Genomic DNA, 144,179 nt, shown 5'->3' on the forward strand with positions numbered 1-144,179 from the left:
CTGGATGAGCTGGGTGCTTGTCAATCCTTCCTGATACGTTGGTAGAGCCTGTTCTTCGTGAGGACGCCGGTGCAGGTTTCCGCGGACGCTTTCTTTCCCGCTTGGAGGACGCCGCTGCAGGTTTATTAGACTTCCTTTCTTTTGGTGCTGTGACTTAACGGCTGATTAACTCATAAGAGGCTTTGTACCCACTGATATTGTGATATTGACACAGCAGAAGCTGTTCTGGACGATTACCGAGTGGGTGTCTTGTGAGTATTCCACAAATTTCTCTAATAGTGACAGTACAGGAGAGCCTACAGACCAAGATAACTAGATTTCCTTTTTATCTCTGTAGATATGTTGTGCCAAGAAGAATACCCTACCTTAGACCAGACCTAGATGGGAACCTTCTCTACAACATATTTCTTATTTTGTCCCCTTCCCTTTTCCCCGGAGTGCGACCTGTCCTAAGTGTGTGTCCCACATTGGGAGAGGTGGCGCTTGAGGGAACTGGGAGGCCTATCCTCGAGCTGTGGTCCCCGCTGGATAGAAACCAAAAGTTAGTGGCATGTGCGTTATCCTACTGGGCTACTAATCATCTGCTATCCGTGACAGCAATATTGCGCTTTGCCACCCTCAATCCCAGGGTGATCCATAGTTGCTCTTTGGAGTTGAGGTCAGAAGGGCCCCAAACATGTAGAATAAAAAGCTTAAAATTACAATCAATCTTCTGCCCTACCACCTCTTCAATGAGTCCCACCACTGCCGCCCAGTACCTTTGAATTGTGGCGCATTCCCAAAGTGTATGAACAAAGGTACCTTCCTGCCCACACCGTCTGGAGCACCCTCCGTCCCTACTGTACCCCATCCGCATCAATAGTGGACCTGACAATTAGGACCTTTGAAGGATCTTATGCTGAATCAAGCAAAACCCAGAGGAAATGGCAACCTCTCGAGGAGAGGCCACCGCCGCCAACCATTCCTCATCATCCAAGCCTGCTACAACGTGATCCCATTTCTCCAGTAGGTGAACGAGGGGATCTGGCACATTATTAATGAGATTCTTATAGATCAGTGATATGGCCTTCTCAGGCAGGTTGACATCCAGAACCCTATCCTCAAGAGGAGAGGACTCTGGGGTGACTCTCCCCAGGAAAGCACGGAGTGTAGGGCATGTCTAATCTGTAGGGAGAAAAAATATTCCGAATCGATCAACTCATATTCCTTCTGCTGCTGCATAAAAGGAATAATGTCACCGGACTTCCACATGTCTCCCACCCTTGTTATACCAATGAGGTCCCAGCGATCAATGGGCCCAGACAAGGCGGTTTCAGCGATCGGACATACAATGCCCCCTCAAAGCTCCCTCCCGAAAAGAAGCCATCTGTCAATCTGGAAGTTGGGATCGTCCGGTGTTCAGTACGTGCACTGGTTTATTGCAGCGAGATGGGATGCCCAATAGTACCTCTTAACATCGGGCAGAGCGGTACCCCCCCTCATACCACCCCAGCGCAAACCTATGTGTGGCTATCCAAGGGGGCTAACCTTCCCAGAGAAGGTCCCGTAAAAGACTGTCTATTTCTGATAAGTATGCAGAATTGACATAATGGGGAGTGTTCTACAAGACGTAACGGTACTAAGGAATGGACATCATCTTAAAAAGGGCTGCTCTCAAGAGAGAGAGAGGTAGTGGTTTTCAGTGTTGGACATCAGATCAAAGATGCTGCAAGGGTGGCAAGAGATTGTATTCGTGGAACCTGGAAGGGTCCATAAAGACCCAGATCCCCAGATACTTAAATCCATCAGTGACCTTCTCAAGCTGAAGCCCCCAGGCAAGTCGCAGCACCGCCCCACTAAGGACATCCAGCACCGACTTGGCCCAATTTATTTTATAACCAGCGAAGCTGCTGAACACCCTGAAGATGTTCAAAACCCTGTGAAGGGACGTTGTCGGTGATGCAAGATAGAGTAAAATGTCATCCGCACATAACAATATGCAGTCCTCCCAACCAGAGGTCCATCTGAGCCCCCTGACAATACGGTCCCTTCTAATCCACATCACCAAAGGCTCAAGAGTGAGGGCAAAAATCAACGGGGACAAGGGCAACCTTGCCTGGTGCCCCTGCCAAGTACAAAAGTGGAGGATTTTCTGTTGTTAACCACTATTTGGGCTAGTGGCTGCTGATACAGGAGACAACCCCATTGGATGTATTCCGGACCCAGGCCTAATTTTTGGAGTACTGGAAACAGATAGGGCCACTCGGTGGTGTCAAACGCCACAGCCGCATCGATGGAAACCACTACTGCATACTCGCAAATGGTGGGGGCTCTGCTCAAAACACCATGGAGTCTGTGTTTGGGAGGGGGGCAAAGACCTCTGGGGCCAGCGAACAAGGGAGCTGGAGACAGTGGAGTTAAAATCTCCACCAATTAATACTCGACCCTCCAGCAGCCCCAGGAGAAAACTTCCCAAGTCTACATAAGTCTGGGCATGTGGCCCTTGTGGTATGTAGACTGAAACTAGATTTAGGATTTAGGATAGCCCCCTCCCAGGTGCCAGAAATGGGCACGAACCTACCCAAGCTATCTGTGCGGACAAGGTCAATCGTGATGGGGATTGATTTCCGTAGCAGTATGCCCACGCCCCAGGAGCCAGACGCAAAAGCAGAATGCGCAACCAATTTGAATCCCCATCTGGACATAGCCTAGCAAACGTTTCCTAACAGGTGAGTTTCCTGCAACAAGACAACATCAGGGGAGTGATGCTTCAGGAATTGGAGCACAATGCCCCGCTCGATTTTATCTCCCAATTCATTCACATTCCAGCACAGCAAGTTGAGCCCGGTTCTAGATGTTACCCTCGCCATGGCCCCTGGGGAAAAGAGACAGCGATAGGGATGCCCCCGCAAGTGTTTATGTCGTGGAGCAAAACCCGTGAACCCACTGACCACCAACCCAACAATACCAAGAACACAGAATAGTAGTTGCCAGTTCTCAAATAGAGTCATGTTTGTCATACCTGAAAAACAAAAAACTAGACTAATTACAGCATCCCGCCCCCACCCAACCCTGCACTGTCAAAAGCCCAAAAGGGGCACATTGGAAATAATTTGTAACGGAGAAGCAGTGCACAGGCACCCAACCCACCCAACATTTCTAACTCAACCCCCCTCCCTGCATGGCGGAACTGAAACCTCCCGCCTCCTCAAACTTGCAGAGTGCCTTTTGCCCACCCCTTAATCTAGGAGACACATGTAACCAATCGGGCACCCGCCCCACATATGAAAGCCAACAATAAAACTATAGTATGTAAAGAAGCTGTGGGCCCAGTTGCATCATGTAAAGCATTGATTGACGAACGTCTCATATACAAAACAGTCGCACACCCATTTTCTTGCAACCAAAATTCAAGTGGAAGGACCCGGCCACCTGCCGGATAAACAGGCCACTGAGGAGGAGCCAGCACGCAAAAAGGGGTTTGAGTACAAACAAAATTATCCAGCACCACCAGTCCGTGCCATATGACCGCTCGATGGGGCAACCCCATCAGTGCCACTCTGGGCACCCTTCGTATTGGCTTTTGAAAGCGATTAGTGTTCCCCTGCCCCACTGAGCGCAAGCCATCCAGCCAGTCCTAAGCCTCTCAGGGGTAGTGAAAAAACAGGCCCTCCCCTCTGATTCCACCCTTAATTCGACTGGAAATAACATGGCATATTTGACGGTTTTGTCTCTGAGAGCATGTTTAACATCCAAGAAACTGCCGCTGTCTCTGTACCTTGAGGGTAAAGTCCGGAAAAAAGTTATCGTACTATTCTGGAATGCCATTGGGGATGAGACTCGGTCAGCCTGGAGGATAACGTCCCTGCCCCTGTAGTTGAAAATCCTAGCAATGATAGGCCGAAGGGGGGCCCCCGGTCTTGGTCTGCCGCCTGGCACATGGTGCGTCTGCTCCACGGAAAAAAGGTTGGACAGCCTTGTTGGTTTCAGGAGATTGGTCACCAGGTCCTCGACGAATAAGTCTGCTGTCGGCTCCTCCGCTCTCTCCGGGACCCCGCAGTGGTGTGACGCCACGTCCCAGTAATCAAACAGGTGCCCCGGGGTGCTGAGGAGCCACTGGCCGCTCCCCCCCCCCCCCCCCCCCCCCTGGGCCCCAGGATGCAGCAAGCAAACAAAAAAATAATCCCCCAACCCGGGAGAGGCCAAGACCCGATCGGCTGCAGGGCCTAGCGGTCCGCCTGTCCTGCCCGTTCAGGCAGCAAACTGCTCCCGATGTGTCCTGGCGGCTCCGAACCGGCCCCCTTTAAGTACAGGGTCCGCGAGTGGGCACCTGCACAACGAGAGTTTCGGATGGGGCTTAGGCCCGATCGGCCGCAGGGCAACGCAATGCACCGCTGCCCCAACAGAACAAACAGCCACCAACTCCAAGTGCACCCATCAACCACCAGACACGGCGGGCAGGCTCTAATATTCAGGCCACCAAGCGGATCCATAATCAGCTATTTCAGCGCAGTCAGCACTCGAGGCCCTCACGCCCCTACGCCACCATGAACTCCTCCACTGTAGGGCTAAATACGATACCAAGCTGATCCCCAGCACCGCCAGCAGGAATCGGCAGTATTGTGGCACAATCGATTCCGACAATACCCAAGGCCACGAATCTATGGTCATTGCCCAGAATTAAGCCGGATTACTGGCTAGATTTACGGGGAGCGGGTGCATTCAGTCAGAGCCGCTTCACGAAGCGGCGATTATCCTCAGCTGTTGGCCACGTCCCCATGCACTATTTTTAATATATGCCAGTCACCCCCTAAGAAAGGACTCCTGAGCCCAGGTCCATTATATTAAAAGTGAGACCACATAAGTGCAAGCTTATATGTCTCTATAGTGGTGTTCTTCTTTGTTTACTACTATAAGTGTCCAGCGGTCCACAGGATAACATGGGCTAGCAGCCAGGCGTTCCTGACGTTGGCAGCACCATTATGGTCCCACTGACATATGTCATGTCTGGTGTTAAACAATGTGCCTCATCACTTGTGACACAATTCTTGTACCAAGGGCGATGTGGCATGCACCCAAGCAGCTACCTTAGAGGTGGCCCACCTGGTTCCCCCAGCCTTTCCTGTGCTCTGGCTCTAAAACTGTGCTGGCTGCTGTCAAAACAGGAATCAGACCCCTACCAGGAGTGGGAACCCTCCCAGGAGTCAGAAACCATGGCCTTGAAGGGATGGGGGTCACACCTCCCCCTGCAACAGGCTGGCTGATGAAGTGGCACATAAAGGCGGTGAGCTTCAAAGCATGCATTCCCTCTGATATGCAAACAGGCTACTTCTCAGAGGAGGAAACGTCCCTCCCTCTGCCGCCATGCGCATTTGCACCTGGCCAGGTGCCAAATTAAATAATCAGGAGGTGTTCCCACCCAGAAGGTTAGCCACACCTAGGCTTCTGGAATTTTTAGAAGTGGCAGAATAGAGGGTTCTGGGTAGAAAAGGTGATCCACACCCCGGGTGTGGTCCCCTCGGGGGAAGACTAGCTGTAGGGACTATCAGCCTATGGTTTTTTTCTTCCACACCCCTTGCTTCCCCAAATCTAGAATTTAAAGTACACCCCTGACACCAGGACCTCAGTTCTGAACCAACTTGCACCAAAGAGGACAGAGACCTGTGTCTGAGACAACAGGACTTGCACAAAGCAAAAGAGAGAAACTCTGCACCTGTGACAGCTCTCCTGGTACTGCATGACTTCGACTCATTCTAACCCAAAGCTCGGTTTCCCCAGACAGAGCAACCCCGGTTAGAAATAGCAGCAACTTTCAGAATTCCCGGGACTAGTGGTACTAGTCCCCTGCAACTGCAAGTAAATACCAGGCATCAGAACCAAAGAATCGCTTGTCATTGGGCCCTCCAAGGGATCGCCCAAAAGTATGTTGTCCAGTGCACTGTGGAAACATAGTCCAGACCTCCAGGAAGCCCCCGGACATCAAAATTGCTTTCAGCTGACGATACCACGACCAAGGCTTGCTGAATGCGACTACAGCTACCACTACCTTAACTCGATGCTGCTTTAAGAGGCAATTCCACTGCATCATCGACTGACAATCATTGTAAACTTTTTGCATCTGTTCCCCCCCCCTCTGCAACCCCTCAGCATCTTCTCAGCAGTAAAAACAGCACCACTGCGGCTCCTGTTTAAGCACCAACGACGACCAGGACATCTCTGAAACCAGATGAAATCGAACTGACTGTTGTCACTGTCTCCTTGGACCCGCATCCCCCAAACCCCCAGTGGGTTCCATGTAACTTGGCCTGCAGGTGACCAATTTTTATGAGTGTCATTTCCCATTGACCGCAATGGTAACGTTTTACTGTATTTAAATGCACTAATTTTCTTTTCCTTCCATAATTCATAACTCCAGTTATACTGCTTCAATTTTGGTCGTTTTGGTGTCTAAAATTATATAAAAATCTGCTTTATTTCCATAAATTGGTGTAAGGTTTGTTTTTAGTCACGTCAATTACTCATCATCCCTGTTGGTACTCTGAAATGCCCAACCCGTGAGTCTACTAAAGCCTGGTTGCTCCTTGCCACATTACCAGGACTGAGCTAAGGATTTTTTATTGTGAATCCAAGGACCATCTTTGGTGTATTGTGATAGGATTACATGGTGAGACCTAACTAGCCACACCATATAGTACTCCATGTTTCTACACATATAGACAGCGATAGTCATCCTAGACACTAAAGTAATTCCGCCAGCCCTTTCTCGTGGCCGGGGACATGGGTCTGGCGGAATATGTGCAGCCCAGAATGGGTACCAGTCCTGCCTGTTCCCCTCACCTGTGGCAAAAGCCGCTATAGCTTGCCCTTAGCAGCCCATATCCATTCAATGGGGATCAGGATTCAATACTTTCTCCCATGGTGGCTATGCGTCACATCACGTCTGACAGATGGATCATGCAAATCGTTCTGCATTGCTAAGCACCCTTCATTTTTTGCTCCACTGTTTCCCCTCACATCGGACTGACTTTCAGAGGAGTAGCTCTCCATTATGTAATAGGAGGCTTGAGTGTTTCTCTCTAAAAGTGATTCTGAGAGGGTCCCGGACTTGGAAGGTGAACAGGATTGTTACTCTTGCTCCTTCCTTGTGGTAAAACATGACAGAGACCCCTGGTCCTTAAATGCCTTCCTGCAGAGACACACATTCAAACATCTTGTGCTACCCCAGATTGTGGCTGCTCTGGATTTGGGGGACTAGATGTTGTTCTTGGAATTAATCAATCAATCAATCAAAGCATTTATATAGCGCACTACTCACCCAGAGGGTCTCAAGGCGCCGGGGGAGGGGGGTCCGCTACTGCTCGAACAGCCAGGTCTTGAGTTGCTTCCTGAAGGCGAGGTGGTCCTGGGTCAGGCGGAGGTGGGTCGGGAGGGAGTTCCATGTCTTGGCGGCGAGGTAGGAGAAGGACCGTCCCCCTGTGGTGGCTCTTAGGATGCGGGGGACGGCGGCGAGGGCGTGGCCGGTCGATCGAAGCTGGCGTTTGGGAGCATAGAAGGTCTCTCAGGTGTCCGGATATGTGGCTGCAACGGGGGATGTCTAGGATGAGTCGTGCTGAGGCGTTCTGGATCCGCTGGAGTCTCTTCTGGAGTTTGGCGGTGGTTCCGGCGTAGAGGGAGTTGCCGTAGTCCAGCCGGCTGGTGACGAGGGCCTGGGTGACCGTCTTCCTGGTCTCGGTGGGGATCCACCGGAAGATCTTACGTAGCATGCGCAGGATGTTGAAGCACGACGAGGAGACGGCGTTGACTTGTCTGGTCATGGAGAGGGAGGAGTCCAGGATGAAGCCCAGGTTGCGTGCGTGGTCTGTTGGTTTGGGTGCGCTGCCTAGGGCGGGGGGCCACCAGGAGTCATCCCAGGCAGAGGGTGAGGATCCCAGGACGAGGACTTCCGTCTTGTCCGAGTTCAGTTTCAGGTGGCTGTTCTTCATCCATTCGGCTACCTCTTTCATCCCTTCATGAAGGTTGGCTCTGGCTGTGGGGGGGTCGTTGGTGAGGGAGAGAATCAGCTGGGTGTCGTCGGCGTAGGAGATGATGTTGAGGTTGTGCTGGCGTGCGATGTCTGCGAGGGGGCTCATGTAGACGTTAAAGAGGGTTGGACTGAGCAAGGAGCCTTGAGGAACGCCGCAGATGACTTCGGTGGCTTCTGATCTGAACGGGGGGAGGCGGACTCTCTGTGTCCTTCCGGCGAGGAAGGAGATGATCCACTCCAGTGCCTTCTCCTGGATTCCGACGTTGCTGAGTCGCTGCACTAGTGTACGGTGGCAGACAGTGTCGAAGGCCGCGGAGAGGTCTAGGAGGATGAGGGCTGCTGTTTCTCCGTTGTCAAGCACTGCTCGGATGTCATCGGTGGCTGCGATCAGGGCGGTCTCGGTGCTGTGGTTGGGCCGGAAGCCGGACTGCGAGAGGTCGAGGGATCCGTTCGTCTCGAGGAAGGCGGCCAGCTGCTTGTTGGAGGTCTTCTCGATGACTTTAGCAGGAAACGGGAGCAGCGAGATGGGGCGGTAGTTCTTGAGGTCGGTGGGGTCGGCTGATGGCTTCTTTAGTAGAGCGCTGAGTTCGGCGTGCTTCCAGCTCTCCGGGAAGGTAGCGGTGTCGAATGAGGTGTTGATGATGTCCTGCAGGTGGGGTGCGATGACAGCGTCGGCCTTGTTGAAGACGTGGTGAGGGCAGGGGTCGGTAGGAGATCCGGAGTGGATGGAGTTCATCGTGCGGACGGTGTCTTCGGTGCTGATCGGGGTCCAGGCGCGGAGGGTGGTGGTAGGGGGCGGTGGTTCGGTCATGGCGTGCGTTGGTTGAGTGATGAAGCTGTTGTGTATGTCCGCAATCTTGTTGTGGAAGTAGGAGGCGAGGGAGTTGCAGAGGTCTTGCGAAGGGGTGATGTCGTTGTTTCCGGCGTTGGGGTTGGAGAGCTCTTTAACGATGTTGAAGAGTTCCTTGCTGTTGTGTGCAATGTTGTCCAGTCGTTCCTTGAATGCAGTTTTCTTGGTGGCGTGGATGAGTTGGTGGTGTTTTCGGGTGGCGAGCTTGAGGGCAGTCATGTTGTCCGGTGTTGGGTCTCTGCGCCATGTTCTCTCGAGGGCTCTGCAGTTCTTCTTGGAGCTCTTGAGTTCGTCGGTGAACCATGGGGCTTCCTTGCTACCGGGTCTGCTAGGCGGGGTCTTCAGAGGGGCGAGGTCTTCTGCGCAGTCGCTGATCCACTTCGTGAGGTTGGTGGCCGCCTGGCTTGGGTTTGTTGCTCTGGTGGGAGGGTTCATGCTCAGGGAGGTCGTGAGCTGGTCGGCTGTGATCTTGTTCCAGCTTCTGCGTGCAACCTGATGCTGGTGGTGGTGGATCGTGGTCCTTCTGAAGCTGAAGTGGACGCAACTGTGGTCCGTCCAGTGGAGTCCGGTGGCGTGGCTGAAGGCGATGTCCTTGCTGGATGAGAAGACAGGGTCGAGTGTGTGTCCGGCGTAGTGGGTGGGGGTGGTGACCAGCTGCTTGAGTCCCAGGTTTGCGAGGTTGTCCAGCAGGGTGGTGGTGTTGCGGTCGTTGTTGTTCTCCAGGTGGAAGTTGAGGTCCTCGAGGAGGATGTAGTCAGCGGAGAGGAGGGCGTGCGGGCTGATGAAGGCGGTGATGTCTTCGCTGAATTGTGTGCGTGGTCCCGGGGGTCTGTAGATGAGGGTGTCTCTGAGGGTGGTCTTGGGGTTAATGTGGACCTGGAAGTGCAGGTGCTCGGCGGGTGCGAGGGTGTCCTCGGTGTTGGTCGTGATGCGGATGGTGTTCCTGTGGATGATGGCGATGCCTCCTCCGGTCTGGTTGATGCGGTCCCTTCGGATGATCTTGTAGCCGTCTGGGATGGCGATGGCGATGTCGGGCGCTGAAGAGGCGTTCATCCAGGTTTCCGTGAGGAAGGTGACGTCTGGTGAGGTTGTGTCGAGCAGGTTCCAGAGCTCGATGGTGTGTCTGTGGAGGGAGCGGGTGTTGAGCAGGATGCATTTCAGGTGGCTGCTGTTGTTGCTCGTCTTGGTCTTGGTTGGTGCAGGAGTAGTGCTGGTCCGGATGCAGGTGAACTTGCAGGCGTTGCAGCAGAAGGGTCCGTGGGTGCGTCTCGGGGTGGCTCGGTAGCATCCTGGGATTCGGCCGGCGTAAAGGACACACTACTCTCAAAAAACATTACATGTGGGGAAAAGTCAAGCAGGAATATTTTCAGTTTGCAGTACTCCACGTTGTCCTCATCAGTGGCCCTTGGGTGTTCAAGATAATGTTGTTAGTGGTAACGGCATGCTTTCATAGGTTGGGGATGCCCGTCTTTCATGGACTGCTCAGGAATTGGCTCTTCCCCACATAAGCACCATACGCAAACAGAGATTTACAGCATATCCCTCTGTATATAATCATTTATTTTCCCTATAAATATGTACCTATCTTTGTGTATCGCTTTGTATAAACATGTAGAATAATTATGTTATAAAAAACAATGAAAGATAAAGTACAATAAAACACGAAAAACAGAGTTAATCTGGTGCATCTTTGGTCTACATGTTCTTCTTCTATTGTGCGTCTATTTAGCTTCCATGTACTTGGATCTGTGTGTTTGGTACTTTCCCCCTAAAAAGCAGATCCAATGCACTACCCTATTTCTGTTCCTGTATCTCTATCAATATCTTTAATCTACATATACCTACCCACTTTGTGCATCTATACACTTTCAATGTACTTATGGATCTATGTATTTATAATTTTCTTCTAATTCAGCATATACAATGCACTACCCTATTTTTCACAGTATACTTCTCTCAATATATCTTCTAACCCAACTTTTTGACTCATCTCTAACTTGTTTCTACTACTATTTCCAATGCACTAACCTATTTCTCACCCTATACATCAATCAATATATCCTCCACATCCACTCTCTCATTTATTCCAAACGCCATGCCACTACTATGATCCCCCAAATAACCTTTTCCAGACTTTCCATTACTCTACCCCTCCTTTCATCATCTGACACCTCTTTTACTATACCGATCCCACACCAAACCTTTCTAAACTCTTCCCTCTGACTCTTCCTCTCCACAACCCATTTTTACTCATCCAAAAGCCTCCTCCTACTGCTAAGACCTCCAAAAAAAAACAACAAAAAATCCAATCCTTCACTCTTCTATCCCTCCACTATCATTTTAAATCAAAATAACAGATTAACATGTTCACTTCTCAATTTTCATATTCCACTATAATAACTCACCACTAATCCTGTATGGGTCCCAGGGTAGCATACTACTCGCCAAAAAAGCACTTAAACACCTCATCAGGGTTAACACAATTACGGTAAAGGTGGTCGCATACGCTGATGACACCCTGATTATGTCTAAAGACGGTTTTCATTCAATCATCTCCTTGCTGGAGAGAATAAAAGACTATGCTCGGTGTCTGGCTATAAATCAATAAAGATAAGTCGGAAATCATGGGTCTGACCAACCTCTGCTCTAGCGATCCTTTCAAATCCACAGGTCTAGCCTGGCAGCCCACCTTGAATTTAATGCAGATTTACTAGAGTCACTCCACCATAATAGAAATCTAACTCTGAAATAAATTGAATCCCTGCTGGAGGGATGGAATCCTAAATTCCCAACACGGAGGCGTCGTATCGAGACCATCAAAATGATGGTCACATCGATAGATAACTATCTTATCAGTATGTTACTCCTAGTACTATCAGGGGAATTCCATAACAAACTGGACACACAACGGACACAGCTAATTTGACAAAATAAACGTTTTAGAATCTCTTTTCAAAAACTGCGCTTGCCTGTCCATCTAGGCTGGGTCAACTTGGCTGATTTTTAAAATTACCAAACCGCCTTCCTAGCCAGACAAGGCTCCCTTTGGCTCTCCTAGTCTCCGTCGATACACCCATGAGGCTGCTAATTATTATATCATTTTATTGCTTGGTTAATTGAAAATCATTACAATATATATATATATATATACATATATATATATATATATTTAAACAAACAAACATCAATCTAAAACTTGGCTGCTATTTGAAAAAGAAACTTTAGGTGATCTTCACCTCATCTCATTACTAACCAGTAAAATAAAACCCTCACCTTCAGGCTTTATTGCACTAAGTTTAGCCCGTAGTCCGTTGTCTCTTTCAGTTACTCTTAGCACTGTGGCTCGTGATTTCCTTTTGCAGTCGTCGAGGGCAGAGACAGCACCAGCAGTGAATGCCGTCACTTCCGGCCTCTTCCTCGGCTCCAGCAGCTGTAGGGGGGTGGAAGGATCTTCGATGTGTGCGGTGACCTTCACCCTCTGACCCCGGACGTCAGCTCCGGCCTCGGATTGTCATCTTCACCGGAGAGGGCTCTGAGCAGGTGTCTGCGCAGGTAGAGGCTCCAGTCCACCCCCCCCCCGCTTCAGACAACCTGAACTCTGCACCCCCCCTCCAAGGCATGCCCCCCCCCCCCCCCCCCCCCCGGGCTGAGGACCCTTCACCCCCCCTCCCCTTCAAGGCATACCCCCCCCCCCCCCCCCCCCGGGCTGAGGACACTTCACCACCTCCCCCCCACCCCCTCAAGGCAAAAGCCCCTCCCCCCCCCCCCCCCCCCCCCCCTCCCGGGCTGAGGACCCTTCACCTCTCCCCTCCCTCCTCTCCTGTCCTCAGCAGTAACAAAGTTCTATACGGAGAAGTGAGACGAACAGTGGCAAGCTATGATGGAAATAAGGAATAATGTGAATGGAGTAGGATCTTAGCTGGATTCTGGCAGACATTTTTTAGATGCTTTTATAACGATTGAATACATTATTTATGATATTAGAGTTGTATAAAAAGTGATTTTTTTGTGTTGTTTGAAGACCAATGGTCTAAATAAATATTATCTTGTCTAGATATAGGCCACAAACACCCTTTTATCAAAAAAGTTAAACACTATTACTTGCCTCCAGTCCAAAGCCTAGAGTGCTCTTGTCTTAACAGCCCCAGGGGTCTGAGATAGATGCAGAAACAGATAGACTAAGCCAGATTCAAAGGCAGACAGGCACACACACACAGAAGTACAGACACTCTTAAACACATTCACACACACAAACACTACTGAAACACACAGACAGTGCATGGAACAGAGGATTTTTCAGCAAAAAGAGGGTGTGAAATGTGGGTTGTCACACAAGAGGGAATCCAGGTACTTGGGCACTTGTGTAGGTTTGTGTCCCCAAAGTTATTCATATACAAAGAGCCAGGTTTGCAGCTCAAGAAGGAAAGAGGAGGCTCTGATGTGTCGAGGGAGGTCGTTCGATGTCTTGGGTGCAATGTAGGAGAATGAGCGACCTCCGCTAATGCTGAGAAGTGTGAGAGTGAGGCAGAACGTAGGTGTTCGGAGGGTTGGTGAAAGAGCTGTTGGTGTTCTGGTATTCCGGTACGATGTTGTGTAGGGCTTTGTGTGCATGAAGTCTAAATTGACTGCGCTTGGGAATGGGGAGCCAGTGAAGCTTCCTAAGATTCGGTGTGGTGTGATGTGGGTGCAACATGGGAGCTCAAATAGGAGTCTTGCAGCTGTATTTTGGAGGGTCTGGAGTCTTTGTTGAAGTTGTTTGTAGATTCTGGTGTGGATAGTGTTGCAGTTGTCCAGTCTATGGGGGGTGGGCGCTTGCACGACGATCCGAGCGGGGTCCGTGTTATGCATTGTGATTGTTTGCGCCCGGCACACCTTTTAAAAGGTGCGTCAGACGCAAACACTCACAATGCGCCCTATTATGTTGTATGCGCTCCCCTGGGGGGCGCCGCGACCGCGCACTGCCCTGGGGGCAGCGCATTCATGTGTAAACACAGAGCAGCTGCTCCGTGTTTTCACAGTGCAGGCGGCACCCCATGCACTTTTACAAGGGACTGGAGCTCCCCTTGCAAGTGGGTGCAGTCAGTGACAGCACCCGCCTGCACAGGGATGTCTGGGGCTCCACAGGACCCCCTTTAGCCACTGCAGAGGCTGCTGTCAGGAGGCGCACTGACAGTGCGCCACCTTTTAAATGGCGCACTGTCAGGGCACCTCCTGTGCCCGCTTCTGTAATATGGCGCGGGCGCAGTCAAAGGAATTCCCTCATTTGCATAGGGCAAGCACCTATACAAATGAGGAAACACCCTCTGAAGGTAGCGCTGGCGCTTTAAGTGCGCCAGCGCTATCGGTATTATAGGAGGGGACACACAAGCATCCTCACCCCCTTCTATAATACCAAAGTGCCCCGGGGTCGCGCAAAGGGGGCGCAAACGCCCGTTGTGCACCCGGGGCACTTATTGTAATACTGCTCCATGTGTTCTGAGGCATCCATTTGAAGATTTTTTCGCAACATGAGTAGGCAGTGGAAGCATTAGGTGCACATCCGTTTGAATTGACCCGCCATGCTGAATAGGGTGATCCTAGATTACTTGCGTGGTCTGTGGGTGCGGGGTTTGGTCCTATCTTCGATGGCCACCAGATAGAGTCCATTGGGGAGGTCTTGATGTCATAGACCAGTACTTCTGTCTTGTCAGAGTTGAGCTGCAGGCAGTTGGTTTGCATCCAGTCTGCTATCAAGGTCATGCAGTTTGTGAAGTTGGTTCTGGCGGTGGTTGTTTTGTCCGTCAGGGAGAAGATGACTTGTGTGTGATTGGAGTAGGAAATGACGAGGATGATGTTGGCGAGTAGTGTCATGTACATGTTGAAAAGGGTGAGGCTGAGAAACTCTCCATATTCATTTCTCGGTCTCTGTTTTGTTTGTTTTAATACTGTAACCTGGGTCATTTACAAGGCTTTCTGAGTAATTAAATGTTTTATTGTTCTCCATTTATCATACAGGCTCAACTTCTTCAAAAAGTCTGTAAAGATCTCATAGGATTCTTTCTTCTACTTTCCAACTTTCCTTACGATTTGGCCCTGCAGACTCATTCTTCGCTCCAGAGAGCGGCTGAGGCTCCACCTCCAATGTCCTCAGATTAAAGGTAAAGGTAAGTGTCCTTTTAACACAGGTCAAATAAATACAAATCTTAATTATTGGAGAGCCGATGGATCCATTGCTGTTCTTCCCAACTATATCTCTTCCAGCCTGTTCTGCTTTCTTTGGTCTGCTTGAATTTCTCTCTGTTTATTTCTCCTTTTTTCTCCCTTTTTAGGTCTCAGCTAGAAGTGAGCAAAGCTCGCTCTCGCTAGAGACCTATAGTTAGCGGCTCAGCTTCCGAGGAGGACAGCACCTGGCCTCGTACATTTCTGCCGAAGGAGGCGATTTGCGCCGGCCACGCGCGCGCGAACGCGCTCGCAGTGGCCAGGTGCTGTCCTCCTGGAAAGTAGCCTCCCACAACTCGGATTACTGCTCGTGCTCACGCCTGCTCCCAGGGCACGCACTCTCTCATCTGTGCGACTTGGTAGAGCAGCTTGTAGTGTTCCTCCCTCTTCTCAAAAGTACACAGGTCGCAGTCTTCTCTTTATGCAGGATGGGCGGATCGCCCGACAAACGCTGGTTCTTTTATTTCACCCACGCTCGCCTGCCTCCCGTTCATATTAAAGCATTTCTGGTGCATCGAAGCATCGAGGGAGGGAAAGTGCTTAAGTTTATTTTCTCTTCCTACAAGTACACCACATGTGATAAGCATGGGTCATTGTAGCATCACCCAAACATAGATAGTACATGCTGCTTCTGCAACGAAAGGCATGACTCAGTTAACCTGCTCCTGCATTCAGTGGTAAGAAGAGAGGAGTTGGCCTAACGGCTAGGGCGCTTGACCTCGGACCTGGGGAACACGGTTCGAGTCTCGGGAATATTGGGAAAACCTCCTGTGATTCTGGGCAAATCCCCGTGCCTCACAAAATGAATGTGTGTCCTTGTTTAACGTAATTGGTGCTATGTAATGCGCTCTGAACGTATTAAAAATCTATTTGCATGTGAAAATAATGTGCTTTCTTTTGATACTCCATTGTAGTAAACCCACTGGTCTTTTTCTCACTTTTGGGGCTACACTAGATAGTGCGTCCACTTCTCCTTGACGATTCCTCCTTTTTGCATTTCAGCGGAACATAAGTTCATTTTATCTCGGAGACAGACTTGGGTGGTGCCTGTCTTCCGCATGTGCGTGTTCTCGCCGATCAGGTCTCAGTGGGTAATGTTGGCTGGTTTTGTTTTACCACTTCAGAGCACGGGCCGTTTCCACCATTAGGCCAGACTAGGCGGGCGCCTAGGGCGGCAGAAGGGAGAGGGCGGCAAAAACAAGAGTTTGGGAATTCTGCTCATTTGCACTCGCTCACTGTGACAGTATCAAAGCGGTGCCAGGACTCTGCGTCCCAAACCTCGGCTCCCAGACGGGGACAGGAAATCTGCAGCTGCGGCGCACAACATGCCCTTGAGAGGCACTGGGTGCTGAGGGCAGACCTGGACACAGGACGTTGGGTGGGCCGGGCATACTGGAGGGCCACCCTGTGCAGGAGGAGACAGGCAGTGGCGCTCTGTGCTCAGCTTGAGACCCCAGGCCCACAGCCCCACCCCAACCTCCGGGCCGCCATGGCGGAGGCACCGCTGTGCCTCACCTGGGTGCTTCTGGTGCTGGCCGTGTCCTGTGTGTCCATCAGCCTGGCGTCCAACAACGAATGCCACAACACCTTTGATTAAAACAGCTTTTTCATGAAATACCCTCACAGAGTTTTTCAGTTAAACTTGTGAGTACAAATTTGATATTGAACACCTAATAACAGAACTTAGCTACGTCATGTGCATGACCGCCTGTACTGATGATATAGCCTGCCTACTGCCTCCCTCCGCTTGACACACTACCAGCCGTAGTCCCCACGGAGCTAGTAACACACGAATCTTACTGGGAGTCATCATGGTGTACTGACTCCCAGTAAGATAAAATACCTGACATAAATATTGTATGCGAACCCTCTGTAGCGAACCCCGGTGACAAAGCTTAGTCACGCCATGTGCATGATCTCCTGCACTGATAAACAGCCTGCCATTCCCCATCTCTGCTTGAAACACCACCAGCCGTAGCCTCCATGGCTTTTAGTCTCATACGAGGCAGTTCACTATTCTATTATCTATGGTCCACCAATGAGCTGCCTAATAACAAACTACTTTTTCGACACGAATAAGTCATCACTTCGCCGAAAACGATCAGTTCACATAAAATGGGCGCTTCCGAGTAAATTAAGAGAAGCGACTGATCTTGTTATATGATCGTAAATACTGCCTAGTGATTTGTAATAACTCTGATTTTGTTACATCTTTACTGCAATAATGCCATGTTGTTATAACGTAATTAAATCGTAAATCAGAAACCACGGGGCCCCTTTAACTGACGATGACGGTCAGAGCTTACATCAGGTCACGTGTCCATCACGTGACCTCGACATCGACATTGTAAACCCACACTGCGCAGACTCGGCGTTCTTCCGGGCCGCGGTGTTGACGAACTCAGGTCCCGAGTGGGTAGTCGTCAGCGTAAACGTGAGTGCTTTGTATATTATTTCCAGAGCCCATGCTTATATACGAAAAATATCTGGCTATTATCGCTTTAATCCACAACTAACTACTGATGCCAGTTTAAATTTAAGCTGTCAGCCTCTCTGCTCAGAGAAGACCGGCGCTGCGCAGAAGACATCAGGGTTAATGCATTTGAATACCGGAGTTACCGGGTAAAATTCGCTGCTCATCTGCAGGCTTTGTTTCTTTCACTATTTTCCAATCTCGTGCACGTGTATAGACACCTATACTACAGTGTGCAGGGTAATGGCATATCAGATACTTTACCAGCAGGCTTTTGTTTTTGTGTTGTACACTAACTTTGTGCACTTAAATAGAAACGTGTAATAATGTGCGCAGGGCACTGTCATATCAGACACTTTACCATTTGTTGTTAACCACCACTATAATGATGTGAATCACTACGACTGTCTCTCCCCAGAAACGCAACGTGAAGCTTTCCCTCCACCGCGTTTTGCCCATGAGGAGAGTTTGTCTTCCTCTAAAAGTGAGTTTGAGTCTAATTCCCACCTTCCTCACTTGATCCTACCGCTTGACAATAATTTCCTACTCACTTTATCATCTCCTTTTATAAGAGTAGATATGGACATACTATGTTTCTTTAAAAAAATTGATTGCACCTTGGGCTAAAAGAGCCATGTTTTATTGATTAATTCCCGATTACTTTTGAGGATCTGACTAATAGTAATGGGACGGATTGGTGTTCATGATGAGTAATAAAAATAAGATTTGACTTACATGACCCTGATAATTATGAATTACCGTTCGGAATCCTTTAAGAACAAGTTGACAACATGACTTGTCAGGACTCCTCACTCAGCATAAGCATTGACACTCCCCGTTGATATTACTTCTATCACCCGGGTGGTCATTTGTGGTGAAGTCTTATCACGATTTACTCATCTATTATGAATAACGTATTGTAATGATGTTATGTTAACGGTACATAACTTTTTTTCTTACAGGTACAGACCCCAGCGACTGGCTGCCTGGGTCACAACCGGCTCTAAGCCGTCAATATTTTTGGAACAGTTTTCCTAATATTTTAAATCTTTTTTCACACAATATTCCTCACGGTTGGGTGGACCTTAGTGTGTGCATACCACCGGAGGATCACTGTCCTTTGGTCCTGACGAAAGCTGAGCGACTTAGGCTCACCAATAGCAGAAACATGTCGACCATTTTTTTCACCCAGTGGACTAGGTGTCTTTAATTATTGAGACCTACCCTAAGTTTCCACTTAAAATTGTTTTTACTAGTGCTAGTTGGACCTTGAATAAAATAGTTTACTGTCACAACTACGCACTTTTTAATTTGCACTCACTTAGCACTTTTTGGTTTCTTCCCGCTGGCACCCTCAACACTCACAACAACCAGCTCCGCTGCAAAACAGGCGTTGTAGCACACTGGAAAGACCTAGGTCTGATGAAGCATGTCACCACTAGGTGGTGAGTGAGGGTTCTTACTAAACCTTCCTTTGGTTTTCCTTCACCTTCTGTCTACTCTTTTCATCACGTGTAATAATTTCCTTATAAGTGTGGTTTGTTCTATCACTCTCCAGTTGTTTTTGTAGTCATTCCTTGGGGGTACGAGAGTGATCTGCTATACCCTTACTCTCTCTTTGTTTAGTAGTAGTATCAAAGCGGTGCCAGGACTCTGCGTCCCAAACCTCGGCTCCCAGACAGGGACAGGAAATCTGCAGCTGAGGCGCACAACATGCCCTTGAGAGGCACTGGGTGCTGAGGGCAGACCTGGACACAGGACGTTGGGTGGGCCGGGCATACTGGAGGGCCACCCTGTGCAGGAGGAGACAGGCGGTGGCGCTCTGTGCTCAGCTTGAGACCCCAGGCCCACAGCCCCGCCCCAACCTCCGGGCCGCCATGGCGGAGGCACCTCTGTGCCTCACCTGGGTGCTTCTGGTGCTGGCCTTGTCCTGCGTGCCCATCAGCCTGGCGTCCAACAACGAATGCCACAACACCTTTCATTAAAACGGCTGTAATGCCAGGGTGAGGTATAGTGCCTGAAACTCAACTTTTGGCCTGGGAGCCTTTCACGGGATTGGAAATGAAAGCCTGTGTCAGACTTGGGTGCACAATTCCAGGAAGCAGCGTTGGCTGGTCTGATGAGAGTTGTACACGCCATGCTGACATCACTCCCACCCCGTACCTGCGCATGGCATATTACAGGCACACAGTCGACCTTTCTTCTCTTGCTGTGTGTACTCGACCTTCCGATCCAGACTGGAAGGAACAGCTAGAAGTCCCGGGGTTAGTGGCATTTAAGCGCTGCACCTAGCACCTAGAGGCAGTGTAGTGGCTAGGTCTAGCACGCCTGGGTGTTCTTCGCATTTCTTCCAATAGCAGCACGCTCTTCAGCGCCGAGGGAACCGGTTGTTGTGGACACATGGTTCGCCTCTAGATAGCAGGCCAGGGCGGCAAAGGGATCAACTGCTCAGGTACAGCCACCCGTGGAAAAAAGCTGCATGGGTTGGCGAGTCACGTCCTGTTCACTTCAACCACCAGGGCACATCGGCACAACCTTTCCCTGTGTACCATGTTGGAGAACTGCCCATAGCCCATCCGTCATTCTCCGCATGTTCGTTTATTTTCCCTTCTTCTTACTGTGCAGCTGCAGACACCCCTCCCCAGTCTGCGATCCAGTGAGTTACATGCCTCTTTCCCCAATCCATCTGGTTCGATGTGCACTTTCCCTGCAGCTGCGGTTCTTCTAGTTGTGCATGTTTTTCTGAAATTAGGAAATTTGCAATGTATTGCTGCAGCTTCTCTACCACCATTGATTTAAAACATGTACGTGCTTGTTATGTTTAGGCATGAATATTAATGTCTTGGGCACAGTCTTTTCCTGCTGATTTAGAGTTGTACAAATGGCCTGGCCTAGCAAGTACTGTAGGTGTGTGATGATGGAGAAAAACGCTCAGTGAGTGTAAAGACCTCTGCTGGTGTGTTGTCTGAAGGAGTGCCCACGCCTTCAGTGAACAACTGATGATACAAAGGGTGAGCTATTATACTAAAGCATTCAGGTAGTGGTTCTGCAGCTCCTGACTTGGTTCAAGGATTGTTCTTTCTGAATGTGATGTCAGTTTACAGTTATTATACCTTGGGACTTACGTGAACATTAATATATACAGTTCACACTGCAGAAGTAAAGGCGCACATGGAGACCATGCAGCACCAGTAAGTAATGATGGCTGGTATTTGTACTTCAGTTTTGGAGACACGCGATTTTGTAACCCACAACCTATCCCCACCCCCCTACAATAAAAAGTTCACACATTTATAGGGCTTTGTGAAGTTGGTGACAAGCAGGAAAAGCTGACCGCGCTAAAGTAATTAATTGAGCAAAGCACAGAAGCACGCTACTCTGGCAGCTGCAGTGCGTGTGACAGGGCTGCTCTACACCATGCAGTGCATTGCTGGTCTGCCCTGGTGTAGAATTAATAAATGTGAATAGGCTGGGCTCAGCGACTATAGCTGGCATGCATCACCATCGCAGGCGTCATGTGAATTCATGGCGTCTCAGGACTACAACATTATCCATATTTTGCCAGGGAGACAGGACTTAGAGGGCATGGCGCCCCACCAGCAGAGCGAGGAAGGCGTCATTTAGGATTCTGAAGTTTAGTTTTGCAGCCTGTGCCACAACTACCTCTCATCATTATGCCCCCCTCCCCCGTACCTCCCATTACAATGCGCCATCGACCGGACCAGTTTGCTGGAAACAGGTTATCGCTGCGGGTCTCACACATACAGGTCTGTGATATCTGACCTTCCTGCATTGTAAATATATTTAATTTTAAAGGGTTAGTTTGAGCATGTGTCGTTACTGCACTGTTCGGGCATCCCTGGTGCCCCGGCGGGCTAGGCAGCACTCCACTCAGCTAAATGTGAGTGACTGGGACCGACAGCCGTAGTTAGGTCTCGCGCCTGCAATGCATATGGCAAAGCCATATGCATCGCGCAGGCGCGATACTATAGTTGCCGGGTCTGCTTCCCAGGAGACAGGAGACTGGCATGCGCACGCTCAGGTAAGCAATCGGAGCCGGCCGCGCGCGTTCCCAATCTCCTGTCTCTCTGGGAAGCACACAAGCAAGCCCAGCAAGCCCCGCCAAGGCACCACGAGCACGTCCCACGTGGGCGCCTACCACGAGGACAACCGCAGCAGCAGCACAGCCCCGCCAGAGAGCACGTGGCCCCGCGCAGCCCGCAAACTGCAAGCGGAAGCCGGGACAATTATTTGAGGCGTTTCTGCCGAGAATGTGGAAGAAGGGCCTGCATTATCTATGTTACAAGGTACTAAATAGCGTCCTTGCAAAACCGCGCAGCCCGCAAACCGCAAGCGGAAGCCGGGACCCCCCAAGGCCACCCCTGCAACACCTCCCAACCCCGACACGCCAAAACAACCGGAGGCCCCCGTACAATGCCTGCAGCCTGCCGGAGCAAGGAGCGCCCCCTAAGCGCGCTACTCCACCGCCGCTTCCTCCCCCCTCCCAAAGACAACCCGACCCTACGGACACGCGAACCCTATCCCCATGCACTCACTGCGGCACGCACCCTGCCGCCCTCAGCACCCCCACCAGCCGTTCTGCCCCCAGGCCAGCAAACCGTGAAATCCGAACAGGGCAGCGGCTGCGGGGCCCAACACAATGGAGTTCATATGACTCCCAGGGATTTCTCACTGCCCTGGCTGACTCCTGCCCGGCGATCTCTGACCCTATTGATACGGACAGGCTAGAACATAACGTGGCCACCTGGCTTGAGTCGGCCAGCGATTTGTTTGCCCCCTTGGTCAAATTCCCCTGTACCAGACACAGGAACTCTCACAGATGGTTTTCCGATGACCTCAAAGCCCGGAAACTCAAAACTCGCCAGTTGGAACGCATCTGGAGACATGATTATTCTGACCTAGCCAAACAATCTTACCTGACTGCCCGTAAAGAATTTAAGACAGCTATCCGTTCAGCAAAAACCGAACACTTCGCCAGTAGGATCTCTCTGGCAGCTAACAAATCTAAGGAGGTGTTCAGAGTTCTGAACGAGTTAACCACAGACGACAGGACCCTTCCAGCCCAGACCCCTACTCAGGAGGCCTGTGACACCCTGAACTCGTTCTTTTCAGAAAAAATGTCCACAATAAAAAAATCCATTCCTTCACTCCCCCAACTGTCACTATCGGATACTTCCCTTAACAACTCATTGTCCTTCACTTCTTTCCCAGCTCTAGACTCTTCTTCTCTAGCGGAACTAGCCACTCGTGTAAAATCCGGCTCCCCAAATGACTGCTGCCCACCGTCCGTTTTGCGGAGCATTTGTCTCAATTTACCTGACAGTATCCTACATCTCCTTAATAGCTCCCTCAGTAGCGGCATCTGCCCCACTTCCTTCAAGGAAGCCATCCTGGTACCCTTACTAAAAAAGCCTGGTGCCGACATGTTGGAGCCATCGAACTACCGCCCCATTTCCCTTCTCCCTTATTTCTCTAAACTTATGGAGGCTCACGTCACTCGCTGCCTGTCCAGGTTTATAGAATCTTCTAGTTACCTTGTACCAACTCAGGCCGGCTTCAGACCCGCCCATTCTACTGAAGCCGTTATCCTGGCAGTCCTTGACACACTCAGAGGCAACGCGGACGCGGGAAAACCCCAAGCCCTCGTCCTACTGGATTTGTCGGCCGCGTTCGACACGGTGGATCATGACATCCTGCTCCACCGTGTTGGCCAGGCAGGCATCCAGGGCGTTGCTTTTGAGTGGGTCAGGTCCTTTCTCACGGGGAGAACGCAGGCGGTCCGTCTGGGCCCCTACACTGCTAAAAAAACTCTCACTTCTTGTGGTGTTCCCCAAGGCTCTTCCCTTTCCCCGCTCCTCTTTAATCTTTACCTCCGACCACTTATTCAATCACTTCTGAAATGGGACATCGTCACTTATAACTATGCTGACGATCTCCAGATCATCTTCCCCCTCAACTCACCAAATGCCATCAAAACTTTTCATGGAGCCATGACTCATATCCAACTCTGGATGAACCAGAACCAATTGAAGCTGAACCCCGGTAAAACTGAGCTCCTACTACCTGGACTCAGTTCCACCTACTGGGGTCCACAGTTCTGGCCTCCAGAGTTCGGCTCCCCCCCCCGTCCCTGCAAAAACAGTAAAAAGTCTAGGTGTCATCATTGACACCGAGCTTTCTCTCAGGGCTCAGGTGGGAGCGGTGGTTTCCTCCTGTATGTTTCAACTTCGGAGGATCCGCAAAATCCGCCATTTCCTTCCCCCGGCAGCACTCACCCAAACTGTTATCTCGCTGGTACTTTCCCGTCTGGATTTTTCCAACGCCATCTATCACGGTCTACCACAATACCTGACTCAACGCCTCCAAATCGTCCAGAACCAGGCTGCCCGCTTGATCCATGGAACACCCAGATGGCAATCAGCTAAACCTTTGCTTGTGAATTTGCACTGGCTCCCGGTCGAGCGAAGGGCTGCCTTCAAGGTGGCTTGTCTTACCTTTAAGGCACTTCACTGCCTTTCCCCTGGTTTCCTGAAATCTACCATCCACCCTTACTGTCCTACACGCCATCTCCGATCCGCCCACCTTGACTTGTTGATCATCCCCAGGGGCAAAACTAAGAGATTCGGCGGACGCCGGTTCTCCCAGTTGGCCCCTGGACTCTGGAACACCCTCCCTCTATCTATCAAATCCTGCTCTTCTTTTCTCAACTTCAGGAAAATGCTAAAAACTTATTTTTTCCCTACCCCCACGTAGATTCTGTTACCTCTACCTCCTCCTCACTCTGTTCTGTCTACCAGCGCCAGGAAGCTTCGGTGTCAGTGCGCTTTACAAGCTACACTTAACATAACATAACACAAACCCCCCCGCAAATGTGTATTAATAGGAACGTATTACCTGACATGTGTATTTTGTTAATCTGTCGTGGATAATCAGTATTTGAGATTTAATTTCTTTGGGCAATGTAAGAAAATGTAATGGTGAACGTATTTATGTGAAACTTGTCATTTCATGTAACATGAGTTATACTTGTGTCGCAATCCGATCATTGGGGTTACGTTCACCACACCACCGTTTTCACACCCATTACGTGTCTTTTGAATGGGAAAAGGACATAGACAATAGACACTTTTGTTCCACTTTGTGCATAGTACTACTTAGCTCACGCATTTTTACCCTATCATTCAACCCCAATGCGCAAAGTACCCCAATATATAATAGGTTCAGGAAATGTTTGCGCTCGGATTTTCTTTTGACCTTTTAAAAAAATTGTTAGCGTGAAATCTATTGACTCTGTAAGGAGTTAAAAGTTGTTGCGCACTGCTGGTCTGGACTTGTATATTTTAAATGCAAAGCTGTTTATGACAAAACCGTCATAATTGCTGCAAACTCTACACTATAAGGCAGACACCTCTCACTTTCTGCAGTTTCAAACATGATGCAGAGTAAAAGACACTGACATTTACAAAATGTTGACTTTTTATGCTTTTAGCCCGGGTTCATTCTTATTTTAATTACATTCCTAGCTATCCAACAACAATAACCTATTACGCTTTTTTAATGTATCAATATTCTTGTATCGGTGATTAATGTAACTAATGGTATTTTCAATATCTGCATCATCTTTTGATATTTAGATCATGGCCTTGTCTTCTATATAGGTGTTGTTTAACACATACATATAACAGATTTATTTAAATCATTACAATAACTGCAAGAAACAACATCTACTCAAGACATTAATAACTCACAAAATATAATATATCCTTTTTTTCTTTCCCATTTTATTTTAACTTCTTCTCTCTTTGCCTTTGTACCTCTCATTTTCTTCTTGCCTTACACCACATCCTTTTCTTGTTGTCTTTTTTCTCTTGCCTTCTTTCCTCTTTCTCAATTCTGATTTCCTTATTTGTCTCTTTATGCCGTTCTCTGTCATTCTTTTTTCTTCTCCTTTCATTCATTCATTTCACTGTTTCGTTTTTTCTTCCTTTAATTTTCTTCTAATGTATCTTTTTCCTTCACTGCCTTTCTTCTGCTCCTTTCTATATCTATTTATCCTCATTTATTTCTTCTATTTTCATATCCTATCTTTCTCTGCCTTATTTTTCTTTCTTTCTCTCTTACATGTTTTTCTGCACTCTGTCATCCTTCCCTCTCTGTCTCTTTCTCTCCTCTTCTAATTTTTCTCTCACATTCTCTATCTCTATTTATTTCTCATTCTTTCTCACTTTTGCTGTCTTGGAGCAAAGGGGCAAAAACTGATCCTCAGGGACCACAAATGTACACTTTTTGCAGGACAGCTCATGTGTCATCAATGCTGTGTGCTGCTTGTAGCAGGAATAGGGTACTCTAGGGGCAGTATCCTACGCCCTCACTCTAACTATCGCCCTCCCTCTATCTATCCATCGCCCTCCCTCTATCTATCCATCGCCCTCCCTCTCTCTATCCATCGCCCTCCCTCCCTCTATCCATCGCCCTCCCTCAATCTATTCATTGCCCTCCCTCTATCTATCCATTGCCCTCCCTCTATCTATCCATTGCCCTCCCTCTATCTATCCATTGCCCTCCCTCTATCTATCCATCGCCCTCCCTCTATCCATCGCCCTCCCTCTATCTATCTGTAGCCCTCCCTCTATCTATCGCCCTCACTCTATCTATCGCATCACCACAGCATCACTCAGCACCACCACAGAACCACTCAGCACCACCACAGAATCACTCAGCACCACCACAGAATCACTCAGCACCACCACAGAATCACTCCGGGGCACCACAACATCACTATGCGCTACCACAGCATCACTGAATGCCACAGCATCACTCGTCGCCACCACAACATCAATCTGTGCAACCATTCAACAACAACTAGTTCAAATATGTTCTCTCAATGTTTCAAGCTTTATTACAAATGTCACAAAAAGATGTTAATATTTCACTTTTGTTCTTGGATTTTCATCACAATAAAATACACTGAACATAATGTTCACAAAAGTTATTTACAAAAGTTTAAGCTATTGCCATTATAAATCACAATAACTTTTATTTAAGTATTATTAAAAAAATGAAGACATTGTTATTTGTAATATCAATACATTTAAGTCACGTAAATACAACACATATTGCATTACAAATGCTATAGGTGTCACATTTGCGAAAATTAAAACTATTGGTATTGTGAATGACAAAGCTATTAATTTCGCTATTTTCAAAACCAACACATAAATAAAATATTAGTCATTTATAATACCAATAGCTCAAACTTTCCTAATGCGAGACCTATTGCATTGCAAATGCTTCTTCTATGTACCTTAGCCCTTCACACTTTCTTACCCATCACAAGAGTAAGGCACTTAGTTTGGCCATAAAGACTTGCTTCTAGAAGACAAGAAGCTCATGAGATTTTAGGATCATATGCACGATTGTCATGGTTTTGACCTTGGTTGTCCCCCTTGGACTCCACACTAGCCTCTATGCCTGTACTCTTCCTACCTGTTCCTTCCCCTAACTACCTCTGTCACGCACCTGGTCAGCCGCAGTCCTCATCGGAACCCCTGTGTTTCCAGGTGGAGTGCACGCTTCCATCTCTGTCATTTACCTGTATTTCTAGGTCTGCGTCTTTGCTTCGTGGTGCTCCTCCCTCTAACAGAGCTCCTCTGTTTCGATTCCTCCTGGCTGACATATGCTGGAGCTCTTCCTCATGTTCCCTGTGCAGCAGTTTATCCACCTCCGTGAGTCGACTCCTTGTTTGTGCTCCTCCCTCTAACAGAGCTCCTCAGTTTAGATTCCTCCTGGCTGACATACGTGCCATAGCTCTTCATTGTGTTCACTGTGCAGCAGGGTATCCTCTTGTGAGTCGACTCATCGTTGGTGGTCCTCCGCTTCCCAGATCTGGGGGTCAAAGATTGCCAGCATGAAAGAACCTTTTATAGTCTTTTGTTGGTTTTTCCTCTCCATCTCATTCCTCTGTATTGTTTGTTTTTTCTGTCTTCTAATTTTTCCTTCTTTCCCTGTTTGTCAGTCTTTATGCTGGTTCTACATTTTCCTCTCTTCTTCCTATGCAAGTCTTTGTCTACTTTCAGCATAGGTAAGTACTCCCATCCACGTTGGGGTTGATGATCGCTTTTTTTCTGTAATGTCCAAAACTGCTAAATCATACATTGGTCTGTTAGCTCTCTATAACCAAAAGTACAACACTATAGTTCACTCTCAAGCCTATCAGCAAGACGTAATTAAAACCTCATGTTGAAAAACTAGCACATGTTTAACCCTCAAGCTGGATGCTAGTTTTGGGTTTGTTTTACTCTTGACGCGCAAAAAACATGAAACCAATATACAGACATTTTCATTAACACTGAGACTAATGCCTACATATTTCAGACCCTGAGCGAACTACAAATGGTTTACATTGCCTGACAATGCATGTACTTTTCATTCTGCAAGGCTAGGCCAAGAGTAAGTTGCCAACAAATGACTGCTACAGCTCAGAAGCCCTCTGGGGGGCGCAAAAGCTATTTATTTTCTAAATTGCCATACTTTCCTCTTTAAGTTCCCCATACTCAAAAGATATGATGCTCTGCTTCGCTATCCACGCTGTGAGCAAGGCATAATGAAACCCAAAAATCATATTGAACCCACACTTAAATCAACAAGAGGCCAAATGTCAAAAGCCTAACCTGAGGTGCACCTATACATCTTTTATATACGACAGTCATTTCATACCACCAGTTCTGTTCTCCTAAACAACACGTACACTCCATCAGCCAGGCCACAGAATGTTTGGTGCTGGACTTTGCTTTCACTCTGGCAATGCCAAGTCTGCAAGGAATCAGGTAGATACTTTGGCAGTGGTCTGTGAGTTGAGGGTCCTTCGTCTCTATGTGGATGCTGTGCTCTGAAAGTTCATCAGGCAGCTACATAGGCAGTGGCTTGTCAGATGGGGGTTATTTGTCTCTATGTGGATACTGTGCTCGGAATGTTTATCAGGCAGATACTTAGGCAGTGGATTGTCAGATGGGGGTTATTTGTCTCTATGTGGATGCTGTGCTCGGAATGTTCATCAGGCAGATACTTAGGCTGTGGATTGTCAGCTGGGGGTCATTTGTCTCTATGTGGATACTGTGCTCGGAATGTTCATCAGGCAGATACTTAGGCTGTGGATTGTCAGCTGGGGGTTATTTGTCTCTATGTGGATACTGTGCTCGGTATGATCATCAGGCAGATACTTAGGCAGTGGCTTGTCAGATGGGGGTTATTTGTCTCTATGTGGATGCTGTGCTCGGAATGATCATCAGGCAGATACTTAGGCAGTGGATTGTCAGATGGGGGTTATTTGTCTCTATGTGGATACTGTGCTCGGAATGTTTATCAGGCAGATACTTAGGCAGTGGATTGTCAGATGGGGGTTATTTGTCTCTATGTGGATACTGTGCTCGGTATGATCATCAGGCAGATACTTAGGCAGTGGCTTGTCAGATGGGGGTTATTTGTCTCTATGTGGATGCTGTGCTCGGAATGATCATCAGGCAGATACTTAGGCAGTGGATTGTCAGATGGGGGTTATTTGTCTCTATGTGGACACTGTGCTCGGTATGATCATCAGGCAGATACTTAGGCAGTGGATTGTGAGATGGGGGTTGTTTGTCTTTATGTGGATGCTGTGTTCGGAATGTTTATCAGGCAGATACTTAGGCAGTGGATTGTTAGCTGGGGGTCATTTGTCTCTGAATGCTGTCCTTGGAATGTTCATCAAGCAGATACTAAGGCAGTGGATTCTGAGCTAAGGGTCAATTCTCTCTATGTGGATGCTGTGTTTGAATGTTCAACAAGCAGATACGTAGGCAGTGGATGGTCAGATGGAGTCATTTGTCACTGTGGATACTGTGCTCAGCATGTTCATCAGGCAGATACTTAGGCAGTGGATGGTCAGCTGGGGGTCATTTGTCTCTATGTCAGGGGTTCCAAAAATGTTTTGACCCACGGCTCCCATGACCCACTGGCCATTGCCAGTGGCTCCGCACTGTTACTTGTTTTGGAGGGTGGGGGCGATGTAAGCCTGACCTTGGGAGTACTTCCATTTTTCTCCCTGACAATAATTGGGATGAAACTGATGAAGGTATTATAATCATATACGCAGGGTGTTTCTAAGGCAACGCCTCTAATCAAATATTCCTAGTTACACTTATTTGCCCATGCCTTTTTTAGATACCCTCTTCAACTGTTTTATCCCACTTATAGTGCTAGATAGCACCACTATGCATGTAGGCCCCATCGCTAAAGTATTGCTGAGCAAGTAGAATATTTCCATGCACTTCCATTTCCACCCATGTCATACGTGCCAACACACCTGTCTCAGCAGGGTGACTCATGATTTTTTAAACCCCATATAACACATCAGTTGACAGGGAAAGGGCCAGCTGACAATGGGCTGTAAGTTGGGGATCCATTGGCGGGCGGGGGAGTGACTTCCTGTTGGTGTCTGCAACTCACGCTCGACGCAACAGATACTTCATCGTTTTTAAGGTATAGGGTGGGGGGGTGGATGTTTGGGAGGGAAGGGGGTTTTGTTGTTTGTTCGCACTTACCTACATTGCTTCAGAGTTGCTTTATCTAGACCACATAATCTTGTCTAGACCACATTTGTACTTCGAACCTTCATATGGCGGGGTCTTCTGGTGATAATCTGGATCCCTCTGGGACCCTTCAAATAATGAATTGGAATGTCAGGGGGCTGCGCTAGACCAAATCTAGCGAGGCGCTATACTCAAACAGGCGAAGCGAACGCATACAGACGTCCTCATGTTGCAAGAAACGCATCTTATGGGCACTAAGGCGCTATGCTTTTAACGCTTTAGTTGCATTCATGTACTTCACTCTGGATTTGTGAGTGGGTCCCGGGGAGTTGCTATCCTGATCCATAGGCGGGTTCCATACACACCCATGAAGACGTGGAGGGACACGCAGGGTAGATATTTATTTCTTCAGGGGACGATAGGGACTGAATCCAACTGACTGGGATGTGTATATGCCCCCCCGGCCCTTTCTTGAGGCATGGTGGAAAAAACTCATGACCCTGTAGACTAATATGCCTGATAGACTGGCTGTTCGGGGGGGGGGGGGGGGCGGGGGGGGATTGGAATGACGTGCAAGATCTGGTCAGGGATCGTTGGCGACCTGGGGGCCTATTGGAGGCAGGTCGGCATACTAAGTTACATTCACTGGTGGTGGGGCTGGATTGGGTGGACCCTTGGCGATGCCTACATGGGACGGCTCCGGGCTATACATACCTGTCGGCCGTCCAAAACTCCTTCTCCCGCCTTGATTATATCTTTGTCCCCTGGGCAATAGATAACAGAGTGATTCCTGCCGATATTGTTCCACGTGGACTCTCGGACCACTCGCCGATCACTCACGTTACGTGTGGGTTGGGCACAGCAGCCATTTCGGTGGCGTCTCTTGGCGTGGAACATTCAGAGAGAAGATTATAGAGATCATATGGAAGGTGCCATTGACCAATATTTGGTCATCTAACTTAGGGACGGTAGAGAGGGCTGACTGCCTTTGGAAGGCAATGAAGCCCAAGCGCCGGTGGGTAGACCTTTCTTTTTGCGCAGCAGCTTGTAGATTGCGTAGGGAGTCTATCATACAGGCGAAGGTGAAGCAATATGAGTTGTAGAGATAGTGCGGATCAGCAGTCTCGCCCCCAACTTCTGTTGACGGAGCAGGAATATGCCCATCTTCTTCTAGACGAAGCCCAGCAGGCGTGGCTGGCGACCTGCAGTAGGATTTACCAGTGGGGAGATAAGTCCAGCAAGTTACTGAATAGGTTATGCCAGAGGTCGTTCTACTCCCAGGCCCTGCCGGGCATTTTGGGCCTGGATGGGTCCTCTCGCACAGTCACCTCCACTATTGCTGAAAGCTTTGCCATGTACAATGCAGACCTTTATGCCCCCAGGGAATGCCTTCCTGCAGCTGTAGTTGGTCGCTTTCTCGATGACCTGCCACCGAATGCCCTTTCTGAGACAGTTAGTGAGGAGCTGGATCTCCCGTTCACGGAAGAGGAAATGGGCGCGATGCAACCTGGAAAGGCCCCGGGACCAAATGGCCTCACATGTGAATTTTTTAAACAATATTTTCTGCAGCTGGGGCCCCACTTTTGTAGAGTGGTAGAGGAGGCCATGGAGCAGGGTCGTCTGCCTCGTGATTGGAGACAGACGGAGATTGTTGTGTTCCACAAGACTGGTAGACCTCCAGATCAGCACACTTGGTACCGCCCTATATCTCTTCTTAATGTAGAGGCCACGGTTCTGGCTAAGGCGCTGACCAATTGCCTCCGTTTCCATATTACATCATTGGTTCATCCCGACCAGGCCGGGTTTATGCCCCAGCTGGCGACCCGCCACAATATTCGGCGCGCACATGTTGCAGTGGCGACTGTCCAGGGGCTGGGGGAGCGGACATGGATAGGGCTTTTGACTCACTTAGTTGGGTATACCTATTCGCACTTCTCCGTAGATTACATTTTGGACCACGCTTCTTGTCCTACCTGGCCCTACTCTATACAGACCTGACTGCGTCCGTACAGGTGGCGGGCTCGGTCTCCCACTGTCCCACTACCTATTTGCATTAGCAATGGAACCCTTAGCGTCCTGGGTGCGGACTGACGCCCAAGTGACTGGTCTTGAGTGGGCGATGGGTCGATTGGATCGTATTGCCCTGTACGCTGACGATGTACTCTTACAAATATAGATAAGACAGGACCACGTTTAGTGTGCATTATGCAGATCTTCGGGGAGACCTCTGGTTTATACATGAACCCTCGTAAATCTACTCTGTGGGTCCTTGGGGGAGTGGCGGGCCCCGGTTCCTGGGCCTCCTCCGTTCAGGTGGCCTCTGGGGGGGGTTGAAGTATCTGGGAGTGATTTTATCGGATTCGCCAATCACCTCTTGGGAAAGGAATTTAGCCCCTGTATGGGATCGTGTGCGCGAGGATCTTAAAATCTGGTTCCATATGCCCTTGTCAATATATAGCCGATTGGCCATCTTTAAGATGGTATCGCTTCCCCGCCTCCTTTATTAGCTGCAAAACCATCCCTATCTGATTCCTCCCAGATGGTTCAGACAGGTTAATACAGCCATGGGACAGTTTCTATGGGTTGGTGGAATGGCGAGGGTGGCCCTGCGGACTTGCTTCCAGCCCACATACTATGGGGGACTGGCAACCTCTGATATCCTGTCCCATCATATGGCCTCACATCTGCTAGTTCTCAATAAGTGGTGATATGGGGACAGGTCTGACCCAGCTTACGCGGCCGAGAGGCAATGCATGGGAGATCACACCTTACACTCTATACTCTACTCCGCACCGCTACGCAACTCCTTGCCACCTGCCACAAAACTTATCTTCCAAATATGGCGACGGGCGTTGCGGAGGACCAGGTGGTGGAACAAGTTGACCCGGGAGACTCCTCTTTGGTATAATGGGCGACTGCCGCAACTAGCTGCATTGTCCGGTTTTCGAGGCTGAAGTCTTTTCAGGATTTAAAGAAGGACCTTCAAATGCCTAAAACCCAATTCTTCCGGCATTTACTGTTCCGACATGCCATTACTCCATACAGGGTTCCTGGCTGACTTTAGTCTCATAGAGGCTAAGGTATTTATGGGGGATCTCCATGACCACAAGATCTCCAAGATTTATCAGTCCCTGGTCACACATAGCTCCCCCACACTGCAGCGCCTTAGGGAGGCCTGGGAGGGAGACAAGGGGCCCGCTGGAGGTGGAGGGCTGGGTGGAGGCCTTGGCCTCCCCGCGGGGGTCAGCAATTGCCATAATCCTTCACCTTATCCAGTTTAAAGTATCTCCACCGGATCTATTTCACTAGGGACAGCTCTGGAGGGCTGTATTGGTGGCCTCGCAAGTGTGTGTCTTCGATACCAAAATGAAGAGGGTACTTTGCTACATACTGTCTTGCACTGCTCCGCCTTAGCACAATTTTAGCGGGTGTTTCTGTCGTGCCTCTCCGAGGGACTGGTTTGGGACCTCCCCAGCTCCCCGAAGCTGGTCCTGCTACATGTTATGGACGATATAGGAGGCAACATAAACAAATGCCATCTTATGTTATTAGGGTTCACTTTGACCAAAAGGGATATCGCCAGAGCCTGGAAGGTTCGAGGCCGCCCTCGGTATCTGTGTGGAAAAAAGGCATGGATTTCTGTATGGGTCTAGAGATCCCCATCTTCATGGCCTTAAACATTATATAATCTGGAGGCGATGGGCGGACTACCGTGGCCTAGAGCTGGAAGCTTTTTCAGTAGTCTGGTCCCCTGACTTGCTTCCCTCCCATTCTAGTCGACATGCAATAACACCCCTTGGATACTGGTGTATCATGTCTGGGTAGACAAGACTGTTTTCTTGTGGTGCTGCTCTGGGGTAGGTGTGAGTGCAATGGGGGGTGGGTTCTAGGGTTTTTGTTTTATTTTAATTTCTGTTAATATTTCAAATGTATTGCTCTTAAATTGTCCTATTTTGCTATTGAAATTGTCAAAGTCAATTTAATGTACATTCTACATGCATGAGTTGCTGGGTTACAGTGCTCTGTGCTATATTTGTTATTTGGCAAATAAAATCTGTTCTTAAAAAAAAAAGTACAAGATTGGAATATACTTACTTTTTGTATTCCAGGTTCACACAGTCCTTCACAATCCAGTGATTTCTGTATGTCATGTACAAATTCTTTGCTAGAATTGAAATCCATACCTTTACTAGAGTCCTGTCTCCGACTTTTGCTGGTCGATGCATTCATAGTCATTGTTCCACCTTGTTCTCTAATGGCCGCCTGATTCTTTCTCCATTTTGAGGCTCTGCCTGGAGACTCCTTGTCTGCCGCTGTCTCTGGTGTGTCATTGTGCTGCGGCTCTGACTCCTCTACACAGTGTAGGTGGTTTATTGAGCATGCCTATAATGCTGGTATTGTAGCCTTCCGAGTTGGCTCCTGGTTTTCCTTTATATTGTGAAGTGGCGTGCCTACCTGTGTGGCTTCCTTCTTCATTATGGCCTTAGACTCTCCTAGAGGTCTGGTGTTTGCGCTATCACAAGCCATTCATTCTCAAAGAGGTCTAAAGTGTTTACTTTCTTGTTTCTTACCCTGGTCTGAGGCCTTTATACTTTCATCCTTGGTGACCATACTCGTCATGCAGAGATTTGCGCATAAAGTGTTGTTCACAGTGTACAATAGAAGGCACAGATAAGTGGACAATGCACCTAGGATAGTGTGGTCAGTGTTTACCTTTTGTTTCAAAAATTGTAATTAAAGTGAAATAGCTCCTCCTCATGGTGTAGTCGCGAAATGAGCTTCAAGTCATACAATGTGAAATGTTTTTTCAAAAGGACACGACCGGTAAGGCAGCTATCAGCTGATTCTAGAACGAAGAATACTCGTCTGTGCTATTAATCCCCTCTTAAAGACTGTGCCAAGGACACTGCAAGACATTTACGAATCTGGGCTGTAGCTACAAATTCTCTGCTTGTCAATTGATTTGACAAAACACACAACCAGTATTTGCACACCTGCTGTAAAAGTATGAGCACAACAAATATACCTGCAAGGGCTACATCATTCTACTTGGACCTGGCCCTTTTGCAGGGTTATCCCCAAACGTTTTCCCTTCGTCCTCCTACTTTTTTCTGGCCTGTTTTTGTTGGCTTTGGGACTCTGGGCCCTTTATCACTGCTGATAAGTGCTAAAGTGTATATGCTGTCTGTATAAAATGTATTGGTGATTGGTTTACCCATGATTGTCATATTTGAGTTTAATTATTTATTTGCAAAGTTTTATATAGCGCTGGCTAGACCCGGAGGTATCAGAGCGCTTTACATGAGGATCAGCATGTTACAGGATACATAGTTATATCAGTTGAATCAGTGAGCTACAGGGTACATAGTTACAGTCAGTTACAACCGTTTGAATCAAAGAATCACAGAGGGAGAGGGAGTGAAGGAGACACGAATGGGGAGAAGAGGAAAACAATGTCAGATGACCGGCTGGGTAGGTGACGGCCAAGGGGCCAGACTCCTCTATAGCTGCATAGGACAGCTCCACCGGGCATCGGCCAAGGTTGCTCGGTCTCCTCTGTAGGTACAAACAGATGTGGTATCCGCCCAGGAGCCGTCGTCATTGTTTCATTGAAGGGGGAGAGAAGGAGACAGATAGCGGGGAGACGAGGAAAAACAATGTCAGATGACCGGCTGGGTAGGTGACGGCCAAGGGGCCAGACTCCTCTATAGCTGCATAGGACAGCTCCACCGGGCATTCGCCAAGGTTGCTCAGGCTCCGTGGTAGGTACAAACAGTTTCGTAATTTACATCTGTTGAATCAGCGAGTTACAGGTTATATAGCTACATCAGTTTGAATCAAAGGATCAAAAGAGGGACGAGGAGGGGGAGGGAAGGAGACACATAGGGGGAGACGAGGAAAAGAATGGCAGAAGACCAGCTGTGTAGGTGACGGCCAAATAGGTGCTGGAGAATAGTTACATGAGTTACAATAGCATAGCATAAACATAGGGTGGAGGGGGTGAGAAATACAACTGGGAGACGAGGAAAAACAGTGTCCGACATCCGGCTGGGTAGGTGACGGCCGAGGGGTGAACCCAAGCCAAACTCCTCTTAGCTGCATAGGGCAGCTCCACCGGTCATCGGCCAAAGGTTGCTCGGGCACCGCAGTACATACATAGGGTTCTAGATTCTGTCTAGGGGGCATCGTTAAAAAGTTCCATCATGGACGCCGGTCACGGCGCGGCTCTTGCCTGAACTTGATAGGTGGCATCTGAAGTGCCATACTCGGAGCCGGTGGAGTCTCGCAGTCAGAGATGACCTGCTGGGGCTTCTGCTGCTTTCTCCTGGACATCTCACCACCTGTGGGGATTCGGCTCTCATCACACCCAGTGTGCCCCCCCCCCCGGATGCAGTGGGAGCCCTGAGGCATCAGATTGCGTTCAGTGTGCTCCGCACCTATCCCCCCGGCTTCAGCGCCCTCCTGTCAGAGTCCACCCAAGGTTATATGGCTGAAAAGGGATGGGGTTTAACAATAAGCATCTAGTAGTAGTGCCTGTAATTGAAGACCGCTGGAGGTAATAATGTCACACGAAGGCCATCTTAAGGTTAGGCAGTGGGTATGTGCTCCTGTTTATCACTGATCCTGAGTCTTCATTACCAACTGTCCACGACAAACGAGGTAGCTGTAATTCAGTTCTACGTACCCTCAACGGACTACAGGGAAGCCTCCTGCACTCCTCCTGTGTCCTAGGTGTGCCCAGGACCCGTAATTCAAATGCTACTAGAGGTCCTGCAGCACTTATTGTGCCAACCACATAAGTAGCCCTGCAAACATGTCTCTGCCCTTGCACTGCAGTGTCTGTGAGTGAAGTGTTAAACTGCCTTGTTGTTGAAACCTTCCCTTTTACTTCATATAAGGCCCCTCTAAGGTAGGCCCAAGGTAGCCCCATGGACGGGGTGCAGTGTATGTAAAAAGTAGTACGTGTACTGGTGTGATTTACATGTCCCGATAGTAAAATACTGCTAATTGTATTTTTCACTATTGCAAGGACCATCTCGCCCATAGGTTACCATTGGAGCTGCCTTGTAACCTTGTAAAAGTGTCACTTCCAATTGGGAAGAGATAGAGACTTGGAGTTTGAGGTCCTTGAACTCACAATTAAAAAATACGTCTAATAGTGAAGTTGGTTTTTAAATTGAATGTTTGAAAATGGCACTTTTAGAAAGTGGGCATTTTCATGCTTTACCATTCTGTGCCTCTCCCTGCCTGTGGAATCTGCGTCTGAGGGAGGGTGACAGTTAGGCTGCTTGTGCATTCACTTTAGACAGTTACACAAAGGAGCTGAGATGTGCCCTGCATATCCTGATGATTCTTCACAATGCTGATGGATCTTCCTGAGCTAAAGTGGTGGGAGGAGTTGTCACTGACACCTGAATAGGGCTGTGCCTGTCCTCACACAGAGCTGTCTCTTAACCCTGTAGTGTATCTGGAGCCAGATCAGGGAAAGGCAGGATCATGTGCAATACAAAGACTTTCCTTAGAAGTTTGCCTACTTCAAAGGCAGAAACTGGTAGAAGTACTGGATCTTTAACACTATAACTTCAGAACACTTCTGACTAAGTGGAGATTTTGCCACAAATAGCTGGATGCTGTGGAAGGGGAACTTCCACTCTGCGTGTTGCTTTGTTGTGCTGCCCTACATCTTGCTGCTTCTGTCTTGGGCAGAAGACACATCCTACTTGCCAAGTTTCTCCAAGGGCTTGTGTCAGCTTGCATTCTGTTAAGAAGTATCAGGGCCATCAAAGACTTCATCTGCAACCCCTGAACTGCTTCTCTGGTAGTTCTAACCTGCCAAATGGTGCCAATTTCAGTTCTTGGCCCTTAGAGGTAGTTTGCTGCAAAGGGTTGAAGAAAATCCAAGCATCAATCTTCGGCGGCTGTTTTTCCTACCACTGCATGCTATTCTATTCCTGAGATCTTATATATCGCATAGCTACGCGAAGGCCTCCCAGCGCTGCCATAAACACTGAAGGGAGCGAGATCAAACTGTTGCAGAAAACCAACTGCTCCATTGAAACCGCCACCTTTCCCGACGACTGGAAACACACCAAGATCAACCCCCTGCTGAAGAAACCGTCCTCCAACCCGACATACCTCAAGAACTTTAGACCCATCTCCTTCCTTCCCCTCCCAGCCAAGGTCATCAAGAAGGCCATTAACGTCCAACTGTCTGAGTTCATTGAAGAGGCCCAAGTCCTGGACACCTCCCAATCCAGCTTCCGAAGCAACCACAGCACCAAGACTGCACTCCTCGCTGCCACCAACGGCATTCGCTTCCTCCTCATACGGGGTACAACTGCCGCCCTCATCCAACTGGACCTCTTGAATGCCTTCAACACAGTCTCCCATTGCACACTAATGGCAAGGTTCTACAATGCCGGTATCCACGACAAGGCACTGGACTGGATCTACACCTTCCTGAACGGCCGAACAAAGAAAGTCCGATTACCCCTGTTCCTCTCAGAACCTACAGAGATCAGCTGTAGAGTTCCCTAGGTCTCCTCCCTGAGCCCCACCCTCTTCAACATCTACATGGCTCCCCTCACAGCAATCATCAAAAGCCAAAGACTCAACATCGTCTTCTACGCCAAGGACACCCAGCTGATCATCTCCCTCACCAACGAATCCACAGCTGCCAAAATCAACTTTCACAACGGAATGAAGGCAGTTGCCACCTGGATGCAAGACAGCTGCCTCAAGCTCAACTCAGACAAGACCGAAGTACTCCTTCTGGTATCCACCCCCTCAGCCTGGGATGACTCCTGATGGCCCGTCGCACTAGGAACCTCTCCCACCCCTACAGACTACACACGCAACCTTGGCATCATACTGGAATCCTCGCTCTCAATGAACAGCCAAATCAACGCAGTATCTTTGTCCTGTTTACAAACGCATAGCCAGCTTTGAAAGACATTTGGATGGCTCCCCACAGAATCCAGAAAGATGGTCACCCACACACTCATCACCAACAGACTTGACTACGGCAAGGCACTGTATGCCGTCATCACCATGAAATAGCTCAGGGAGTTACAGAAAGTCCAAAACACTGCAGCCAGATTGGTCCTCAACATACCTGCCCCAGTCACATGACATATCATCTCCAACAACTCCACTGGCTCCCTATCAATAAGAGAATTGCCTTTAAGCTGCTCACTCACGCCGATAAGGCCCTCTACTATGCAGGATCAGACTATCTCAACCACTGCCTCGCTTTCCACACACACGCCAGACAACTTCGCTCTGCCCAACTCACCCTAGCCTCGGTCTCACGGATCCACAGAACCGGAGGAAGTTCCTTTGCCTATCTCGTCACCATGACCTGGAACATCCCACCCCTCAACCTTAGTTAATCTGCATCATTGACCCAGTTCAGGAAGGACCTCAAGACCTTGCTGTTTGACTAAAACTTCACACCCATACGAATCAGCAACCCCCCCACACCCCTCAGCGCCTTAAGACCCTCACTGGTGAGTAGCAGCGCTTTACAAACCCTTGATTGATTGATTGAAGATCAGTTGCAGAAAAGCCAGGTCTTTAAGGCCAGTTCCAGTGGTAGAGTGTTCCAAAGTCTGAAGGCCAGAAAGGAAGTGGATCTTTAGTAGGTGGGCAGATGAAGATCTGAGGGCTGCCAGAGAGATCAAGAGAGGCTAATGATCTCAACAAGGATGGACCCTTCTATAAATTGCCCTGTGAATACTGTGGAGAATCTCTTGGTGTTCCACTGGAAGCCAGTGTAGATCTCTGAGCCTTGGTGGCTGATTTGTGTTTCAAAATGATGACAGGAGGAGTGCAGCAGCATTCTGCAGTCTCCTGGTGACATAGAGGGGTGAGCCCAAAGACAGTGCATTCCTGTAGTCAAGTCAGGAAAGCACATTGGCCTAAATGGTCGCTCTTCTGGTGGTGGAAGACAGTAGGTTTAAGACCTTCCACCATAGTCTCAGGATGCCGTAGCACTGGCAGCAAGTTTTTTGGCTTGATGGTCCATGGTAAGACCAGAATCAAGTCAAATCCTAAGGTTCTTTATTGAGTTTTTGTGAGTGGACAGTTTGCTTAGACAGTGTGGGGGGGTGGTGGCTCAGAACTAAATTTCTGAGATTGTTAACCAAGCTACATTACTTCTGTGTAGTCTTCCTTGAGTTTTAATTTACAACCAGCCATCCAGCTGGCTACTTCCCGAAGACAAGGAGTCAGACATAGATGGCCTGAGCTAGAGTCAGGGGAGATTGACAAAACCTACTGGGTGTCGTTGGCATAAGAGCCAACGTCAACCCATAGGAGTGCACCATGTCAGCAAAGGGATGTAGATAGAGATTGAATGGAGTGGGTCTTAGGGAGGAGTCCTGATAATCTCCAGAGCAGGACGGGAGACTGGTTGAAAGGCAGGACTGATCCTGAACCTGAATGGTACCATTCTCCAAGAAGTAGGAAAGCCAATTGAATGCTCTGTCCACAAATCTTCTGCAAGAGAGTGAGCTGGTCCATGGTATCAAACGCAGCACTGAGGTCTAGCAGAACGATGGCTGCGGATCCTCCTTGATCCAGGAGCTGCCTGGGTTTCTCGACCACCGCCAACAGCTCTGATTCTGTGCTGTGTGGAGGGCGGAAGCCCATCGGGATGTAATGAAGGAGTTCCTTATGTTCGAAGAAGGCGGAAAGATTTTTATTAACATGTTTTCCTTGTAGCTTTGCGACTACAGGTAACAGGGAGATAGGCCTGTAATTATTACAATTGGCAGGGTCAAGGTAGGAGTGATCTGACAATCGCATGCTTTCACTGGAAAGGGAGCTGTCCACAAGGCAGAGAAAGATTTAATAGTTCTGTCAGTACAGGGACAACACCATCCGACCCTTGACGGAGGATCTGGGAACACGTCAGGATCCAAAGGTGAACCGGAATTAACAGTTTTTAGGAGCTCCTTTACCAAACACATGGTGAGGTCGAGAAAACCCGAAAGGGAGCATTCTTGAGCATCCTGAAGAAAAATAACAGGATCAGAAATGTCCAGAAACACGGAGTAAACGTCCATGATTTCTTTCTGGGAGAAAGACGCCAATTCATCACACTGCTCAATCGATGCGACCAAAGTAGGGCTGACTGCCAAGGGTTCTTTGATGTTTTTGAAAATAATATAGATCTCCCATGGGGCATTGGAAGAGTTAGTTATTTTTGTGGAGTAGAAGGCGGTTTGCAAACATTTAATCTCTGCATGATGAGGCCTGATGGAGTTCCTATATTCAACTTTACTGATCACATCATAGGTCTTCATCCATCTTCTTTCTAGATGCTTGCATTCTTTATTCTGAAACATTAGCTGAGCCATGAACCAGGGGGACCTGTGAGATTGCTAGACGTCTTTATGCCAACTTGTGGGAAGGCCTCATCCAATGAGTTGACCAGCCACTCAATAAACTTGTGAGTGGCTAGATTGTTATCCAAGGGATCGGGTTTAGAGGTTTCCAAGGCCTCCAGCCAATTCTCCAAATTAGGTTTGGCCCAAGGACGGTCCCACCGTTTAGCCAGGGGGGATGGGGAGGGCGGGGAGGACATGAGGAGGATAAGGGGGGTGGGGGAATAAGAAATTGGTTTTACCAAGATAGAGGTAGAGGGGTGTGGTCCTGAAGATTCTAGGGATTGCGAAACACCAGGTCAATAGTATGACCTTTATTATTAGATGATCCCTACATTTAATGAAACAGCTGTAAGGAGACCATATTATGCAATATCATTTTAGAGGCACTACCATGCAGGTCATCCATGCTGAGATTAAAATCTCTGGGTAAAGAGAAATTAGGCCTCTCCCCAGCTAACCCAGCAACTACCTCTGGGTGAGTTTCAAGGAATTTGGTATAGGTTTCTATATATGAGGATTCGGCAAAAGTGAAGGTAGAACCTAAGGTTAGAGAAAAAGCTAAGCTCTTACAATTGGAGATGGTGAACAAAGATGAAGTGCAATTAAGTGACTCCCCATGGACAATAGCGATTCCACCGCTAACATTTCAATTGAGTGACTTCGGGCCCAGAGTCCTCTGACAGCCAAGTCTCCATGAGAAACATTGCGTCTGGGCTAGCCTAAGATAGAAGATCGAATATGTCTGGCTTGTGGGCAGAAAATGAGCGACAATGGAATATGCGAGATCCTGGGGATGACTCAATCCAGGCTGCGCTAACCAATCGCAGTAGTTACAAAACCGTGATGGAAGATTAAGGTCAAAGGCATGCATACAGGAAGTGGATGGTTGAGTATGAAGTTCTTGTAACTGGCCACGTGTTTTAAAGTATTTTTTTAATTATCTCCATTAAAAAGACAGCGTGAACAGCACCAATCAATTACACTCCCTGCGGAGGCAGTGCTTAAGAGCCGTGTGGTTCAAGAACCAACAGACCGCCACAGTGCGGCATAAGAATCGACACAACGCCTACCATGCGGCTGAAGAATCGCAGCAGTCCAAGTCCAGAGCACTGAGTCACTGACGTTTGTGGCACCTGCTCCGACTCTGACGCAGGCCCTGCTGTATGGTTGAAGAAATCAACGCATCACCTGCGTCGTGACTTGGAAATCAGCACCCATTCTGCCTCCGCCGCATCGACCCAGCGCACCCGGATTTTTGACTCATTGTCCCTGTTCGCCAAGTTCTTAATCGATATGGCCCAGCAGTAAGGAACCAAGGCCTTGTGTCCGGAGAGCGGCACATCATCTCCCCTGGCAGTAAGGAATCAATGCAACACCTCCCTTGGGAATAAGGACTCAACGCATCGCTTTGCTTTTCCGGCACCTCATCTCACCTGCGGCTCTTTTTGTCATTGATTTTGACGCTTCCCAGGTACTTTGTGATAAGTGACGCATGCATAGCTTCCTATGGACTAAACTATTTTGAACCTTTTAAAAGTGATATCTTTGCTTGAGTGTTTTGGATTTTTGTCAATTTGGTCTTATTTTATTCAGATAAATATTGGTTCTTTTTATAAACGGTTGTGGTGTCCTTCTGTAGTGTTTACACTGTGTTACTGTGGGTGTATGTACAAATGCTTTAGATATTGCCTCTGAGATAAGCCTGACTGCTCATGCCATGCAAAAAAGGGGGTGAGCAGGAACCACTGTTTCTAACAATTAAGTATTGCTGGCCAGTTCTTGCATGCACAACACAGGTAAACTGAACATCCTGAGAAAAGTTGCTCACAATCCCCACTTAAGTACCAAAGCCATCATTGGCCACTAAATTTACTTGTGCTGACTGATACAGCCATTGGCTTTTTTTAATGCATTTTATTTGCATTTTTATAACAAACATAACAGTCGAACATATAAAGATTTGCACAGATGTTTTCACGGTTCCAAATCCCACACCCCAGTGGTTAATGTTAGTTCCACTCAGTTTAGAATGGAGAATCTGTACTGCAATGAGTCTGGTGGTTGAAGGAGTCCAGCACCATGGCTTTACTCCAGACCTAGCTAGTCACCCATGCAATCCGGTATCCTTCTCTCAACTGCCCCAAATGTTCTCAAATTTCCTCAGGCAACCTCTTCCCTTGTATACCAGCTTTTCCTTGACACACATATGTTCGCTTCCATTTCCCAGTTCTGCTGCCACAAATTAGTTAGGTTCCCCTACAGCCATGCAATCTTCCATTTTGCCAGCTGGAAGCCCAAGGTAACCAGCAGTTGTTTTGTAAGAGGAGACGTCTGAGTTCTGCCATACCCCCAGGAAGCCTAGGGTAGCCTGTTTGTCAATAGGCGCGCCAGAGGCGCTTTCTTGCCTTTTAATAACTAAGTCCCAGAAAGGGCGTATCTTGGGACAAGCCCATATGGTATTTATGAATGTACCCTCCTGGATGCAGGTGCACTGACATATGTCACTGGCCTTGCCTATTTTGTGTAGAAATGACTTAGTATAGTATATTCTCTGTAGCATTGTCAGCGTAATCTGCTGAAATCGTGCATGTACGGCTCCTGCACGCTTGTTCCCTTACTTCAGTTTGTCAACGGGACCTCAATTGGTCGAGCTCCTGCTGAATATTAGTCAGTAAAGTGTCATATCTTAGGGAGATTGCCTTTGTGGTCATTTGTCCATTCAGCAACCTCCTCTCCAGCAGTGATTCCTCTTTATTTTTCTCCCCTGGTGATATCTGTGCTTTCAGTGCATTGTGCAGTTGGAGCTATTTAAATACCTGTGTGGGCGCCATCTCATATTCGGTCCTTAGATGTCCAAAAGGTACAATACCATTTGCATCCCACTTGTCTTCCCAGGTTGAGAGGCTAATATCCCATTTTTTAAAGCCTGATAATGTCTCAGGGACCAGTCTTGTGGCCAGCCACAGCGGGGTCTTAGGAGTCAATTTCCTCTCATTTAATTTCCCTTAGTAATTTGGCCACATGGTTACCAATCTCATCAAAGGGCGTCGGCCAAGAGCTCTCTACCATACATGGCGTGCAGATTGCCCCTCATACCCAACCAGACATTTCAGTCGGAAGGCAGGGTCTTCCAACGGTACGTGCACCCATTTGTTGACAACACTGATCTGTTCCACTTCGTAGTATTTACATATGTTAGGTAGTGCTATACCCCCATCACAGGTGGACCGCTGAAGTGTTTGGAGTGCTATTTGTGGCATGCCGTCTACCCAGAGGTCTAGCCAGAGCAGGGATTTCAGGAATCTTTTTTTATCACGAAGAAGAAAGTGTTGGGCAAGGCATATAAAGGTGAATTGGGGCAGCACTGTCATTTTTAAGATCGCTGCCTTTCCCTACAGCGGCAGTGCCCTGCAGTGTTTCACATCTTTGTCTAGCCTATTAACCAGTGTGATTAGATTATCCTCATTGTGGGTATCATCTTTTTTTTGAGATCCACAGAGCTCGGTATTTAAAGCGATGGGCGGCAAACTTTAACTGCATTGGTTGGTGCTGCTCCACATCCAGCCACCTCTCGGTAGTATTTGGGAATTCACCCAGTTTCTCCCAAAGCTGTAGAAGTGCTGATAAATATAAAAAATCTCACTTATCCCCCAAAAATATGATTTGTCCTTGTGGGCTAGTTACAGGGCTTGAAAAATCATAAAAAATGCACTAGACCTGCAGGTCTAGTAAACTACAAAATCTCCGTGACCTAACTGAAATGAACTTGACCTCAAACCCTGAAAACTGAGCAAATGTGACAAGTCAACAAGATTTAAAAGTATTTTTATTGCTCATGTACTTTGTGAGCAATAAAGATGCCTTCAATTGTTGCTATCTTGTCACATTTCCTCTGCGTTCGAAGGCAGAGGTCAAGTGTCAGTTTCTATTCCTACTCACCAGAAAGGGCTAGTAGGACATAAAAATAGCTTGTCCTTAATCAATCTGACTCGCAAATGCGAGCTGCCAAGTGAATTTTTCGAGCCCTGAGTTACGATATAGTATCATCTGCACAGAGAAACAGCATTTCCTCCCTTGTATTTTCCCATCTCCAGCCCCAGATTTGGGCATCAACCTGAATCCATGCCATCAACGCCTCTATCGCTAGGTCTAATAGCATCGGTGGGAGGGGTAGCCCTGCCTCATGCCACTCTTTAATGGGGAATTCCGGAGAGAGGACACCATTGACTTTGAGCTGCTCCCTAGGGTTAGTATAGAGCAACCTGGCCCATTTCAAGAATCTGGGACCAAATCCCATCTTGCTCATAATGCAGAATAAGAAGGGCCTTATTGGTGTCCAGTGAGGCTTCTGCCAACGGAGCCCTAATTCCTTCTGCTGTGGCAATGTTTAATGTGATCCATTTATGTGGCATAAACTCATTCTGGTGTGGGTGTTTCAAATCCAAGATTAACCCTCTCAATCGGTTTGGCAGTAATTTGGTGTCTGAATTAAGCAGCGATATCAGCCTGTAGGAGTCCCACCTGTCTGCAGGTTTCCCAACATTGGGTATAAGGATAATGGTTGCTGTGCACATACGGTCAAGGAGTGCCCCTCTCTGTTGATACAGGCGTTGGTAATGAAATAATTTTCACAGCAGCCTGTCCGATTAAATGGGCCTCATCTTGATTCAATGCAGTGCTTACCAAGCTACCTGAAATTAACTATTACAGTGCATTTGTTATGTGTTAGTATGTTTTGTGCAAACAAGAATAATACCATTTTCTATTACAAAATATTTGAGTTGAGCATTGTTGCAAAGCATTTAATTTGTGCTAGTTTTATTATAACAAAATAGAAATCTTTTAATGCTGCTTTTGCTCAAACATATAATTAATTTAGGAAGTAGATTTGAAAAGTGAAATTCTTTATAGGCCAGGTAGATTTCACTAGCATTTTGTCCTTTGGGTGGGTTTTATGTGTAAATAACTCCACACCCCTGCAGTTTGATGCCGTGTTTGGACACATCTTGATAATGACTGCCATATGACTACTATCGGTGAAAACTTGGCATATCATAACAAAGACTAGCACATAAAGGGTATGATAAGTTCTGAGCTTTTCGTATAGTGTGACATAAAACAATTACACTGCCTTTTAATGCACAGTATAATGAATGTGCTGTTGCATTGTTTCCCAGTTGAAGGATCTTGCATTTGAACCTTAAAACAGTGTCTGCCACTCAATGCTCATTTCAGTAGTTCTATATTTGCTTTTCCTTTTTATGTTTCTGTGCCAAAGTTATGTTGACCCTAAAGCCCTGTCTCTTACCATCTGAGCTGTTGCAATTTATCTCCAACATATCTTGGAGTGTAGTGTAGTTCCAAAACACTGGAGCTGGATTTCTCATCAGAGGAGATCAGTTTCCTCATCAGTGCGTCAGCTGGAGAGTTGGCTTCCTTTGGCACTTGTTGTAGCGAGCTGCGTCAGGCAAGTACGTAGTTGAACTGCCCCGAACCACACCATACTTTGCCATAGCAAGTGAAGGTATATTTATACCTTTAATTTATTCGGAATCTAAAACGCCATACATTACCCACTCCACTTTCTTATGTACGACTTCTACTAAATACTAGGTTCTAAACATGTATAAACGTATCTAAAAACTATCTATATAACAAGTGCTTAAAACCCACCCAAAATACATAAAAATGCATTGGAACTGGTTGTACACACATAAAAGCATTGGTGCTGTACGCAATCAAAGCAATGTTTCATTCGAAGCTTATAGTTGATATTTAAAAATGCAATCTAAATGAATCATGAAAATATACATTTATGAAATGGCTCGTAAATACAGAAGAAAAAGGTGGCAAAACCATTTTATCACAGATTACATATAACTTTTGTGTATGTGGACAAGGTCAAATACAGTCCCTGGAAGTTTTTCAAAGAATTCTAGTTCTCTATGAATAGTTCTACTTTCAGCAGATTACTTTGTGCCAAAAACGAAAAATACAAATTTGGAAGAAAAATGTAATCATAGAAAAAAGAATCCCAAAGTTAGAACTTTGTTTTGAAAAATTGAAGGTCGAATTCAGAGTCTCTCAGTACACTGTGTGCCAAATCAAAAGTCAGTGTTTGTGTTAGGAGAAAACATCAAATCTTCTAAGTCTGTAAAAAAACGTGTCTACCATTGTAGGTGAAAGTTGGATTACCTCCTTAAGAAGATCAACCGCACATAGATCTGAAGCATCGCCGTCAGCATTGGTCTCATTAGCAATGTTCGAATCGGATGGTACCTGTGTGCCTGTCATTTCTCGTACCACAGCAGTAGCATTTTTCGTCTGTGAGATCTCAATGAATGCCGTCATCAGAATTGGTAGCCGCTGGGGATAACACAGTGCATGGGCTGTTACTGGTTCAAGCAAAGTATCAACATCCGTTGGCATGTCTGATGGGAGTGTGAGACATGTGTCTAACACGCATTCTTCTCCGCATAGCAGGCAGCGTAGAACAGGTAAGATGCAATCTTGCCAAATTGGTCTGAATGACAGAAACCATATGGTATTTCATTCTCTTAGACGAGGTAGTCCCAAAATTTGGACGATGCGCTCACAACACTTCATCGCCAGTAGAGTTGTCTCCATGGAGAACTGGGTCTCGCTCGTGAATTGACTTGCCATATCGCAGCAATAGGAGCAAAAATAGTATCCCTGCAGCGAGTCCCAAAATGAGAGGCAATCCGCCAAACACGAAGTTCGGAAATATTCCTAGCACTGCTTCAAATGGTGTTAACAGTCCAGAAAATACGGTCTTAAATACATGTTACCGCTCGCATCAGACATGTTTAAGATACGACTTAACATCTCTGAGAAATGTATAGGGCAATTTGTAGTTAAGAGGGCATGCATCTCTGCAGAAGTCCTTGCAACTTGCAGATCATATGTTTCTTTGGCCGAGGTCAGTGGCAGTTTTTTGCAACCGAATGGTTTTCATTCTGCTTAAAGTATCAATTCGTATAGAAGAGATGTTCAGTGAACCAAAGTGGCGTTTCCCGGTCTGTCTTGGTTTTAGTAAACAATACTTGCATACAGCAAGTGACCTTGGCTGACATTGTTACTAGATATGGTATTCCTGGCAACATGCCACAGCAGCTGTGATATTTCAACATAAGGTAACTCCCATTCAAAAGTTGTCCAAAAATTTGATTAATCACCACGGCTGGTGAACCTTGCAGGTGGCAGGATAAATTGTTAGAGGAACCATCGCAGGCCCAGTGTAAGTGTATACCCTAACATAGGAGAGAACCGCTTTGTGTGTTTTCACAGTTTTTCCTGCTAATATACACTTCACGCCCCCCCTCCAACATCTGTACGTGTATGGTAATTCCCAGGATGTCTTGATGTATTTTTTACCCAACCTTTCATATGTGCCTGCTGATATAGTGTTTAGGCAACATTGAAAATGGAAAACTGTAACAGGCAGAGTGATTGTTCCATGTATAATATAATCCATTCAGTAGCTGGCTTTTCAGCAACAGTACAATGCAATCTTTCCAATTTTTCAATGCTCAGCACCATATAATCTGCTCCTCTTTGTGCCAATTTGATCTGTTTATCAGTGAGATTGAATTCTGAAAACAGTGACGTAGTATTGATTAAACGCCAAGGCACATAGCCTGAACGAAGGTTTTGCAACGTTTAGCCTAATAGCGTGATAGAACGTAATTGCGACGGACCATGTTGCAACATGACCAAGTCCTGTTCCATGATGTCTATGGCAGAAGACACTATGCTGTCCAAAGAATATATTCTAGACAACAGAATCGTTAACCCCTTGTCGACCACAGAGAGCGTTTTCTCCAAATTAATACGATCAATTTCTCGTATTCTTTCTGCAGTCTCTGCTTGCAGAATCTTCCATGCTTCATTTTAAGCAGCATAGATACCGGCGTATATAAAACGTTTATGATGCGGTGTTCTTGGTCCTAGCAAGAATTCCCTAAGATCAGCGCAATCTTTAAGTAAAGATAAGTGTTGCTTTACATCTTTAAGTGTAGATCTTTGTAGTCAGTCAAGGCATAGCTTCCCTACACTGTATGTTGTTACTATTCCTGGATGCTGTCTCTGAACATACCTTGGATCTGGCCTAGTGAATTTGAATCCCTGTGTTTTGTTCAGGAATCTATCTTGACAGTTGCTTGTGTCTGTGGGCCAGAATAACCATTTATTCCAATCTGGATCTGTTCTGATGCAAAATAGTATGTACGTTGACCTCCCCCTCTGAAGTGTTATCACTAACAGGTGTAGGTGTAGATGTAGGTATAGACAGATTGTTCAAGTATTTTATCTTGGCTAACCCAAGACAAGACATCTGTTGGACAGTGTCATTCAAAAACATAATTTGCTCAGGGATGATGCAGGCTCTAAATACAGCTTCTATCCCCTACACTTGCCAATCTTTTGTGCCCCAGACAGTTTTTGTCTCAATGTTGTCTTTCCAAAAGTCGAAACCTAGTTTTAACAGCTGAGCATAAAAGGCTGCAGTGTACATTTGCTTAGTATTTGTCAAAATACATTTCATGCCTGTTCTGTTAACATTTCTAAAGTAAAATGATTCGAGATCTGACACATTGAACCCTGAAAAGAACGAAAATTTTCTATTAAATGTTTTTGAGCTACCCTTTGGTGGCGTAGGACAATGTTCCCATTGGTTATACATTAATACATTTCTAGGATTTGCAGATCTGCGCAGGAAATGATGACCATAATGATTATAACAATACATTTGTTCATAGTCTGATGAACCTTCTAAGTATTCATGATTTGTGAACACTGCAGACATTTCTAAGTCTGACATCATATTATTAACAGTCTCGAAGTCCCAATCATCAGAAAAGGTACTAGATGAAACAAAGACATTCAAGGAAATCTTGAACTGGTGTGGAATCTTCAACATCTCCGACGGGCCAAAAATGTCATAATCAGATCTGTCCCAAGCTAAAGCCCGAGGTATAGGAACGGCTGTGATGTTCACTGATGACAAGTCTCTTTGTTCACGATGGGAACATTTGTGTGGCTTGAGGAGTAAGTTAATGTTCTTACTTGCTGTGTCCATATTGACATATCTACCATTTATCAGCATTCCCAAAGTTATTACCAGAGTCAACCAAAGTAGAAGAAAAAATACACCCAACACAATCCAAAGTTCAGTCCATTATGAAACCAGATAAATCTTTTCCAGGTGATGAAAAAGGTCTGTCGCTTGTTCTTTAAAAGTTCTTTTTGCTGGCATTGTTTCAGGCTCGCTGGGATCCTCGGAAAACGTATCAAAGTTAATGAAATAGCCAGAGGCAGTCAGGATTCGTTGAAATCGCTGGAACCGCAGGATCACTTGTTACATTTGTGTAGTCGGATGCTACTTCATTGTTGGCAGGCGTTTCTTGACAAACTGTTATTTGGGTTTCAAGAGGTACAAGTTCCATAGTTTTGTCGCTTAGTCCTTCATTTCGCACTGCAGATTCTTCAAAGGTGATGAGTCTCTCAGTTTGAACCTCTTGGATAATAGCCAGAGCTGGGTGTCTACTACATTGGCGGAGTCCACTTGGCCTACTGCTTATGATCAGCCACATGATGTGGTTTGGCCAGGTTGATTGACACAAACCTGTTCTCCTTTTTACCAGCAAGGGGCGGCAGTAATACTGTTCTTGATCCGTGGATTGCTAGGACAGGTACTGGTTGTTTGTAAGAAGTCCCAAATTCCTTCTTGTCCGCGATCTTTTCTCTGACTAGATCCCCAAGCTTAGGAATCCAGACAGGCCTTGCTGGGATGGTCGGTTTCTCTTCAGTGGTGGTTGGCTTCAGGAACACATTACTTTGTTTTGTTCTTATTTCATATAAGTCCTGTAAAACAGCCAAACGGTCTTTGATATCAAAGGGTTTTTGGTCTACCACTGAAGTCTGACAATCTAGATCCAATACTAATATTCTGGTCCCAAAAAGGACTTCATATGGAGTGATACCCCCTAGAGAACTTCTTGGCAGATTAAGTCTATGTTGGACACTTATTAGATGTTTGACCCACCCATCACCCGAGCCTAATACGCTATCTGTTCTAGATTGCTTTATTTCCCAGTTTTTTCTCTCCATTACCGAATTTCCCTCAGGATGGAATGGACTAGAGTACCGCAATGCAACGCCCAATTTTGCCATGGGCTCTTTGTAAGCTCGAGATCTAAAAGCAGGACCCTGGTCAGAATGTAGCGTGCTGACTGCGTATGTGCTGATAAAGACTCGCAAATCTTTTATAACAGTTCGAGCATCAGCCGAGCGCTGAGGCCACATCCAAATGGACCTTGAACATGAATCCACTGCGACCATGATATATTTATAGTTACCATCCCTCTGTAAGGGACCGCAGTGGTCCAGATAAACGCAAGCTAATGGTTTATCTGAAATCAGCAGGGGCGCCTATGAAGGACGTTTCACAGTAGGTACTTTAATCTTTTGGCATATTTCACATTCCAAAACATAGTTCCCGGTTTATTTCCTCATGCGCGGACACCAGTATCTCTGTTTTAATAATGATTCTGTGGCAGAAACACCTGCATGTGCAGAGGCGAGCCCTTCATGTGCTGGTAAGATTAGTCCTAATCTATGTTCTATGTTTGGAATTACACTTTCCCCCACTCCAGGGATTCGAGCAATTGGAACATTGTTCGCATCAGTTATATATGAGTGTAAATATTTTAATAATAATAAGTCTTTTCTAAAGCGCCTGGCTACACAAGGAACTGTGTGTCCCCGCGCTAACTGCTGATAAAATGCCCAAGGGGCCGAAGATGCCAAGGCCGCAGGACTTACAGAATAGGAAACAAGTGTGTTTTTAGTTTCTGCCGGAATCTAATTTCAGACGGCTCCATCCTAAGATGCAGGGGGAGAGCGTTCCAGTGTTTGGAGGCCAGATACCTAAATGAGCGTCCGCCCATTCTGGCCCTAAGGATGCGGGGAGTTTTAAACAGCATCACGCCAGACGATCTTAGGTTCCGGGTTGGGTGATGAATGACAAGGAGATCTTTAAGGTAGTCCGGGCCTTTGTCTTGGGCAATGCGATGCGCAAAGGTGAGGACTTTAAATTTTATTCGCTCCCTGATGGGGAGCCAATGGAGTTTCGCCAGGGCTGACTTCCCCGAGGCTCTGCGCGGGAGCCCAAGTACTAGACGAGCGGCGGCATTCTGCACGCACTGCAGTTGATGAAGGGCTTTTTGATTAAGTCCTATCAGCATGACATTTCCATAATCCAGGTGTGGAGTCACCATAGCATGGACAATAGTGTTTCTGGCTGCGGGGGGGAGAAGGTCTAAGACCTTACGAAGAACCTTCAGTAAGCCAAAACACCTCCCTGTGACCTTGTTGACATGGGTCTTATACGAGAGGCTAGAGTCCAGCATTACACCAAGGTTTCTTACTGACTCCTTTGGGATGGGGGGACTCCCTAATTCATCAGGCCACCAGAGTCGAGACCAAGCGGATGATGCTCTCCCGACCACAAGCAGCTCAGTTTTGTCGCCGTTAAGGCGCAGGCAGTTATCGTTCATCCGAACCGCTACTGCTGACATGCAGTTCGAGAAATTGCCTGCGTCTTCCCTGCGGTCTGGTGTGAGCTTGAACACCAGCTGAGTGTCGTCAGCGTAGCTAATAATATCCACCCCAAAAGCTTCCACCACACGAGCCAGGGGTTCCATATAGATATTGAACAAAGTAGTAAATATTTTAGGTAATGTTTTTCCACTGTCTTTGCTTGAAGCATTGACAGCTACCATTATTTCGTTTTTGAACAAGTGATTGCAGCTACAGAAGCCATTTGCACAGCTGCCTTTGCGCCTTTATCAGCCAATGAATTCCCTTCAACGTGAACGCCATCACGTTGATGACTCAGTGTATGTATCACGTGTTTTGTAGTTCTTGTCGTAACTGAACTACTTGTTCCCAAAGCAACTTATGCTTGATCGTGCCACCTTTTGCATCTTTGTAACCGTTTTGAATCCAGTTTTGCAACTATTCATTGTAAGATTGAACACAATAACACGAATTGCACACTATGGGTGTGGGGAATTCGCGGTCCGTATTCTCAAGCGCCATCTTGAATGCTTGTAGTTCAGCTCGCTGAGCTGTACAATCTCCTAGAGATTAAGTTTTAGAGACCATTGGTCGGAATTTGCCATTGCGCCAACGACCTTTAACGATCTTGCACGCTGTACTATAGGCTTGTTTACCCTCCATAGCGGGTTGAGCTGATCCGTCAGTATAAATTATACATTCATACTGCTCTAGAGGCAGAATTTCAGTAGGCAGAGGACATTCTTGTTCGTATTGTAGAAATGCTTGTGTTTTCAAATAAGGATCAAAAACGTATTCAACGTCTGTCTCAGCAAGAGCATTAACCCATTGTATCCATTTCGGATGTAAAGCTTGAGCATTCAGAATGCTCTCTTCTGTCACTGCCTCTAAGGCAGGAACAGGTGTAACGACCATAATGTGCTTACCCTGTGCGAGGGCTCTCTCTTTTGCTACAGCAGTCTGAACCGCTGTCAGAATTTTTTCTGTAGAAGTGAATTTCATTTCTGCTTGTGTGTACAAGTGCAATTTGTAAGCTATTGGTACTTTTTCACCTTCGTTCAAAGTTAAGTACGTGAATCCTCATTGTCCTGAAATGATCACTAAGTTGCGTCCGTTTATGCGTGTTTGCAAATGCTTCATTGCTAACATGTCTGTTTGTAATCAACGCAAAATTTCATTTTGTTTTTGTGTCCAATTAACTGTTTTAAAATCAGGTTTATTTAATTCGTAGAGAGGTTTAACCCTTTCTGCGCAGTTCAGAATGTATGTTCTTCTGAAATTCAGAAAGCCTAGAATCGACTGTACGTTTTTCAGCGTTTTTGGAGGTTTGAGCAGCGCACACTTTTCTCAAAAGTTGGCTGCCAGGGTTTTCCCTTCACTTGAGAGTTCGTATCCTAGAAAAAGTACGTTGAGGTGGGCAATTCTTGATTTCTTAAAATTGAATTTGTACCCCTCAGAGGGAAGCCCAGTATAATGGTGTTCACCCTGTTCAAGTGCCTATCCAAGTCATCGTCTGCTGGATAGATGTCATCTACATATGTCAACGCTTCGTCATCATACGTTTGTAGTAACTCTGTTACCCTTGCTGAGAATAACCCAGGACTATTCTTGAATCCCTGAGGGAGACGACAGAAGTGACGCTGTGTCCCCATGATTGAGAAAGCGGTCACATACCTACTTTCTGGTGCAATGTTTTGACATCAGAAACGTTAGAAATATCTAAAGTGGTTTTATATTTTTTACGCACAATGTTATTCGTTAATGCTGCACTGTGTGCATTTTGTACTGCAAAAGTTTTGCAACAAGAGTTTAAGTGTCTGTAAATCCAAAACTAGACGATATGTGTTGTCTGGTTTGGAGACAGGAAACAAAGGATTGTTCATTGACGAGGTGCATGTTTCAATCACTCCCTGGTACTTAACTGGATACTGTCTTTGTGCAGTTGGTTGATTTTTAACTGTATTTCATGGTGAGAAGAAGCCGCATCCCATCCTACATGATTCTTGTATCATGCGGGAGCTTGGGCGACTGCCCATTTCCTGTCATAAGTATATTTCAAATGAATTTGAATATGTTTGGAGAAGGCTGGCATAATGATGTCTTCGCCAAGTGGGCACTCCCTGACAAATTCTGGTGGGCAGTCTTGTTCAGCGAGAAGAATGTCATAACCCTTAGAAAGTCGCTCCCAAAAGAGTGCTCTCACTTTTCTTGGCATGTCTCCCTCCATCCGGAGTGTTACTTCATATAACTTATGTGGAGAACTAACTCTGGTATCTGCAGTTTCAACTTGGATGAACTCATTCAAGCCCACTGTCTCCAGATGATCCTTCAAGTTCTTGCGAGCTATGGTGACATCTTCTGCGCTGTCCAACATTGTCTGAGCCCATTCCGCATTCTTGAGTTGTGTCCTCGAGATCCTCGGCATGTCTGATTTTTAGACCTGCTACCTTCTTTTTGGTGAATTGAGGTTTCTTGTTTTTCTGAACATGTTGATCGTATTTGGACTTTACGCGTTCTTCCTTGTGTTCTGACCGTCCTCTTCTTTCGGATTTCTGTGATGAAGTCTGAAAGGTACGAGAGGAACGTGTATCAGTGTCTTGATATCTATCAGGTTTTCTCAAATTATCCCTATTCCTGAGGTTATACCTCCTTTCAGAGGGCTCCTTTTGAGGAGACCTAACTCTGGAATGAAAACGCTTCTCTTTAGAAGTTTGTTTGCTATTTTCCCACTTCTTTTTAGGAGGCGTAGGAGGCGTAGGAGTGTTTTTAGTTAAGACCTTTGCAGGACTTTCTGACAGTTGGGGTTTAAAAGGTTTCCCACCCAAGCTGACTCTGCCTAATTCTTTATAGGATTTTTCAATTATTCTCGCTAGTTCTTGTGGTTGGTCAGTTATATCGAATTCCCTTTATTTCTGGCGAATCGCCATGGATGCTGCATCACCTTTAATATTAACTAATATTATTGTTGAGACCTGTTTGAAATCTTTCAGTAGTTTCATACCTAAATTAAAATCAGGCTCTGCCCCGTATTCATTTTGAATCTGTTTCAGGACGTCTTGTATTACCGCCATAGACGGAACACCGTGTGTTTTAGTGTAGATTGCAGCAAAAACTGTACCTCAAGTGTTGCAGTCCTCATTGGCAAACACATTGTTAGAATTCTGTGTTTCTCATTAGGGGTAGTATTAGGAAATACTGCTTCGATCCGAGTAATTTTTTGAGCTATCCAGAATGGAATTTGTTCCCGTTTTGCGGGTAATTTACCAATGAATGAATGTAAAGTCTGTAGTGTAATTTTTAGTGTGTTCCCCTGGTGAGGGGGATGTTGTGGAAACATTATTGCAGGCTGGACTGTAAGAGTCCGCATGACGTATTGAACCAACTGTCTATAGATTTTGATTCGCTCTTTGAGTTGAGCTAGTAGTCTTTGAGTTGAGCTAGTAGTGCCACATTTGCCATTTTTATTAATTTCAGGATGTGGTGTATAGCTGGCTAAGACCGGCCATGTTGCTCCTGGTCTACCTAGTGGACCGAGCCTGGTAATGTGATTTATATGTTTTAGGGCGCCTTTAAACCAGAGCGTATGCTTTTGGTATGTTAGTGGAATTTCAATATCCTCTAAAGGAATGTATTCCGTTGTTGATTCATCTTCTTTGTGTTACTTGATTTGCTTCAGGGAAGACTGTCCATGAAAAGAATACCTCTGTCTGGTGATATTCATGTGCCTCTATCACAAAAACGATCCTACCACCTCTTGCTGATAGGCCGTTATAAGTTTTATAGTGATGGCTTTCCTTAAATTTAGAAGTATGACTATAGCATCCTCGTCGGTTTCTTGGAAACTTGTTGTGTTAAAAGCTGCTGGATCAGCCGCAGCTCCACCGTTCTCGGTGCTGTTATCGCTATCTGTCATTTTGTTGACTGAAAGTTTGCAGAGCAAGTTTCAAGGAAACAAAGGTAAGGTGCACAATATTTTGGAACACTGTATCCTTCAACGTTGAACAATCCAAAAACGAATACATAGGATTTTCTGTCCTACTCAGCTATGGCGGATATTATCCCTTTACCCACTCCAGCCTTCTGTTGGAGTATTACGGAAAAAGGGGTCTCTGAGAAAAGTTCAACTGAGTTACTTTAGTATCTAGCGTTAAATTAGTGCCTTACCAAATGTCGGGCACCATGTAGTGTAGTTCCTAAATTCCCAATAGGCTCTGCGCATTGGAATAATACATCCTATAGACATGATGTAGGACTTAGGTCAGTAGGTCACTATCGAATATACTAAACTTAATTGTGTGTGCCAGCTAGCTCTGAGGTCACTAGAAACTTTCTCTAAAACACAAGAAGATATTAGTTTCTGACAACCGCATAAACATGACAACTTTGTTTCCCTAGGACTGGAATAACTATCTTTAGAGTTGTGTAAACAATAGATAACCATTTTTCTCAGTCAATCGTGCATCCCTCGTCGCTCCTGCGCTGAGTGGTCGCTCCCCTGTCTCTCTGCCGAGACACCGTATCGTACACTACGCTGCATTGTGCCTAACTGAGATTAACTTGATCATTTGGGTCCTGCTATTCATAGCGCTCGCTGCATTGTGCTTAACTGTGTTTAACTAGATTAATTGTGTCCTGCTGTTCATAGCGCTCGCTGCATTGAGCTTAACTGTGTTTAACTAGATTATTTGTGTCCTGCTGTTCATAGCGCTCGCTGCACTGTGATAACTTTGTTCATTTCTGACCTGTAGTCCATTGCGCGATATCCCCCGGCGCCCTGCTCTGCTCCCCCCTCCACTTTGTTGCTGTTGTTGTTGTGCTCCGTTTGCGGTCACTAGAGCCCGCCCCGCCTCCCAGCTGAGCCGCCCTCCCACTATCTATCTACAGCGCTCCCGGACCTGGAGGCGCTGTGATCCCTCGTCGCTCCTGCGCTGAGTGGTCGCTCCCCTGTCTCTCTGCCGAGACACGGTATCGTACACTACGCTGCATTGTGCCTAACTGAGATTAACTTGATCATTTGGGTCCTGCTATTCATAGCGCTCGCTGCATTGTGCTTAACTGTGTTTAACTAGATTAATTGTGTCCTGCTGTTCATAGCGCTCGCTGCATTGAGCTTAACTGTGTTTAACTAGATTATTTGTGTCCTGCTGTTCATAGCGCTCGCTGCACTGTGATAACTTTGTTCATTTCTGACCTGTAGTCCATTGCGCGATATCCCCCGGCGCCCTGCTCTGCTCCCCCCTCCATTTTGTTGCTGTTGTTGTTGTGCTCCGTTTGCGGTCACTAGAGCCCGCCCCGCCTCCCAGCTGAGCCGCCCTCGCCCCTCCCCCTTCCCACTTCCATATATGACCGTCACAATCGCGCGCAGCGTCCACGCGCAGCAACCGTGCCCCATTCGCGCCTAAGGTGCGCCAAAGGTAAGCCCGTCTACGCCCGTCCGCGCTTGGACCGCGCCCAGCGCCAGACCCCCTGCCCCTCACACTGCCCAGCCCCCCCGCACTACCTACGATGCCACCACCCTCCTAGCCCTTAACCCCGGCCGCTTCCCCAACTGCGTCCAAGCCGCTCCTGGACACACTCATGGACCCTTCTCCTGCTACTCCTGCAAGTTCGACGGCACCAAGAACAATTCCTCATCTACAAACACACAACAGATTTCCGATCCCAACCACCTACAATGCATCCTGCTCAACACCCGCTCGGTCCACAGACACGCCATTGACCTCTGGAATCTACTAGACACCATCTCTCCGGACGTCGCCTTCCTAACAGAAACATGGATGAATGCCTCTTCAGCCCCAGACATCACCATTGCCATCCCGGAAGGTTATAAGACCATCCGCAAGGACCGTACCGGCCACACCCGAAGAACCCATCGCTATCGTCCATAAGAAATCCATCCGCATCTCAACCAGCTCAGACGCCAATCTCGGCAACTCTGAACACCTTCACTTCACTTCCAGATCTACATCGACCCCAAGACCACACTCAGAGGCACTCTCCTCTACAGACCACCAGGACCCCGCGCACAATTTAGTGAGGACATCATGGACTTCATCACCCCACACGCGCTCCCCTCCAGAGATTACATCCTTCTGGGAGACCTCAATTTTCACCTTGAAAAGAACAACGACCACAACTCCACCACCCTTCTGGACAACCTCGCTAACCTCGGACTTAAACAACTGGTCACTTCCCCCACCCACATCGCAGGTCACACACTCGACCCAATCTTCACCTCCAGCAATCATGTCTCCTTCAGACACACTACGGCTCTCCTCGGGACCGACCACAGCTGCGTTCACTTTACCTACAACAAGCCCAAACCCAACAACCACCCCCAACCAACTCTACAAAGAAACTGGAACAAAATCACCATCGACCAGATCTCTTCATCGCTTCTTCTAAACCCCCCAGCCCACTCCTCAAACCCCGACCAAGCCGCCACCAACCTCACACTATGGTTATCCAACAGCGCCGACATCCTAGCACCACTGAAAAAACGACAAATCAAACTTGGCAGCAAGAAGGCCTCCTGGTTCAACGATGATCTTAAGAAATCCAAGAAACTCTGCCGCTCCCTTGAGAAGGCCTGGAAAAAAGACCCAACCTCCAGCACCAAGGAAGCATTCAAGAACGCCACCCGCATACACCACCAACTGATCCGAAAGGCCAAGAAAACCGCCTTCAAGGACCGATTAGATAACAACGCCCACAACAGCAAGGAACTCTTCAACATCGTCAAGGAATTTACCAATCCCCCGGCTAACTCTAACGACATCACCCCCTCTCAAGCCCTCTGCGACTCCCTAGCCTCATTCTTCCACAACAAAATTGCAGACATCCACAACAGCTTCGACAACCAACCCGGAGACCAACCCACCGAACCACATGCTGGACCTTCACCCACCTCGAACACCCTCAATGACTGGAACCCAATCTCCACTGAGGACACCATCCGCCTGATGAACTCTATTCACTCAGGATCCCCCACAGACCCATGCCCTCACCACATCTTCAACAAAGCAGACTCCATCATAGCACCGCACCTCCGAGACGTCATCAACTGCTCCCTCAACTCCGCCACCGGAGAGCTGGAAACACGCTGAACTCAGCGCCCTCCTGAAAAAACCCACAGCGGATCCCACCGAACTCAAAAACTACCGTCCCATCTCGCTCCTTCCATTCCCGGCCAAAGTCATCGAGAAAGCTGTCAACAACCAACTCGCCGCCTTCCTCGAAGCCAACAACTCCCTAGACCCCTCACAGTCTGGCTTCCGAGCAAAACACAGCACGGAGACCGCCCTCATCGCAGCAACGGACGACATTCGAACTCTACTGGACAATGGTGACACAGTCGCCCTCATCCTCCTCGACCTCTCCGCAGCCTTTGACACAGTCTGCCACAGCACCCTCCTACAGCGCCTCAGAAACATCGGAATCCAAGGAAAAGCACTAGAATGGATCACCTCGTTCCTCACCGGAAGAACCCAGAGAGTCCGCCTCCCACCATTCAAGTCAGAGGCCACTGAAGTCATCTGCGGCGTACCACAAGGATCTTCACTCAGCCCCACCCTCTTCAACGTATACATGAGCCCCCTCGCGGCCATCGCACGCCAACACAACCTCAACATCATCTCCTACGCGGATGACACTCAACTGATCCTATCACTCACCAATGACCCTAGCACCGCCAAAACTAACTTACAAGAAGGAATGAAAGAAGTAGCCGAATGGATGAAACACAGCCGTCTGAAACTGAACTCAGATAAAACAGAAGTCCTCATCTTAGGTACCTGCCCCTCTGCATGGGACGACTCGTGGTGGCCAGAAGCCCTTGGAATAGCACCCATCCCGACAGACCACGCACGGAACCTGGGCGTCATCCTGGATTACTCACTTTCGATGAACAGACAAGTCAACGCCGTCTCCTCATCCTGCTTCAACATTCTTCGCATGCTCAAAAAAACATTTAGTTGGATCCCCACCGAAACTAGGAAAACGGTCACCCACGCTCTGGTCACAAGCCGACTGGACTATGGGAACACCCTCTACGCCGGTACTACCACTAAACTCCTGAAAAAACTCCAACGAATCCAGAACGCCTCAGCCAGGCTCATATTAGACATCCCACGTAAAGAACATATCTCAGGTCACCTGAAGAACCTCCACTGGCTTCCCGTCAATAAGAGGATCACTTTCCGACTCCTAACCCACGCACACAAATCACTCTACGAAATCGGACCTGAATGCCTCAATACACGACTGTCCTTCTACACCCCATCCCGCCAGCTACGATCATCCAACCAAGCCCTCGCCACGGGACCTCGCATCAACAAATCCACTATGGGAGGCAGATCCTTCTCCTACCTGGCAGCTAAAACCTGGAACTCACTTCCCACCTACCTTCGCCTTACCCAGAACCACATTGCATTCAGAAAACAACTTAAAACGTGGATATTTGACAATTAATTCCCCACCCCTCCTCAAGCGCCTTGAGACCCTCTGGGTATGTAGCGCGCTATATAAATTCTCTGACTTGACTTGACTTGGTTTGTTTCTACAGAGTTGCAGAGAAAAATAGAGAGACAGGCGTTTCAATAAAAACATTTATTGAACAGTCTTCTTTCTCATGCAGGTGAGGTGAACTGTTAAAATCATTAGACAGAATGCAAAGTATAATGCGTACAGCGTGAACAGTGGTATAAAATAATACTGTAATAGCATTGTATGGTTTCTAAGCCATATAAAAATACATACATAAATAACACAGGCTACAATACTCAACTGGTGCTTCTAAAATATGCCTACCCCGATGTACCTAACCTAAGTCTAGTACGAGGGAAGAAGTAAGTATGGTCTTTAGCATAGGTTTTGTTTTTGCCATGAATTTGCCAAAGGTTTCTCTAGGTTCTAATCAACTCCATAACTTAGAATGAAGGAGGTCCGGGGTCTCAGGATTCGATTTCCCAACACCCCGCAAGGGGAGTCAGAAACACTGAAGCTGGATTTCTCGGCAGAGAAGGGCAGCTTCCTGATCAGTGTGTCAGCTGGAGAGTCGGCTTCCTTCGGCACTTGCTGTAGTAAGCTGCATCGGGCAAGTAGGTAGTCGAACTGCACCTAACCACACTGTGCTTTGCCATAGAAAGTGAAGGTGTGTGATGTAAAGTCGGGCATATGAACGTCATGAATGAACCCCTAAGGAATAGACGTTCATGCATAAGAAATGGGTTCTTGGAGAAATCAATATCCAGGCTGGGGGAAGTCCCTTCTGCTTAAGAGTCTGGTTTTCCAAGAAATCGTTGCGACGTTTGGTGAACGGAGGGAAGTGGCCATGCCTGTATTTGGGCAGCATGGGCTATGCCTAAATATGGGCTTGATTTCTATGCCTATATAAGGGCAAAGTGAATTGTACCTATATAAGGGCATGAATCGGGAAAAATCTAAAACACCATACAACAGGAGGGTTGCATCTTGAACCTCACATCAGGCCATACATTTTAGGATATGTTTGGTTTGTGGTTAGAGATAGTTGTGTCAGTGCTGCTGGGTGTTCAGGTTGCCATTCAAATGTAGTATGCTGCCCTTTTGTTTTGTATGGTGCTCAGTGTCTGTGGTGTCATCGTTGTTAGTTATTTTGTAGATTCATACCTTCTCTCACTAGCTGTTGCTGTTTTTGTGAGTAGCATTGAATAGAGTTGTAGGTTGATTTGAGAGTAGTCTGTAGTTAGCAATACATTTTCTATTTGATAGTTTTAGTTGCACTGAATGCACCAGTTAGAAGGTGCTCTTGGTTCTCTTAAATTTCTAGACATTTCTGTAAGTATTTCGAGTATTCTTTGATGATCTCTAAGCTCACAATTTCTGGTGCATTGACAGATTTTTTTGTATTGTGTTTCAATAATCTTTAAATAAAGCATCAAACAAGTGGGTGATCTACCAAACCAACAAGTCAACAATTACAGCCTAATGCATGCTTACAAAATGTAATAGTTCTAAATCAGTTACACTAATTGTTTAAAAGGGTACTCTGAAGTAAGACTGTCAGGTATAAAACTAGGCTGTGTTGTGTTTCAGGAAGGCAACATTTCTTATACATACATCACCTTAGACAGTATTTTGTATCATCTTCCCAGGTGCTCATTAAGTTTATGGTCGGGGCGCTAGAGAGCCCGGAGCAAGATGGCTGCGCCTTGGTGCCGCTCTGCTGGTCGATTAAACAATCCGCCTATTTTCCGTCACATTCTGCGCCATCCATGGCAGAAATGGACTACTACCTGCTTTTAAAGTGCTGAGGAGTGCTCCACTGGCTTAATTTTGAGGATTGGCCGCCTATAACACCTCATGCTCTGCTGCGATCTGGCGGACCTCGATGACTGCAAGATGGCGGCCCGTGAATGTGAGCTACTGATCTCTCTGACCTGCAAGCTGCCTCCTTCACTAGCGTAACACTGGGTGCTGCTAACGGATAGGCCTACTGCCTGACCCTTGGCGTGTGAGGAGAAGACTCTGGTGCGATTTATCCGGTCTGTAACGGGGTGGGCAGCCATTTCGTGGATCCGGCCTTGAGGAGGAGTGTTTGCCGGTGTGGTCCTGCCTACAGTGGCTGCTCTGGCTCTAGACCCCGCTCCGGAGACCTGCGGAGGCTGTGCTGGGACTGCGGCCCCTGCCGCGACCGGGACACTGCTGTGGTGAGAGGGCGCGGGGCATTGCTCGGAAACATTGCCCCCACCTGGCGTTCATTTCCTGACGGCGCCAGCTTGGAGCCTGACTCTGGCCGCCTCAGTAACGGTGGCGTGAACATTTTGTGTCTCACGGCGGTGGAACTGCTCTCCCTCTGAGCGCTTGAGCGGGGCACGGCTGAACAAGATACATCCGTTGGAACAGAGCGCCCAGACGCAGCCAAACTCGGTGAGTGGTGAGATTAAACACTCCCAACAACTTCAGTGTGTTTCACAGTGCACGTTACAGGGATTATTATAACTCTGTACTACTTGAGGGACTTGCATGTGGCGCCCATTACCCATTCTCAACCTAATCCTGTTGGTACATTTGCTTCTGGGAGAGTAGCCCACTTTGGACTTTGCCTGCCTCAAGTGCACAACTGTAAATACATCGGGGGACTGCACCCTACTGCACGCTCATTTGAAGACAAGAATAATACTTTCAGCTTTGCGCCATCCAACCCTTCATACAGCCCTGGATGTAACTGGTTTTGCCCGATTGCACCGCCAATTGCTGCATTCTCCTCCCAGTACTTCCCAGTACAGCATAAACGGCAATACCACAGCTTATCCTCATTGCAGCGTGTCTGTGGTTGACAAGGGCATACTGGACGGGGGGCCTGCTCCTGGAATTCACGTCTAGTACATGGACTGTGTGTTGGAGCTGATCGCCCAATTCCCAGAGTGACACGACTGCGCGCGGCGGTAAGAGTTGTCTCGATATGGGTCGTACAGACAAACAATATAGTAAGCTACAATTTGAAGCTAAAAAGCATACTAAATCTCCCACGCCCACTGCCTCCGACACAGAACCAGACTCAGAACCGGGTACGACTACAAAACTGGAGTGGATGATGTTCACCGTACAACAAAGTCTACAAACTATTGATGCCAAAATTGATCATCTAAATCTGCGCATGGACACTATGGCCTTGAAGATCGACAAGCACGGCACACAAATTTGGAAGGAGGAGAAGGGCATCTCTTTGCCATGGAGGATCGCGTGGAGGTGGTGGGGACCTTATGCGCTACCATGGAGAAAATACTGGAGGTCATCAAGGCAAAAAAGAAAAACATTGAAGCCCGTTCCCACAGAAATAACCCTGTGTACTTGGAATCTCCGAAACCACAAGCACCAGGCCCATGGAGACGTAAGTCGAAACGCTGCTCACAACGCTGCTGGGAGCTGAACACTTCTCAAAGGTACTAATAGTTGAATGGGCTCATCTTTCCTTGGCTGCAAATCCAGTCCCGGGGGGCTTCACTGCGCCCTATAATTGCCAGACTCCTTAACTATAGAGACAGGGACACTGCACTCCGTCTGGCTTGGGAAAAAGGGAAGCTTGACTATCAAGGGATGAAAATAGAACTCTTCCCTGACTTCACCGTCTGAGTGCTACAAGCTTGACGAGAATTCCAAACTGTTAAGAAGAAGCTGCAAACTCTCCAAATTCCTTACGCAATGCTTTACCCTTCCCGTCTGAGGATACAACATGATGGGAAGCGAGAATATTTACGACACCGAAGGAGGCGCTACAATTCACTCGGCGGCTGGAGCGGCAGGAGGCACTACATGAGAAAGGTGGACTTTTCGATTCCGAAGTATGAACACGTGAGACATGGCTAAATCTGTTTCTGAATGTACTGTTGGCTGCATTCTCTTTGGGCGCTTGCATGCAATTTATCTGGTTGGCTTCTAACCCGTGATTAATACTCGAAATGTAACGGATAGTTCAGTGAGTTTCAAATTTGACAAGATAAGCTCGCTATTTTCATGTATATTGACACAGTCGACAGCTAGGAAGAGTACTCCACACCTGATGTTGTATTAGTAATAGGTAATAATTGTACTTCTTTGAAGTTTACAAATAGCCATGAGATGGTTAGCCGATCTCAGCCTGGCTCGACCCACCCCGCTTACACGGGGGCCGTGGGCTACTAGCGCCCCACAGTATGGGAATTCCCCACAAAGTTCTGTTTCTGAGTTGGGGCCCCTTGGTGGCCTTTAATGGGTTAATACATTCAATTGTTCTTCACAAGTTATGCACTGTGAGATCACTATTGTTTTATTTCTGTTATGTTTTCTGGGGGCTCTATTCGTGGTTAGGTTTCAACACCGCTGTGGCTGGGAGGGGTGGTTGGGGAACACTGTTATATTATAATGACATTGAACGTGATTCACCAGTAGGTTCTGAGCTATATGTCACATGTAAGTTCGACTGTGTTGCACTCTTGATACTTAAATTTCGCAGACATGGCTGATTCAAAACGATCTATCATTTCTTGGGTGAGTTGGAATGTGAGAGGGCTCCACAATGCTAAAAAGGTGCAACAGGTGCTAGCTTATCTTGACAGGCACCATATTCAAATTGCCCTGTTGCAGGAGACACACCTTACGAAGCAGGTCGTATCGCACATTGCCACAAGATGGGCGGGGGTAAGGCTAGCCGTGTCATATTCATCTTATACCCGGGGAGTTATGGCTCTGGTGAGGAAAATGTTTCCATTTGTGCCCACACATGTAGATGAAGATGTAAATGGGCGGTATATAATAGAGCAGGGTACGCTCTATAACACACATTTGACTATTGTGAACATATATGGTCCCAACACTGATGATCCCGCTTTTTTCGATGCCCTGTGGTGTAAACTCTATAAATTATCCCCTGTGACACTTATTTCTAGTGGAGATTTTAATGTGGTATTAGATCCCACGATGGACAGAATGACTACAGCAGATCCTCCCCCCGAAGTGCTAGTGGTGCTGTGCTTGATGGGATGAGATCGCTGGGCCTCACTGATGGAGAATAAGACACCCGTCGGGCTAGGGAAGGTACATGTCACTCATATGCGAGACAGTCCTGGTCGCATATTGATCATTTGCTGGGAACACAGGATGCCTGTGAATGGGTTGCGCAAACAAGGCACCTTCCTAGAACATTGTCTAAACACTCCCCAGTGGCTCTGGACAGGATACTCCCTTCCCACACTCCCCCCCTTTCAATGGCGACTACAATCAACTTCGTTACTCGACCCAGTCTTTAATGAGGGTATACGTGAAGCCATAGCAGACTATTTCTCACTGAATACTGGGTCGGTCCGAACTATGGAAACACTGTGTGAAGCGTTTAAAGTGACCATTCGGGGTAAATGTATCGGCCTCCAAGCCGGGGTTTTAAAATCTCTATGCTGCACCATGACGACACTGGAACGAGAGTTGGGTGACCTGGAGAGCAAATGTAATGCCTGATCGGACCCCAGCACACTGGCACGCATTAAGGAGAAAATTGTAGAGTACCATGAAACAGCTGACCAAGAGGTAAAACACTTATCCCACCGGTACAAAGCATGTTACTATGGAGAGGGTTGCCGGCCGGGTAGGACACTTGCGGCCCGTATACTAGAACTCCAGTCCAGGGCACACACGATTCAAGCGATCACTGTCGATGACGGCACACACTATGTCACGCCGGCTATTCTGAATGTGCTTACGGAGTATTATGCTGGGATGTACGCTCACCGGCCCTCAGCAGACGCTAGTGAGCTTGAGCAATACCTTGATGATATTGCACTGGTGTGGCTTTCGCGGGGGCGATAAAGATTTTTTGAAGCACCAACTCCTATTATGTGAAGTGCAGGATGCAATAGCCCCTTTACCTAACGGGAAGTCTGCGTCACTGATGGGCTGCCAGCAGTGCTTAATTTGTAAAAAATGAATTGTCGGGGCTTAAAATGCGGGCAAGGAGGCTACAGCCCAATTCTACCTCCGCTGTGCCCAACTTTCAACACCCGCACTGCCTCAGTCTCTATCCTGGAACCATGCTCTGCTGACTGTCTCCTAAGACATGTGTTTTACTTCTTTACCTACACCGACAGATGAGTGCGAAAACAAAATGTACACCAAATGAAAATGCTTTTTTTTAACATATTAATCATTGCGGTCTGACTGGGTTTGTTGCAGGTCATGAGGTTGCTTGAGCACAGCAGGTCATGTCACTGCTAGTGCTGCCTGTAGTTAGTTAGGTCCAGTTACGACGATGGCATAAGCATCCACTGCTCGGCTTGCTGTGACCCTGCCTGCTACACACAAGCACTGACCCCAGCCGCAATGCTGCAATGCCTGTGAGACGCGAGTATGGCTGTTGCACCTACTGGGATCAAGCACACTCAGCAATTAGCACGCTTCGAGGCAGCGCACGGAAACTGAAGGTGACTCCATACCGCACAAAAGTTGCGGTGGGCCACAGCCACATCAAGCTTGTTGAGGATAGTCGCAATGCAGGGCTGCAGGCCCCCACTACAATTATCCAATGGGAGGCTTAGGCTCTGCAGTGGCAGGGTGCAGCAGACTTGGGGAATAGAATGCAAGCCGTTAATGATGACTTCTTGGATTCATGACAGGCGTGACAACATCATCACTAAAGTGATGATACACAATCATGTCTGCCTGAACAGATGTATACCTGCCTATGAAAACATAATGTATATAACAAGGACCCCCTGATATAGAGCTAGAAAATTCCTAGGTCAGGGACATATATGTATGAAAAATAAAAACCTAGGCAATCACACTGTAATGTCTTGTATAATCATAACTGGGGGAATCAACACATTAACAATCAAAATTCTGCTTTTCATTGTTACAAAATATAAAAAAACACGACATATAATAGAATACATAATTCAATGAGTGCAATTCTGTATACAATCAAATTCATAAAAAATAACAGAAAATATTAACGTTTTTTATATAAAATAATAGTGGCACAATAAATTTGCCGCATGTTTCGGAGCGTTTCAGTGAACCCTATATATGCGGCCTTTTAGAGCTTATATCGAGGTCTAATAGAAATGATGTTTGACTGGATATACTTACCAGCTGCTCGGTTACCGAAGAAGAAGCAGGACGCTGGTTTTTTTTCCAGTCGCCTCCCATCATCTGCGGCGATGCGCTATCCTAGTTTCACCCACTATCAATGTCTTCCAGAATCGGGAGGCGACGGGGATATAACGAAAGTTCATTAGAATTTATCAGTACTCATTATTTTGAGGCGGTTCTTTCGTGATTCATCCAGTCAAACATCATTTCTATTAGACCTCGACATAAGCCCTAAAAGGCCGCATATTACGACCAGGACGACAGGAATGTTAACCCCTTAGATGGGTGTCTCCAGTTAATATCAAGAATTGTAGCAGCCCTCATTTACTCAATTCAAGAAAAGTTAAAATCCAATTTCTTATAAACTTCTCTACATATCACTAGAGATACAAAGACTCTTTAAACAAATCCTTATTTTTAAGTGATTACAAGTTCCTTTTGGAAGTTATGCGTGGCTTGTCCTGAAGAAGGCGCTGGTTCGCCGAAACAACAACGAATTTATTGTGCCACTATTGTTTTATAAAAAAAGCCTTTTTTAATATTTTCTGTTATTTTTTATGAATTTGATTGTATACAGAATTGCACTCATTGAATTATGTATTCTATTATATGTCGTGTTTTTTGATATTTTGTAACAATAAAAAGCAGATTTCTGATTGTTAATGTGTTGATTCACCCAGTTACTATTATATAAGACATTACAGTTTGATTGCCTATGTCGTTATTTTTCATACATGCCTATTAAAACATACCAGCCCGTCACCATGCAAAGTATGTGGTTCTCTTTATTTTAAGTTGGGCAATTAATTTTGAGACCACCACCTGTAGGACCAGAAATCGTAGCCCCGGCCCTGTGAAAGAAGTGCGGGTGCTGAGCACCTGAAAGCACCTGCTCAAATTAAGCACTGGCTGCCAGCCACATTTTATAAAGAATATATAGACCAATTATCCCCATGCCTACTTCAGCTATATGAGGAGGAATATGATACCCATTGTTTGCCGCCGACCCTACGGCAGGCACTGGTGGTTGCGCTTTTAAAACCTGGTGAACCACCTGATCAGTGTGACTCGTATCGACCATTATCGCTCATAAACACTGATGTTAAAATTCTAGCGAAAGTATTAGCTACGAGGATACAACTGCTTTTCCTGTTATGGTGCTTCCGGATCAGTCGGGATTTATCCCTACTCGGTCCACGTCCCATAATCTGCACACCATTTTCGCGGCAATGAATGTATTGGAGCCCACGCTGCCAGCGGTGGTGGTGCTGCTTGACGCTGCAAAAGAGTTCGACTCGATCTCCTGGTCCTACATGATCACAGTCCTCCATCATATGGGTGTTCGGTTTGTCTTTACTAACTGGATTAGGCTGTTATATACCTGCCTAGTGGCGCGGGTGAGAAATAATGGGCAGCTGTCTGGTAAGATTCCCATCCAGCGTGGCACATGGTAGGGCTGCCCGCTGTCGCCACTGCTATTTGCACTTGTGCTTAAGCCCCTATTATGTATTCTAAGTCCGTGTCATGCTGTATCGGCTTTGTGGTCTTTGTAGCGTCCGCTTGCAGTCTCCATGTATGCAGATGACATGGTGCTGTATGTCCGGGAGCTAGCACGATTTCTCGCACAACTCATACAAGAGTATGTCCACTTTGAGCACTTCTCATGCCTCTGAATCAATTGGTACAAATCAACTATCTCTTCCAGGGGATCCTCATCAATAGTCATAAGCACTGAATATTCCTCCCATGTGCGGGACCCCGGAAACAATATAAAAATATATATGTAAAAAACACATATATCTCGCTCCACATATATGTATGTACATATATTATTTTTCTCACACCAATGCAACTCCATAACTGAGGGTAAAACAATGTAAACACATATACATGCACTGCAATTATTTAGGAAGCAAAAGGAAAGAAAACACATAAGGTCAAATAACCTTTGAACTTTGTGTTTTAATGAGTAAACCACTCATAAATCCTGAAAATTGCTTGTAAATAGACATTGTTAGCCCTCAGGCTGCATTGTAAAAACAATAGCATAGAAAATGAAACCATTTTCAACAAAAACTGGCACCGTGCCTTTAAGGCAGCCATGACCCCAGGCTTCCCATCATGCCTCAGGGGTGACAGTTAGGTCAGTTGTTCTTTCCAGCTCCTTCAGTCAGGACCCTGGTGAAACAGCTCCTTTCTTTTTGACTTTCTGTCAAGAAATATTACAAGTAATCTACCAATTTTGCTTTCACTCGACGTCTTTTAGACATAGGGTGTTACTGAAACCTTTTTTAGGCTTAAAAAATGTGATTTTTCTGTCAAAGATGCCTTCTCTCTTTGACAAATGTCCTTCGTGTGGAAGGAAGATGGCCAAGACTGACACTCATTCAGTGTGTATCCTGTGCCTACCAGAATCTCATTCCTCTAAAACCTGTGAACACTGCCAGGTTTTAACTTCCAGGACTCTTAAAGAACGTGAGAGAATTCGAGTTTATGGGCTTTCTGAGAGAGGAAGATCTCCCAAGAAGCAGAAAAGTCGGAAGGCGCGGTCGACGTCGAGAGAAGCCCCGACTGGTTCACATTCGACGTCGGGATCAGCGTTGGAGAAGCAGTCGACGGCGACGAAGAAGATGTCTTCAGCGTCTACATCTAAGGTACCTCCGCTACAGACAGCGTCGAGGGATAGGTCACCGTCGAAGCAGAAGAGCTCGACGGCGAGCCACCTGACGTCGAAGCAGCATCGTCATGCTATGACGTCGAGGCATTCTCCGTCGACGCCGGGCCATCGGCGTTCGGCGTCGAGACATCCTCCGTCGACGACTAGCCATGGTCGTTCGGCGTCAAGGGAGCCTCTGTCGACACATCGTCGGTCGACGTCGAAACAGCCAACGTCGACGCCTGGTCAAGAGCGTTCGACGTCAAAGCGGCATTCGGACTCAGGCACGCCCAGTCGCCGACAAGACAACGGCGATCGGCGTCGAAACAGCCTCCGTCGATGTCGAGCAGACAACCTTCAACGGCGAGATGCTCCACGTCAAAGGACAGTCATCACCACCCGAGGTCGACGTTGGAGAAATCACGGTCGACATCGAGAGAGCGTCTACCTGCTCTGCGCTCGGCGTCGATACGACCACCGTCGATGGATCAGCAAAGATCCAGGGAACGGAGCGCTTCGCAGCCAGAGAACATCTCTCCTGCAAGATCAAAGGAGAGGTCACCTTTGAAACAGGTGATTCAGGACAAGGAAAGTGACTCATTGGGCCAGGCTCACGTCCTAGGACCGCAGTTGGGTTCTCCAGGTTCAGCATCGGCTGCGGAGGTGGAACAATCTCCAGTGCAGGATCCTCCTGCCAAGAGAAGGAGGATTGCAGAAGAGAGATCTCGGTCGGGGTCTTCCTCTAGATCTCTAGTGAGTCTTTCCTCATCTTCCTCATCATCTCGGAGTGGCAGATACTCGGATGGACAAAGCTGCGCATCGGATAGGGAGAGGTCCAAATCCCCTGCAAGATCGCAACAGGATCAAACGGATCAACCTCCACGGTCACATTCACCAGTGAAGGATCCCATCCACAAATCTCCTACTATTCATCTTTCCCCAAGGTGGAATAGACCTCTTCACCACTGGGCAAAGGACAAGGAGACGGCAGATCGGCTAAGACGGTATCGAGACCAACCTCTCCCCCCGCAAGGAACGGTCTTGTTCTAGGCACTCAAGTAAGAGAAAATCTCGTCACAGAGAGCAATCTCGTTCTAGAACGCGTTCAAGTAGAAGATCTAGGTCCAGGAGGACCCGTAGCTCTTCAAGTTCTTCGAGAACCCGATCTCACAGAGCGTACTCTCCGACCCTAACAAGCAGTCCACGCTCGAGGATATCTCCAACTGAAGATATTTTCTTGTTCCAGGATATCTTAGGCAGGGGAGCCCTGAAGCTGGGAGTGCCTATGACAGCTCCGCAGATCAAGACGACTGTCATATTTGAAACCCTGCAACACAGAACGGCACCCAAACCTTTGGTGCCGTTGGTCCCGGGTATAATGGAACCAGTAAATGAAGTCTTCCTCACTCCGGCAACGGTGAAGTCCGTTCCAGCGAGGATTCTCAAGAAGTATCGTCCACCGGAGGAGGATCCTCTGTTCCTCAAAGCTGATCCCCCGCCAGATTCAGTAATCATTGCGGCGGCTAGAAAATCCAATGCGGTAGCTTCCTAATCCACAGTACCTCCGGATAAGGATAGCAAGGTGCAAGAGTTTGTAACACCTCAGCTTCTTTCCTCAAAGTCTCCAATGCGGAAGCGCTGCTCGGCAGGTATGATAGAGCTCTGTGGGACTCACTTCAGAGGTTTTTTGCAAAACTTCCTCAGGAAGATAGAAAGAACTTTGAGGAGGTTCTGATGGAGGGCGGTCAAGTCTCCATTCAGATTATAGGAGCGGCGGCAGATGGGGCAACGCTGGCTGCGCATGGCTATGTGCATGGAATCACAGCGAGGAGATCCTCATGGTTACGCCTCACAGCATTGAAACCAGAGGCTCAAGCCAGAATCCTAAACCTTCCTTTTTCAGGCACGTCTCTTTTTGGAGAGAGTGCTGATGAGGAGATGCAACGGATGAAGACCGAGTTAGACACCCTCAAAGCCGTGGGGCTTGAGAAGAAAAAGGAATTCCGGAAGAAGTTCCGTTCGAACAACAAGGGTTCTTCGAAGCAGAGGGTTCAAACCCCTCACTGGCAGAAAGGCCAGAGCCAGCAGGGCCAACAAAAGTCACAATACAAAGGCAAGGGCAATTCCAAAGGAAATGGAAATCAGCGCCAAGGCAACAACTTCAATAAATCTCAGCAGAAGCAATGAGTCTTCACTTCCCCCAGCGCCGTTACCCACTCCAGTGGGGGGAAGCATTGCGCATCACACGACAGAGTGGCAGGCCATTACAGAAGATCAATGGGTGTTGTCTATGCTGCAGAATGGGTACTGTCTTCGTTTCCATAGTCTACCTCCACCCGTTCCCCCGATGTCAACGTCAAGCCACCAGCTACAAACGTTAAAGAAGGAAGTAGCGACACTCCTCGAAAAAGAAGCCATCAAGAGAGTTCCGGTGGCCCAAAGGGGGAAAGGAGTGTACTCGAGGTATTTTCTGGTCAGAAAAAAGGGCCAAAAGGAGGAATACAGGCCCATTCTGGACTTTAGAACACTCAATCTGCATGTACGAAAAGAAAAGTTTCGCATGTTGGCGCTTCACCAAATATATCCACATCTCAGGAAGGGGGATTGGATGTGTTCGATGGACCTTCAAGATGCGTACTTTCATATACCAATACAGCCCGATCACAGGAGATTCCTTCGATTCCGGGTGGGGACCTCAGTCCTTCCATTTGGGTTGAAGTCGGCCCCCAGGGTGTTCACGAAGTGTGTCGCAGTGGTGGCGGCAGCTCTACGCCGCAGAGGAGTCTTCGTATAATAATAATCCACATTTTGTAAAGCGCACAATCACCCGTAAGGGTCTCTAGGCGCTGGGGGCCGTCGGGAAGATTAAGCAAGCGATTGCCCAGAGTCACATGGTGCTGGGCTAATCTGCCGCCGGTGCCGGGGATCGTACCGTGATCCCCAGATTCCGGTGTCAGTCACCCTAGCCGCGGCGCCACACCTCTTTATATACCCATACTTAGACGATTGGCTGTTGAAAAGTCCAACTCCAGGCAATGTAAGGAATCAATTCCAGACATGCATAGAACTTTGTCAGCGTCTAGGCCTGCATGTCAACTACAGCAAGTCTGTCTCTCAGCCCACTCAGAAGATCCACTTCCTAGGAGCTCTGCTAGACTCCGAAGTAGGAAAAGTGTTTCCTTCGGAGGAGAGACAGTTTTCGATAGCGCTCAAGTGCCAGCAAATTCTTCACCACAGGTCTCAGAAAGTGCGGAAGATAGCCTCACTCTTAGGGTCGATGGCTTCCTGCATCTTCCTAGTACCGAACACCAGACTTCGGATGTGTCCTCTTCAGCAGGATCTGGAGGACAAATGGGACCAACACTCAGATCGATGGGACGATCAGATCACTTTGTCGGAGGTAGCTCAATCTTCCCTCCTATGGTGGACGAAGAGACAGAACATGCAGGTGGGAGTTCTCTTCCATCAACCTCCTCCTACACAAACGATCATCACAGACGCATCATTGCAAGGATGGGGGGCGCACATGGGTCCTCTACAAGTGCAGGGTCTGTGGTCTTCCAAAGAAAGCACTTATCACATCAACTTGCTGGAATTGAGAGCGGTCCACCTGGCTCTCAAAGCGTTCCTTCCCTCGCTTCAGGAGGAAAGGGTTCTAGTACAGACGGACAACACCACCACGATGTACTATTTGAACAAGCAGGGAGGAACACGCTCAAGGACGCTGTCCCTGGAAGCTCAGCGCATCTGGCATTGGCTTCTGGCTCGCAAGTTGTCTGTTCAGGCAGTCCACCTCCCAGGAGAGCAGAACGTGAGGGCGGACGCACTAAGTCGGCACTTCGAAGACAAAGAAGACTGGGTTCTCAACGACGAAGTGCTAGAAGACATTTTCCAGTCATGGGGTCGTCCTTCCATAGATCTCTTCGCGGACGACGTAAACAGCAAATGCCCAAGCTTCGCCTCCAGGTTCTATCGACCAGGAACAAGAGGGAATGCTCTTTTAATCGACTGGTCAGGGCAGTTTGTGTACGCCTTTCCACCCCTTCCGCTGATCCCGAAGGTGGTGAGCAAGCTGAACCACTCGTGCACAACAATGATCCTGATTGCCCCCGACTGGCCGAGGCAATGGTGGTACACGGACCTACTTCACCTGTCAGTGTCTCCTCACAAGAGGCTTCCATGCAGGCAGGACCTGTTATCGAATATGAACGGGAGGATTCACCATCCCAACCTTCCGTCACTGAACTTGGCAGCTTGGCTCCTGAGGTCATTCAGTACGGCCATCTAGGACTGCCACAGGACTGCATGTCCATTCTGAGAGAAGCACTACGTCCTTCTACAAGGCATTCTTATGCATGCAAGTGGAAGAGGTTCTATATGTGGTGCATGCAGAATGGTCACAATCCGGTAAAGAGTCAGGAAGAAGCAGTTCTTCCATACTTGTACCTGACTAAGGCAGGTTTGAAGTTTAACTCCATTAAGGTGCATTTAGCCGCTATAACAGCTTATAGGCGATCACCTTCACAGACTTCTTTTTTTCAGCTTCCAGCAGTAAAAGATTTCCTGCAAGGTCTGAAAAAGGTGTACCCTCCTGTACGGCCTCCTTCTCCGCCCTGGGAGCTGAACCTAGTACTATCAAAGTTGATGGGCCCATCTTTTGAGCCCATTCATAAAGCTACTTTACAGCATATTTCCTGGAAAGCGGCTTTTTTGGTAGCGATTACGTCAGCCCATAGGGTGAGCGAAATTCAGGCCCGCTGTACTAAAGAACCGTATACAGTGTTTCATTTAAACAGAGTGGTGCTCAGAACGCACCCTTCTTTCCTGCCGAAAGTGGTATCAGATTTTCATGTCAATCAGTTTATCTCTTTACCCACTTTCTTTCCTAATCCCTCTACTCCAGCTGAGAGGGCTTTACACTCTTTGGACCTGAAAAGGGTTTTAAAGTTCTATCTGGACAGGTCCAAGTCTATTGGACATTCTGATCAATTGTTTGTTAACTACGCATCGATCAGAACTGGTCATGCAGCATCGAAACGTTCCATTTCCAGGTGGATCGTTTTGTGTATCAAGCTTGCTTACCAATTGGCGCAGAAGCCTCTGGGGGGTACTCCTAAGGCGCATTCCACTAGAGGTAGAGCAGCCACGACGGCTTACCTGCATGATGTGCCCATGTCTGAGATTTGTAAAGCGGCGACCTGGAGGTCTGTCCATACATTTACCAGACATTACTGTCTAGATCAGAGGTCTTCAAACTTTTTGATGCCGAGACCCCCCTGTCAAAAAATTTTAGGCATGAGGACCCCCTCCTGACCAAAATGTCTAGAACTTCGTACTCACCATCATCGACAAACAAAAACGCCCCCAATTCCCACGGCAAATCATTTTATAGTTGGAAAATGAAATTAAACAGTGTTTAGCAAAACCAAATGTTTGTAGATGACTATTTTTCGTGGTCTTTTGAGTTTTGTTATTTGTTTCGGTTTTTGGTAACCATCTTGGCCACGTGAACAAAAAATTCTGAAGGCCACGAGAAAATGATAAGAGGCTGGCTGCCTGGGTGTCCAGTCACCTAGTCTATAATTATGTTCACGTGGTACAAGTACGGCCCATGGGTATGCCCTTGTAATTTGTGTGCTTGGGCTATACTCAAAGGTCATCTTGAAGCAGACTACCTATGCTCATGGTGCATCTCTTGTCCCTATGACCTTTTTCACATCAGTGCCCCTAGAAGTGCCCTTCTTTGCAGGCCATACGTTCAGTACAGTGGGAGGCTTAGTATCTGGAAGGAGAATGACATCCATTGTGAACATGTGTTCCCATGCACTTGGTGCAGGTGCCGGACAACATGTTGCACGGTCAGACTGGCTAAACTGAGCCTTCGTCTCTGACCGACGCTGCAAAAAGTAAGTGTGTGCAAGGCAAGCCTAGGTCGCATTTAACAATACGTTCGAAATAGCCAATTCATTTACAGTTCCAAATATTATGCTTGCCATAATTTTGAGCCTCTGCCTGCCAGCAGAGTTATTATGTAGGTGCATGAATTATTGAAGATTAAGCATTAGGAGCACTGGTGTGAGGGAGCAGAGAGTAACAAACAAAACTAGCGTATTCACTGAATCTGCAAAGCCACATGCAGCTTTTATTACACAAAATAATATTTTAATAGCGCACAATCATGACAACCCGTCCCACCTCTCTTTCTATTTATTTTGTTTCGAGGTAACTATACATGTAGCATGCTTCAACCTCCCTGTCTTGAGACATGCCCAGGGCCAGTCTGCGGGGACTCTGGAGACTTGAGTCAGCTGAGTCTTGTGGATTTATTCATTTATTATGCAGCTGACGAGATGGGGCCTCTCACAGCTTAGGAATCTCGGCCCGGGTGCACGTGGGACACATAAGCCCTGGAGTAGACTGATGCTACTTATTTGGTTGCCAGGGAGGAGGAAGAAAGCCCAGACATTTACATTTTGTGCCTTATTACTTACCTAGGATAGCCAGACGCGCACACTGTGACCTTTACTTCCCTATTCATGCCCTGTGCTGAGTGCAGACACATGCACACAACCTCATACACAGCATACTTTGCTGAGTGCAGGCGTGAGCCAAAGGCTCTTTTCATGTTGTGCACAGTAGAAGCTAACGCACAGGGAGAGATTATTGTATAGAACTGTGCTCCACACCCGATTGTGTACAGTTAACATTGCTTATTTATACTGAATAAATGCTATAATATTCAGTCATGGTAAACTGATATTCATTGCTTGATTTTGCTCGAGAGTGTCACTCATGGTTGTTGCAATGAATTTATGAAAATGTCACACATATTAATCTGAAACCTTGGCAGCTATGGGACGCGCCGTGTTTAAATAGAAAGATTCAATCTTCCATTGTGTTTCTCTGGAGCAATCAATGAAATTGAGCACGGAGTTAAGGCAGCATAAATAAATAGACGCATGCAGGAAAGAATAAAAACGGACAGAACACAGAAAATAAAGATCAACAGCAGCCTTTGCCCAAATCCCCTCATGGCTCAATCGGGGAAACAAATAAGAATTTGTGTGTGTGCGCAAGTCAGTTTCAGTGTATGTCTGCAGCGGAGAAGAGGCAGGTTACCTAATTAAACTGGGAAGCTTTGGGTTGCCTTGGAAATCAACCGGAAGTAACGCGGAGATCCTAATGAAGAGGCAGCAACGAGGCACAAAGCAGCACACGAGGTGAAAGCAGGGATGGCCAAGGAAGGTAGCAGTGCCGGCGTGAATATTGCAGAACTCCCTCGAAGTACAGGCTGCATTGCAAAGGTTCTGGTCCATCTTTATGGACAAAGTTTGTGGGCATTTCCTGGTATGCATGCTGCAGTCTCTCTGATTGGAGGACATGCTTTGATGACGTAGCCACATTATGATTGGCTTATTTTACCTAGTCCTCCAATCAGAGAGCCTCCTGAGATGCAAGTATTTCTAATCCAAAACGAAGAGGAAACGTTTTGGATATGAGGCAGACGTGAGGCTGGTGAATGCGCGACCCCCTTCAGATGACTCCACGCCCCCCCTGGGGGTCGCGCCCCATAGATTGAAGACCTCTGGTCTAGATACTGACACGAGAGCAGATACCCAGGTGGGCCAGGCCTCCCTGAGGAATCTGTTTAACAGCTGAGGATTTGGCTGTTATGATTTGGTTGGGTCATGTACTTCTCATTTACCTGCAGGTGGTTGATGGGCTTGGTATTCTATTCTGTGCTTATGACTATTGATGAGGATCCCCTGGAAGAGAAGGATAAGTTACTTGCCTGTAATCCTAGTTCTCTTCCAGGGGTATCCTCATCAAAGTCATAAGCAACCCACCCGCCTCCCCAGGTAAATGAGATTTGGTACTATTTCAATCTTGTGGTTGAGCCCTGTCTTCAGGGTTATGCAAAGAACAACTGACCTAACTGTCACCCCTGAGGCATGATGGGAAGCCTGGGGTCATGGCTGCCTTAAAGGCACGGTGCCAGTTTTTGTTGAAAATGGTTTCATTTTCTATGCTATTGTTTTTACAATGCAGCCTGAGGGCTAACAATGTCTATTTACAAGCAATTTTCAGGATTTATGAGTGGTTTACTCATTAAAACACAAGGTTCAAAGGTTATTTGACCTAATGTGTTTTCTTTCCTTTTGCTTCCTAAATCTACCAATCTAGACCCCTTGCTCCCGCAGAACTACCGGCCCATCTCCCTCCTGCCTTGGACCGCCAAGGTCACTGAGGCACACGTAAACTCCATCCTGTCTGCCCATCTCTCTCGTAATAATATTCTTGACGAGAGTCAAAATGGGTTTCGCTCACAACACAGCACTGAAACTGCGTTGCTCTTTATGACCGAGCATTTGCGGTCAGTGCTGGACGCGGGGCAGACTGCGGCGCTCCTATTGTTAGACCTGAGCGCCGCGTTCGACACGGTGTCTCATGACATTTTGATGCGGCGTCTGGAGGAAGTAGGTATTGTGGGGAAGGCTCTTCAGTGGTTCCACTCTTTCCTTTCGGACCCGTTTTTCAAAGTAGCCATTCCACCTGGCCAGTCCTCTTTCCACTCTCTGGGTCTGGGAGTCCCTCAGGGCTCTGCCTTAAGCCCCACACTATTCAACCTGTATGTGAAACCGCTGGCTGCTGTCGTCAGGCAATGTGGCCTTACCATGGCATCGTATGCCGACGACACGCAGCTGGCGGTGACACTTAGTGGGGACCCTGAGGTGAATGCGCCCAGATTCCGTGCAGGACTTATAGCTGTGGCCAACTGGATGCGTAGCAACTACCTTCAGCTTAATGCTAAGAAAACCGAGGTCCTGATTTTAGGGAAGCAGGCGGAACTTTGGGGAGACCAGTGGTGGCCTCCCGAATTGGGGGTGTCCCCCATTCCAGCGGCCGAAGTTAAAAATCTGGGGGTCTGGCTGGACTCTAACCTCTCTTTCACCAGTCATACAAAGAAGACAGCAGCTACCTGTTTTGGTATTCTGCGAGGACTGAGACCTATCCTCAAGTTCTTCGACCCTCCCACGCGGCAATTGGTGGTTCAGGCCTCTATCCTTTCTCGGCTGGACTACGGGAGTGCTCTGCTACTTGGAGTTAATCAGGCTGAGGCTACCAGGCTTCAGAGGGTGCAGAATGCTGCTGCACGGGCCATTGTGGGTCTTCCGAGACGATGTTCTGTCTCCACTGTTCTGACTTCCCTTCACTGGCTTCCGGTCAGACAGAGAGTCAAATTTAAGGCTCTCTGTCTGACATTTAAAATCCTGAAGCTTTCCTCCCCTCCTGCCCTCGCGAGCCTTATCTCTCCGTATGTCCCCACGCTGTCCCTCAGGTCTGAATCTCACCATCTGGCGATTAAGCCTAGGTTCAGACTGAGTAGGATGGGAGGACGAACTTTTCGTGTTCTGGCGGCTGATCTATGGAATTCCCTTCCTGTACACATTCGTGCCCTAAATAGCCTAACTCTTTTTAGGCGCGCCATTAAAACCCACCTGTTCACCTCTGTTAATTGATTATTTCCCTTTTCAGCTCTGACCTGTTATGTTATTGTACCTGATCAGGCGCCAGGACGCCCCTTCGCTGGGGCAGCTGTGCGCCGAATAAAAGTTATTAACATAACATAACATAAATAATTGCAGTGCATGTATATGTGTTTACATTGTTTTACCCTCAGTTATGGAGCTGCATTGGTGTGAGAAAAATAATATATGTACATACATATATGTGGAGCGAGATATATGTGTTTTTTACTTGGACGGGGTGCCGGGTGACCTATTCAAGCATGAACCTGGAATCTGGGCACCCTACCTCATGGTGTTATTCAATGCAGTGCTGGGGGGAATGAAAATACCAGATACTTGGCTGGGGGCGGAGGTGGTCCCGATTTTCAAAAATGGGTCGCCCCTGCTCCCAGCCAACTATCGCCCAATCAGCCTCATTGATGTCTCCCAGAAGCTGTTTGGCAGATTAATACTCAACAGGCTGCAAAGTTGGATAGAGGAGACTGACATATTAAGCCCTCTCCAGGCGCGATTCAGAAAAGGAGTCTCCACAGTCGACCAAATACTCAGACTGAATATTATCTACTGGAAGACGGTATTCATTGAAGGCGGGACACTGTATGCGGTCTTTTTAGACCTCCGTGCCTCCTTCGATTTAGTCTCGCGGGCCAAACTGTGGGAGGTCCTGGCTGAGTTGGGTGTCCCAGGAGATATTCTCCATATCTTAATTAGGTTGCATACTGACAACTATGCCCGAGTTAGATATGGAAAGGGCGGCAGGCTGACGGACAGATTCCCCGTTCGCAGAGGGGTAAGGTAGGGCTGCGTACTGGCGCCGACCCTGTTTTGCTTATTTGTGAGCAGGGTGATAGAGCACTTGAACAGGATTCCTAACATCGATGCGCCACAATTGAACAGCAGCAGGGTGCCAGCGATTATGTTTGCGGACGACACCCTGCTGCTGTCAAAAACGCCAATGGGGCTCCAGAAGGACCTGAATGGGTTTTTGGGGTTCTGTAACGAAAGGGGTCTGGAAATAAACCCCTCTAAGACAAAATTCATGATTCTCAACCCCAAACCCAAAAGCTGCCCAAATCCCCGCCTAGGAACTACAACCCTGGAAAGGGTTCATGTAATAGAATACCTTGGCATAACCCTCAACCAGAACCTGACATGGCTCCCACATAAAACAAAAGCAACTACAAAATTAGCCCAGAGGGCAGGTGCCATCACAAGAATTGCTAAAAAATCTCCCCTTCGTCCATTGGCACCCGCCATCCATATTTACAAAGCTCAAGCCCGGGGGGGTATCACTTATGGGGCTGAGCTCTGGGGACACATCCCGCTATACACCATACAGGTTGCAGAAAATATCTTTATAAGACAACTAGCTGCACTTCCCCCGAGCACTCCTCTTCTCCCCCTAAGAATGGACTTGGCATTACGACGAATCACGGAGGAATTGGGCCTCAAACCCTTGACCTACTGGAGGCGCTTGTGGAGCAGTCAGGATTTGGTACATTACAGAAATGAACTGCAGGAACTTCTTAGAACAACATACGCCACCAAAATCCCGTGGACAAAGTACATCAGGGACATGTGTACGACCCTCGGTGTCCCAGAGCTATGGTCCAAGCCGGAAATAGTGTCCGTAAGGCTCTCTAGAAAAGAACTTTCAAATTTATTCTATAGCGTTATGCTCCAGAAATCTTTGAACTCTATCCGGGAAGGATCCCTAACTGACACATTCATCAAGGTAAAAGACTCATATAGCCCTGAATATGTACTAGATGGCATGACACCTGTATTCGTACGAAAGATCTATATGCAATGGAGGTATGGATCTCTCCCCTTGAGGTCCCTTACTAAATCCTGGGCCGGACATCTGGACTCACGGGTGTGCCCAGCCTGCAGCTACAAACTGGAAAGTGATCTTCACGTAGTCCTGTTCTGTAGAGCCTACAGCAGAATTAGGAGTTACTGGTTGGTCCCTTATCTAAAGAACTTGGGCTTCGAACTTATGCTCCGGCCTACAGAGTCCTTAAGACAGACCTATCGGCACCAACAGTGTTCGCAATGGCAAAATTCCTGACGGCAATGTGGCGATTACTCACAAAAATAATCAAGGACACTATAGCTGCATGAATATTTTTCTTTTCTACTGCCTTGCACATTAGTCTGGATATAGACTTGTTCTCTCTTTAAGTAAAGTGTATTTTAGCAACCAGATTGTATCCATGAGTTTGGGGAATTGTTTTTAAAATGTATAGCACACTCTATAATGTTTTTAACTGTTTTATTGATGAGAATCAGTTGTACATCTTTTATGATCTCTTATGATCGAAATAAAGATTATTTGAATTGAATTGAATTGATATATATTTTTATATTGTTTCCGGGGTCCCGCACATGGGCGGGAATATTCAGTGCTTATGACTTTGATGAGGCTACCCCTGGAAGAGAACTAGGATTACAGGTAAGTAACTTATCCATACTACCCCTCTCTAATACCACCCATTAGTTTGACATGGAATATCCCCTAACATGGTGTACGGACTCTGTAAAATATTTAGGAATATGGCTAAACAGGGACCAGCAGACTGTCATACAAGCTAACTTTGGCACCGCCATCGTGCAGCTTGAGGTGCAGGTGAATCGTTGGATTAAATTGCCCCTGTCCTTTGCTGACCGCACAGCTTTGATGAAAATGGTGGTTCTTCCACGTTTTTTATATCTCTTTTTAAATGTTCCGGTACACCTAACGCGACACTTTTTGATAATCTTCGCTCCCTTGAAGAACCGGGTTTTAGAACCCAGTGGCGCCAGGGATAACGCCCGATGTCTTCGGATTCCCCTGCCTCGGCAAACAGAGACATGGGACACTTCTTGATGACGTCAAAGACCAAAGTTTATTGGCTGCAACCAGGAACAGAGGTCTACGAAGCACAACACGGGTGGTTTGCTAGAGACTGCACAAATTCAAGGAGCGGAGCATGGTCTTTTATGCCAAAAATCACATTCCTGGCTAGCATCGATTACATACAAACTGACCAATAGAAACATGACATTTCAAAAGTATCGCATGACGACAATCCCACTTTCCGTTGTCCAGCCCACCAGAAATGACCAAGCACATTCCAATATTCCTGTTCGATCAGGCCGGACAAACCCATCATAAAACCTCAATCCAAATCCGTGATTAAGCCATAAAGGAAGGAACAGAAACAGATGAGAAGCAAGATAGAAAGGTGGGTGCGTGTACCATAAACTCAGCAATGTCCTGCTCTTTGATCTTTATCTGACCAGCTGCTTAACAAGGAACTGGCTCAGCGAGGTCAGCCTCGGGCAAGGGAGTCAGTTCGGCCAGGTCACGCAAGAGTCAGCTAAGGTGTACGTGTCTCAAGGACTCGTTCGGCCATAGTCATCGGCCTATGTGAGACAACCACACAAAATGGCTGCCGCACACAACATGGAACCCGAGGGTTCAAACGAAATCCCTGAATACGTAGTGTTCTCATTGATCGATTATTACGAAAACACTCGTACACACCGCACTCGTGATTTGCGGGGCGCTGATACCAAAATCGTCTATAGCCGACGACCTTTATTGAACGGGTTCAGAATCTACGAACCACGGACCCTCGAACTACGGAACTACACCCTTCTGGTCACGCTAGCCTGGGTGGGAAAGAAGCTTCGACTCAAGTGCTAGACACTTACCATTCCATTTGATCAAGGCAGTTTTACAGCGCCGGACTATCTTTGCACACAGGCGCACTACGCCTACTACTGGCAGCATGATCCAGCATATATCCCGCACGTGGCAGTAGAAGCGGGCACTGTGCATCCCATACCACTCAAGGCCATGATAGTGAACACACAAACGATTTTCGAAAAAGGGGAATTTGATCTGGTACAAATTACATCTAGGGCCTATCACGACCTAGGTCAGCGAGCGTATAAATTATCACTGTACGCACCTAACATGCCGCTGTTCCATCACTCGAAGATTTCGGTCACCCAAGAAGCTGGCATTGAAGGCACTTGGGGAGATGGGACTATCCATCATGGCAGATGTGTTCCCTGGGGGCCAATTTGTGGCCTTGGAGAGCATAAACACCAGAGGCGAGACCTCTGCCATGCAACTATATGTATACACTCGGTTGAGCTGAGCCATGTGTGCTCTTTAGCCACACTACCCCTTCAGAACCCCCAACCCTTGAGGCACTACAACTCCTATACACTGCTACACCCAAGGCCTAGCTAGTCACAAGACTTTACGGGGCATCGCAGAATTACATGACACCTGGGGTCGCGACTGCACTGGATAAATGGAATGCTGTGCTGCCAGAGCCGCTCTCTGAGGAGGATTGGTTAAATGGCTGCTGCCTGACAGGCCAACTGATGGCAAATGGCAATCTACGGCTGGTGCACTTTGCATCGCTATACTATACTCCGGCACAGCTGTATAGATTTGGGCTGCGACAAACTAACGCCTGTAAACTTTGTGGTGCACCCGGGTCTAGTTTTTATAATCTAGCTTGGGAATGTCCTAAAGTACTTGAATATTGGGGTGCCTTTGTACGGATTCTCTGCTTGATGATTGAGGAAACTGTGGAGTGCAACCCGGTGATATGTCTGCTGGCGATCAGGGCTAAAGTAAAAGCATCTCAAAAGAAATGTGTGTCTATAGCACTGTTGATGGCTAAACGCAGGATCTCTGGTGCCTACCACTAGGCTGTGGTTGCAGGACTTGACTTATTGCGGTGACCAGCTCACATGTTATGCAGAAGAGCTACCGTCTGCGTCCAAACCGCGAGATATTTGGGGGCCGCTTACGTCCTACCTGTGGTCACTTACAGATATTTGATTACTTTACTGTACTTGTACCACTCCCAGCCAACACTCACCCTACAAGATGACGCCTGATAATACCATGTCTAGAACTGTTTGACCTCTTGATGGTGTGCTATGCAACACTTTGTTCTATGTACTGTGTTTATATATATATATATATATATATATATATATATATATATATATATATATATATATATATATATATATATATATTCACTGAAAAAACCATAGGTTTCACACCAGTTAGTTAGCTGGAAATTTTACTGATATAAAACCATTGAAACTCCCACGTTATAGTTAGACGGACTCACTATAACTTGCGCGTGTAATGCACTGCTGATGACATCACATATTACATCACTCATGACATGGTCAGTGACATCACTCATGACATCACTGATGACATCTCAAATGACATCACTGATGACATCGTCCAGTGAATGTGTATCTTTCTGAAAAATAAATATATTTTATATATGTATATGTTAAGGTCGATGGAAGAATAAATGTTTAAATAAGTGTCTAAATGGATGTTTTTAAAAAAAAAATTGATTGGTTAACTGGCTTATTAAGTGTATCTTAGTGAATACATATATTAGCGAGTAATGTTTAAATATTTAAATATATGTATCAGTGTTTTACTTTGTGTACAAGTGGCTGCATGGGTTGGTGAGTAGCTACATGTGTGTGTATATGGGTTATTAGATGTTTTTTTAGTATCAGTATGAGTGTCTGTATGGTTTGGTGGGGCTGTTACTTACCACATAGATGCATGAATGCAAAACTCATTATTTATATGTGTTTTGAAGACAGCATATGTGCAGGACTGTATGGGTGGATGAGTGTGTATATGTGTGTGTTAGTGAGTGAATGTCTCTCTCACTAGTGTCTTTATGAGTAACTACATATGTTTTAATCTTGTATATATGAGCATTGATGTATATAAGTAAGTATATGTGAGAGTGAGAGATTGAAAGAGTTCCTGTTTAAATAAGTATGTGTTTCTGTAAGTCATTGTTTAAGAGAGTAAGTATGTGTAAGTTTCCTTAGAAGTAATGTGCTAATGTGTGTATAGTTGTATATGCAAATAAATGGATGTTTATTAGTTTATTTGCATGTGTGAGTATATGTATGAGTAAGTTTTTGATGACTGTCGGTGTGTAACAGAATGAATAGGGGTATCACTACATATGATGAATGAGTATATGTATGAGTGAATACATAAAACTGTTGGTGAATGTGTGAATTAGTATATAGATGGTGAAATTACTGAATTGGTTGTTGTAACTGGTATGGGTATATGCACTTTTTTGAAAATGTTAGTTTCTATTTTTCAATATGTGTTTCAAAGGTTACTTTACAGTGAGAGGAGGTCTGTCACTGTGTCACAAGGATGGTGTCATCAGTGATGTCATGAGTGATGTCACTGACCATGTCATGAGTAATGTAATATGTGATGTCATCAGCAGGTCATTGCACGCGCACGTTATAGTGAGTCCGACTAACTATAACGTGGGAATTTCAATGGTTTTATATCAGTAAAATTTCAAGCTAACTATAACTGGTGTGAAACCTATGGTTTTTTCAGTGAATTTAATAGGTTTTTTAAATGCTAATTCCTAACTATAACTGGTGTGAAACCTATGGTTTTTTCAGTGAATTTCATAGGTTTTTTAAATGCTAATTCCTAACTATAACTGGTGTGAAACCTATGTTTTTTTCAGTGAATTTCATAGGTTTTTTTTAATGCTAATTCCTAACTATAAGTCTCACTTTATAAATAAGACTGTTAGCACTCTAGTTGTTCTTTAGAACACTCTGGTACATTCTGTCATTGGGCTACAGTTGGGCTACATCTAGTTGAAATTTGGGCTACATTTACATTTTTTGGTCTCTGGTGGCCATCTTTGGGCTACATTGGGCTACATTGGACTACATTTGGGTTACATTTTGGCATTTTGGCATATATATATAGCCCAATGTAGCACAATATATATTTTATCAAAGTTAATTTTCGTAAAAACCACTTAAGAATAGGGCTACCAGTCCCTACAATTTTTCCCATTTTTATTTTTTTTATTTTTTGCTTTGGAGCGCTCCCGGTGCGCTTCCCGGGGAGCGCCCCGAAAAGCGTACTTTTATAAAGCGCCCCCGGGTGCGCTCCGAGGAGCGTCCCGTAAGCGCCAATATCGCGAACGAAAACATGATCATGACGTATCGCGTAGCCGCGTCCGCGTGATACGCACGGCATAAGCGCACCCGGAAGTACTCGAGCGAATACGATCGCGCAACGTAAACATCCGACGCGCTTACGCTACGTGACCCGAAGCGCCCCCGGGCACGCCCCGGGGCGCGTAGCGTAAGCGCGTCGGGTCATGTGACCTGAAAATAACACTTTTCATTGGTTCATAACAGTTTTAGTTTCATAATGATGACGCCCCTGGTCTTGTGACCTGAAAATAACACTTCTCATTGGTTCAGGACAGTTTTTTTTCTAAATGATGAAAGACCCCACCTTTTTTCCTTATTCTGACTTTGTCCTTTGACTGAGGAAGACCTGTTTGTACATCTCTGTACCTTTTTGATATTAATAATGGCTTCAGTAGCAGCAGCAGCTGGTGCATCTGCCCCACCACCACCACCACAACCACCAAGAGGACCACTGCAAGATTATATTGGTGGTCAAGAACAGGAGGAGGAGGAAGAGGAAGAGGAGGAGGGGAGGAGAAGATGGCTGCCTGAAGAAAATACCCCATACAAACCCAAGCCACACATTGTATGGGAGTTTTTTTCAATCCCAGAGGGCAAGAAAAAAGTGAATGCGCCCAAGGTAACTTGCCTATTCTGCAATGATGAACTTTCATGGGGCAACCCAAACAAAAAATATTCATTTGGTAACTATACCATGATTCGTCATATGACCAGAAAGCACCCAAACAACTACTCTCGTGCTGAGTTCAGGGAACTGGCCAGTAACCTCCCCCAGTCGTCAAGGACCACCTCCCAAACAAACCAACCCACTTCATCGGGACCAGAAACATCCGAGATGATGCCTTGCATTCAGCCAAGATTTGCTGATTTTAAAATCACTTGTTCTGCATGTGGCAAGCTTATCGCCTATGGTGAAAAAAGCGTTAAGCTCATCGTCCTTGCAGGTGATAATCACAAGTGCCCCAAAAAGAAGTAATTTTTGTTTTTTTTTATTTTTTTGCTCCAGTTGAGCCAGTTTCAATTCCCTTTTTTTGTTTCTCCCCCTAAAAAAATACAAAAAAATATAAAACTGTTTTGAAAAGCCAAAAAAAGTTCAAAAAGTTCAAAAAACACAAAAAAATATAAAACAACAAAAAGAAGAAAAAAAAAAGTTCTTTTTAGAACTACCTCCAATTTCTAAATAAAAACTTCATTTTTTAAAAACTATGTCATCTTTTTCCCTCATTTTACGCTCCCCGGTGCGCTACCTGGTGCGCGTACCGGGCGCTTCCCCCGCGCAAAACGAAAAAAAAAAAAAATATTTTAAATGCCCCGCGGGGCCCTTTTATAGCCCCCTCATCAAACCTAGGAGGTCAAGGGGGGGTCTACCCTGCCCCCTTATGGTCATTTCCCTCTTTGTTTTGCCCACCTCTCGTGTCTCGATCCTACCGAGACACAAGATGGCGGCCGTTCCGGACTGTTTAGAATGTTTACGGACAACTGAGAGCCAATCAGCTTTCTGCGCGCAAGTCGCGTGGCGCGCCTGGAGCGCACTCCGGTGCGCGCACAGGAGAGTGCCTATAGATATATATATTTTTTTGAACCTAAATTACTCAAAATCCACTGCAGCACATATCTTGAGACATAGCAAAGGCACATCGGGCTACCAGTCCCTACAATTTTGCCAAGTTTGGTGGAAATCCATTCAGCCGTTCGGGCTAAAAGTGAAATCGACCGCCCTATGGAAATTAACATGGTGAAAACGCGTTTTGGGACCCCCCTTTTATCTCGGCCCCCGCTTGACGTATCCCCCCCATACTTTCAAGGAAGAACCGGAGCTTGACGAGGCCATTTTCAGGAAATTTTCAGGCAGATTCGTCAACCGGTGCCAAAGTTATTCCAAATAGAATTTTGAGATTTAACATTGAAAAAAATCCTAACTATAACTACCTACTGGCGACCGCCAGTAGGTAATATATATATATCCTACTGGCGGTCGCCAGTAGGTAGTTATAGTTAGGATTTTTTTCAATGCAAAATCTCAAAATTCTATTGTGAATAACTTTGGCACCGGTTGACGAATCTGCCTGAAAATTTCCTCAAATTTGCCTCGCGAAGCTCCGGTCCTTCCTTGAAAGTTTGGGGGGGGGATTCGTCAAGCGGGGGCCGAGTTAAAAGGTGGGTCCCAAAACGTGTTTTCCCCATGTTAATTTCCATAGGGCGGTTGACCTCACTTTTAGCCCGAACGGCTGAATAAATTTCCACCAAACTTGGCAAAATTGTAGGGACTGGTAGCCCGATGTGCCTTTGCTATGTCTCAAGAAATGTGCTCCAGTGGTTTTTGAGTAATTTAGGTTAAAAAAAATATATATATCTATGGCCGCGCCACGCGAGGTGTGCACGGAAAGCTGATTGGCTCTCGGGTGTCTGTAAACATTTGAAACAGTCCGGAGCGGCCGGCATCTTGTGTCTCGGTAGGATCGAGACACAAGAGGTGGCAAAAACAAAGGGGGAAATGACCATAAGGGGCAGAGTAGACCCCCCCCCTGACCCCCTAGGTTTGATGTGGGGGCTATAAAAGGGCCCCGCGGGGCAAAAAAATATATATATATTTTTTTTGATTTGCGCGGGTGGAGAGCCCGGTACGCGCACCGCGGAGCGTACCGGGAAGCGTTCCATGGGAAAAAAGAATGATAGAATTTTTAAAAAATGTAGCCTTTTTTTGTAATTTGGAGGTAGTTCTAAAAAGAACTGGTTTTCTTCTTCTTTTTGTTTTATTTTTTTTATGTTTTTGAACATTTTGTACTTTTTTTGTTATTTTTATGGGGAGAAACAAAAAACAGGGAATTGAAAATGGCTCAACTGGAGTAAAAAAAAATAAGGAAAAAATTAGGGTTTTTTGGGGCAATTGTGGTTGTCACCAGCAAGGAGGATGAGCTTTAGGCTCTGCTCACCACTCTGCCTTACCACAAAAAATACATGTGACCCTAAATACTCCAAACCATGGTTGTATGCAAGGGATTGCCTCCCTTGTCTCTGGTCCCGATGGAGTGGGTTGTTTTCGTTTGGAGGTGCTGGGTGTAGATTGGGGATGGTTGCTGGCCAGTTCTCTCATCTCTGCGGCAGCATAGTTGTTCGGATGCTTGCGCTGCATGTGCCTAATCATGGTATTATTCCCAAATGAATATTTTTTATTTGGGTTACCCCTTGAAAGTTCCATGTCACAGATAAGGCAAGTCACCTTCACTTTCTTTTTTTCCTCAGGGATGGAAAAAAACTCCCATACAATGTGTGGCTTGGGTTGGTATGGGGTTTTGTGTTCTTCCAGCCACCTCCTCCTCCTCCCCTCCTCCTCTTCCTCCTCTTCCTCTTCTTCTTGACCACCAATGTGATGTTGTGGTGGTCCTCTTGGTGGTGGTGGTGGTGGTGCAGATGCTCCAGCTGATGCTGCTACTGTAGCCATTTCAAAGTACAAAATATACCTCAAAGATTTCAAAACAGGTCTTCCTCAGTCAAAGGACAAAGTCTAAATAAGGAAAAAAGGTGGGGGCTTTCATTATTTGGAGAAAAAAAATGTCCTGAACCAATAATACCGATTCCGCAGAGGATCCAATTTAAGGTCCTCTGTGTTGCCTACCAGATCCTCAAGGGATCCCCTGCCTTGATTCTCTCCAACCTATCACGTGGACGCGGCTACGCGGTACGTCACAATGATGTTTTCGGTCGCGGCATTGGCACTAACGGGACGCTCCCCGGTGCGCGCATCCGGGGCGCTTAAAAAGATATATATATATATATATATATATATATATATATATATATATATATATATATATATATATATATATATATATATATATATACATTAAATACATTGTTTTAAATACAAATATAATATAGGATTCATTCATTTTCAAAAATATTACATTTCATAGCTATAGACATTTACTATTACCAAAATTTGAAATTCACTGAAAAAAACATAGGTTTGGGGCCTTATATATAGTTAGCAATTAGCATTTAAAAAACCTATGAAATTCACTGAAAAAACCATAGGTTTCACACCAGTTATAGTTAGAAATTAGCATTTAAAAAACCTATTAAATTCACTGAAAAAAACATAGGTTTCACACCAGTTATAGTTAGCTGGAAATTTTACTGACATAAAACCATTGAAATTCCCACGTTATAGTTAGTTGGACTCACTATAACTTGCGCGCCTGCAATGCACTGCTGATGACGTCACATATTACATCACTCATGGCATGGTCTGTGACATCACTCATGACATCACTGATGACACCATCCTTGTGACAGAGTGACAGACCTCATTTCAGTGTAATGTAACCCTTGAAACACATATTCAAAAATAGAAACTAACATTTTCCAAACAAATGGAGATACCCATACCAGTTACAACAACCAATTCAGTAATACCACCATCTATATACACATCCACTCATTCAGCAACAGTTCTATATAGTTACTCATACATATACTCACTCATTATTTGTAGTGATACACATATACATCCTGTTACACACCGACAGTCTTCCAAAAGTTACTCACACATGCAAATAAACTATTGAACATCCATTTATTAGCATATACAACTATACACACACTACCACCTTACTTCTAAGGAAACTTACACATACTTACTCTCTTAAACAATCACTTATAGAAACACATACTTATTTAAACAGGAACTCTTACAATCTCTCACTCTCACATATACTCACTTATATACATCAATACTCACATATACTAGATTAAAAGATATGTCGTTACTGATAAAGACACTAGTGAGACAGTCATTCACTCACTAACACACACATATACACACTGATCCACCCATACAGTCCTGCACATATGTTGTGTTCAAAACACATACAAACAGAGAGTCAGTCATTGATGCATCTATGTGCTAAGTCATACCCCCACCAAACCATACAGACACTCATACTGATACTAAAAACATCTAATAACCCATATACACACACATGTAGCTACTCACCAACCCATGCAGCCACCTATACACAAAGTGAAACACTAATACATATATTTAAATATTTAAACATTTCTCACTAATATATGTATTCGCTAAGATACACTTAATAAGCCAGTTAACCAATCAATTTTTTTTAAAACATCCATTTAACACTTATTTAAACATTTATTCTTCCATTGACTTTTACATATACATATATAAAACATATTTATTTTTCAGAAAGACACACATTCCCTGGATGGTGTCATCAGTGATGTCATGAATGATGTAATATGTGACGTCAACAGCAGTGCATTGCAGGCGCGCAAGTTATAGTGAGTCCAACTAACTATAACGTGGGAATTTCAATGGTTTTATGTCAGTAAAATTTCCAGCTAACTATAACTGGTGTGAAACCTATGGTTTTTTCAGTGAATTTAATAGGTTTTTTAAATGCAAATTCCTAACTATAACTGGTGTGAAACCTATGTTTTTTCAGTGAATATATATATATATATATCTCGAACAGACTCCTTCTCAGAAAGAGAAAAGGCCACACTTGAGGAAGTTTTCGGAAGCGCTTTTAATAAACTGCCAACACAGAGTAAAGTTCTGACACCCACGATGGCGGATGCATTTCGGCGTTGTCTGCCTCTTCAGCGCCGGGTGAAAGTGTATATGTGTGTGTGTATATATGTATAAATATTTATATATATATATTTATGTATGTATATATACATATATGTGTATATATATATATATATATATATGTATATAATCATGCATACTGTACCAATGCCATAAATTGAAAAATTGTAAAATGTCCCTTACTGTATTTTGAAAAATGAAAAGAAAAAATGAAATTAAAAAATGTTTAGGGTCGTTTCATGTGATTTTTTTTCAGCATCACTCCAGTGAGCAGCAGCTTTAAGCAGTGTGTTAAGCCTTGACAGTCTAACCAGTGCATGACTATTTTTCTCCTAACTGATAGCAGGGTAAATACAGAAATTGTTGTCTCTATAAACACCTTTCAATACGTTTACTGTTATCTCACAGTTAAAGTGCTAGTAATCAACATGACTACAATATGTGGATAAAAGTCAGCTCGGAGATTTCAATACCTGGTACAGACATATCTCATGTAGCTACTTAGAAAGCCAAGTATACCGTTAAATCTGGCACCGCCAGTACTTGTTTTAACATGTGCCTAAGCCCTGTGCAAAGCGAAACAAAAGGGGATCATGGACGGAGCGTTTGAGCAAATCAAACACTCACCCCCAGTCAACTGATCTGGGTTTAATCCATCACCATTCTTTAGCTCACTCAGCCACCCCAGTTCAGACATGGCCATATGCAAATCAGTCTGACCCTGTGCCTCATGGGAACAGTCCAGTCTGAACTGCCAAGGCATGTCTTCCTTGGACCGGAAACAAGCATCCTGGGACCGGTTTCGGATTCATAATCCTCATCAGCCAGGCTATCTTGAATCCAGTGGCCAAGTGAGCAAGGGACTCACGTCTGAGCATACCCTGCCAACTTAGGGCGAACAAAGCGAAACAAAAGGGGATCATGGACGGAGCGTTTGAGCAAATCAAACACTCACCCCCAGTCAACTGATCTGGGTTTAATCCATCACCATTCTTTAGCTCACTCAGCCACCCCAGTTCAGACATGGCCATATGCAAATCAGTCTGACCCTGTGCCTCATGGGAACAGTCCAGTCTGAACTGCCAAGGCATGTCTTCCTTGGACTGGAAACAAGCATCCTGGGACCGGTTTCGGATTCATAATCCTCATCAGCCAGGCTATCTTGAATCCAGTGGCCAAGTGAGCAAGGGACTCACGTCTGAGCATACCCTGCCAACTTAGGGCGAACAAAGCGAAACAAAAGGGGATCATGGACGGAGCGTTTGAGCAAATCAAACACTCACCCCCAGTCAACTGATCTGGATTTAATCCATCACCATCCTGTGCAAGTCAGCTTCAGTTAATTCAACACATCTTACTTGGAACTGATTAGCAGATCTGGGCGCTTCCTGATTGATCTGTGCATCATATGTATGATATCGAAATCCAATGGCTCCTCATTTGGTTGACAACAGTCTGTTTGAGACTGGACAGTGTTGAAAGAAATTTTCCATTTCAAGTTAATTACTTATGGTAAGGTTGCGACCAATAAGAACTGCCCTCCCTTTAAAATGTTTGTGTTGAACCTAATAATTGAATACAGGGCCAATCTGTGTGCATGCAGCAGGAAGCAGTAATACACTGAAATGTGGCAGCCCCTCTAATCGCGCTTTGAGATCATATAGACATTACTTGGCTGCTGTCTTTGTCAGTGAACGTACGGACATCATACACTTTGACCTGCCATCCAATTCTCATTTTCCGTCTAGGATTTGTTTTTTGTCCTGAAAATGATTCTGTTGGGTTTTTCATTTTCATTGTAACATTATTATTTCCCAAGCTAGGAACATAATAAAGTGAAATATATTAATTAATTGTCTTGTTGTGCCATAGGACTTAAGCCACAACTCACTGACCAAGGCCAAGAAGGCCAACACCATTATGTGTTGTTGTGTCTGTTACTATTCAAATTAATGTGGACTCTGGTACATATTGAGCTGTTGTTATTTTAATGCACTATGACCACTGAATTCTGTTGTGGTACAGTGAGCTAAAAAGATGGACTGCATTGCAACCTTGAGTAATTAACGCTAGAATGTATTCAAGTGTTTAATATTTTTTTACATTTCTTCAGAGACACATTGTACACTTTGCTGCTTATAGATTACGACATTACAGGTATTTTTGTATCCACAGAAAGGAGATTCCTGAACACATATTACGATGAAGAGTAATGAAGAAAATATGATAAAACTGGAAAGTTATCTGATACTTGAGAAGAACCAGAAATGCCAGACAGCAATTCGAAATAGAACAACTCAGTAGGAGACAGAGAATCTTGTACATGAACAGACATATCCTGTAAGTGTAAGAACATCAAGTGCAATCCAGCGGCTTCAAGAGGATGAGGGCATCCATGCTGCCATTCCCAAAACATCCAATTAAATTAAAATCACAAAAAATACACAGGCAGAACACATCCACAATTAATACATGCTAGATACCACCCTTTAGCTTAGATAATTATGCTGTGATGTTAGTCCATCATAAACGCTGCTTTGGCTGGACCTTGCAATCCGTAGAAAGAGGTATACAAACATGAATCATGAAGCAGTTATCTGAAAATTAAGTTACAAGTGTTTGGCTACTTGCAATGCAGAACATTATTCTAGAACATAACACCTTGGTATTGAGTTTTGTTCTTTGTGTATGTCATTGATATTGTCCAAGAAGCAGACTATTTAGATAAGCTGTGAGGTTTATTATTTGCACACCTCCTAGAAAGTTCTTAACACACGGCTCCTGATAGAAAGACCATAGATATGTTATCAGTCCTGCAAGAACAGATATACTGCAAATACCTAGTGAATAATCAATTATAGTCAGTGGTTCTGGAACCACAATGATCAGTCAGCAAACACATTGACATGATTTAAGCCAAAATATAACCAACACTTAGACTCTAAACCCCAAAGAAAAAACCATACACACAACGTAAGACGAGCTTTGGCTTTTCCTCAGAACTGTAGTAGTACCACCAACCGTGTACAGGAGAAAACGCGTGAGGATAGATTGAATATGGCAATAGGGTTCATCAGACATCACAACCAAGAGTTCATTAACAAACAAAATAAATAACATAAAGGTTCTGTGTTCGTGAGAAGAGGTTTAATCATTCATCCCTACACTGCCACCAGTAACAACTTAACAGAAAACCTATTTTGGTGTATTGAATGTAAGATGACTTTTAACGAGTTATCAGCTCTGAGGGGAAAATATCAAATGCATGCAGCAGAACTCACAGGCAGTGAAAATGAAAAGAGCTTTACAGCCTCAGCAAACCAAAAGATCCATCAACGAACGCACACAGAAAAACCTTACACCTGCAGTGAATGTGGAAAGAGCTTTAATAGATCCTCAAATCTAGAGAGTCATCACCTAACACATACAGGAGAAAAACCATACACTTGCAGTGAATGTGGAAAGAGCTTTAGTAGATCCTCACATCTAAAGAGACACCATCTGACACACACTGGGGAAAAATCATACACATGCAGTGAATGTGGAAAGAGCTTTAGTAGATCCTCACATCTGAAGAGACACCATCTGACACACACTGGGGAAAAATCATACGCATGCAGTGAATGTGGAAAGCACTTTTCTGAAGCATTAGCACTTACAAGCCATCTGCAATGGCATACAGGAGAAAAAGCATACATATGCAGTGAATGTGGAAAGAGCTTTCCTCGCACATCGACACTAACCTACCATCTGCGCACGCATACAGGAGAAAAACCATACACATGTAGTGAATGTGGAAAGAGCTTTACTCTAGCATGGGGCCTAACCCTCCATCAGCGATGGCATACAGGAGAAAAACCATATACTTGCAGTGAATGTGGAAAGTGCTTTAGCACATCTACACATCTAAAGGTCCACCAGCGAACACACATATCGGAAAAAACATTCACATGCAATGAATGTGGAAAGCACTTTACTGACGCAATAGCATTTACCGTCCATATGCAATGGCATACAGGAGAAAAAGTATACACATGCAGTGAATGTGGAAAGACCTTTCTTCACGCACAGGCACTAACCTACCATCTGCGCAGGCATACAGGAGAAAGACCATACACATGTAGTGAATGTGGAAAGAGCTTTATTCAAACAGCACACCTAGCCACCCATCTGCGAAGTCATACTGGAGAAAAACCATACACCTGTAATGAATGTGGAAAGAGCTTTACTCAAGCAGCACACCTAGGCACCCATCTGCGAAGGCATACAGGAGAAAAGCCATTCACATGCAGTGAATGTGGAAAGAGCTTTAGTAGATCTACACATCTAAGGGGTCACCAGCGAACTCACACAGGGGAAAAACCATACACATGCAGTGAATGTGGAAAAAGCTATGCTCATTTAGAAAGTCTAAAGGCCCACCAGCGCAAACACACAACAAAAACCATACACATCGATGAATGTGGAAATGTTTTAACTCACACATCCATCCTACCTATCCATCTGCAAATACATGTAGCAGAGAAACCATAGTCTTGAAGTGAATGTGGGAAAAGCTTTAGTAAATCCACATATCCAAAGAGCCACCATCTAACACACAGGGAACTACTTTACTCGGAGAATGTGAAAGCGCTTTACTCAAGCATTAGATCTAACTATCCATCTACAATGACATATAGACGAAAAAACATGCAAATGCAGTGAATGTTGAAAGAGCTTTAGTAAATCCAATCATCTAAAGGATCAGCAGCTAACGCACATTTTGTGAAAGAAAAAACACGCACATGCAGTGGATGTGGAAAGAGATTTACTCAAGCATCAGATCTAACTACCCATCTGTGAAGGCCTACAGAAGAAAAACTATACAAATGCAGGGAATGTGGAATGGGCTTTGCTAGATCAACATACCTAAAATGCCAACAGCAATCACACATAGGAAAAACAACATAAAATATCAGGGCTATAGATATAGTAAATAAAGGAATGGCTTCTATGATGTATTATGCATATTGGTCAATTGGAGAACACACAAAGAGGAAATACCATTCTGGATGGATGTGAGAAGTGCCTCCATGCTTTTTTGCAACTACATGTGCATCAGCAAATGTACACGCACAAAAACTCATACATGAGCATCTAATACGATGATTTTCAGCCTGTCATGAAATTATAAGTCATTTCAGCAATACATCCAAGAACATTTTTTTGGCTACAGTAAACGTGGGAGGCCTTCATTTGCCTTTCACTGTTTTATGAAGAAACAGTGTCTAGACCTTGCGAATGTCGGGTAAGATTCAATTATTGTGCTTTATAGCTTTGCGAAAACACAACATATGTTGAAACTACCCTCCCACTGTGGAAGTTGCCTTGCGCATGCTGTAAGGAGAGCTAGCTCTTTGGCCATATTACTTGGTATGTTGGTAACCTTAAACTTTTGACTTGCGGATGAAACCCATATTTGAAAGGGTCCTATGAAATGCCTTCAGAACCCCATGAGGCAGTATAAAAGCATATTACAGGATTACCCAGTATGTGATTTTTCTCTATTAATGTATGATCTTATGTCATTGCTCAGATCTGGCAAATATGAATACTTGTAAATGGAATAGTATAGTATGTTAAGGATAGGATACATCAATCTTTTTTTATGTATATTTTTCTTCTAGTTTTTTAAATAGTTATTATGATGTGAAGTATGGCCAGAGGACACCATCTTACAGAAACATTTTTAAGTCTTGGACTTTCTCTTAACAATCATTTGAAGGTCTGTCAGTTTCTTTTGAAAAAGAACCACAATTACAATACCTGCAATGCACCATTGTATATTCAGTGAAATCCTGCCACGCAGCATCCAATTGACATTGATTCATCTGGGCATCCTTATGGTGTCCTACTATTTATATTTGTTAGAAAAAAAAATCAGAATGCATTTTGTATCTTTAAACATTTTTTTGATTTCACTTATTGTTGGTGATCTTGTCATATCTGTAAACAACGACCCAGTTTAGAACATGTTTCTTCTCTACTTTGTGTACAGATTACTGTTAAGCATAGATATTGTCTTTCTGCTTTTTTGGGAATATTGCTGAAAGGATTTAATGCTAATACATTTTTCCCTTATTAAAAGGCACTTGGCACAATAATTGTCTTACAGACATACATGCATTTCTTTTATTTCTGATAAACTCCAGGAGAAGCAGTATGTGCTTGCCAGGTTCAACAGATTGGACTGTAACATACCCAAGTGGGATGGGTTAAGTAAATACGCTTCTTGTTAGAAAAGCGGAACATGCTATGGAAAGCTGTAGATAAGATAACTTATACCACTTCCTAAGCATTCTCCTTTCCCTGAAATACGCTAAACTAAATGTGGAAGCATGCATCATTCACACAATGATCTTCCATGCTAACTTGATACCATCTACTCTCAGTTGACATTGATTTGTATGCCCCGAATGAAGGTCCAGTATGGAGATCTTGCTAACTGTCTGCCTCATTGATGAGCTTTACTCTCTATGGAAGGGTGCTCTGTGAAAGGCCCAATATAAGGTACAAATACTTTATTTTTGTTTCATTGTATTTGTTTGATTATAAAGATATGTCATATGGCTAACATTGCATGGTTAGGAGACTTTGGGTTTTACTGAATTATGGCTTTTGAAACTAATACTAAATGTTAAATAGTTTTAATCATATAATTATTAAAATAGAATGTATCTTGATGCATAGAATGTAATATGTTGTGTATGTTGAAGGGGGTGAATTTCGTGTTGGGAAATCTTCAGTTAGTCCTCATCAGCAAAGTTCATAAGTAGCAAATTACAGTCAGCAGCTTTGCATTGTATGATTTGTCAAGCTGTATTCTTGTGTATTAGCTATTGGCAAAACTATTTGGCTATAACCAAAGCATGAGGGGTTACAGTGGGGGTTGCCAGAGAGTTGCTGCCCACTCTGCTCTAAGCTTCTAAGGTCCGAGTCTAAATTCCACCTCCATCCTACAGCTTATATGTTTAAAACACCAAACAATGGAATACCTAAATAGTGTTAGGCCAGGGAGGGTGCTTGACGTGACCGTGGAGTTGAGCGGTATATGGGATGCCTGAAGCCAGTCCTGTTGCGGTCGCTCATTCCAGCTGCAAGGTCTAATTGTGTGAACCATTCGATAACTCCATTCTGCAGCATACACCTCCATGTAGGTTACGGCAGAGCATGGGCCATTATTAAGTAGCACTCTGGCAGAGGCCTGTGCTGGTTACTGCCTGATTGGAGTCAAAAATCGGAATTCCTCTTTGGTATAATAAAAACAACTCAATTATAACCATACCATATAGTCAAACAACATGTGTTCAAAGAGCATCATCAGAGCATAAATGCACCAAATTATCATTTATTGGTTAAAAAACAACACAGATTATTTAAAAAAACACACTATAGGATACAAAAACGGGGTTAAAACAGTCTTTGCATACCTTTTAGATCTTCCATTAATGGAAGAAAGATCACAAATATGGGACCCATGGGGCCTGATTGGACGTGGAAGAGCTCGTGGATGGACTGCACTGGCCTCCTGGGCAGTGGCACAGGCCACCACCATCCGGCCTACATCTACGTGTCCAGTTGAAGATGGGAGACAAAGCGCATGAGAAGATCTGCCACAAGGAATCGAGGGAGGACCCTGTTATCACCCGGGCCTACTTTGTCAAAGAAAGGTATGACCCAAGTTCACGCTGCATATATTAAAGCAAGATTCTGAACTCAGTGGATTTGCATCTGTCTACCCCTCGCAGGTGCTAATGAGTAAATTTATCTACTTTATCTGACAGAGTAACAGCGCATTTTTGGCCTTTGTCCACAGCGCTGGGGCTCGGGTAGGAGGACTGGTTGTGGGCCACAGGGATTCTAACAAGCCTAGGCAACAGCAAAGTTGAACTGCTGAATGTACAGTGCTCAACAAATCCACTCGCCTTCTCGTATTTGTGAGGTAGAATTAAGGAGGACAAGCTATTTTTAGGTCCTACTCGCCCTTTCTGGCGAGTAGGAAAACAAACTAACTTTTGTTCTCTGTCTTTAAAAACGGAGCACATCTGACAAGATAACAAGATTTAAAGGCATTGTTATTGCTCACAAAGCGAATAATCAATAAAGATGCCTTTAAACCTGGTTATCTTCTCACATTTGCTCCGCTTTCAGAGACGGAGGTCAAGTAGGTTGCTGTTTGGTCGAGGAGATTTTTCAAGGTACTAGACCTGTAGGACTAGTACAATTTTTGGGATTTTTCGAGCTATGACGTAATGTTGCAACACTCTTGGGGTTGTGTTTAGAACCAATACCAACTAAGAGACTTAAAGCCTGATTATGGGTGGGTTGGTTAATTCTGACCTATTTGTGAAACGTACATTATGCACTCATTGGAATTATGAGTTAAAGGCTATTTAACTTATCAGGTGTGTTAAATACCTGACGAGAAACTTCCCAACATACCAGATCTTCTCACTCACAGCAGGGTCACAGCCAGGCATCCAAACCCCAAACAACTCAACCTTGCAATGTGGCTCCTGAAGTCTTAGAGTTTGGATACTTGCAATTGCCTCCAGAATGTATGGACATTCTAAAAGAGACAAGACCCCCCAACACAAGAGCCTTAATGTGTAGCCAAATGAAACGTTTTTTTTAAATATTTTTTAAATTAGCGTTTGAACAAGCAGGATAATATGTACAGTATACTAGAACGTTATAGTACGCCAGACTTTTAACCCAACCATAGCAAAAGCAATTTGGTATAACACATCATATATCCACAAACTTCATGTACCATTATCATAGAAAGACAATTTGCCAAAATGACTCACAAGAACTCCCCCTCCCACTCCCAAGCTTCCAATCGTCCACTGATCAATACATTGAGGAGAACTTCCATGTGCATCCACAAGCCTACCACAATTCAAACATAATTTGGGTGTCCACTGTCCCAACCATGTCAATAGGCCCCTCCTATCTGGGGGTTCTACAATACCCCATTCTCAGACCAGCACATTGCCGGATTTGGTGCATCCATCATGGCACTTCAACCTACAAAGGTTCCAATAGGGCTTGCTTCAAAACTCTGCAAGAAAGCAGCTCATCCGCCACCCTCTCAGCCCTAGGTGTCTGTTGCATGTGTGCTTCCTCATCTCACCCATTCCAGTAGATTTCTATTCCAGGCCCCATGCGGGGGAGGGGGCTAGCACTTAGCCAACTAATAGCAATACATCTCTAGCCAAGACAATAATCAGAACTGTAAATCATCTACTCACTTTTTTCTTAGCACTATCGGGGAGTAAGCCCAGCAGACACTGCCTAATCATGCAAAGGACATCCCTCCCCAGTATCTCCATCCAGTAGGTCATAATAACTGGACATTGCCACACTACATGGAAGAAATCATCCACAGCACTACTGCATCTAGCGCAGTCCCGAGCCCTGGTTGGGTAGACAGTGTGCAGTCTCTTAGGGGACAGGTATGCTATGTGGTTTTGTACACTATTGTCTAGTTCAACATATAGACCCATGCGTTTCTACAATACAACAAATAGTGTAGTACCTGCTACACCTTAGCATACACTTACACTTCCATAATACTGCATCTTGCAGTAATTGCAGCTTATCTCCAAAACCACAAGCAACTGTAACATTTCCGTATACCAGCCATCAAAGCTTTTATGGAACGCTTGGAAAGAATAATTCCACCATGTTTACCAACATTCCCATTATGGAACTGGAACTTAAACATTGTTCTTGCACAGCTAATGTCCACACCTTTTGAACCACTGCATTCATGCCCTCTGCAGTCGCTCTCTTGGAAGGGAGCTGTCCTTGTTGCAATAACTTCCCTAAGAAGAGTAAGTGAAATTCATGCTCTAACCTTGGGAAAGACTTACTTTCTGGTTTTCTAGGATTAGGTTTCCAAAGTTTCTCCCAAGGCTCATCTCTCATCTCTCCATTCCACTAAAACCAAAAACTTAACTTACCAGTCTTCTGTCCTCAGCCAAAGACCGTAGCAGAGAGAGCTCTTTGTGCACTTGATGTACAAAGAGCACTTATGTATTACATAGCAAGCCATATATAAGAGACCTAGAATTCTCGCACAGCTTAATCGTAGGAAGGTACACATTGGTTTTCTGCAAGAATCCAATTTAATGCATGCAGAAGCCCATAAATTACAGAAGAAATGGAGGAGACAGGTATTTTATACATCCTACTCTGCATTTGCTCGGGGCAGCTATATGGATAAGAAGTGGTACCCCCTTTGCACTATTGGAGGAAAGAATAGATTCAAATGGTAGATATGTGCTACCACATGATATGCTAGATGGGAAACGCATAGTTTTGGGAAGTGTATATGCCCCTAAGTCAGAACAGGACACATTTCTAGATATACTCTCTATGGCACTGTTGGGATGGGATGGGTATCCTTGGGTCTTAGGTGGGGATTTCAATGCAGCACTAGACATAGGGCTGGATAGGTAGGTCACACCCCCCACTACAAGGCACAGGTTGCAAGAAACAGTCAGACGCTCTTAAGGGATGGTCAGAGGGCTGGAACATACGGGATGCATGGCGCATGAAACATCCTACAAGCAAAGAATACTCCCTTTTATTCACCGCCACATGGGTTAAATACCCGTATCAACAGAATCTTCTGTTATTTACCTCTATTTGCACATTTATCTGATAGCACGTATCTGGGTAAAACCCTATTGGATCACAACTCCCTCGAAGTTACATTACTGGGGGGAAGAATCCTGCGCCAATACCTACCTGGAAATTGCAGCCTTCACTGTTGGAAGACTCAGTATTTCACAGTTCCCTCTCTACAGTGATTTTTAATTATTTTGCAGAAAATGATGGTACGGCTAGCACGCATTTAAAACGGTAATACGAGGAGTGGCAATTAGTACACAAGTGGGGTTTCGCTCTGCTATATAGTTGAAAGGCTAGCGGAAGTTGAGAATAATTTGGTTAAACTAGAGCAGGAAGCTGCAACAAGCAACACACATAGAGATGAGTTGCAAAATGCACGCATATGACATGCGGAACTCTCGGAAGTACTCAGAGTGTTAGATTATCGTTTTTTAATTTTTTTTACAGAACTTGAACCAAATCTGGTATCGGAGCGCTTTACATAGCACCAGTTGCATTACATGAGGACACATTCATTTTTGTTAGGCATGGAGTGATTAAGTGGTTTGCCCAGAATCACAGGATGTTCCTCTGTCATTGCCGAGACTCGAACCCAGTTTCCCAGATTTGAGGGTGACAGCCCTAGCCGTTAGGCCAACTCCTCTCCCCTATACACACAAAAGGAGCATGCAGAAGCAGACAAAGCGGGCCTGCTCCTTGCTAGGATTCTCAAAGACACACCAGTGCAGCTCCCCATTCTTGAGATTACTACTTCAGAGGGCACCGCAATACACACCCAAAGATAAATACAGCCTTTAAACATTATCATGAAACATTGTGTGTGGCGCCATTGGAACCTTGTGAAACTGATTATGAAACATTTTTGGGGGAACTCCAGTTCCCGTAGTTATTGGCGACCACAAAAAAGAATTAGAGAGACCAATAACGGAAGGGAAAATAAGGGCAGCAATTATAGCCATACCTTGAAATAAAACTCCAGGACTAGATGGGCTACCAATAGAGTTTTACATGGTATACTCAACATTACTAGTGCCCCATTTGCAGGGGCTGTATCAAGCCTCCTTATAGTCTGGCTCCCTTCCTCCTACTACACTGCAAGCAATAGTGGTCTTGCTGCCAAAGCCGTGCAGGGATAGTAAAAACATGGCGGCAGACCGACCCCTTTCATTGTTAAACACAGATTATAAAACCTTAAGTAAACTATTAGCAAATAGACTCAATCAGTTTATACCACAACTAATACACACGGACCAGTGCGGGTTTGTACCGGGAAGATGCACAACCCTTAATATTAGAAGATTGCATCAGATTATGACGCACTCAACCGCATCTATTGATACACAGGGATGCGTATAATTGGACTTACGCCAAGCTTTTGACTGACTCCACTGGAGTTATATGCTTCGTACTCTCCCGAGGTTTGGTGTTCCGGAAGAGTATATGAAATGGGTGACTCTAATATATACAAATCCTATAGCGCGTGCACGTACAGGGGTTCATATTTCACAACAATATGCAGTAGCACAGGGTACTCGACAAGGGTGCTCACTCTCACCTTTGATATTCATACTTGCCGTTGAACGGCTGGTTATTAAAATCCATACCATGGCGAAAACCAAGGTATACGGTTGGGAAATGACACACACATTATCTCGGCATACTTGGATGATTTAATATTATACTTTGAACATCTTAGAAGCGATCATGAACCAATCCCTACAATATTAAACAATTTTCAATCGCTATCAGGTCTCTCTATAAATGACACTAAGTCTTATGTGTACTTCTTTACTGATACTACGCAGTCTGATCCATTACAATTCGGACACTGGATTTTTCGGACAGCGGAATCCACTTTTTGATATTTGGGCATTCAAATATACAGAGAGGCGGGAGGCCTGTAAGACGGCAACCTGACCTGGGCGATTGCAGCGCTAAAAATGCAAATAAAATTCTGGACGTCCCTGCCACGGTCTGTGGCGGGCAGGGTAGCTATTGCCAAAATGGTAATGCTCCCCAGACTGCTTTATTACTTCACAAATCTACCACTCATAATCCCGACTCAAGTATTTAAAACCCTGGATTCTTTGCTGGTGCAACTAATATGGGGACCGGGACGCTGGCGGATAGGACTGGCAAAACTGCAGTTAGATGCAAAACACGGCATGATGGGAGTCCCAGATTTCAGAGCTTACTGTTACGTAGGTCAGCTACAATGGCTGGCGTACTGGATTGCGGGGCGCAACCTGCAAGAGATTACCATGGCTCGTTAGGAATGGGAGAGGAGAATGCTTCACACGCTTCTCATACCACACAGTAGGCTCCCATTACTTGCGCCTCCACTGCTAAAACTAGCATTGTTATACTGAAAGAGCGGGTATTGCGATATACAAGAGGACATACTCCATTTGCCCCTAATATTCCACTATTAGGACTCCCTTTACCGTTAGGGACAGTAACGCTTCAGCATATATCCGCCTGGGTTGAAGCAGGCGTAAATACGATGGGAATGTTATTCACAGATCACACGTTGATGAATCATAACACATTTTTGAGGGAACAGAGAGTACCAAATACAATATTTCTTCTCCATGTGAATATAACCAGATATGTTCAGAACACATGGGCACCTGCAGGGACGGAACCCCCGACTCATATATTAGTATACATGCAATATTTGATGGGTAATGGCAGTCATTTGACTAAATGGTTATATCGCAGGTTCCAAACATGTGCTGTAGTATCACTACAAAAGGGGGTGGTGATGGACGGAGCATCTGAATCAATCAAACCCTCCATCACCACCCCCTTTTGTACCGCTTTTGGCTGCCATAAGTGTGGCAGGGTATGCTCAGACGTGAGTCCCTTGCTCACTTTGCCACTGGATTCAAGCAAGCCGGGCTGAAGACAGCTGGAATGCCAGAAACCGGTCCTCGGAAGCTTGTTTCCGGTCCAGGGAAGACATGGCTTGGCAGTTCGGGCTGGACTGTTCCCATGAGGCACAGGGTCAGACTGATTTTCATATAGCCATGTCTGAACTGGGGTGGCAGAGTGGGCTAAAGAACGGTGATAGATTAAACCCAGATCTATTGACTGGGTGTGAGTGTTTGATTGATTCAGATGCTACGTCCATCCCCACCCCCTTTTGTACCGCTTTTGGCCGCCATAAGTGTGGCAGGGTATGCTCAGACGTGAGTCCCTTGCTCACTTTGCCACTGGATTCAAGCAAGCCGGAATGAAGACGGCTGGAATGCCAGAAACCGGTCCTCGGAAGCTTGTTTCCGGTCCAGGGAAGACATGGCTTGGCATTTCGGGCTGGACTGTTCCCATGAGGCATAGGGTCCGACTGATTTGCATATAGCCATATCTGAACTGGGGTGGCAGAGTGGATTAAAGAACGGTGATGGATTAAACCCAGATCTTTTGACTGGGTGTGAGTGTTTGATTGATTCAGATGCTACGTCCATCACCACCCCTTTTGTACCGCTTTTGGCCGCCATAAGTGTGGCAGGGTATGCTCAGATGTGAGTCCCTTGCTCACTTTGCCACTGGATTCAAGCAAGCCGGGCTGAAGACGGCTGGAATGCCAGAAACCCGTCCTCGGAAGCTTGTTTCCGGTCCAGGGAAGACCTGGCTTGGCAGTTCGGCCTGGACTGTTCCCATGAGGCACAGGGTCAGACTGATTTGCATATAGCCATGTCTGAACTGGGGTGGCAGAGTGGGCTAAAGAACGGTGATGGATTAAACCCAAATCTTTTGACTGGGTGTGAGTGTTTGATTGATTCAGATGCTACGTCCATCACCACCCCCTTTTGTGCCGCTTTTGGCCGCCATAAGTGTGGCAGGGTATGCTCAGATGTGAGTCCCTTGCTCACTTTGCCACTGGATTCAAGCAAGCCAGGCTGAAAACGGCTGGATTGCCAGAAACCGGTCCTCGGAAGCTTGTTTCCGGTCCAGGGAAGACATGGCTTTACAGTTCGGGCTGGACTGTTCCGATGAGGCACAGGGTCAGACTGATTTGCATATAGCCATGTCTGAACTGGGGTGGCAGAGTGGGCTAAAGAACGGTGATGGATTAAACCCAGATCTTTTGACTGGGTGGGAGTGTTTGATTCAGATGCTACGTCCTTCACCACCCCCTTTTGTACCGCTTTTGGCCGCCATAAGTGTGGCAGGGTATGCTCAGACGTGAGTCCCTTGCTCACTTTGCCACTGAGTTCAAGCAAACCGGGCTGAAGACGGCTAGAATGCCAGAAACCAGTCCTCGGAAGCTTGTTTCCGGTCCAGGGAAGACATGGCTTGGCAGTTCGGGCTGGACTGTTCCCATGAGGCACAGGGTCCGACTGATTTGCATATAGCCATGTCTGAACTGGGGTGGTAGAGTGGGCTAAAGAACGGTGATGGATTAAACTAAGTATGAGCGGAAAATCCGTTCCGCTCGCGGATTTTTTCGAATTTTCGGTAAATTCGCGATCCGCGAACTCCCGCAAATTTACAGAGAATTCGCAAATCCGCGAGCGGCGGATTATTCCGGGGGCAAAAGTTGAAGCCTGGCCTATTGTAACTATTTTACGATGGCGCCGGCAAGCTGCCAGCGCCATCCTAAAATAGTTACTAAGTTAGCTTCAACAGGAAGCTCTAATAGATAAAATAAAGCAGGTGCTCGATTTTATCTATTAGAGCTTCCTGTTGAAGCTAATTTAGTAAGTATTTTAGGATGGCGCTGGCAGCTTGCCGGCGCCATCCTAAAATATTTACAACATGCCCTTCCTGTGACTCATTCATCAGCCCAAAACAATCGTGAGCCTCGTCGAGGCAGGTGTGCCTTCTTCACAAATCTACTGTGGAAAATCAGCTGTGATGCTGGATAGAGGCTTTTGCATCCGTGACTTTCACGAGCGCAATACCCTTGCTGTTTCTGTGACCAGGAGCTTATTTCTCTTCATCTGCTGAACTGATCTTTCTCTGACCTTTTATACACACAAGAAGCATGTGTGAACTCGCATGGTAGCCCTGCCCGTTTGGCCCCGCCCACACACTCGCGGTTTGCACCGTCTTCCCGCTATTCACCCACTATGATGGACAGCTCACTCAACGGACCCCTGCGCCCTTCTGGGTGATTGCATAGTAACACACACATGGTCGCTCGAACTAGTTGATGCTCAAATTCAGTGACTCATTTATTAGCCCAAAAACAATCGTGAGCGTCGTCGAGGCTGGACAGGTGCGCCTTCTTCCCAACTCTACCGTGGAAAATCAGCTGTGATGCTGGATAGAGGCTTTTGCATCCGTGACTTTCACAAGCGCAATACCCGTGCTGTTTCTGTGACCAGGAGCGTATTTCTCTTCATCTGCTGAACTGATCTTTCTCTGACCTTTTATACACACAAGAAGCATGTGCACTCGCATGGAAGCCCCGCCCCAAATCCGCGGATCCGCAAATCCGCAAAATCCGCGGATTTTGCGGATCCACAATCCGCAAAATCTGCGGATCGTGGATCCGCAAAATCCGCCCATGCTTAGATTAAACCCAGATCTTTTAACTGGGTGTGAGTGTTTAAATGATTCAGATGCTACGTCCATCACCACCCCCTTTTGTACCGCTTTTGGCCGCCATAAGTGTGGCAGGATATGCTCAGACGTGAGTCCCTTGCTCACTTTGGCACTGGATTCAAGCAAGCCGGGCTGAAGATGGCTGGAATGCCAGAAACCGGTCCTCGGAAGCTTGTTTCCGGTCCAGGGAAGACATGGCTTGGCATTTCGGGCTGGACTGTTCCCATGAGGCATAGGGTCAGACTGATTTGCATATAGCCATGTCTGAACTGGGGTGGCAGAGTGGGCTAAAGAACGGTGATGGATTAAACCCAGAACTTTTGACTGGGTGTGAGTGTTTGATTGATTCAGATGCTACGTCCATCACCACCCCCTTTTGTACCGCTTTTGGCCGCCATAAGTGTGGCAGGGTATGCTCAGACGTGAGTCCCTTGCTCACTTTGCCACTGGATTCAAGCAAGCCGGGCTGAAGACGGCTGGAATGCCAGAAACCGGTCCTTTGAAGCTTGTTTCCGGTCCAGAGATGTCACGATTTGCTCCCTTTGTTCTCGTGTCCACCACCAGGGGGCTGAAGTGTGGGACTCTCCAGTGTTCTAATATGCTTCCTGACACTCCCCTGCATGCATATCTTGACTTCCAGCCATTTGGACACTATTTGGGAATTGACATCCATTCCCAATCCATGCCGGGTTTTGTGAAAGCCAGCCTGCTTAGACTTAAAGCCAGCCTACTCATGCCTGAAACTCCATTACCCAGAATTCCCTGCTCACTGCTTTGTCTCCACCCCTGCAGGCCAAAGATTGGTGGAGGAATTCAGCTCACCTGTGGCTGGCTGCTGTGCTTGCCTGCTCACACCAGCTGCATGTGATTACTGTGAGCTCTTTTAAGCCCCAGCTCCCTTCAGGCAAAGGTTGGTCATTGTAGCTGTTCTCCGGTGAGACCAATCCTTGTTTCCAGTGCTCCTGAGCTTTTGCTTTTCTTGTTTCCTGAGCTTTAATTATGCCTTGTTCCTGATCTGCTGCTGTTTTCCCTGTTCCTGAATTAGCACTGGCTGCAGTGCTACCCTGACCCCTGAGCCTTAGTATTCCTTGTTCCTGAATTACAGCAGTTTCCCTTCTCCTGAATTAGCACTGTTTGCAGTGCTACCTTGTTTCCTGATTCCTGAGCTATAGCTAATCCTTGTGCCTGAATTAGCACTGCCTACAGTGCTACCTTGTTTCCTGTGTTCCTGAGCTATAGCTATTCCTTGTACCTGAATTAGCACTGCCTGCAGTGCTACCTTGTTTCATGAGTTCCAGAGCTATAGTTATTCTTTGTTCTTGTTCCTGGGCTTAGCTATTTCTTGTTCCTGATTTGCACTGCTTGCAGTGATCTCTTGACTCCTTGTTTCCTGAGCTGTAGCCATGTCCTGTTTCCTTGAACCAGTACTGTCTGCATTGCTACCTTGACTCCTGAGCTCCAGTAATGTCCCTGTTCCTGAACCAGCACTGCCTGCAGTGCTGCCTTGACTCCTGAGCCTTACCTCACTTCTTGTTCCTGCCCCAATACTGCCTTCTATGCTTCTTTGTTTTCATGATTCCTTAACCTGCACTATTCTAGTATACCCTTGTAGCCTCCCTTTCTGTATATCTGTTTCCAGTCCCTGCCTTACTTCCCATTTCCTTGGTTCCAGTTCTAGTTTGCTGTCTTTCTATTCTGCTGTCTTACTTCTGTTACCTTGTATGTTTGTTACCTGCTTTCTGTCAAGTGTGCCCGGTCATTTCCTTCCTTTCCTGTTAAGCACTCCTCCTTGCTAGCTCCTTGTCTATTGTGCTTGTGTTTAGTTCTACCCCTTTGCTGTTACTGCCTTGTGCGTTCCTGTTTGATGGCCAGGATCCGTGGGCACAGCTGACTACCTAGCTGGTGTTTCTTGTTCACTGTGAGTATTGTCTTTGAGTTACATGTATAACATCACCATAGGTATAATCTCCACAGATCCTGCCTTTGTATCCATATCCTACATGTGGGTATTTGCAGTCAGAATTTATAACAGCAATTATGGGTAAGGAACCTACTGAGCTTCAGTCTTCCCGTGTGGAGCTCCCGAGTGCTTTACCCCACACCCCCCTTTATTGTTAATATTGTTTCATATATATGTCTTGCACATTCATCCTGGGTGTAGTTATCCTGAATTCTAAACTGCTTTGTGAGTGCCCTTCCTTTCTAAGTCTTACCCATCTTGTTCACTTATACAGGCTTCCCGAATGGATCCCTTTTTCTCCTCTGACTCCTGTATGATTCTGGGCAGCGCTGTTCTCCTCTTCCTGTGTAAGTTTTCTACCCAGTTCCCAGTCCTTGCCCAAGTATCTGACTGTGTTCCCCACATAGTCCCGGACAGTCCCTGACAAGGGAAGACATGGCTTGGCAGTTCGGGCTGGACTGTTCCCATGAGGCACAGGGTCAGACTGATTTGCATATAGCCATGTCTGAACTGGGGTGGCAGAGTGGGCTAAAGAACGGTGATGGATTAAACCCAGATCTTTTGACTGGGTGTGAGTGTTTGATTGATTCAGATGCTACGTCCATCACCACCCCCTTTTGTACCGCAGTATCACTACAAGCACTCCGCGATAAATGGAATACTGACATTGGCCGTGAATTTACCGACAAAGAATGGCGAATTTAAATGGAATATCCGAGGAAGGTATCGCGAAATCCGAAGTTTAAATTAATTCAGCTTATAATTGCCTGAACCCCCACAGTTTAAGTATGATGTTTCCAGACATAACAGACGCATGCCCCAGATGTCAAGACCATGCAAACGTATTACATATGCTATGGGGTTGTCCATGGCTGAAACATTACTGGGGAACCTTACACACAATATTAAATGAGGTAGCCCCAGGTAGGCCAGGACAGTCGTTTGAGTACTACACACTAGGAATAGCCGCTAGAGCCAAACAGTGGAGTCCCACACATAGATTCGCCAATTTGGCATTGATCCTCGCCAAATGCACAATAACCATGAGGTGGAAAGCGGCAAAAGCACTGTGGTTTATTTATGTATTTATTTTGGTGCTAGATTGGTGCAATGAAGTGGTCAGATGGGGTAAAGCTGAAAGTGCAGAGTTACGAAGGGCTGCAGAAAAAACCTACCTCATTGGAATGGAATATGATGTTGCAGGAACTTATAGCCACAGAAGTACAGTCACAGTAGAAGGGGCAATATTAGACTGGTAAGGATGGCAACAAAAAATGGGCGATGCAGAGACCTGGACCTTGCAATGCTATATGATATAATAGGTACCAATTGCTGGACTTGTGCCTCGAAATACAACTGTTGAGTATTTTATGCTGACTATCAACATGAATATGTAAAGGCAGAACTGCGTTGTGGGGTGCGAGGGGGAGGGAAATATAGTTAGATGAGGTTAAGATTGGAAGGGACGAAATGAGTGGTGTAACCCGTTACAGCGCCTATATTGGGTTATATGTATGGAAGTAACGACAATACGATGGTCACTACAATTCAATGGAAGTATATATGTTAAATCAGTAAGATAGTGCCTCTGGCAATTACTTGACGATAGTTCCACTGTTTTTTATGTCGAGATCTAATATATGGTATATTAATGGCGATTTACGTAATGTATACTATTGACGGAAGAAGTTGTGATAATAAGAAAATCAATAAAATATGTTATAAAAAATATATATAATACATAGAAAGGACTAAACCTTTTAGGAAGACACAACAGCTTTTTGTGGCTTTCTCAAATCCAAGGAAAGTTAAAGCCATTTCTGAAGCAGGAATTGCAAGATGGATTGTAAAATGTATCCAGATTTGTTATGTAAAGGCCAAAAGATCTTTACCAACCATTCCAAGAGCTCACTCTACAAGAAAGCAAGGTGCTGCAATGGCTTTCTTAGGAATCATCCCCATAGCAGACATTTGTTAAGTGGGCTACCTTGTCAATTCAAAACTTATTGACAAAACATCAGTGTGTGGATGTTCACACCAGACAACAGTCTCTTGTAGGAGGACAAAAAGTCAGACTAACATTATTTGAAACATCTTTACCATCTAATGCCCAAAGCCACAGCGAGAGGAGTACTGCTTTAAAGTGTATGCATAGCATGTGTATGGGGAGCCAACACATGCTACGAATGGAGTATGTTACCCGTAAGCCTCTATTCGTAGCGTGTAGTGCTGCTGAATCACATATGCCCTCCTGCCTTGCCAGCAGTTATGAGATGGTGTGAGATTTACACATATGAAACACTGTATATATATAAAACCATGTACACATTTCCTCTTGTTACACCCACGTTCAGCAGTAATTGCTGTCTTCGATAGCCCCGGTCTCAATCGGCAACATGGCAGGGAAAAATATTTTTCAGAAAAACAAAAACAATTGCCTAAATAAGATTAGCCACAAATATCTTTATTTTCATTTACGAACTTATAAAATATCAGAGCCCCCAATTTTAAACCCTGATAAAGATGATAATTGGTCTTTGATAATACTTCCTTCCCAAATTCTGTTTCACAATGAAACAAATGTCCTCATTGTCCGACTTGTACTTTTTGCCACTCGATGGGCTCCATACTTCTTTACAGCACAGTAAAACTTGTCCACTCTTCTAAAAACATTCAGCAGGTTGAACCATCTCTTTCACATTGTAGATGACTCTCACCACTTCCATAATTGTAAAGGGATGGAGCTCGTAAAGTAGGTTTTGTATGAACGTTTCATGATAATCCAAACGCATCTAGAAGACAGCCATGATTGGTCACACCATGCCTTTAGGCATACTTTTGTGGATGTTGAGATCACAGACTGAAGAGTGCAAGACAATTTTTAACGTTTTATCTGTTTACTTACAGCTGTATTTTTAATGAGATATTGACTGTTTTTCTGTCTTGAGTAGAAGAGGTATGGACAACTTGGCAAAGGGTGTAGAACTTTCATAGTCATGCAAGCGGCTTAATTTGCCTGTGTCGCCTGTCTTTGCTGATGAAACAATCATCAATCTGCCTCATAACTACCCTCCTCAATACCATTTGATTTAAATGCCCCTAAATGTGCACTGTACAAGACTGAAATATACTTATTTTCCGTATTCCAGGTTCACATGGTCCTTCTCTATCCAATGATTTCTACATGTCATGTACAAATTCTTTGCTGGAATCATGAATCCATACTATTACTAGAGTCCTGCCTCCGACTCTTGCTGGTCGATGCATTCATTCTCATCATTCCACCTTGTTCTCTCATGGCCACCTATAGCATCAACGGATTTTTGTGGCACTGCCTGGAGACGCCCTATCTGCGTCTGTCTCTGGTGTGTCATTCTGCTGTGGCTCTGGCTCCTCTACACAGTTTGTGTGCTTTGTTGAGCACGTCACTGATGCTGCCATTGTAGCCTTCAGTTTTGCCGAGTTGTGTATCTACATTTGTGGCTTCCTTCATAATTATGGTCATAGACTCTTCCAGATGTCTGTCATCATTATTTAAACACCTGCTGTAAAACTATGAGCACAACGAATATACATGCAAGGACTACATAATCTAGTATTGCGGACCAGCTCTTATGGGCACAACACAGGTAAACTGGTTGTCACAAGTTCTCAATCCCCACCCCAGAACCAGGGCCCTCCTCTGCCACTAGATTTGGAAGGCTCATCCGTCATATGTGCTGACTGATATAGCCATTGTTAAAGTAATGTGTGCCAGAGCAGCCTCTCCAATTTAATGGGCTCACCTTGTTTTATCTACAGTAATAACATGAAGTTACGTATTACAGAGCATTTTTGTTGTGTCAGTATGTTTTTTGTACAGATGAGAATAATACCACCTTTCCATTACAAAATATTGTATTTTAGCATTGTTGTAAAACATTTAGAAACTGATTAACAGTTTGGCGGTGCAGTGGTTGGGTCTCCCCACCGCCCTATTATGAGATGGGCGGTGTGACTGCCACAGCCCTGCAGCAGCCGGCAGGGACAGCTGCAGTCCCACCAAGCATATTAGGAGTTTCCTCTCCGCAAGGGTTTACGTGGTAGTTCCTCCTCAATGTAATCCCTGGCATAGGGGAAACAAGGGGGGCCCTACAGGGTCCCCTGGTGCCTCTGCGCCCTGTAGATGCGCATGGGGATGGAGGGGCACACCAGTTCCTGCACAGCATGGACTTTCCAGTCCATGCTGTGCAGTTACTCTTTTAAGGCATTCCCATTGTAGTGCTTGTTTTTAAAGGCACCGCTGTGGAAATGCTAAAAAAAGACTGACGGACAGGAGGAAGCACCTAATCTGGCGGGCGGCCTCACCACAATTTTGGCGGTGCGGCGGCGGGGCATACCCAGTGCCGCACCGCCAAACACGTAATCGGGCCCTTTATTTGTGCTCGTTTTATTAGAAGAAAATATAAATCTATTTCTAATTTCTTTGTAGGCCAGGTAGATTTCATTAGCATTTGCCCCTTGGGTACATTTATTGTGTAAATAACTCCACATCCCAGCAGTTTGACGCAGTGTGTGGACACATCTTAATAATTACTGCCATATGACTAGAAGTGGGAATACTGGGCATTTCATAGACTAGCACATGATGGGTGTTTTGAGGGTTTTGTACAGTGTTACATTAAGCAAGTACACTGTCTTTTAATGCACAGTATAATTAATGTACTGTTGCATTGTTTCCCAGTTGAGGGTTCTTGCATTCTAACTGTAAAACAATGTCTCGATGCTCATTGCAGTACTGCTATTTTTACTTTGTCTTTTTATATGTTTGGACCAACATTGTGTCCCTAAATCACTGCCTGTTGCCCTCTTGCCCCCTGACCTGTTGTAATTTATCTCAGAGCATGTCCTGGAGGGTTGCATCTTGAACCTCACATCAGCCCCTACATTTTAGAATGTTTGGTTTGTGGGTTGAGCTGGTTGTGTCTGTACTGCTTGGTCTGCAGGTTACTATTCGAATGTATTATGCTGTCCTGCATATCAGAGGTCTAGATCAAAGTGGGTCCTCCAACTTTGCAAAAACGTAGGGCTTATATAGAGGTTTTTAGGCTACTCAAATCTGAAACGTTACCATTATTCATAGTTGCTACCTCGAAATACCTCTTTGCATTGTGGTGCATGCGCAGAGGAATTCTAATGGGGAAAGAGTTGGGCAACAGATGATGCTGCCCCTTACATTTCATGCCTACTGCCCCTTGTTGCTCTAAGGTATCGCCCAGAGAATTTGATGATAATAATTGTGTTTAAATTGGTTACGTAGGAATGTAACTTTTAATGTTTTTCCTTTTAAGTTATTTTTTTAACAAGAAGTCTAATTAATTCTAAAAATGTATGGATCTTGTTTTTAAATAGTTTTATAATTTCCAATTAAGTGACTTTGGTGTTATTGACAACCTGCAAGCCATTACCTTGGGGTCAGGCACTCATTCTTTGACTGTTAAAGTTGAGTTAAAAATCTAATATATCCCTGTCGATTAAGGAATGGTTGTTTTGAACTTTTCCACTTAACTATTCTCCTCATTGTAACGTTTTTTAAAAATGTTAATGGATGTAAAATGTATTGTGCTTTTATGGCTGTAAAGCCGAAATAAAGTATTTTTGACTGACTGACTGTATTATGCTGTCCTTTGGTCTTGTATGATGCTCCATGTCTGTGGTGTCATTGTGGTTAGTTTTTTAATATATTTTCTCATTCTTACAGTCTCACTAGCTGCTTCTTTTGTGAGTAGCATTAAATAGACTTGTAGGTTGAGTTGGGAGAAGTCTGTAGTTAGCAATAGATTTTCTAGGTAATAGTTTTAGTTGCACTGAATGCACCAGTTAGAAGGTGCTCGGTTCCCTTAAAGTACGAGACATTTCTGTAAGTATTTGGAGTTTTGTTCTAAGATCTCTAAGCTCCCAGTGTATGATGCACTGACAGATTTGTTTGCATTATGTTTGAATGATCTTCTATCCACCTCCCCCTTATCTCCACTGCCAGGCTAGGTCATCCCATGATATATATACCTTGATTTAAGAAATTAGACCATAGCAGCATAGTTTTAATAGTTTTGGGGGGAGGTATTGTTGTGGGAGGGGGGTTGAGGGAGGGTCAGTTAGAGTTATAAAAATCAACTAATTTGAATATATATCCGGACAAGTGTACGTAAGTCTATCATCATGCATACTAATGTAAGCAATGGGCTGCAATGCCTCAGTTTGTTGATATACGTATGTAATGAAAACTGAAACTCTTGTTCATGTTACATGTTATAACAGGGATGTCATTATTGGCAAATGTAATGTGTCCATAGAAAGCTTGAAAATGAATAAAATTTGTGTTAAAAAATGTTTAAATGATCTTTTAAATACAAGCAACAAACATACTATGAAATGGGTGATCTACGAACCCGACAAGTCCTCACTTATAGTCTTTTATATAAACTTACAAACTGTAAGTCTACAGGGGAGCTCTATACGAAGATTGACAAGTATATAACCAAGCTCTGTTGTGTTTCTGGAAGGCAACAATTCTTAGACATACATCACATTAGACAGCATTTTGCATCTTCTTCCCAGGTACTCATAAAGTTTAGGGTCATTTCCTGTGCGCTGCATGTACGTTTTTCAGCAACACCAGTGACCAGCAGCTTTAATGCACATAATGAGCCTGATCTTTTGTTCCTGGACCGCAGAGACTTAATACCTTCCAACTAGAGAATCACGAACATTACTTGCTTACATAACCAAACTCTGCCTTGAGAAAGCCCACGGCCAAAAGGTCACTAGGGCGAAACACGTGTCTGCTGTTTTTCCATGTACGGAATAACAAATAAAGACCACTCACGTAAAACCATCTATGAAGGTTTGATAATCATTCGGCACTAACGTTGACAAATCGAGAGGGCACAATCCTCCCTCTCCCTCTACACATAGTGAGCCTGATTAGTCTAACAAGTGCATGGCTATTCTCCTACCTGATAGCAGGGTAAATACAGAAATTGTTGTCTCTTTAAACACCTTTCAATTGGTTTACTGTTATCTCACAGTAGAGTGCTAGTAAACAGCAGGACTACAGTAAGTGGACAAAACTCTGATCTGTGATTTTCATACCTGGTACAGACATATCTCATGCAGCTACTTGGGAGCCAAGTATACTGTGTACCATTTTAAATCTGGCACTGCCATAACTTGTTTTAACTCATGTATAAGTCCTGTTCAAGTCAGCTTTAGTTAGTCCCACAGATCTTACATGGATCTGATTAGCAGATCTGGTTGCTTTTGACTGATCTGAGTATCGTGCGTATCATATCGAAATCTAATGGCATCTCAACTGGTTAACAGCAGTTTGTTCAATAGTGTGGACTGCTTTTTCTAATTTCAAAAACCTTTATTAGATTTTATAGCAGACAGTAAAGAATACATAAACAGGAAATAGAACATAAGTATACATGGATACAAGAAAGTCATGAATTCATTAAGACATGTCAAATGTCTGTCCTGCACAATAGATACAGATTCTCCGATCAATGGGCAGCCATTCCATGGGATCAGAATGATTTATATAGAAGTTCATTGGATAATAAACAATAAAAATCATAATATTAAAAATGCTAGTAATGACAGTGCTCACAACACAAATAATACATGCTAAAAATTCAAACTACACCGTTGCAGTAGATTGTACTGGTTGGATTGATGTATAGGTGTCTGGAGCACGTAATTGAGTGCGTATGCTTGTTACCACTAGCGTTACTATTATGAGCACCCCGAGCTATTGTGTACAGAAGAGGGAGTGACCAACCCACAGGACATCACTTTCCTAATAATCCTCGATGTAGAGGCTCTTTATACAAACATCCCTCAGGACGCCACCATCGATCCATCCAACCATCATCCAGTGGACTTCATTGTGGAGTGTGCTACTATAGCCTTATGTGCACACCTGTCCGCCATCATTCATGGGGCATTCGGAGACGGTGTCACTTTGTCCGCCTAACACCTCTTCACTCTGACCTTTTCTTCCCACTGCTGGAACCCGGTCATGTTGATACCAAGATGTCTTACTATTTTGCATAAAACTGCTCTTTTCTTCCTATTCCTGGGACCTAGTCATGCTAGTTACAAAGACTTCTTACTATTTTGCCTGAAATGATTTTCGTTGATTTAGTTCAACTCTTTCTTACATGCAGCCCAAGTGTTGAACCGTATAAAGAATATTTCTATGTTACATCCCACTGATGGGATATAATGATACTTTACGTGCCATATTTATCTGGGATGTCTTGCGGCTAGTTCAGCACCAAATAGACATGGTTTTCCACTCCTTTGGACCTTCTGGCCATTAAGGATGTACCTATGCCAGAAACAATACAACACTGATATGCTTTCCTTTAGTTTTTTCTTTCATCCCTTTCTATTTTGATCTAGGTTAGATATCTCAAGATAGGATCCAATCTGCGGCACCACCCTACTATAAGGAGGGCCCCAACACACCTCCACTCACATAGAACTATTTTTCCGGTCCTGAAGAAGCACCAGGGATCTCTGTCCAAGACCAATAGAGGCATGAAACATGTTGACCCAATAATTACAAAACTTGTTCCATTCATATCCACATTCGACTACCTAGGGTCACTATAACCCACTAGTAGAACCAACCATCTGGTTTTTTAATTTTGACAGAGGGATCTTCCCATTAAAGTGATCTAGCATTTCTACCCGCAAGTCACTTTTAGATTCACTCACTTCCCTATGAGCACTCCCTCACACGCATCATACAGCAAGAATATGAATAGATCTCCGCTAAAGTGACCCTTCGGGGAACACGTAGGGATTTGCAGCGCCGGCCCGGCGAGGAGCAACTGCTCTATGATGAAGCATGACATCCCTTGGGATGTGTGAGGGCAACAAGCAAGAGTCTCTCCGACTCTCCTATCCACTCCCTAGATCGCCCGCCTCCTTTTCCTTCAGGAACATTGACCCTTCGATTTGGAGAAATACTTTGCATTGAAGCACTATCACTGGACCTTTTTTTCACTCCCAGTCCCCACCCCTCTTTTTGTCATAGTTCTCTATATAGTGTACCAAAACGAGCTACACTGTGCAGAGAGTCCAAGCGACCCTCTTTGGCTTACAGGGGCTTGCTTTAACAATCAAAAAGTGCTTTAGTAGTGGTAGTGTGTGCGAGCAGTTTAGGCTTATACTAGAAGAGTATTGAGCATTTGTTGTTTACACACAGTCAATAAATAAGACCCACACTCAGTAAAGAAATCCAACACAAATTTCTAAAAATAACACAGATTTATATATTTATTTAGACGCCAAGATCATCGGAATCTGGTTAATACTTTCGGAGTTAGGTTTTAGCGATTTTGCAGATTTGAGGCATGAGCCTCGCACGCGGCAATGTTATCCTGTGGGAGAAACATTCACTGCATAATGGGCCAGATGTACGACCCGTTTTTGCATGCGAGTCTCAAAACCATGTACAAATGTTTTGCTAATGCAATTGCGGTCGCAAAACACTCACAATTACCACCTACTTCAAGGAGGCGGTAATGCATTCGCAAATTGGAAGAGGTCCCCAGGCGACCTCTTCCCCTTTGCAAATGCATGCAAATATATTTTTTAAGGGTCCTTTTCCTTTAGGAAACGGGCTGTATTTTTTAAAAAACGCTTTATTTAAAAGCAGTCCCAGACATGGTGGTCTGCTAAGCCCAGCAGGCCACCATCCCTGGGAGGGCTTGCATGCCGAATTTGGACATAGATTGTGAGAAGCTCATTAATATTAATGAGCCTCGCAATTTGCAACCCTATTAGAAAACGCAAACAGTGTCAAACACATTGTTGTACATTACATTTAGCGCCTCACAATTTTTTACTCGCAATGTTTCGCAAATAGCGAGGCGCTAAATGAAATTGTCGTACATCTGGCCCAAGGTCACTTACAATCAACTTCCAGTACTGTACTTCTGGACTTTAGGTAAGTAGTGGCCTAGGTCCAAGACGCTACCAGCATTTCAAATGTATCTGCCTTGACCGCTACGCACGAAAGTAAATAGGAAACGGTACCTGTGAAAAGTAAGGGGGCTTAGGGTCTTGGGCACTGGGACACCGTCTGTTTCCATGAACTTGACTGAGGGGCTCGGGTACATAGGTGTTTTGTCCGATGGGTTTGCGCTGTCAGACTCTCACATGTGTCGGTTCTGCAGAAAAGGGGAAAACAGGACAGCTAGGCTTTTGACATGTGTCTTGCTGGCCTTAAGGTCCCCGGACGTGCAGATCGGTCTTCCTCGGCGCTGGTGTCCGGACTGGACACAACCTACCTTGGCTGCTGCAACTGCTCGGGTGCCCAGTGTATTGGTGCTGTGCGGCTCCTGGAGGAGTCAGTGTCTCGAAACCCGCTGGAGAGATGGGGCTGACCTTCCTGGAAACTTGGTGACCTCCTCCTGGCAAGGCACTGCTTTGTTGGACACTACGATCAGCAGATGAGATAGCTCCTGCACTTCAAGGGAGATCTCTGCTGGCTGCTGGCTGTTGGGTCATTGGTCAGTCCTCCTTAGCTTTGGGAGGGGGCACAGCATTTGGAAGAGCCAGGTCGGTGCAATGGTCAAAGTCCAGCAGCAAGGCAGGGTTTTGCACCAAGTGCTGGTGAAGCCCTCAGTTCTCGCAGTGATTGCTCTTCTTTGTCCTTCACTCAGTTTCCAGTAGTCAAATCTGAGTTCCCGGTGTCAGGGGGCCGCCTAAATACTGAATTTGAGGGTGTTAAGGAGAGTGAAGGGTACTAGCCAATGGGCTACCTACCCTTGGGGTGTCCACACTTCCTGGGAAGAGGGGTCATATTCCTGACCCAAAGTTTCAAATTCCACTAGAATAAAAATAGTGAAATCCTTTCTTCGTGGAGCACATCGGGTATCCCATGTTAGGGGAATGACTAGCCTGATAGTGCAACACACCAATTTCATAGTTAATTTCTTGCCTTTCCTGGTGCCAAATGGGCCTCAGGGAAGGGGGTGGCATTCTCCAGGTGTGGTGGAAGCTGGAGTTGTACAACAAAGGTGACAGGGGCTTTGATGCCTACAACTCTGTTATGCTGATTAATTAGCCATCCTGCTTGGAGTTGGTGATAACACCTTCCATAGCAGGCATTGTTTCTGACCGCAAAGTGTGCTGGCTCTCACCTCTGGGGGGGTCAGAAAATCATTGTTGGTGGCAGACTGGAAGAGTCTGATCAGCCAGCACACTAAAGGACTAGTTAGGTTTAAGGGACACCTCTAAGGTGCCCTTTGGGTGCTTGTCATAATAAATTGAGTACTGGCATCAGTACAGATTTATTAAGACAAACTGTTTGGTACAAAAACCTGTTGGTGTCAGTGAAGCCATCATGTTGTTGACTAACTCGTTTTGACCAGACCCCAGTACATACCTTAGGTTGCTTCCCTGCTCACTTGCAGTATTGAGTAATGTAACTAGACATCACAGGGGCATGCAGATATGTCATCACATGATATAATGCACCCTGTATTAGGACTCTTAGGCCTGCTGTACTGGTGTCTTACATGGGAAACAGCCTTTACAACGTGGTTTTTACCATGTACGCATTTGTTTACCGTTCATGTTTTTAGAACGCATATGCTTTTACAACGTATGCCTTTACCACACATTTAAGGTAAGTTCAGGGGTGGGGGGGTAAATATTTATATAAACAATGCGTGGTAAAGGCATAAATTATAAAAGCATATGCGTTCTAAAAACATGCGTGGTAAACTATGTGTGGTAAAGGCATGCAGAGTATTTCCCTTTGTTGTTCCTTCTTACATATAGCCCATGTCCATAGGCATGCCACACTCATGTAATGTTTTCAAAATTGTTTGCAATATTTCACACAGCCTGCAGTGGCAGTCTGCATGGAATTAGTGTGTGGGTCCCTTTGTGTGGCATGTGACATTCTGCAGCCCATAGGGACCCTTCTTAGTACCCATACCGTAGGTACCAGGTATACCATTTATTAGAACAATCAGACATTACTTTTAGGGATAGATTATTGGCACTGGGGCCTGGTTAGCAAGCCTCAGTGCACTGCCAGAGTTGAAAACTACCATCTAGTAGATAAAAAAGGGTAAAAATAGGGGGACAACTACAACAAAATGCCAGTTTCCTACAGGGTGTAGTTTGAGAGTGAAATGTTCTCAGCACCAGAAGAGATCCACTTCCTCCAGACTGTAAGAGTAGCTGTATTTTTTCCAGTTATTTAGAATGAGTTTACATGCTAGTGTGAGTAAAAGATCTAATAAATATCCATCATCCCCAAGGTTTAAGTGTGGATCCAAGGGGCCCAATATTGGGAACAGGAATTCTCTTCGGTGATGAGTTGGAAAGAGGGTTCACATGAACCCAAAAATGTCCTCCCAGATTTTTGGTTACAGATGGGCAATAAAAAAATCATAGGTGGGAGATTGCGAACCCCTTGGGTGTTTCTCTAAGTTTCAGTTTGTGTAGCTGCAATGGAGTCCAAAATATTCTGTGAATTAACATCAGTTTAGTTTGGGCCAGGACTGGGGTGACCTCGTGCACAAAGGGAGGGCGTAGAATTTTAGTTCAGGACTTGATACTCCCAGGTGGCAGACCCTCTGTAGAGAAGACGCTATACTGAATAGAGAAATAACAGTTTATTCGCGACTAGGCAGGTAGTAGGTCTGGCTGCTGAGCCCACTCTCACAGCAGTGCTGACCGAGTCTCCAAGGAGACCATCATTGTGATCCAAAACATTGTACACGGTATCGCATGATGCAACATGTTTCTGTAAATACTCCACACTACACACCTCCCCCTATAAAAAATATGTAACATTGAACAGGTACTCAAAGATTGAATATATAATTTTGACATTACATATCTTTGCAGATGAGATATAGTATGAGGAGTTGCCCATACCAAACAATGACTAGTCAGACATAGAATTATCCAGTGCAACAGGTCGTTTGGTGACTCTTCTTGATCTACTATTAACACCCACACTCTTGTCAATTATACTGCTTTCAGAAACTACATCCGTCAATTTACAATCCTTCCCGGTAATTTCATCAGCTCCTGTGACTACACCACTAGTACCACTAGTAGTGCCCTCCAGACTTTCTTGATATATCTGCTGTCCTGAATCAGGTTTTAACTCAAACTATTTGTTGTTTCCCATGTTAACTTGTCCTTGTCCACACAATGCTACCTTTTTAAGATCCCAGCATTTCCCATTTTCTAGCCTTTCTGAATTTTTCATCACCTCCATAGTACGTTGAGGATTAAAAAGTTGCTTGTACTTTTTACAAAAAAAACTATTCCAGGTTTTTTAATCCTCACCTTTTGTCCTACCTTAAGATCAGTGTGTTTAATATTATACTTCGCATCAGAATAATTGTTATATTTGACACCCCTGCTTCGTCCTCCACCCCAGGTGAAAAAGGTCTGCGATTTACTAGCACACTGGCCCTAGGTATCACATAGTTCGCTTTGATCATAGCAATGAAACCATCACAGAAACCAAAGCTTTGTAAAGTATGAAATAAAAAGGACAGTCAACCCGGTTGAAAGCCTTTTCTGCATCTAACACCAGCAAGACCGTCAGGATGGATTTTTTAGAGGTTTTCTTAATCAGCTGGATCACTCTCCAAATATTATTGTGCGTTTGTCGACCTTTAATAAACCCGGGTGGATCAAGTCAGGGAGTAATCCATCTAGTCTAGCTGCCAGGATTTCTGAGTACAATTTGGCATTGAGGTTCAGGAGCTCTATGGGTCGGTAGGAACCACATGCCTTTAGATCTTTGCCCTGCTTCAGTAGGACGGAGATGATGGCCTTGCTCATAGAAGTAGTGACCGTTTCAGAGGTGGCCATATAGTTAAAAAGGTCCAACCAAATATGGGGTGAGTTCAGAACAATTTTTTTTTTAATTAGACTGTCAGCCCATTGGGCCCCGGAGCTTTATGAGGTTTGAGATTACTTATCGCCTCGCGCACCTCTTCCTCTGAAATCGGACTCTCTAAGATGTCATTTTAAATGTCTGTAACTTGGGGTAGGGATAGTCCCTCCAGATAGTCTAATTGACCTTGGTCATGTATCTCCTCTGCTGCATAAAGATCCTCATAAAATCGGCCAAAAAAATGTGCTTTCTCGGTGTCTGAAGACGTGATGCTCCCTGTCACACGGTAACTATCCCCTATATATCTCTCTCTAAACCCTTAACTGATGTCTCAAAAGGGTGCCCACTTTGTTGCCAGGATCATAAGTTTGGCATTTGGAGTATGAGGAGTGATCTCTGCCTTATTAGACTAAATAGCATTGAGTTACCCCCTTAGTGCTGTCACCTACCTTTGATGGGAGAGATAGGGGTTCTCCTTTATGGAGCTATGTCTCCAAGGTCGGTCTTTCCTTGACCTTCTGCTTATTCAGTGAGGAATTCAATGCTATGCAGTGTCCCCTAAGTATTGCTTTGAAGGTGTCCCAGTTATTGGAAGGAGAAGTATCCTCCTATGTATTCATTAAAAATTATTCATTCATCATTTTATGCAAATCATCATATAATATTAATAATAACCTGTCTCGAACTAAAGACCCTGGAAAGTACCAGCATCGGTATTTAGAGGGGGGAGCCTCCAAGTTCATAGCCACACAAGCGTGGTACAAAAGTTCAATAGGGTGGAAAGAAACTGATTTTAGGGCCTGAACCAGAGCGTTGGTTATAAAGACATATTCAAGACAGGAGTAGCTCCCATGAGAATGTGAAAAAAAAGTGTTATCCCTCACTGCGGGATCTAGGATGTGTCATACATCCAAAAGACCCAAATCTCCAAACGCTTTTTTTAAGGCCTTCGGAAAGCTCCCTGCAACAGAACTATGGGGGAGGGTACTATCAATTTCTGACTCCCATGTAATATTAAAGTCAGCCATAACAATACCCACTCTCTGCAAATTCCCCCCAGCATTGACACAGAGAAGCACACCACAGAGCTTGCAACATGAGGGAGACAGCAACACGAAGAGCGGAGGTGGGTTTTTGGTGGGAGGTAGAAGCACATGAGGGAGAGAACGGAAAAACATGCCCTCTCCCGGAGTGCTGTTGAAGAATTAAAGCCAACCAATTAAAGATCATAGAGGCTGTGCTCCATGGGAAGTATTTAACAAAACAACAAGCGGTCCTGAGCATACAAGAATGAGAGAAAACAATTGGTATTTATAGATCACAATGGAATTCTATAAGGTACAGTATTCCTAGACCAGCCGGCCAGGGAATGTTTAATAGTTTAATGAGTTTAAGATCTCCAGAGTACAACAATTAACCCGAAAGTAAGGGTTAAATTGGGACACAATCCTGTGCCAAACAGAGAGGAGAAAGTGAGAGAATAGAGATAAGAGAAGGGAAAAGTTATCAGGCAAACAAAGTGAGCTTACAGGTCACTGATATTAGTTATACATTAGCAGTGTATCCTGGAGTAAATCATACAAACAATAATATAAAGGAAGTACACGTATGAATTACTCTATGGTCGACGTTTCGATCCCCAGCTCGGGTATCACGGGATCATCATCAGGACAAGAAAATTAATTTTGCCTGAACACAGTTTTTTATAACACCCAGTTGGCTGTGTGAAGAGAGATAAACTTCAAGGGGAAAGTCCTTTCTGGATGCCACACGCGGTTCGTTCTTTGCGTGTGTGCCGCTCCTTTGGGTGTGGTCGGGTTGAGAATTCAATTTGGGCGCTGATTTTGAATTAAGAGTGAAGCCCAGCCTTTTGGGTTGCGAGATAATGCAGCACAAAGGAGGCGAAGATTTTTGGGGGATACTGAAGCCCGAAATCAGCGATTCTTGCAGATGGTCAGTAGAGGGCATCTGATCTATTGCGCGTTTCTAGCATCAAGGTGAGGAGGGTTTCTAGAAGTCCGTTTCAGTTACTATGACTGCAATGTACTCGGAGCCCAAGTTCCCGCTAATCTCGGTAACCTGTGGGGCAAGATCGCCGTCCTCCAGCGTCTTGAAAGATCGCCGTGTGGGAGGGTTGCGGCCAGGCGAATAACTGGTCCGCGTTAGGATCTGCCAAGTCTCCGCAGGCGCCGGTCGTTGGAGCTGCTCACACTGGAACGCTGAATCAGATGCCCTCTACTGACCATCTGCAAGAATCGCTGATTTCGGGCTTCAGTATCCCCCAAAAATCTTCGCCTCCTTTGTGCTGCATTATCTCGCAACCCAAAAGGCTGGGCTTCACTCTTAATTCAAAATCAGCGCCCAAATTGAATTCTCAACCCGACCACACCCAAAGGAGCGGCACACACGCAAAGAATGAACCGCGTGTGGCATCCAGAAAGGACTTTCCCCTTGAAGTTTATCTCTCTTCACACAGCCAACTGGGTGTTATAAAAAACTGTGTTCAGGCAAAACTAATTTTCTTGTCCTGATGATGATCCCGTGATACCCGAGCTGGGGATCGAAACGTCGACCATAGAGTAATTCATACGTGTACTTCCTTTATATTATTGTTTGTATGATTTACTCCAGGATACACTGCTAATGTATAACTAATATCAGTGACCTGTAAGCTCACTTTGTTTGCCTGATAACTTTTCCCTTCTCTTATCTCTATTCTCTCACTTTCTCCTCTCTGTTTGGCACAGGATTGTGTCCCAATTTAACCCTTACTTTCGGGTTAATTGTTGTACTCTGGAGATCTTAAACTCATTAAACTATTAAACATTCCCTGGCCGGCTGGTCTAGGAATACTGTACCTTATAGAATTCCATTGTGATCTATAAATACCAATTGTTTTCTCTCATTCTTGTATGCTCAGGACCGCTTGTTGTTTTGTTAAATACTTGCCACCCATGGTCCCGAGCGATCTAATGGGTTCCCCTTGTCCTTTCTTGGTGCTCCATGGGAAGGACAAACACAGTTTGACAAATTTAGCAAGTAAGAAGCTAGCAAATATAGTGGCAAAAAGGTCAACAGATGTCAAGCAACGGGTGGGCTGTAAGCCCCTGTAAGTGATTGGTAAGCCAGCACAAGGCATTTTGCAACCAGACAGCTGCGTTGTCTGGTAGGCTCGACTGTTAAATTATGCCAAATTATATGGGAAGGTTTACTAAATTATGCAGCAAAAAAGGAATATTATGTGGCATAATGCAGCATTTTAGTTCATTATTTTGTATTTTTTCCACATGTTAATACTGCCTGGGCATTTCACCTCATTAGTACCAGTTTAACAAATAACTACAGAAATAAGCAATTGAAAAATGATTTTGTGATGGGCTTTGCACTGCATGTGAACATGTCCACATGTTTTTAACCAGTTTGAGCTGAAATTTTTTTTTATTAAAATATGCAGATTATGCAGCAGATGATGGATTATGTGGCAATGCCATAATTATGATGAAAAAAGCAGCAGCTGCAGAATTGTAAAACTCCAGTGGCAATCACTATAAGCTATTGGTGCATATAACAACAAAACATAGACACGGTTCACTGATAGACGTTCAAATAACCCACGCCACTGTGAGCAATGTCCCACAGCAGGGTAGCAGTTTGACTCCTTGAATGTTACCACAATTTAAGGACATGAAGTAACACGGTTCCTGTCGTGGCAGCGCACATTACTGATTGAAATCGGTCAGTCCTCACCTCTTTTTTGGTCAAAGTTCAAGTTCTAGTGATGTTCGATTTCAACTACTCTCTGTCTTGCCCTAATAATGATTAATTCTCAGATTCCATACTTAAAGCACCCATGTTCTCACCTTGAAATGTATGGGTTTCCCAATATGTTTAAATGTACCACTTGGTCTGCAGCAAGTTGCATGTATTAAATTCTATCATCCCTGTATTCAAAATAGAACCTGAGAAGCTGTTAAATTAACTAGAGCTACAACAAGCATTGGCATAGCCAATAGGTCTCACCTTTGTGTTTAGCCAGAACTTTTGGCCCTGTTGTAGAGCATTGTTGCTGCTGTGCATTATGTTGAAAACTTATAACAAAATGTGTTAAGCATTTTTGTTACCTTTATACAAACGAAGAATACATTATATACAACTGAAAAACCTGATTAAAAAAAGATGTTAACATAAAAAATGTCTAACAACTTCTTCCTGCCTGTTCTCATGCTTGTTTGTTATAAAAAATTTGTTATGGTGGAGCGGGACATAAATAATGGGGAAGTGGAGGTTGGAATACAGTAATTTCATTAGAACATGAGCAGCAGACGGACACGAGGGGCGAATCAACAGATGCCAGATTCCAAGGGCAGACAGACGTGATGCTTATGTGGTGCGCTGATGCAAAACAGTGGTGGCGAATTATGTTTGGTGCTCAGGTGGTGACACTATATGGTGTGGATTGGAGGTACATTGTGAATTGTGGAGTTGAAATGTTTTTTTGGTGTGTAATTATGCAGTGGATTGGAAATGTGTGGAGTTGATTTGTGTGGCCTGGAACTGTGGTATTATTTGAAATTATGCTTAGTTAAATAGTGCATTTATGTTGATTGGTGGTATGTGGTATAGGGTGCATTTATGTAGAGTGTATTTTTGTTGCATTCAGAACAGTGAAATTATGTGGCGTGTAATTATGTGGCACTGAGTGGTACTACGTAGAGTGTATTTATGTTGCATTGAGTAGAGTGTAATTATGTGGTGCGTAATTATGTGGCACTGAGTGGTATTATTTGGAGTGTATGTTTCATTGAGTGCTGTGTAATTATGTAGCATATAATTATGTGGCACTGAGTGGTTATAGGCGTGGGAGGGGGGCTGGGGACACTCTCGGTGGTGACAACAGGCGACTCAACAGTAACTTGACCAGTATATTTCTTCAAACTCGGTTTTATTTTTATGGTACATTTTGTTCGGAACGTTAGTCTCTCCCTCGCAAACTCGAGGTTATCCGTGGTGGTGGTCTTCGGTACACGCGGGCAATAAGCGCTGAAAGTTCTTTAGGCTTATTTATTTTTATTTGTTATTTTGAGTATTTGTAAAGCGCGGCTGATACCTTGCAGGCTTCCTGGCGCTGGAGAATACTCAACTGAGGAGAAACTGAGGTGAATGGCCGACGGGAGGAATTAGGGGAATAACCAGGTCTTAATCCGTTTCCGAAAGGGAAGGAGTTGAGGGATTTGGCGTATGTCGATGGGCAGTCTGTTCCATAATTTGGCCGCTGCGACCCTGAAAGATCTGCCCCCGGTTCTGGCTTTGTTGAATCTGGGCACTATTACCAGATAGGCCGGGGATGATCGCAGGTCTCTGGTCGGGGTGTACCACCGGAACAGAGCTTGTAGAGGTCTGGGCCCGAGTCCATGCAGAGCCTTGAAGACAATGCAGAGGGATTTAAAAGCCACACGCTGCTTCAAAGGTAGCCAATGCAGTTCGGCTAAGGCCGCTGTGGCCGAGGATCTTCTTGTCCAACCAAGAGCTAGCTTGGCAGCGGCTGACTGAATTCTTTGAAGCCGGTCTAGCAGCGTGACTGGGGACTCAAGGAGCAGTGCGTTGCAATAGTCAAGGCGACTGAGAATAGTGCACCTGACTATCAACGCCCGAGCTTGTGCAGGAAGGAGTGGCATGATTTTACGCAGGGAGCGTAGAAGAGCTGAGCAGATCCCCCACTGTTTTGGCAACCTGGGTTTCCATACTCAGCTTGTTATTGAGCATGGCTCCCAGGTTGCGGACCGAGGTAACTGGCTGGGGTTTGTCCCTAGTCTCTGGAGGCCAGAAATCGCTCGGGAACTGGCGAGGTATGTTGTTGCCAGCGCAAAACAGAACCTCTGTTTTGGAGGAGTTAAATTGTAGGGAGTTCCTGTGCAACCACCCAGCCCTCTCTCTTAAACAGTCGTGGAAGGAGGTCAAGGGGATGGAGTCTTCTCCCCCCCATGAGAGAATAAGCTGGGTATCGTCTGCGTAGTTGATTGTTTTTATCCTGAACGACTTGATTAACGTGACCAAAGGTTTGAGATACACGTTAAAGAGGATGGGACTGATGGAGGAGCCCTGGGGAACTCCTTGGGGAACAGGCGCGAATGCGGTTTGGAATGGGGGGAGGGAGACAGCCTGTCTCCTGTCCCGCAGGTAGGAATGAAACCATAGCAGAGCCGTGCCATCCACACCTGCCTCACCGAGTCTCTCCAACAGCGTCCTGTGATTGACCATATCGAATGCGGCAGACAAGTCCAGCAGTATCAATGCTACTGGCTGGCCCCTGTCTGCACGCATGCGAAGATCTTCCATGGCTGTCAAGACAGCTGTTTCGGTACCGTGGGCTGGACGGAAACCGAATTGGAGATCATCCAGGAGGTTGTTCTGCTCCAGGTGAGTGGAGAGACAGGAGCTGACCCATCGTTCAGCGACTTTCGCTGGAAATGGCAGGAGGGAGATGGGTCGGTAGTTTGACAGACAGTCAGGGCTCAAGGACGGCTTTTTCAGGAGCGGGGTGACGAGCGCCTGTTTCCAAGAAGTTGGAACATATCCACAGTGCAGAGACTGGTTGCATATTTGACGCAAAGTGCAAAAAAGTTCTGTTCCGAAGCTTTTCCAAATTTTTGGAGGCAGGGGGTCAAGCGGGGAACCCGAGGTAATACCGAGCGCCAATCTTTCAAACTCGGATTCAGAGATAGGGGGAAATTCCCGTAACTTCGCCGTGGGGGTGGAGCCTAAGGGCGTCAAGTCCTGGATGCTGGTGCTGGCTCCCGGGCAGTTGGAACATCCCAGCGGGGGGGGGGGTTCAAATTAAGAATGATGGTGTTAATTTTATTGATGAAAAATGCTGCCAAATTGTCACAGAGGGCTTGAGTGGGAGGCTGCGTCATTGTGGCACATTCTGGGTGGGTTAGGTTTTTGAGTATTTGAAAGATACTTTTCGAACTATTAGTGGCGTTGGCGATGGTGGTGCAGAAATAATTAGCCTTGCTTTGGACAATGGCAGATTTATATGCCCGGAGGTTGTCTTTCCAGAGAGATTTGTTGGTATCCGAATAGCCTTGCCTCCATTTTCTCTCTGATTGTCTGCAAGCTAATTTGAGGGCTCTCAATGAGTCATCAAACCAGGGAGCTGGTGCTCTTCTCTTAGGTTTGCACTTTTTCTGGGGGACAAGGTGTTCCGCGGTGTTAGTAATCCTTGTGCAGAGGGCCCTATAGTTGTCCTCCACCGAATAATCGGCGGAAAAACTGTTTTCCACATTGAACACGGGGGCGGTCGATTTGAGTTTGTCCAGCACTTTCCAATCTCTGTACAGAGAGTCGGGGGAGGTGCTGAGTGGCGTCCTTGTGGCTCTGCAGCCAGCTATGTGACATTTTATAAGTGCATGGTCGGTCCAGCACATAGGCAGTATGTCGCTCAGGAATACTAGCTGGGGGGAGGAGAAGATCAAATCAAGCTGGTGCCCTGCAGAATGTGTAGGTTTGTTGACCAGTTGGGAGAGTCCAAAACCTTCACAGGAGAGTATAAGATTATGTAGGGCAGAATCCAGGCTGCCATTTGGCCAGAGATTGAAATCGCCCAGAATGATCAGTTTATTATGGGTGGTAGCCATATTAGTGAGGGTGGTAAGAAGCGACTGTTGCTGAATGGAGTTGAAGGCTCCAGGAGGGCGGTAGCAAATCAAGGCCGTGAAGGTTATTCCAGAGTGACAATTTATTGAGAGGCCGAGTATTTCCGTACCGGCAGCTGGGTCCATATCGAGGGTTTTTATAGACCAGGAAGCTCTATAGATAATGCCTACTCCACCACCCCGACCCTTGGGTCTGGGAAGATGCAGAATTTTAAAGTCTTGTGGGCAAGCCCAGTCTAATTCAATATTACAGTCGGAGTGGGTCCATGTCTCGGTAAGAAATAGTGCGTCGAGGTGATGGTTTTCAATGAGCTGAGAGATTTCATTGGCATGTTTGGGCAGTGACCTGACGTTCAGCAGGCCACCCGACAGCAGGCCTTTACAAGCGAAGTCATGCAAAGGATAAGCAGTGTCTGTAAAAGAGAAGTGGCCTTCATGAGCAAAATCTCTGAGATGGAGTAAGGACTCATGAGTCAGATGCGGGTGGGTGGTGGTGGACTGGGGGGCAAGAGCTTGGGAGACCGCTCCAGTCGCTACCGAGGCGTGGACGAGCGCAGACGAGCTTGCCTTATGCACGCCTTTGGCGCGCAATCGTCGCGCCCGCTGCGCTCGTCCGCTGCGCTTCCTGCTCTGATTCATATTTTATAGTGAGATTGGTACGTAGAGGGGGGGGCGTGGCCAGCCGCGGTGGGCGTGTCTGGCGGGTCCCTCGACCAAGAAATGGCGATCCCAGAGCGAAGCAACAAGCTGTCTGTTGCTAAGCTGCAGTCAGGTGATGCCGATCGTTTTAAAGTGCAGAAGAGTCTTAAAATCACACTAATACACAATAAAATGGTCACAAGTTTTAAAAAATGGCTGCTCCCGGCTTCCGCCTCAGGAGTGTTCTCAGAACTAACTGACGCGCTGGCGATTTGGCGCTCAATTTATATGAACTGGGAGGGGGGGCGTGGCCAGCCGCGGTGGGCGTGTCTGGTGGGTCCCTCGACCAGGAAATGGCGATCCCAGAGCGAAGCAACAAGCTGTCTGTTGCTAAGCTGCAGTCAGGTGATGCCGATCGTTTTAAAGTGCAGAAAGAGTCTTAAAATCACACTAATACACAATAAAATGGTCACAAGTTTTAAAAAATGGCTGCTCCCGGCTTCCGCCTCAGGAGTGTTCTCAGAAGTAACTGACGCGCTGGCAATTTGGCGCTCAATTTATATGAACTGGGAGGGGGGGCGTGGCCAGCCGCGGTGGGCGTGTCTGGCGGGTCCCTCGACCAGGAAATGGCGATCCCAGAGCGAGGCAACAAGCTGTCTGTTGCTAAGCTGCAGTCAGGTGATGCCGATCGTTTTAAAGTACAGAAAGAGTCTTAAAATCACACTAATACACAATAAAATGGTCACAAGTTTTTAAAAAAATGGCTGCTCCCGGCTTCCGCCTCAGGAGTGTTCTCAGAAGTAACTGACGCGCTGGCGATTTGGCGCTCAATTTATATGAACTGGGAGGGGGGGGCGTGGCCAGCCGCGGTGGGCGTGTCTGGCGGGTCCCTCGACCAGGAAATGGCGATCCCAGAGCGAAGCAACAAACTGTCTGTTGCTAAGCTGCAGTCAGGTGATGCCGATTGTTTTAAAGTGCAGAAAGAGTCTTAAAATCACACTAATACACAATAAAATGGTCACAAGTTTTAAAAAATGGCTGCTACCGGCTGTGAGAAGGTGGCCTGATATGCAGTGGTCACTATTCTAGTGAACACTATGTATCAGTCCAGCAACCCTTATTGATGATTGGTTGTAAGTCAACCTTATAGACCAGCTATCCTAGTAGCGTGGATACGAGCAGTCTAAGGCTAAAGACTCGAGAGGGCGTGTTAAGCCAGCTGTTATACCACATATACCCCTTGAACACCAAGTGAAAGGACACCACACAAGTGTTATGAAAATAAACAGTTATTTATTAAGAATCACAACAGCCCTGTACTCTTTATGAGGACAGGGTACTAAGCACAAACCAAAACTCTTACAAAAATACTTAAGTTAGCACAGTATATACAAATGCCCGAGGGGCACGGAAAACCATATACTTGAAAAGTGGAATGCAAAATTACTAGCAGGTAAGTACAGTACTAATAGCCTTTGGAATCGCTAAGACTTGACTATAGAATCGTTAGATTACTTCTAGGAGACCCAGGGGACTCGGGTGCAGTGTGTGCACTCTCACGCGAGATGCGGGACAAAGTCTATGGTAGCTAGAATTTGCAAAGTTAGTGTTCTCGGGCGAACCCGACCTGGTAGGGAGAAAACGAAAGTAGATTCTGACCCTTGGATAGTGAGGCTATGCTGGGGCACCGAAATGCCGAAGTTACCTAGCCCAGGGGCTGCAGCTGCATAGGACTCAAAAGACGTCGGGAATCCTCGTTGTCGGACCAGGAGCCTGGAAGAAAGAAGTTGCTGGCAGGCGACCAGTGAAGAAAGTTCGGTGGATCCAAGCCTGGATCGATGGAAGATGACACCTGAAAGCAGAGGGGACCAAGTTCGAGACTACTAGCCAGTAGTTAGTGGGCACCAGGAGGGCACCGGATGGTAGCCACCTCGACAAGGCGTGTGGGTGACGCTGTGCTCGGAGAACTCACGGACCAGGAGGCGTTGTCGGCGACCAGGAAGGAGGATCGAGCTGTCCCACGAAGATAGAAGCTGTCGGCGTCGCTGGACCCAGGATTGGGCAACAAAGCCTTGGCAAATTCAAGCCCACACGGTGGACCTAAAATGGCGTCTGGAGTGGACCAGGAGGGTCCGGGGTGCCTCTCTTCAAGAAGGAAGCAAGGGCCAGTCTGGAGCAACCAGACCAGCAGCAGTGATGTCGTCGGGCGTCGTTCAGAAGGCCACAAGCCAGCCGGCTAGTAGCCAAACAACGCGGTGCACAGCAAACAGCTGAAGGGCCCCACGCAGATCGTGGAGATGCAGGGAGGCTGATCTTGGGTGCTGGAGCTGCGCAGGGTCGGGGCTTCTCGGACCCCAAAGCACTCACCCGTGGAGGACACGGTGGGCTTGCAGTAAAGATGTCGTGCAGTCTTGGCGATAGTCGGTCCCTCGAGGTCTCGTCGCACTCACGGTTCTCAGCTTGGCTGTAGAGGTGAGTAGAGGTCAGAGGTGCCAGGGAAGCCGGGTCTCGTCGAGCTGGGTCGTCGGATTCGTGATGAAGGACTTGCAGCAGACCGCAGTGTTCTTTAGGATGGTGCCTGCGGATGCAGGGTGACTACTCCTTAGCCACAAGGGAGAATCTTGATGAAGAAATCGTGAAGTCCTTTCGCAGAAAGTCGTGTCTTGATTCCAAAGATGATCTAATTTGAACAGGGGGCCCGCTCCCATCTTTATACTAAAAAAGGGGGCTGACCCGGTGACTAGGTCCTGCCTATGGGTGGGACTAGGAGGGGGGTGGTTACACCCCTCTCCCCTGCCGGACTTCCCCAGGCCAGGGGCTGGTGTGCCCCTGGAACTGGTTCTGACTGGCCTATGCGTAGTGAGCACCGGGGTGCCACTCAGCAGTCACCTTCCTGAAAAGCCCTGCCTACCCAGGATACACAAAACCATGTCTGGGACGGTGCTAGCACCGCCCCGGACAGGAAACCCTTTGTCCAGGCCTCCCTCGCTGGAAGGACTCCCAGCAGCAGGAGGTCAGACTCGTGTCTGTGGTGGCAGCATCCATTTTGTGGAGCTGAGGCTTCAGTTAACTTTAACTGGGGTTCACAGTTACATACATGTCGTGTCCCTCTAGAAGGGTGGAATGCTAACCCCGTCGCCAGAATTGGCGAGGGGTTAGTATTCCAATTCGTATGACACCTTACTCGACATGTTTTGATAAAGCAATACCAAAGTTAGCATTTAACCGCGAGGATTATAATGCACTTAAGAGTATATGGTATGCGATATCATGGAACAGCTATTAGGACTTGGTTCCGCAAGCTGCAGACAGGCTCAGCTCATGCCAGAGCACCATCTCACAAGATTCCAAGCACTCTGCCTTCAGGATTGTCAAGGCCTGCCATAGGAGTGACTGATAGGAATCTGTGTGTCCATTTTAGGGTTAGATATAGGTATACTATATCTACAGCAAAGGGTGATTACACGACTTTGCCCCAGCTGTCATGCAGCCAGTTGTGTCAAATTTAGGAGGCCAGCCAGGGGTGGCATAATACATGCTTCAGCCCCTGGCAGCCCTGGGTACACCCATGCCCTGAGTTACAGGGTCTGATAGGGTGGCCCAGTACCAATTGGAAATGCACCTAGGGTACATGGAATCCATTTTACAGAGAGAGCAGTAGGCCTGGGGTCCTGATTGGCAGGGCCCCAGGTCGACTATGTCAAAAACCAGCTAAAACACAGGGCAAAAAGTTGGGGGCAACCATAGTCAGGAGGTACCTTCCTACACAACCCCCCCCCCCCCAAACGAAAGGAGATAAGGCTATCCTTGTCCAGGTAAGCCTCTATTACCTAAGTGGCCATATAAGGAAGGACCAGCTCTGGCTTGGTTTCCCCCTGTGTCATGGTCCACTAGGCAACCCCTCACCCTAAGGGTATCTGAGGGTCTCCACCATAGGGAATCTCTGTCTCTGGTGTGTCTTGGGAAAGAAGAAGGCTGATGCTGGGATGGAGTACTGAAGTGAGGCTCCTCTACCTTTGGGCTCAACTTCCTCCAATCACCATTCATCATGTGTGCCTTTCTTTCTTTAGCTGAGATGCACTGAGCTCTCAGGGTCAGCCTCTGGCTACCTAAAGCTGGAGGCTGAGTCCCTCTGTTTGGCTTACTGGAGGGACAGGTCACGTCTGGGGTTTTTAGGCCCCATGTTTGACTGTGCCCAACAGTGTCCAGCTGGGGGAGGTCCCTAACTACTTTTAAGGGGGATCCCTCAGGAGTCTGTTTTATTTTCACTTGGCTAGGGTTACCAGCTTCAGTGATCCTAATCTGCTTATTAAGGGGTTCTTTTGGACAGGGGGCCCTTTGGGGTCCACCACTGGCCTCCCTGACCTCTTCAGCCCTGGGCTGACTGAGGCAGGGTAGAGAGGTGCAGGTTACCTGCTCCAGACTGGGTCCCACCTGGGAAGGGTCCACTGCCATCAGGGGCTCTGCCAGGCTAGGCCTGACTACCTCTGGGGCAGTTCCTTCAACAGGGGTAGAGTCAGTTCCCTGAGGAGGCTGGCTCTCACCTAGTGTCTGGGAGGGGGAAGACTCTTCTTCCTCCTCAATGCTCTCTGTTTGAGTGGAGTGATCCATTGTTTCAGGCTTCACAACCTCACTATCTGTTTGAGTAGAGGCTGAGACCATTTCAGCCTTGCCAACCTTTTCAGGAGGGCACTCAGTTTGTGTTTGGGCTGTGACTGTCACAGCCCTCCTATCCTGTTCTGGAAAGTCTGTCTGAGCCTGGGCAGTGACTACCACTGCCCTTCCAACCTTTTCAGGGAGGAATGGTGCTTGGACTGGGGCTGTAGCTATTACTGCCCCACTAACCTGTCTGGATAGGCCTATCATTCTGGAATGAGTTTCTTGTTCCACCTCAGCCCATGCTGAGAGTTCCAGGTCATTCCCCAGTAAGCAATCTACAGGTAGGTTATCCGTCACTGCCACTCTCATGGGTCCTGTGACATTACCCCAGCTGAGCTTGACTACTGCCATGGGATGCCTTCTCTTCATTCCATGAATGTCTGTCACCTGATAAGTAAAACCAGGGGTCAGTTGAGCAGAGGGGACCAGATGGTCACTCACCATGGTGAGGCTGGCCCCTGTGTCTCTGAATGCCTCAACATTCTGACCATTCACTAAAACTTCTTGTCTATACTTTCCCAAAATGTGGGGTCCAGTAGTGAAGTTGGCAAACCCCATGCCAGTCTCACAGACAAGAGTGTGGTCAGGGAACCTGGCTAGGCGATAGTCCTCCTGATTGCCCAAAGTAATGCCCACCACATTCTTGGGGGCACTCCCACCACCTGGGGGATTACCACTAGTGGTAACAGGAGGTTTAGGAGTATTACCTGGGGGTATATTTCCCTTATTACCATTTTTAGGGCAACTGGCATCACTTTTGTAATGACCCACCTGTTTACAGGTATGGCAATAAGGTTTCTTCTGTTCTGAAGGAGTGTTCTGGGACCCACCACCCTTGTTGGAGTTTTGGGGCCCTTGGGAAGTCTTCTCTGTGGATTTATCCCCACCCTTCTCTTGAGGCTTGGTTGATTCCTTTTTCTGGTCACCACCCCGGTTTTTAGGCCTAACCCTGGTTCTGACCCATTTGTCTGCCCTCTTACCCAATTCCTGTGGAGAGGTCAACTCAGAGTCTACCAGGTGCTGATGTAATAGCTGGTTCTGACAATTATTTAAGATTTGCTCCCTCATAATTAGATTATACAATCCTTTAAAATCAGTAACCTTACTACCCAGTAGCCAGCCTTCAAAAGCCTTAGTGGCACAATCAAGAAACTCAGTCCAATCTTGAGACTGAGTTTTCTGGGTGTCTCTGAACAGCATCCTGTATTGTTCAGTGGTTAAACCAAACCCATCAACCAGTGTATTCTTCAAGATTTTGTAATTGTTAGCATCCTCCACCCTTGTGGTGAGGAGCTTATCTCTACCTTTACCATCAAAGGAGAGCCACAAGATAGCTGCCCACTGACTTTGGGGAACACCCTGCACAGTGCAGGCTCTCTCCAAAGCAGTAATCCATTTGTGGATGTCATCCCCTTCTTTAAAGGGGGGCACTATCTTATTCAGGTGCTTTGTATCAAAACTCCTTTCCCTATTGCTAGGTTTATTGCTGCCACCAGTGGGCTGTAGCCCACATAATTCTTGCTCTCTAGTAAGGGCAAGTCTCTCTTTGGCCAGGGCAAGTTCTTCCCTTTCAATCCTCAGTTTGATTGCCCTTTCTTCAGCTTCATATACTCTTCTCTTAGGGGAAGACATCCCTCTGTGAGAAGAGTTGAGAGAGCCATTGGTTCGAAAGGATCTGTTAGAGCCTCTTGATAGAGACCTAACTCGTCCATTCCCAATGTTAAGCTGACCTGAGAGTGGGCCCAGGAGTCCCCCAGTACCAAGCTCATGTCTGCTTAAGTTGGACCTGGTTAGTCTAATGACTTCTACCTGTCCCTTATCTGCCTCATCCCCTGACAACTGGTCCTCATCCTCATCCTCAGCATCATCTGCTTCCTGGAGGGAATGTTCCTGGTTATCAAAGGGTCCCTGTAAGGAGGGCAAACTTCCTTCTGGATTAGAAGGGTCTGGGTTACCAGCCCTACTGGCATCATAAGCCTCTAAGAGACCAATCAGAAAGGAAGTGGTGGGGTTAGACCCCTGTTTTAGTTTCCTGAGAGTACACACTTGTCTCATCTCATGGAAGCTAAGAGCAGCATATTTTGAAGTAAGGACCTGTGGAGGGTCCACTGACACAAGGGGATACTCAGAGTTTCCTCCTTTGTCTGACATGCTGATTCTAGTGTGGTGTAAGTGATGCACCTACCTACACTATGTGTTCACCTACTGATCCCTTGCTAAGAGTTGCAGCCAAGGTGTGCTAGGCCTTGAGGAGCTGCAACAGCTAGTTCAGTAGAACTCAGAGTATTCTAAGCTTGGTTATATGTACTAACAGTACTTATGTGATCTTTCAACAAGATATTCTTAGGATACGTGTGGTAAAACAACAGCAAGCTCAAATCCCAACCGCTGCTCACCAATGTGAGAAGGTGGCCTGATATGCAGTGGTCACTATTCTAGTGAACACTATGTATCAGTCCAGCAACCCTTATTGATGATTGGTTGTAAGTCAACCTTATAGACCAGCTATCCTAGTAGCGTGGATACGAGCAGTCTAAGGCTATAGACTCGAGAGGGCGTGTTAAGCCAGCTGTTATACCACATATACCCCTTGAACACCAAGTGAAAGGACACCACACAAGTGTTATGAAAATAAACAGTTATTTATTAAGAATCACAACAGCCCTGTACTCTTTATGAGGACAGGGTACTAAGCACAAACCAAAACTCTTACAAAAATACTTAAGTTAGCACAGTATATACAAATGCCCGAGGGGCACGGAAAACCATATACTTGAAAAGTGGAATGCGAAATTACTAGCAGGTAAGTACAGTACTAATAGCCTTTGGAATCGCTAGGACTTGACTATAGAATCGTTAGATTACTTCTAGGAGACCCAGGGGACTCGGGTGCAGTGTGTGCACTCTCACGCGAGATGCGGGACAAAGTCTATGGTAGCTAGAATTTGCAAAGTTAGTGTTCTCGGGCGAACCCGACCTGGTAGGGAGAAAACGAAAGTAGATTCTGACCCTTGGATAGTGAGGCTATGCTGGGGCACCGAAATGCCGAAGTTACCTAGCCCAGGGGCTGCAGCTGCATAGGACTCAAAAGACGTCGGGAATCCTCGTTGTCGGACCAGGAGCCTGGAAGAAAGAAGTTGCTGGCAGGCGACCAGTGAAGAAAGTTCGGTGGATCCAAGCCTGGATCGATGGAAGATGATACCTGAAAGCAGAGGGGACCAAGTTCGAGACTACTAGCCAGTAGTCAGTGGGCACCAGGAGGGCACCGGATGGTAGCCACCTCGACAAGGCGTGTGGGTGACGCTGTGCTCGGAGATCTCACGGACCAGGAGGCGTTGTCGGCGACCAGGAAGGAGGATCGAGCTGTCCCACGAAGATAGAAGCTGTCGGCGTCGCTGGACCCAGGATTGGGCAACAAAGCCTTAGCAAATTCAAGCCCACGCGGTGGACCTAAAATGGCGTCTGGAGTGGACCAGGAGGGTCTGGGGTGCCTCTCTTCAAGAAGGAAGCAAGGGCCAGTCTGGAGCAACCAGACCAGCAGCAGTGATGTCGCCGGGCGTCATTCAGAAGGCCACAAGCCAGCCGGCTAGTAGCCAAACAACGCGGTGCACAGCAAACAGCAGAAGGGCCCCACGCAGATCGTGGAGATGCAGGGAGGCTGATCTTGGGTGCTGGAGCTGCGCAGGGTTGGGGCTTCTCGGACCCCAAAGCACTCACCCGTGGAGGACACGGTGGGCTTGCAGTAAAGATGTCGTGCAGTCTTGGCGATCGTCGGTCCCTCGAGGTCTCGTCGCACTCACGGTTCTCAGCTTGGCTGTAGAGGTGAGTAGAGGTCCGAGGTGCCAGGGAAGCCGGGTCTCGTCGAGCTGGGTCGTCGGATTCGTGATGAAGGACTTGCAGCAGACCGCAGTGTTCTTTAGGATGGTGCCTGCGGATGCAGGGTGACTACTCCTTAGCCACAAGGGAGAATCTTGATGAAGAAATCGTGAAGTCCTTTCGCAGAAAGTCGTGTCTTGATTCCAAAGATGATCTAATTTGAACAGGGGGCCCGCTCCCATCTTTATACTAAAAAAGGGGGCTGACCCGGTGACTAGGTCCTGCCTATGGGTGGGACTAGGAGGGGGGTGGTTACACCCCTCTCCCCTGCCGGACTTCCCCAGGCCAGGGGCTGGTGTGCCCCTGGAACTAGTTCTGACTGGCCTATGCGTAGTGAGCACCGGGGTGCCACTCAGCAGTCCCCTTCCTGAAAAGCCCTGCCTACCCAGGATACACAAAACCATGTCTGGGACGGTGCTAGCACCGCCCCGGATAGGAAACCCTTTGTCCAGGCCTCCCTCGCTGGAAGGACTCCCAGCAGCAGGAGGTCAGACTCGTGTCTGTGGTGGCAGCATCCATTTTGTGGAGCTGAGGCTTCAGTTAACTTTAACCGGGGTTCACAGTTACATACATGTCGTGTCCCTCTAGAAGGGTGGAATGCTAACCCCGTCGCCAGAATTGGCGAGGGGTTAATATTCCAATTCGTATGACACCTTACTCGACATGTTTTGATAAAGCAATACCAAAGTTAGCATTTAACCGCGAGGATTATAATGCACTTAAGAGTATATGGTATGCGATATCATGGAACAGCTATTAGGACTTGGTTCCGCAAGCTGCAGACAGGCTCAGCTCATGCCAGAGCACCATCTCACACGATTCCAAGCACTCTGCCTTCAGGATTGTCAAGGCCTGCCATAGGAGTGACTGATAGGAATCTGTGTGTCCATTTTAGGGTTAGATATAGGTATACTATATCTACAGCAAAGGGTGATTACACGACTTTGCCCCAGCTGTCATGCAGCCAGTTGTGTCAAATTTAGGAGGCCAGCCAGGGGTGGCATAATACATGCTTCAGCCCCTGGCAGCCCTGGGTACACCCATGCCCTGAGTTACAGGGTCTGATAGGGTGGCCCAGTACCAATTGGAAATGCACCTAGGGTACATGGAATCCATTTTACAGAGAGAGCAGTAGGCCTGGGGTCCTGATTGGCAGGGCCCCAGGTCGACTATGTCAAAAACCAGCTAAAACACAGGGCAAAAATTTGGGGGCAACCATAGTCAGGAGGTACCTTCCTACACCGGCTTCCGCCTCAGGAGTGTTCTCAGAAGTAACTGACGCGCTGGCGATTTGGCGCTCAATATATATGAACTGGGAGGGGGGGCGTGGCCAGCCGCGGTGGGCGTGTCTGGCAGGTCCCTCGACCAGGAAATGGCGATCCCAGAGCGAAGCAACAAGCTGTCTGTTGCTAAGCTGCAGTCAGGTGATGCCGATCGTTTTAAAGTGCAGAAAGAGTCTTAAAATCACACTAATACACAATAAAATGGTCACAAGTTTTAAAAAATGGCTGCTCCCGGCTTCCGCCTCAGGAGTGTTCTCAGAAGTAACTGACGCGCTGGTGATTTGGCGCTCAATTTATATGAACTGGGAGGGAGGGGGCGTGGCCAGCCGCGGTGGGCGGGTCCCTCGACCAGGAAATGGCGATCCCAGAGCGAAGCAACAAGCTGTC

General features: G+C 46.1%; 1 protein-coding gene across 1 annotated transcript; it reads left to right on the top strand.

Annotated features, from left to right (window-relative positions):
* The first annotated feature begins 12,238 nt into the window (after nt 1-12,238).
* Nucleotides 12,239-99,709, top strand: LOC147700360 (uncharacterized). The gene is made up of 3 exons (XM_086935737.1): nt 12,239-12,404; nt 14,847-14,995; nt 95,730-99,709. Exon 3 carries the CDS (start codon nt 96,774-96,776, stop codon nt 98,085-98,087), a length of 1,314 nt encoding a protein of 437 aa, XP_086791863.1. The 5' UTR covers nt 12,239-12,404; nt 14,847-14,995; nt 95,730-96,773; the 3' UTR covers nt 98,088-99,709.
* Nucleotides 99,710-144,179: the final 44,470 nt, after the last annotated feature.

The sequence above is a fragment of the Lissotriton vulgaris genome, chromosome 8, assembly GCF_964263255.1.
Source record: "Lissotriton vulgaris chromosome 8, aLisVul1.2, whole genome shotgun sequence".
Taxonomy (NCBI): domain Eukaryota; kingdom Metazoa; phylum Chordata; class Amphibia; order Caudata; family Salamandridae; genus Lissotriton; species Lissotriton vulgaris.

What these genes read in the sequence shown, in the direction of transcription:
- LOC147700360 (XM_086935737.1), top strand. Translation starts at nt 96,774, where the DNA reads ATGACTTTTAACGAGTTATCAGCTCTGAGGGGAAAATATCAAATGCAT.